Here is a 125701-nt window from a genome sequence, read left to right as displayed (position 1 = left end):
ATGTGACGTAGTGGATTTTTTTCCTTTGACTCAAATGAATTGAATTCTTCAAATGGAATGCTTAATATTTATTAAACCTCGCTATCTGACTCGTATTTAAAAAAAGACATAATAGCTAGATTTAGATCTAGATTTTTTACACTAGAACTAGTAGAACACTAGTAGAACTTTTTTTTATTTCATTATTTGAAAGTTTATCCATTTATCTACAAGTTTTGAACATTGAAATATGTAATTTTTAACTTTAAATATTGTTTTTAGTCATTTTTCTACAGCATGTATAATGTTTATTTCATCTAATTCCGAATCTACATGTAAATAATACCCTTGGTAACGCATTGAATACTTTTGAGTAGTCATATTCGACCTAGGCATATTTGGCATCAATGAAACCGTCGTTTTTTACACTTTCCTAAAATAACCGTATCTCCGAAATAATTTAAATAGCGTTTCGGCTTTGAACGGAAACCCGTGGTCACCGAGAGTGTAAAATATATTTATTTATAGTATCTTATTATTTCCGACAAAATGATTGGTCGGCATTGGGCTTCCGCCCCTATCGACATTAGTTTGAACATAAACAAAACATGGTTGTTTACGTTTCATTGATGATATAGTTTTAGATGCTCTACCTGTTGACTTATTCAACTTCTAAATCTAGATCTAGCATGAAAACTAAAAAGAATAGACCTTAGTCTAGATTCGTCATTCTAGATCTAGATATTATAAGACTATTAGCCGGCAGGCTAGGCTGAGATGAGGCCCTATCGACATCGCTATATTGATTATTCATTCATATTTCCATCAACTTGATCAACTAGATCTAAACAAAAACATCCTTACCACATGATAACTGGTGCCTCTCAATCAAGTAGGCCTAAAGCCAAAGCCTATCAAAGCTTGCAATACACATGTGATATAGATCTAGCTGGATTATCAACAGTTTCACTACTACAAGATCTGATCTAGACTTAGACCTAGTCTAGATAATAACTAATTTTCTTCTCTACAAGTTCTAGTCTAGTTACCACTTTGACATTCACTTTGGAAACAAGACTCAACTACCCAGGTAAAATAATTTTCATTATTGAAATAGATCTAGATCTAACTATTCTAACTTTCGATATAAATGTTATCACTATTGTAGAAAAAACAAACATCAATGGATCTATTTTTTTTTTACTGTACATAGGGCTGGGCTAATTCTAGACTATATTATACAATACAATACTTAAATTTCTGGATATAGATAAATAAAAAAAGAAATCACATTGTATTTCTTTGATATTATTAAAACTAACATATTTTTTTTTAGAAAAACTATTTTAAAAAAATAATTCAGCTGACTTTACAATCTTTTTTTTTTATTTTATTTTAAAGGTTCTTCGGCATTGATGCAATCAACTGAAATTTTATGGAAAAGATCAGGGCAGAAGTTTACACAGAGATAAACAACTTTGTCTGATGGAAACACCAGGTTGTTTTTGAGAGTTTTATTAACAGATCTGAGCCCAGGTATTGTCGTAAAACAGAACAATTCGTCGGCCTTATTAGGTTTCGAACTACTTGGTTCTCTCCGCAGCCATGTTTTATTCTGAAGTAAGGATAAGATCAGCCTAGGTGACCTAGGCTATGGTAATTCAACTAAGAATGCTATAAAAAAAAAACTTTCTACATGCTATGCAATAGCTATAAGAAATTATCATCATGTGGACAAAATAAGAAATGCCATTTTAGCCACTATTCGCCACTGGATTTCTTCTACCAAACCACATCACCCAACCGGAGTTTCTTCATGGTGTTATTTTAACTTTGCTGTCCCACTGGACAAAGTTCCTGTAAAAGTATTTAATGTGTTAGCATTTCTTAAAATATGATTTACTTGCTAATCTCTTGGAACATTTGTATCGGCAGTTGTCATATCAAAACCTTTACAGTGGCGCTTCTCGGGAGCCACCCAGAATGCAAATGAGATGATTCACCCAAAAGTAACTAAAGCAAAACAAAATGTATCTAATTTAAAAGAATAAACTTTTCAGTCCTTGGATCCGTTGGAAATTTGGCTTTGGATTTTTGTATGACTTAAAAAATGATTGCATGTTTCCATTACTATTCATAGTCATCAACTTTCAAAAAATGGGACCTAAAAAAAACCCTGTCAAACTCAGTATAAAAGAGAAATAAAGCTATTTAACACAGATGTCACTTAAGGAGAGCAGCTTAAGCTTGCAGAGAAATAAAATTAATTGAAAAAATTGGCCCTACCTATGGAGAATACTCATTTTAAAAAGACTTGTTTCTTTTTAGGTGTTTTTCTCGATAATCACATTTTTGCTTCGGTCACCTTCTTCAATTTGTATCTAATTTTTTATTTATACATGGATTCTTATGAAATTTGGAATATATGTTAACAACATAATGTAGTTCCATTATATAGAGCCAGTTTTTCAATTTTTGTCTTCATTTTTTTAATTTTCAACATTTTGTCTCCAAAATTGTCATTTTTTATAGAAAAAAAACATATCATAAGTTCGAATAAAAATATTTAAAAAGTAAAAAGATTTATTCAATTTCTAAGTCTATATCTTTCTAGATACATTGTTTAAGTATTAAATTCAAGTTATTTCATTCATTTTCAACAAATACTGTAGGAGTAGATACGGCTTAAAGTTACCTTAAAAAATCCAATATGGCGGCGTTTCCATGGCAACCAAAAAATTTTTAAAGATTTTTTTTACATTTTTTACATTAGATTAACTTCATATATATGTATACCAAATATGAATGCATTTTGTTAAAAAATAAAAAAAATAGCCTCAGGTGGTGGTCCTCCCCTTAATTTCTATTCCCAAACAAAATCTGGAACATTCTTAACCAAATAAAAAAAAATTATGTTTCAGCAAGAAAATTAATTGTAAAATAAGTCAAAAAGGTATATAATCTTTCTAGTAAATTACTTTATTATTTTAAAATCCTGAACAACCTATTGTCGATATTTTTGAAAAAAAAGTCCTTTGACATAAATTTGTTTTAAAATGAAAATATGGAACAATTTGATATCTATAATTAAACTATAGTGACGCTTTGTCCAAGAATTTAAGTGTAATATATCATGGGCGTAGCCAGGATTTTTTTTCGGGGGGGGTTTGGGGGGGGATTTTTTTCTCCCCCCCCCCCCCACGCGAAAAAAAAATATATGTATTTATTTGTGTGTACATAATTTTTATTACATTCTGACCCTTCATTCTTTCGGAAGACGTTTATTGTGCCCTAGAATAGGTTCTTCCATGAGTTAGTGGAAAAATTGTAGATTCCCCGCCTTTACTAGCAATGGGGTCTGGGGGAGCTCCAGCGCGGGGTGAAGCCCCGCCGTCAAGCACTATTTCTGATATTGAAAACCAACAAAATGCATATTCTGAGGTAACTGCAGTGCATTTTCATGCTATTAAAAAGATTTATTTCAAAAACCTAATGTGATATTCTTACTGACTTAGACCCTCCGTTCGGAGCATTTGCTGTTAAGCTGTTTCCATAAAATTGTAGATTCCCCGCCATTAATAGCAAGGGGGTCTGGGGGCGAGCGCTAGGAGCTCCCCCAGCGCGGGGCGAAGCCACGCCGTCAAGCACTATTTCTGGTATTGAAAGCCAACAAAATGCATATTCTGAGGTATCTACATTGCATTTTCCTGCTATTAAAAAGTTTTATTTCAAAAACCTAATGTGCTATTCTTACTGCGCCGTTCGGAGCATTTGACGTCAAGCTGTTTCCATAAAAATCTGTCACTGGTAATGTCTGAAGCCTCTTCCCACCTGCCATGAGGACCTCCATGAATGAGTGGCGTCAAGTTGTACTTGGATATCATTGCAACTCTTCTTATGCGTAATTTATTTTGTCGAAGAACATGTCCAGCAAACCTCATGCATCGCTGTCTCAAAATCTTACTAATGGGTCGACTCCCAGTTCGGCATAGGATTTAGACCCGATCTCTATAACTGACTCCTAAAATCTGTCTTAGCCATCTTTGTTGAGCCACATTTTGTGTTTTTCAATTTCGGCAGATGACTATTCACTGCAGTTTATAAATGGATCCCTGCCACTGGTAAAAATGTGTAACCTCTCTTGAATACGCTCTTGGAATTAAGTGACTGTAGTTTGCTTTAGATTTTATATCGAAAAGAGACGTTTTATCGTCAAAATCATCTGTTGGGGGTTTTCCACCTCAAAATGCTCTGTAGGGGGATCTTAAACTCAAAACCATCTGGAAGGGTTTTAAACTTTAAAAAAAAGCCATCTTTAGAAGAGGGGTTTAAACTCAAAACCCCCGATTGGATTGGCTACGCTCAAATAATTTTAGTGTGTAATTTGCTTTTTTTTTTATATTGAAGAGGTATTTTTAGCATCAAACCCCTCTGAATGGGGGTTTTAACTCAAAACCCCTTTTGGCAACGCTCATAGCATTTTGAGTCCGTAATTTGCTTTTTTTCTTACACTGAAGATGTATTTTTTATCCTCAAACCCCCCTGGCGGGGGGTTTAAACTCAAAACCCCTTTGGCTACGCTCGTAGATTTTAGAGTGAGTAATTTGCTTTTATTTATATTGAAGAGGTACTTTTTAGCTTCAAACTCCACTGGAGGGGAGTTTAAACTCAAAACCCCTTTGACTACACTCATAACATTTTGAATGCATAATTTGCTTTGTTTTTATTATTAAAGAGGTATTTTTTTTACTTCAAACCCCGCTGAATTGGGGTTTAAACTCAAATCTGAGTCAAAACCCATTTAGCTACGCTCATAACATTTTGATTGTGTAATTAGCTTTTTTTTATATTGAAGAAGGGGTTTATCGTAAATTTTAGAGACGTTTTAAAATCAAAATCTTCCTTAACTGTGCTCTTGGAATTAGTGGATTTTCGTTTGCATTTTTTGTGTTTTGTTTTATAGAAGAGGGGGAGTTAACTGCAAAAACCCCAGGTAGAGGGTTTAAAACTCAAACCCCCTGGTAGGGGGTTTTAAACTCAAAACCCCTGGTAGGGGTTTTTAAACTCGAACCCCTCTGGTAGGGGTTATAAACTCGAACCCCCTGGTAGGGGTTTTTAAACTCGAACCCCCCTGGTAGGGGGTTTTAAACTCAGAACCCCTGTTAGGGGGTTTTAAACTCAAAACCTCTTTGGTTGTGCTGGGGCAAGTGATGGTTTAGTATTAAAAACTCACCTAAAATAAACAAAATCAAAGCAAAAAATCAGTAATTAAATTCCGACTCCCCCCCTTTGGGGGGGGGGATTTCATTTTGGGGGGGGGGGGGGTTTGAACCCCAAAGCCCCCCCCCCAGGCTACGCCCATGTAATATATGTATATATATATATATATATATGTAAGTCAATTATGCGATTTCAAACAATTATTTGACATAATTTATTTTTTATAAAACAATATTCGGAACAACTTAATAGTTAATGTAATATAAGTCAATATAGAGATTTTCATTTAGCATTTATAAGTTATTTACTTTAAAAACCGGAACAACATATTATTGATCTTGTGTTTTTGCAACGTTTAAGCACGAAAATTAAATGTAATATAAGAGGAGAGCAAACAAACATTCGTTGGTATTTATTTGTTTTTCACAAAAACATCCGAACAATCTTGTATAAATATTTAAAACTATTACGATGTTTTGGAAGGAACATTAAAAGTAAAATCAGATTTTCAATAGATTTTAGTGTTGTTTTTTTAAATATATAAAGGTGACGGACTGACCAACCAACAGACAAAACGCATAAAAATAAGAGGCTTTTATCATGATGGAGGCACTAAACAAATTTACTAAAGAAATTGTATCTCTTTGATAGCATATTGTAACTTTATCTCCATTACATTTATTTATTGTTTTATTTTACAGAAAAAGTCGCTTGCATAATTAATTTTGTAAACTTAACTGTTTGCTTTTAGAAAACACATAAACTTTGCAAGCCGCATCGCATGGTGAAATAATATTTTTCATTTTTTTTTAGTTTTTGAGATCTGACAGACGGACATTTTGCACAAACCTAATAGCTGCTTTTCCCCTTATGGGGGCCGCTAAAAATTGACCAGTTAGTTAATTAACTATTGGTAATTAATATTTTTGTTTGGTATCGATCAAGGAAAAGAAATTGAACTTGACTGATGTAGTGGTATTAGTTAATTGGTCGCCTTTATACTTCATGCTGAGAAATAGGTCGTTTAAAACTAACAATAATTAACTATAAAACCTTTGATTCTCATTAGCATTTCGTTGACACACTGCAGTTAGTGTATTGTCATAAGGAGGCTTGAGACGTCGAGTTCTAATTCAAGTAGTAAAACAGTTTTTAAAAAGGGATCATTTTTCAGAGACACCCCACCCCTCCCTTTCTTTTTACTTCTCCTCCCCCTCCTCCTATTCCCATCGGGTCCAGATCCGTGATAGGATCATAGCGTATTGAGAGAACAAAAATATTTGAAATCGAACAGATTTATTATTGTTAGTCTAGAGCTATTTCAGATTTAATTACAGGACTGACCCAAACTAATCAATACCCTTATGCTTAATATAAGCTTTTTTAAAAAGTATTTTTTTTTATTTTTCTAGTTGGTTTCTATTCCTTTTTTTTTTTCATAGAATTTCTGTTCAAATTATCTATACAACTCAATACTGGCTGAACCGGACACTGAGTCGAAATTTAATGCCACACGAGATCTGTATTTGAGATCCACTTTTGAGCATGGCAAGTATATATCCTTGTCACCGTAGTTATTTTATATGTTATGAATGTGGCTGTGGTTATCAATGTAGGCGTGGTGGTGACATTGGGTTCTTGTTACAAATCACAGAATAACGAAATGACGCTGGGTGTAGCAGACACAATAAGTTTAATATAACACCACATAGTGAATACACCATACAACTCGACCCAGGAATTATCAGTATTAATCCAACAGTAATATACGAATATCACAACTTAGTACTTATTCCATAACCAACTACTTTAAACATCTAACTCTACTGCTTATATCTTAAGTGACTCAATACAAGTGCTTGCTACAAGATCTCTATGTGGACTGACTGCCTTTAACTCTCTGGTTCACCTAAGGTCAAAAGTGTTCACCTTAGTGCAACATGGGTTGTGAATAAGATTCACAATATGGAATTAACATACACAATACAGAATTAGGGTTTCTACTCTATGGCACCAACTTTGAGGTGGTGACATTACCTATCACCCCCCTTTTGAAAAAAAATTTTGAAGAAATTTTTTTCAGCTTGACGACATAATTATCCTAAGTAGGATCAATTGGAATTCTTGGGGTCTATGAAATGTAAAATTGCAGAGTTCAAATAGAACTACAAACTTGCAATAAAATATATAATATGACAGTGTTACACAAAATATTTGCTGAATCAAAAAAATTCATACAAGGGCAAAATTCTCTAATTCATCATATTCTTGTAAGGCAATTCAAATAATTCTCTGAGTCAAATACTTAACATCTCAAATAATTCTTTACATGTAGTTCTAATATATACATCAATGTTCAAATGTGTTCAATATTTACAAGTCTTTTTCATAATAATATGTGCAAAGTGTGGCAAAAATTTCAATGACAATCTCCTATGTCACAATGTGAAAAATTAATACAAGTTTTTATTCACAATATCTATTTATAAAAAAATCTTTGACACTATAGCAATGTTAGAAGTCTGGTTTTTTGACACCAATAGTACAATATGTACATATCATGTAGAAAATGTTACAAGTAAGTCTCAATATGTAAGTGATAAGTATAGAAAAATTCAAAATATGTGTCAAAATTCAAGATTAAATTGCTTAATGAGCATTGTTACAAATTCAATGTATCCATTTACTTCAATATGAGGTTTGACATCTCCATAAAAAATTGTTGTGCATTAATATTACACAAGTAAATATGTATAATTCAAGTATCAAAATATTTGCTCAAAAGTATGAACATCAAATCAAAGTAATAAGTATCCCTCATAGTGCTTGTTACATGCACCTTATGTTTCAATTAAGTATTTCTCCATATGACAGTTCAAATAATTTGTAGCTAGTAATGGCAAAAGTTTAATGTTACATTGTTTATCCAATAATTATTGTGTACAAAGTTCAAAAAAATCTTTAGTCAAAAAAATTCAACTGAGAAAATGCGTCAGTTGTGATACAATCTTTGAGTTTACATTAATTTGTTCAAGCATATACATACAAGCATAACATCATAATGGTTTAGTTGTATTTATTTTAATCTGTTGTGAAAAAATGTGTAAGTCCAATTTAAAAGAATAATATCAAGTGTCTCTTTCAGCACTTGAAATATCAAAAAGTTTGTACAACAATCTTCTTGTTTACATCAATGATTGTTACAAAAAATATAGTCCATAAGAATAGTTTGACAAAAATGTTTTCAAAAAAATACAAGTATATGTTAATATTTCATTACACTAATTGACATTGAATAAATAAGTTACATTATGAATCAATCTCCTTTTTTCAATAGTATTGAAAAATGTGACTAAGTTATATAATTGTGATAAATGACATAGTAAAAAATTCCAATCTTGTTTACAATAGCTGTAGAAAAAAAATTTTGTCCAAGTTGTTCTCAATACAATGAGAAAAATAATGTTTACATTGCATGGAAAAAAAATTAAGCTAGGTACTGAATAAGTTGGGAAAAAATTCAATGTTTGTTTACATTGTTGAGTACAAAAATGTTATTCTTGTTGACAAAAGAATTTGAAAAAATGTTGGTTACAATGTAGTAATCAAATTCCAAAGTTTGTTTACAAATAGAGTTTTTAAAAAATGAAGTCTTAGTTCTAGTTCAATGTTTACAAATAGTACTCAATGTTTACAAAATAATGCTCAATGTTTACAGAATAATGCTCAATGTTTACAGAATAATGCTCATAGTTGGTTGTAAAACTAATTGTGTTTACTTTAAGGTGTGAATCTTAAATCTTTGAACCTTAGCAATTGTGACTTTAATTCTATGACCTTGAATTTATGCTAGCTTTAAAGTGCATTACTCTAATATATCTTCCTTGAAATAAAGTATTATCCAATGAATTGACAATTTTGTTACAATCTCTTTGTGTCTTCAAATAGACTAAAGCTATTTTGTTTGATTTGTCTTCACTTATTTTGATGTCTACCCATTTTACAAAAGCTGTGTTGTTAAAATAATTCATAATAGTTTGCCATCTAGTATTTCTTGAAAGATTTTCAACTTTAACTATATGATGTGTATAATTATTTGTTTTGTTTGCTGCTTTGGTTCTGTTTGTTTGATGTGATCTACTGTTAGTTGGACTGTAGCTTTGCCATGTTCTTCTGTTATATTGTTGTTGATAGGATCTATTATAGTTAGGACTGAAACTCTGGAAAGTTCTGTTATCTCTTCCATATTTATGGTTTCTATTTACATATTGCTGTTTTTCTGATGCCATTCTCTTTCTGCACTCTGCTTTGGTGTGACCCAATATGCCACAGAAAAAACATTGTATGCTCTTGGCATATTTAAATTTATTTGTAGTTCTTGGATGGTTTTCTGTCACTGTTGCAGCTACATTGTACAATTCCCTTTTGTCAATGGTGATGTTTGGGTGTGAGTCTTTGTATGTTGTTAAGTTTGATATCAATTCAGCTTCATTTTTTATTTTTCTCTCCTTCAGGAATGAGAATGCTGCATCTGTAACATTAATTAGCACATTCTCAATGAGAAAAAAATCTAAGATCTGTTTGGGGTCATCTAAGTTACAGTTTGCGAGTTGTAGCCACTTTGTCATGTTCTGGCGCATGTCATGTATTGTTCTTTTTAAATCTGCATTCTTGGCTAGTTTTATTTCCCTAAAAAGTTTTCGATAGTGTTCCTCTGTCTTGCCAAAATGTTCAATTAGTCTTTGTTTTACTGTGTTGTAGTCTTTTCTTTGCTCCATAGTTAGTGTGTCGATGATGTTTAGTGGTTCACCTCTTAGGTTAGCTAGAAGTTGTTGAGCCATTTGTGCACTATTCATATTTGCTGTTTGACAGATGTATTCAAATTGAATAATGAAATTTTCCAATGTGTCTTCTTTTGGGTCAAAGTTCCTAAATTTGCTATGATACTGATGATGAGATGAAGTTTGACTTGCTGAATTGTCTTTATTTTCTTTTGCTAGCTTGGCCATTTTTTCTTCATGTTCTTTTAATTTTATTTCATGCTGGCGTTCTTTTTCTTTCTCTAAGTTTTCTTGTTCTTTCTCTCTCAGTCTTCTTTCATGTAGCCTTTCTTCACGTTGCTTGTCTTTTTCTAACCTAATTCTATCTATTTCAATTTTAATGAATGCAGCTCTATCATCTTCTTTTAACTTTAGTTTATCCACTATCTCTATTAGTTTTTCATACTCAGCCATTTTCAAAGATTCAAATTAGTAATATAGTTAATTAATAGATATGTGTACACTAGGTAGTTGTAAATGAATATTGTACGATAAATAATTATTATAGCTCAAATAGTAATTGCAGGTAATAGTAGATATATATTTTGTGCGAAACAATTGAGGTTATGAGGTATCTTAAGTTATTCTTGGTACTTTGTCTAGTTCGTAATGTAATACTTTACTGATCAATTATGTGATTATGTATTTCTAGTATCTCCACTTGCAATGTAAAAGTTTATTGCAACAAATAATTCACAATTATGTGAGCCTTATTAGTCTGATAAATAGTGATCAATGTATCAATAGTATCAAAATAGTTGAATGTGTTTGAAGAGTATATACAATATAAATCTTGTCAATCTCAAATCAAAATATATCCCATAGTGTATCAAGTGTGTAGTGTAGTGTTGATAATAATAAAAAATAGGTTGAAATAAGAAGTAAAATAAATATATATATTAATAAGTAATTAGACAAACATAAATACACTATAGATACTAAACAGTCTGCTTTAAAGAGACATTACAAGATAGTAGAAATAGTAGACAAAAGAATTACAATGAGTAATAACTATGACGCAAAATAAATTCAACAAATGTAAACAAGACAATACAAGAGTTTAACAATATGATAGATACTTAACGAAATACAAACTTAACTAATACAGCTATACGATCAAGTATTTACTTTATCTAAAGAGTCCCTACCAATACCTGGATGCTTACTTGAAAAAAAATATAAATGCTCAGACTCAATAGATAATTAAATTTAGTCCCTAAAGTCAAATGTATATATAAATACAAATGTAAACAATGAAAAAAATTGTGGTGTAGTTCAAAGAGAACTAATCAATATTGATAATACTAAGGGTAATTAAAGTTACTTCCCTTAAATATTCACTTGATGCTTGACTTGTACATAAAGTTCCGGTGATGCTCCACATAAAATATGTCCACAGTACAGTTCATAAGTAATCCACTTGCTAAATCCGCAGCACAATGGTACAGTTCATAAGTAATCCACTTGTTAAATCCACAGTTCATAAGTAATCCACTTGTTAAATCCACAGTAGAATAGTACAGTTCATAAGTAATCCACTTGTTAAATTCACAGTACAATGGTACAGTTCATAAGTAATCCACTTGTTAAATCCACAGTACAATGGTACAGTTCATAAGTAATTCACTTGCTAAATCCACAGTACAATGGTACAGTTCATAAGTAATCCACTTGTTAAATCCACAGCACAATGGTACAGTTGCTGAAACAAATATAAATAACTAAAAATGACCTTAGGTAGTGACGACAAGAGAGGTCTAAGAGTGAGAGCGCTCTCTTATTAAATGTGCTGTTAGACAGCGACAATATGAGTGTGTCATTAGAATTATGACGAGCACTCGATGTAGATGATTCTTGAATATGTCAGCTACTTCGACTGACCATATATCAGCTGTCTTCAAACGATGACTTGAATGACTTGTAGTACTAGATTTTCACCCACACCGGTTGTAAGATCAGGGTTGTCTAGTTTCACCCACACAGGTTTTAAGATCAGGGTTGTCTAGTTTCATCCACGCAGGTTGTCTCAGCATATCATGTTAAAGTGACTTTGAACAATGCTGTCATAAATGTCGTTTTCGGCCGCTTCTGACACCATAAATACTGTTTGCTGACACTTTTGACAAAATTCTGACACCAAAGATGTCATTTTCTGACAATAAATGACTTGCACTTTGGACACTTCTGACACCAAGAATGTCACCGTGTGGTTTTATAATGTTATGGATGTGGCTGTGGTTATCAATGTAGGCGTGGTGGTGACATTGGGTTCTTGTTACAAATCACAGAATAACGAAATGACGCTGGGTGTAGCAGACACAATAAGTTTAATATAACACCACATAGTGAATACACCATACAACTCGACCCAGGAATTATCAGTATTAATCCAACAGTAATATACGAATATCACAACTTAGTACTTATTCCATAACCAACTACTTTAAACATCTAACTCTACTGCTTATATCTTAAGTGACTCAATACAAGTGCTTGCTACAAGATCTCTATGTGGACTGACTGCCTTTAACTCTCTGGTTCACCTAAGGTCAAAAGTGTTCACCTTAGTGCAACATGGGTTGTGAATAAGATTCACAATATGGAATTAACATACACAATACAGAATTAGGGTTTCTACTCTATGGCACCAACTTTGAGGTGGTGACAATCCTTAATGTAGAAATTATTTCCCTTCTTCATTTTCAAATAAAATAAATTAAATAATTACCAATCTATGGCCTCCTTCAGTCACGAAGTGACTATGATTCATCTCATGGAAATGAGATACAAGTCTGACGTTAGCTATGGTCGGAGTGATGTTGCCTACACTGATGTTGTTTTATTTCTTATTCTAGTCCAGCCAACTAGAATGGAAACCTGACATTACTTGGGGAAAAAGTAAAGGCGGTGGGTCTTTTTGCTGTACACTTGACACTCTCGTTAACCATGGGTCAAAGTAACAGATGACCTTTACATCATCTGCCCCAAAGACTGCAGATCTGAGACGGAAACTTTACTTTTTATTTAATGTTTAGGTTGGCTTTTGACCAAAATACTTAGCACTCCACGAGTTTTAAGAAGCACCTCTTGATATGTGTAATTCCACAAATTCATTTAATTCCTATACATGTAATTCCCCGCTGAATAATGTGTGTTTATGACAGTTTGGATCGGAGGATCTGGTGGGAACAAATCATTAGCATGGAGTAACTCTACATTGGTCATTCCGAAAAATTGGTATGCTGAAGGCCAACCCGACAACAACAACGGAACTGAAGGCTGTCTTGAGTTTTTCAACTTTAGCGGACTGAATGATCACAAATGTCGTTCTAAACACTCATTTTTGTGTCAAATAGGTAAATTTTGTTCTCTCGTTTTTCATGTTCATGTAGGCCCAATATCAGTTCTTACAAAGATAGAGAGCTACTAATATTTGTTTTAGTTTAAAAAAAAAACTAATTTTCATTGTTTTACCCATAGAAGTAAGTCAAATTTGGTTAAATTGATTTTAAAATGAAATGCACCAGCTATTAAATCAGGGGTTCTCAACCTGTGGGTCGCGACCTTGGGGTCAATTGACGATTTGCCAGGGGTCGCCTAGGGCCATCGAAAATATGGATTGTAATTTTCTATTCTTCTATTGCTGCATGTGTGTGTGTGGAAGAGGTCGCAACAGAGTGGGGGGGGGCTGTAAAAAGGGGTCGCCGAGCATAAAAGGTTGAGAAACGCTGTATTAAATGTTTAGATGACTATTTTAAATTATAAGTTGTAGCCTTGACCTTAGCCCACATTACAAATAGGCAAATATTCGGCGAGATTAAGTTCCTAAAATAATTTCAATTTTCTAGATGTCAATCAACAACTCCGGACTGATCCTTGCTTTCCATACAAGAGTGCTTTCTCTTTCAACGGAAAATGTTTGTTAGCGATAAGGTATCCACAGCCTTGGAATGAGGCCAATGTAAGTTATTGTTTCCATGGTAATGTACTGTTACACATTTGACTAAAAACAGTGAACATTTATCAACATTACATGTATGTTGTTTTTTTTAAAGTTGAACAAAACATTAAGGAAAAGAAGAACAGAATTAAAATGTAAAATATATGTAGGCCTATGTATTATTTTTTAAGCATTCTTTTCATATTAATTTTTCTGTTGTTTGTTGCTGTTGCTGTTGTTGTTGTTTTTGTTGTTGTTGTTGTTGTTTTGTTTGCTGTATTTTTGTTCCTGTTCTAAATGGACTATTAAGTTTTCTTTTACAACTCTGTCTGTCTGTCTGCTAAAACGTTTGTACACGTTATTTCTCCGACAACCAAACTCGGATCAAACTGAAATTTAGCACCAGAGAGGTAGTCATGGGCAAGGGGCACGATGCCCCGGGCGCCATTTTCAGGTCATTTGTACCCTAGTAACTTTCAATTTTTTAAAATATTTTAACTAACAAACATTTGCATATTAAAATAATTACTTTTTGCTTGATTTGATCTGTCTTGTAAATTATCGTTGTGCTTAGTTTAATTCTACTAATCTGATGTATTCACTGTGTTGGATACAACGCGCTGTGTTTATGACAAATGATCATTTGGCATTTATAAGAATAATCGCGATTTAAATTTTAACAAAATATTTTACTAATAACAAATCTGATTATGAATATAATAATTATAATATAATGATAATTATAATTCAGTCAACAGTAGATGAGTCAAACTTTTCTAAAGTAATTAGATAGAAAATAAAAAAGTAGTTGTTGTTGGTACATCTATATCAACCATCTACATCAACCATCTACATCAACCATCAACTTTTTCTTTTCAGTTTAGAATAATGTAAGTTCTACTTTTTTTGTGAGTTGTTTACATTCTAAGGTCAGCGTTCACCAAACTGTGGGTCGCCCTCTATCGCAACTCCTAGGGTGTTGATGGTCCTAGGACTATACCAACAAATTGCAAAAGCTAAACGCATTTAATATTGCTATACAAAAACAATTTTTTTAAATATTTTTAATCGCACAGATGTAGTTTTATTGGTCTACAACTTTAGATCTATTACAAATTTAATTACATGACTGATCCGAACTAATTGATAGTATTTGATATATTTTACTTATTTATTTAACCTAAATTGTGTGTTGACAATTTTTACACAATGAAATTAAGTAGGTCAGAGTTGCCCTTTACTTTGCTCCTTAATGCTGCTGTGACTGGTCCAGATATCGATAATTGATGGGCCGGGATCGTTGTCTACAGGTAGGCCTAGAAAGTGTTCTGAATTCTAAGAACACAAAATTGACCAGTATTGACAACCGATGTTTTCACAAGTTAGAAACAAATGCTTAGTGTTTAATCTTAATACTTTTTTTGGCTCTCCTCAGAATTGGATGAGTTTAAGTCAACAAAGAAAGTGAATTGATCATTAATTAAAAGGCCGTCTTGAAATGTAGTTTAAAAAATAAAAAAGAGAGGAAGCAGCTGAGGGAGTAGAACTGCCGTCAAAATTAAATCAACAGTTTTATGTATCTCTCTCTTTCTGTCTCTCTCTTTCCCTCTTTCTATCTTTCTCTCTCCATCTCTATTTCTCTTTCACTCTTTAAAAGACACCGTTTCATTTGACCGTAAATTCCAGCACTTCTTGGAAGGGAATCATTTTAGATTATACAAGTATTCCGTATTTTAATGACGTATTATGAATCCAGTTGATTTAATTATGAAAAGTTCTAAATAGATGCTTTTTACTCAGAAAAGAAATAGATAGCTTCATGAAGGAAAAAAAAAAACGGCATACTGTTGTATATAGTTAGTCTTAGCGTTACATTACATGTATGATGAATTTAATGTTTAAATAGAGGTCTATCATAAATTCATGCTAGAAGCCTTTGCTTTGAAATAAAATTTGAGCTAATAATTATGTTGCTGGGAGGACAGTAAGTTACTTGAATTTTACCAGAGTTTTCTGAAATTTAATGGCCAGGACTGTAGAACGGATTCTCATTTCGTCTACAAGACTTTCATCCATATGTAGCTGATGTACGCTTCCTTTGGTATCTGTTTTCAATTGACATCCATGATATAAATGAAATGTGCTTATTATGAGCTAGATTTTATGTGGTTAGTATGATATACTGAAGGAAAGTGGTGGAGTTCCCCCGGTATACTCGGCATTTGACCTCGTCTCTAGTCCCGATTGTCTTGGGCTTCGAGCCACTAGAACCTAATATATAGACATCTGCTTGGATCTCTCCCCCCACAATCCAGACAGAACAAGGAGTGTTTGTTGACCTAGAGTTTCAAGATCTTCCTCTAGAAATTCTATGAGAGTCTAAAATCTGCGAGACTAGAATCAAGAATATGACAAATAATTTATTTTACGTCATGTGTTCTCCACTAAGCCAGACGAGAAACCTGACGCCTGAGCTAGTCTTGAAGTAGACAAAATTACGTTTGTTTCTGAACACATGTTAACAACAAGAAGAACAAAATACTACAAAAAAATGCCCTTAAAAAAACAAAGCTTATATTAAATGTATCAATTAGTTTGTATCAGTAGTGTAATTACATTTCTAAGATGTCTAGACTAACATTAATACATCTGTGTGACTAGAAATATTTTACCAATTGTATTTGTTTAGCGCAATTTCATGCTTTTAGCTTTCTCAATACCCTGTGACCCTATCACTTGTCTGGGCCATTTGGAAAGGGGTGGGGGTGATCGCTTTGTAAATGTATTTATTAAAAAAAATGAACGACCAGAATTCGAGCTAGTGGGTAAAGCCTTCTCAGGCTTCTCAAGACAACATGGTAGCGAGGAGCGTATGAATATGGAAAATTGTATAGTAATCTTTTGTTAGCGGCCCCCGAAAGGGGAATAGACGCTATTAGTTTTGTGTGGTCTGTCTGTCAGTCTGTCCTTCCGTCCCGTTTAGAGCTCGTAAACTAGAAAATATATTGATAATCCAACATCATGATATTTTAGACCTTTCAAAATTCTGAAGCAACGGCTACTTTTTTGAGTGGTTAAGCGCTCGGCTTCTGATTCTGAGGTCCTGGGTTCGAATCTCGGTGAAGGCTGGGATTTTAAATTTCGGGATTTTTAGGGCGCCCCTTAGTCCACCCAACTCTAATAGGTACCTGACTTTAGTTGGGGAAAGTAAAGGCGGTTTGTCGTTGTGCTGGCCACATGACACCCTGCTCGTTAACCGTTGGCCATAGAAACAGATGACCTTAACATCATCTGCCCCATAGATTGTAAGGTCTAATTTTGGCTAGAATGTTGTATGAATGAGAATTTTCCATGACTTCAAAGGGAAAAAACTTGACACCTCTTACGTCACTAGGCTTACAGCAGTACACTAAAACATTTCTTTGCATACGAGAACAATTTTAATGAATCAATTGCATAATTAAACATTTGCGCACCATCTTATTGTAGATATATTTATAAAGTAACTATGGAAGAGAAGTAATGAAATTTAATTTGCCAATGTATGATTAGTTATTGTGTTTTAGTGCTTTATAAATTGTTTACAATTTAATTGCGTAAAGCCGTAGGTAGCTTTTACTTAGTTGTTAATTTGCTGGTGAATTATTACAATGTGTTCAAGCTTCGAACAATACTAATTGCAATATTAATGTCTGAACTTAACCATTTGAAACGTTACACTGCAAAGTCTTTCTTCCAGGCCAATAATAGCCCAATACTTATGGGATATGTAAATGACTCAACGTGAGCTGTGGTTTTCTAGGCTGTATCTTATCTTATGAAATAAAAGAAGTTACTTCAAAAAAGAAGATGATTACAGATTACGTCCTACACGTGTTCTGTATGGGGACTTAAGAGACTTTCTTTTCTAATCGCCATTTACATTGACATTTAGAACTAAAAGAACACGAATGCAACTTTTCAAACTGGGAGTCTTGACCCGATCCCAAATAAGTCAATATATTTCCTCAACAAATCATTCAAACGAGCGAGGCTCGGTCACCTTGGTACTATTCTCTAATCGCTGTTATTTTTTATTTTCAGGCCTTTTGTAGTAGCCTGGAGCCAAATGGAAAATTGTTCTCCCCTTTGAATGAAAGTGAAAGAGCTATAGCACGAACCGTTGGAAACTCCATTGGAAACTGTACACGTCTTTTAATTACTTTGTGTTTTTATTTTATCACGGTACCTCTTTTCATGCCGGAACTTCTTGGAGGAAGCTAGACGCTAATCTCATAAACGGCTCTAACGATCTTTCTAGAAATTTAACAATTGCTGAATATTGCTGAGAAAAGAATTACTAGCGCTTTGATCACACGTTGAAAACTTTAGCTTGTCCGTTATAAATTTTTAAAGTATAAAAAGAAAATAATTTAAATACGGCTATAAATTGGAGTAAAAAAAAAATACCATGGCGTAGACAGCCGTTGTGTACCGATAACTGTGTTATAATTCATCGCTAGATTATTTAAGGGGAGGTATCCCTAGAGAAAATCGAGTTTTAGGTCTAGGATATCGATTTTTAACTAATAACATAATTAAGTAGATCAACCATTTTTCATTACATTACAATCATTTTTATTGCTTAAATCTGTGTCTAAAACATGTTTTATGTTGTTTTTGTAAGGCCTATGAGACAAAATTTTTATAAAATTTCTTGAAAAGTACAAAAATGGCCCTTGGTTACGCCATCTCTATTATAAGCAAATCATTGTTTGACTATCGATGTTTGGTATGGTTTTTTTCCTCACGATCTCTAGTTTTATAAAGACGCCTCGTTTTCGCTCTATGTTTCATTCAATTTCGGTAATGATCGGAAATCTTCGGTCAACTTTTGAAGCAAATTAGATTATTTTTAGCCTTGCTAATAAATAAAGAAACGCCATTGGTTGATTTTGCCCCCGTGGTCGGAATCCCCGTAACTACTTTTGTTATTTCCGACTATCGATAATAGACTTTATTTCAATGGCGAAGTCTACACGTTGACTTTCTTTTCTGTTCATGTGTGCATTTTCTTATTTATTCAACAGTTACAGTATATATATTTCTTTTTTTATTCATCAAATATTCTAGATCTGCTTCACCTTGTTTTTTATAAATGGCTAGACTCAACAAAAGGCTAGCTCAATTGAAGCAAGCTCGAATGAGTCGCAAATTAGATCTAGAAAGAGTTACTGGTAAATCTAAGACTCTAGTCGATCTAGATAAATCTAGTACTTCCACAACAAGTTCTAGATCTATATCTTCATCAACACCTAGCCCTACTAGATCTAGATCTGATTCATCTTCTGGACATAATATTACGGCAGCAGTTGAAATTGAGAATGTGTCTACCGAAGCCAATAAAAGTGAGGCATTGGCATCTAGATCTAAGTCTAGTAAACTTCATTTAGATCTCAATACCAGGAGTAAAAGTAAAATTATTGACATTCCCAAATTAGATGTTGATAATTTAATATCCACCACTCCACACACTAACAGAACAATAGTTGAATTTGACCAACTTCAGGCCCTTATACAGCCTTTACTTTGTCCTGGCTGCAATAAGTCTTCATTAAAATTAAATTCTGATGAAAAATGTCGCAAAGGCCTGTCTGTTAAACTTAGCATTAACTGTGAAACATGCAGGACAGTTGTAAGTAGCAACCATACATCAGGTTATTCTAAAGAAAATAAAAGATATTCTGTTAACAATTCTGCAGTTCTATCATCAATCTTATGTGGATTAGGTTCCTACACATTTAACAAACTGTGTGAACATTTAGACATACCTGGAATGTGTAAAAAAAACTTTCTAAATATTACTAAACTAATTTACAATAAAGGTGATGATATCCGACAGGCCCTAGAACTTAAAACTGTTGACCTTATTCGTCGAAAGCATGCGGAGGAAAGTGGAGTTTCTATAAACGAAGAAGATATCATTGATATTGATGTCTCATATGATGGCTCGTGGCTAACCAGAGGACACACTTCACATATTGGAATTGGATGTGTTGTTGATGTGTTAACAGGATATGTTTTGGATTTCCACATAGTTTCAACATTTTGTTTGGTCTGTCAAACCACTGGCAGAAAGATTAAAGAAAAATCCCCATCACAGTATTCAGAATGGTTTGAAACACACAAGCCTTTTTGTGAAATCAACTACACAGGTGAGGGTCTATTAAATATAATTTACACTTCTATCAAGTCTTTGTGTATAGTTTTTAAATTCTCTTCGCTAAATTTTTATTAGCTTTGCTTTTTTTGTAGATTCACTAAATAATATTAACAAGTTTCTAAACTGTTTGATTTTCTTTATATTTACAGGTTCATCAGCTATGATGGAAACACATGCCGCAGAGGTATTATGGCTGAGGTCAGTTACAAAATTTAAGCTTCGCTACACATCAATGTTATCTGATGGAGATGCTAAATCTTTCAAAAGAGTAACTGAACTTAAACCTTATGGTGACATTCCCATAGTAAAAGAAGAATGTGTCAACCATGTTGGTAAAAGGATGGGATCTGCACTTCGAAATTTAGTTGCTGATTGTAGCAAAAAAGGTACTTCTCTTGGAGGCAAAGGGCATGGTAAACTAACTCAAAACACTATAAAAAAGTTAACACTTTATTACTCTAGAGCCATTAGAAAGCATAAAAATGTTTCTGATATGCAGAAAGCTATAATGGCATCTCTTTATCATTGCTTGTCAACTGAAAAATCACCGAAACATCAATTGTGTCCAACTGGATCTGGCTCGTGGTGCTTCTACAATGCTGCTGTTGCTAAAAATGAGACTCCTGGTCCACATAGCAAGCTTCTCTGCACTCCTCTAAATTATAAGCTACTAGCTGACCACTTAAAACCAATATATAAACGCCTCTCCGAGCCAGCCCTCTTACAACGTTGTTTGCTAGGTGCTACCCAAAACGCCAACGAGTCTTTGCATTCCAAGATTTGGAGTACTTGTGATAAAAAGAAATTTTCTTCTTGGAACAAGGTAACATTTTCAGTGATATCCTCTATTTATGACTTTAACTTTGGATTTGCTGCTTCAAAAATAATGAAAAATATTCTGTTCTGCAAAAACACGTTTCATGCCCATCGTCTTGGTTTGAGTCGACAGAATCAACGATTAAGTGGGTCGGCGTATAAAAAAAGTAAAGTGGTCATGAGACGACTCCAGATGAGGAAAGATGCAAAAGCTCGAAGGGAACTTGAGTTAAGAGATGCAGAGGGACCTACTTATGAAGCAGGACAGTTTTAGCTGTTTTTTTTTCTGCTTTTTCTTCTTTTTTCAGAAATCAACAAATATAAATTTCACGTAGGTCATTTAGCTGTACACATGATTTCTCCTAAACTAATTGTTTGATTTTAATGAAATTTGAAACACTTGTTCTAGACATGATATACCTTACTTGTATAATGAATTTTTGTGAAACTTTTTAATACTTTTTTCTAAGTTTTCAAATCTATACTTTAAACTCATTTTTCTCAAAATGTTACTTTTTGCACATATCATTATGCCTTACTAGGAATTTCTCCTAAACTACTTGATAGATTTCAATGAAATTTGAAACACTTCTTAAGGACATCATTTACTTTACTCGTACAATGAGTTTTTTTCAAACTTTTATTTACTTTTTTTTTTAAAGTAATTTTAATTAATATTTATCCTGTTTTTTATGCCTAAAATACAACTAAAAATTCAAAAATTTGTAAAAAAAAAAACATACTTAAATCTTTAATTCTGACGTTGTACCAATTTAGAGGATCCTTTTCTCTTATCTTTAAATTCAATTTCATGTAATTTTGATCAATAGTTTTTACAAAATTCAGAGTTTTAATTTGTATACAATAAACAATATGGCCGCCGTTACCATGGCAACCATCATTCAAACAACTTTTTTTTTAGCATTATTTATTTTAGAATATCATTATATGTTACCATAACAAATTTCAAAGGCCTAGCTTCAGAAATAAGAAAAATAAGATTTTCAGGGATACCTCCCCTTAAGCTTTGTTTATATTTTTACGTTAATCTAATATAGATTACGCCTAGATTTTAGATGCAGAAGTGGAGTTCTAAATCTTACGAAAAAATAGCTACATGTTATACAATGCCAGCTGGCTTAATTGGTAGAATCATTCGTTCAAGTTGCAAAATCAAACTCACGAGTTCGATATCCGGTGAAAACTAAATTATTTTATTTATTTATTTTTTTTTACATTTTATTAAATTGTTATTTGATAATGGAGGTATTGTCTTTTTTTTTAAATTTATTTTTAATGTTTTTCTTGCTTTTATGTTTATATTAGTACTAGACATATGTTACCCGCGACCCGCGGGTCTTTATTTGCGCATTACTTTCGATATAGTCACTGAGAGTGTTTTGTAAACAATTAAACGAAATAATAATGTAATAAGTAAAGTGAATGTGTCAATGTAAAAAATAGTGTGAATGAAGTTATCAAATCAAAATAGCTAATAGGCTTAAATCCATATTTTTTTTCAAATTAAAACATTTGCTTGTAGGCCTACATATATTTGATTAAAATTTGAGATGAATAGACTAAATTTTGTATGTTCATGTGTATAAAGTATAAAGTACATCTTGAGGTAGACATAGATCTAAATCTACACTAATCCAGAGTTAAAAATTGGCTTTTATAGAGTTCATTCTGTGCTGCGCATGCGTGAACTTTTTTTCATGAATGAATAATATAGACCTATCTCAACACGGCTACGCAGCTTTAGCGAACAGCGAACGAATGTATTAAAAATGCTTTAGAAAAACAAATTTTAATGTTAATTTGATTAAAATATGAAATGAATGGACAATAATTAGTATGTTTATGTGTTAAAGCATAAAACTATCTTTGCGAAAAGAAGTTTTATCATCTTAGAGTTCAATAAGAGTTTTATTTTAGACCTAGGGCCGACCTAGGAATAGACTCAGTAGAGAGATGTGTTAATCACTGTTAATGTGTAACTATTTGGTAATGTCTAATGAAAGGATGTTCGCCAGACATTACCCGCGGCCTGCGGGTCTAAGTTTGTGTCTACTAATCTAGTGGATTGGATTTAGATGTATGTTAAACTTAACTAATGATCCTTTCAAGTTTTTCTCTTTCGCTACGAAAATAAAATTAGGTTTGCGAAAATGGGATTACCCGAAGCCGATACATTCATATCTATTAAAAAACAAAAAGAGCGATAGCTTTGTTAAATGAATGGGATTATAAAGTGAACAATTAAACGAAATAATTTTTAGTACGCGATTCATGAATGAATATAGATTTAAGCCTATCTCAACTCGGCTTCGCAGCTTTCGTAAACGAATGTAGCTTTAGAAAACCAAATTTGAATGTTTATTTGATCTGTGCGAAGAGAAGTTTTATCATCTTAGTGTTGAATTAGAGTTTTAGATCTAGGGATGGGATTATAAAGTAACAATAAAACGAAATAATTTTTAGTACGCGATTCATGAATGAATATAGATCTAGGCCTTTAACTCGGCTTCGCAGCTTTCGTAAACGAATGTAGCTTTAGAAAACCAAATTTGAATGTTTATTTGATCAAAATATGAAATGAATGGACTTTAATTAATATGTTTATGTGTTAAAGTATAAAACTATCTGTGCGAAGAGAAGTTTTATCATCTTAGAGTTGAATTAGAGTTTTAGATCTAGGATGGGATTATAAAGTAAACAATTAAACGAATTAATATTTAGTACGCGATTCATTACTGAATTGTCTAATGAAAGAATGTTCGTCTGGAAATCTGTAATCACAGATATAAGGAACTAATTAATGTAAAAAATGCTTTTGAAACACAAAATTGAAGGTTAATTTTATTATATAATGAAATCAATGGATCTTCTGTTGTCTTTTCATGTGTCAAAGTAAAAAACTATCTGCGCAAAGTGTATTTCTTAAAATTAGATCTAGGTCTAAATCCTTTCTCTTTTCTCATGTCAACATTGTAGACATGGCCTAGATCCATAAAATACTATAGCTGTAATAGAGTCGGACAACTTTATTTTTTTTGAGGGTCTTAAGTTTGTTTTAGGGCTACAATACATACACTACGGTCTAAGTTGGTACCCAAGGAACATTCCTGCCTAGTTTTATCAAGATTGGTCAAGCGGTTTTGATGTCTATAAGTAACATACATCCATACACCACACATTCTACTTTATAATATAGATTAATAGACTCGTATCTGTGTATGGAAATAAAGATCTAAATATAAAAGTCTCTGAAAGAGTAGAGAACTACATAAAGATTGGTTGATATTGGTAATTACCAAACTGCTAAGTCCTGTGTACAGGGCCGGTCCTAACAATTGGGGGGCCCAATGCGAAACTGATTGCGCGGGGCATAGTCTGGGTGGGAATAAGGACAATAAGTAAAAATAAAGATTTTGTATTAGAAAAAAAATTCGACTTTGAATTTTATTCATTTTTTACTAAGAACAAAATTGCGATCAAATTAACTTTACTTTACAAACCTTGCAACCTATGGCATATTTATATGCCAGTGACTATAAAAGTAAATAAAGTATTTTAACTTCCGATTAAGGTGAAAATTCGCCTGATTATTACATTTTATTACATGAAAGCTGACAATGCCTTTTTTTATCGCTTGTAGGATTGTTTTCCGCAATGAAAGACACCCACAAATGACAATTTTGTCTATTTTTCATGAGATTTCTATGAGTTTTCAGGAGATTTTAATAAATTCAGGAGATTTCCAGGAATTTTTCGTATTTAGCCTATTTTGCAATTTAATAATTACACCTAGAATTAGCGCGGGGCCTAAGAAAGCGCGGGGCCCATTGCGACCGCATAGGTTGCAGTGGCCTAAGATCGGCCCTGCCTGTGTATATGTTAATAAAAGTAATGCCACACTTGTACACCCTGTTTCGACCTCTGTAAATTTAGCTAAATGCTTATAATTCTATTTCTACAGTTTGGGTCAATAATCTATTCAACAATGGAACTGTTGTAACCATTGAAGGTCAAGATGTAGATATCTCACTAGATTATGTTGTTTTTTCAAATTCTACGTCAGAAACGGGAGAGAACTGTGTAATTATTAACAGCTACGGGATGTCAAGATCATCTTGCTTGAGGCTCAATCAATTTATTTGCCAATACAGTAAATATTTTTTTTTCTTTGATTTTTCTTCGTATTTAAGGATAATTGCGTATCTTGTTTCGTACATAAGTTTCTAACATTGTCAGTGCAGAGAACACATGCTATTATTTATTTCAAAATGTATTGATTGATAGTGAAATGTAGAGTTTATCCTTCTGGTCTCAAGTTTCACATTTCCGTTATCTTTTTGAGCTTTTAGGACAATTATTCCTTCAGTTATGTCTTACTAGGTGTTTGACCTAATTTAAGCCAGCTTATTTATTGAAGATAAAACGGTAGGCCTATAGAGACCCAGAGACTGAAATTCTTCCAATCTATCAATGGTTCAAATCTTAAACAGTGTTACGATGTATTTAATTTCACTATTAGAGATTTTTATAAATTATAAATATATATGGCGGGGGGGGGGGGGGGGGCAGGACATCCCCTCACCACCTCCCCCCGACAAAAATCCTGGCTATGCCAGTGAATTGAACAATTTCTAAGGAATATTGGATCTACAGACGTCTGCTCTCATACCAATGATAAAATTACACCACAAAATTCAAGCACATATAAATCTTTATTTATCTGAGGAGCACCGTAATTCTTGCAATGTCTTCATATATCTTTAACAATATATTCAATCATATGTATTGAATTTAAAAAAAAACTAAAATAGTACTAAAGTAGGACTAGATTTCTCACAAAACATATCAAATACAAGAATACATTTAGGCCTACAATCATTCTTTCTAGATGACCTCTCCATTTCTTTCACATTATACCGGTATCTTGTGTTTTTAAAAGTTAATTAGCGACCTCTATGTTCAATTGATAACTCTTTGATTACCTTTACTGCCATTCTACAACTGCTAATCATACAATTATGTCCCAGTAATAGATAATGAAATTTAAAATTAAGTAAGCCTGATGACAATATATTTCATTAATGACATAGTTTTCAAATCACTATTTATAATTCTTAAGTATTGTGTTTCATCTATTTATAAGGTTCACCTTGTAGGAATGACAATGGCATATTGAATGTATTGTATAAAACTATAACAGTCGACAGCAAATGTTTTGTACTGTTTAGTGTTTCAGTTTGGACAATTTATGCAGCCTCAGTGAGTATTATCAATTTTAACTATAATTTATTAATTGTTACTTATCTTTTTTTTTCTTATTACACTTACAATTAAGCTTATGTAAAAATTAGCTGGCCAAGTCTAGTCTAGTCTACTGTATTTAAATAATTCCAAGCCAGGATCTATATCACCAAATTAGAATCCTCAATATTCTGAGTAGATGTATTTTTTTTTTTTTGCTAAAATTTGGGGGGGGGGGATTAAAGTGAGGAATTTTATATTGAAAACGAAGAAACCGCTCTTTAGCTACAGAGTAGACTTGACAAGGAAGGAATCGATTTTGAAAAAAAATAAACTTACCATGTTTAAATAAATAAATAAATAATCTTGCTTTGTTTTTAGTTTGCGTGCACTTTACGAGGGTGGACGCTGGCTGACTTGGACAATGCAAATGAATTTCAAAGCGTTGTTGATGAAATAAAGAAGCAATTCACACTTGTATCCTATATGTATCATCCTGACTGTGAGTACTTCTTTTTCATTTATCAACATAAATATTATATACAAATAATTAATAGTAATAATAATGAGGTTTGTCTACGAGTCCAAAGATTAATGAGGAGTGCAGCATTTCCCGTGGCTACGCAGCCCCAGCTGTGACCTACATATGTTGCCACATACATAGCAAGTGTAATTAAATTGTCATAAAAATGATTAGTCCAAAAATTAAGTATATTGATATTGCTACTAACTAATTTGTAACCTTGGTTGATGTTAGTATGTACTAACTGATATACTTCAAAATAGTTGGTATATATGTTTATTTTTCTCGTAACACTTTTTTAAACCATGAAAAAAACGACCCGCATTTCAATGCTCCACCACGCAAGCGAATTTCTCTAGCCCTCTAGTCTACATCCTCTGTGCTTACATCAACTCACTGTTTGTCTGGTACAAAAGTTTCTACCCGTTATTCCTCCCACACCCACATCTCGGATCAAGTTAGAATTTCACACAATTATTTCTTGTAACTGACAAAACAAGAATCAATTTTTAAAAATCACAAATTAGTTAATTAAATTTTGGTAAATATTTTGTTTGGTATCAAACAAGGGAAAGAAATCATATTTGATAGATGTGACTTTAATTAGTCCCCTTTACGAGACCTGAGTTCAAATTCAAATAGGAAAACTTTTTTAAAAATGCATTTATAAAGCGATCGATCCCCATTCTATTCCCTCTCTTTTCCAACTGGTCGAGATAAATGATAGGATCATAGCACAGTAGCGGCCTTAGAGGGTGGCAAGTGGGGCAACTGGTTGAGATAAATGATAAGATCATAGCACAGTAGCGGCCTTAGAGGGTGGCAAGTGGGGCAACTGGTTGAGATAAATGATAGGATCATAGCACAGTAGCGGCCTTAGGGGGTGGCAAGTGGGGCAACTGGTCGAGATAAGTGATAGGATCATAGCACAGTAGCGGCCTTAGAGGGTGGCAAGTGGGGCAACTGGTTGAGATAAATGATAGGATCATAGCACAGTAGCGGCCTTAGAGGGTGGCAAGTGGGGTAACTGGTTGAGATAAATGATAGGATCATAGCACAGTAGCGGCCTTAGGGGGTGGCAAGTGGGGCAACTGGTCGAGATAAGTGATAGGATCATAGCACAGTAGCGGCCTTAGAGGGTGGAAAGTGGGGCAACTGGTCCAGATAAGTGATAGGATCATACCACAGTAGCGGCCTTAGAGGGTGGCAAGTGGGGCAACTGGTCGAGATAAATGATAGGATCATAGCACAGTAGTGGCCTTAGGGGGTGGCAAGTGGGGCAACTGGTCGAGATAAGTGATAGGATCATAGCACAGTCGCGGCCTTAGAGGGTGGCAAGTGGGGCAACTGGTTGAGATAAATGATAGGATCATAGAACAGTAGCGGCCTTAGAGGGTGGCAAGTGGGGCAACTGGTTGAGATAAATGATAGGATCATAGCACAGTAGCGGCCTTAGAGGGTGGCAAGTGGGGCAACTGGTCGAGATAAGTGATAGAATCATAGCACAGTAGCGGCCTTAGAGGGTGGCAAGTGGGGCAACTGGTCGAGATAAGTGATAGGATCATAGCACAGTAGAGGCCTTAGAGGGTGGCAAGTGGGGCAACTGGTCGAGATAAGTGATAGGATCATAGCACAGTAGCGGCCTTAGAGGGTGGCAAGTGGGGCAACTGGTCGAGATAAGTGACAGGATCATAGCACAGTAGCGGCCTTAGAGGGTGGCAAGTGGGGCAACTGGTCGAGATAAGTGATAGGATCATAGCACAGTAGCGGCCTTAGAGGGTGGCAAGTGGGGCAACTGGTCGAGATAAGTAATAGGATCATAGCACAGTAGCGGCCTTAGAGGGTGGCAAGTGGGGCAACTGGTCGAGATAAGTGATAGGATCATAGCACAGTAGCGGCCTTAGAGGGTGGCAAGTGGGGCAACTGGTCGAGATAAGTGATAGGATCATAGCACAGTAGCGGCCTTAGAGGGTGGCAAGTGGGGCAACTGGTCGAGATAAGTGATAGGATCATAGCACAGTAGCGGCCTTAGAGGGTGGCAAGTGGGGCAACTGGTTGAGATAAGTGATAGAATCATAGCACAGTAGCGGCCTTAGAGGGTGGCAAGTGGGGCAACTGGTCGAGATAAGTGATAGAATCATAGCACAGTAGCGGCCTTAGAGGGTGGCAAGTGGGGCAACTGGTCGAGATAAGTGATAGGATCATAGCACAGTAGCGGGCTTAGAGGGTGGCAAGTGGGGCAACTGGTCGAAATAAGTGATAACATCATAGCACAGTAGCGGCCTTAGAGGGTGGCAAGTGGGGCAACTGGTCGAGATAAGTGATAGGATCATAGCACAGTAGCGGCCTTAGAGGGTGGCAAGTTGGGCAACTGTTCGAGATAAATGATAGGATCATAGCACAGTAGCGGCCTTAGAGGGTAGCAAGTGGGGCAACTGGTCGAGATAAGTGATAGGATCATAGCACAGTAGCGGCCTTAGAGGGTGGCAAGTGGGGCAACTGGTCGAGATAAGTGATAGGATCATACCGCAGTAGCGGCCTTAGAGGGTGGCAAGTGGGGCAACTGGTCCAGATAAGTGATAGCATCATAGCACAGTAGCGGCCTTAGAGGGTGGCAAGTGGGGCAACTGGTCGAGATAAGTGATAGGATCATACCGCAGTAGCGGCCTTAGAGGGTGGCAAGTGGGGCAACTGGTCGAGATAAGTGATAGCATCATAGCACAGTAGCGGCCTTAGAGGGTGGCAAGTGGGGCAACTGGTCGAGATAAGTGATAGGATCATACCGCAGTAGCGGCCTTAGAGGGTGGCAAGTGGGGCAACTGGTCGAGATAAGTGATAGAATCATAGCACAGTAGCGGCCTTAGAGGGTGGCAAGTGGGGCAACTGGTCGAGATAAGTGATAGGATCATAGCATAGTAGCGGCCTTAGAGGGTGGCAAGTGGGGCAACTGGTCGAGATAAGTGATAGGATCATAGCACAGTAGCGGCCTTAGAGGGTGGCAAGTGGGGCAACTGGTCGAGATAAATGATAGGATCATAGAACAGTAGCGGCCTTAGAGGGTGGCAAGTGGGGCAACTGGTCGAGATAAGTGATAGGATCATAGCACAGTAGCGGCCTTAGAGGGTGGCAAGTGGGGCAACTGGTCGAGATAAGTAATAGGATCATAGCACAGTAGCGGCCTTAGGGGGTGGCAAGTGGGGCAACTGGTCGAGATAAGTGATAGGATCATAGCACAGTAGCGTCCTTAGGGGGTGGCAAGTGGGGCATCTGGTCGAGATAGGTGATAGCATCATAGCGCAGTAGCGTCCTTAGGGGGTGGCAAGTGGGGCAACTGGTCAAGATAGGTGATAGGATCATAGCGCAGTAGCGGCCTTAGGGGGTGGCAAGTGGGGCAACTGGTCGAGATAAGTGATAGCATCATAGCGCAGTAGCGGCCTTAGGGGGTGGCAAGTGGGGCAACTGGTCGAGATAAGTGATAGGATCATAGCGCATTAGCGGCCTTAGAGGGTGGCAAGTGGGGCAACTGGTCGAGATAAGTGATATCATCATAGCCTAGTAGCGACTTTAGGGGGTTGCAAGTGGGGCAACTGCTCGAGATAAGTGATAGAATCATAGCACAGTAGCGGCCTTAGGTGGTGGCAAGTGGGGCAACTGGTCGAGATAAGTGATAGGATCATACCGCAGTAGCGGCCTCAGAGGTGGCAAGTGGGGCAACTGGACGAGATAAGTGATAGGATCATAGCACAGTAGCGGCCTTAGAGGGTGGCAAGTGGGGCAACTGGTCAAGATAAGTGATAGGATCATAGCACAGTAGCGGCCTTAGAGGGTGGCAAGTGGGGCAACTGGTCGAGATAAGTGATAGAATCATAGCACAGTAGCGGCCTTAGAGGGTGGCAAGTGGGGCAACTGGTCGAGATAAGTGATAGGATCATAGCGCAGTAGCGGCCTTAGGGGGTTGCAAGTGGGGCAACTGGTCGAGATAAGTGATAGGATCATAGCACAGTAGCGGCCTTAGAGGGTGGCAAGTGGGGCAACTGGTCGAGATAAATGATAGGATCATAGAACAGTAGCGGCCTTAGAGGGTGGCAAGTGGGGCAACTGGTCGAGATAAGTGATAGGATCATAGCACAGTAGCGGCCTTAGAGGGTGGCAAGTGGGGCAACTGGTCGAGATAAGTAATAGGATCATAGCACAGTAGCGGCCTTAGGGGGTGGCAAGTGGGGCAACTGGTCGAGATAAGTGATAGGATCATAGCGCAGTAGCGGCCTTAGGGGGTTGCAAGTGGGGCAACTGGTCGAGATAAGTGATAGGATCATAGCACAGTAGCGGACTTAAGGGTGGCAAGTGGGGCAACTGGTCGAGATAAGTGATAGGATCATAGCGCAGTAGCGGACTTAAGGGTGGCAAATGGGGCAACTGGTCGAGATAAGTGATAGGATCATAGCTCAGTTGCGGCCTTAGGGGGTGGCAAGTGGGGCAACTGGTCAAGATAAGTGATAGCATCATAGCGCAGTAGCGGCTTTAGGGGATGGCAAGTGGAGCAAGCGCCCCAGGCCCCTCGCCTAAGGGGGGCCCCGAGATAGGAGATTCACTGTCACCGTCAGGTTCGAAAACCAGACCAGTTCTTATAAATTAGGTCTTGAGGCTCAATATTTCCTGGCATCTATAAATACCGTTCAGTTTCGGTAAATATAGCATCTTATGACCTGTACATTCTGAGGCATTCTAAGCGGTTAACAGTTTAACAGTTCGCCTTCGCATAAAACAACAACACGTAGCCAGAAGCTATCAATCCTAACCGTTAATTTCGTAAATAAAGATTCATACAGTACTGTTTTGTGCATTACAGTATACAAAAAAATTGATACTTGTAAAGTAAAATATCCTCTTATTTTAGTCGGTCATAGAAAAAAAGGGACGAGGGTGTGTGAGAAGAATTACTTGTTTTGTACAGTAGCCTAACTTGTAGAGTTATTTCGGCCAATCAGCAGCCAGAAAGTTTGACGTTGACGTATTCATTTTTTTCACCAATAGGCTTGTGTACATATACATCGGGTGGCCGTGTGAAAACCCGTATTTCAGTGGACAAAAACAAAAGAAAAAACGCGCTTAAATTTTTTCATTAGAAATTCGGATTTGCGAAAGTACCTTGCCAAAAAGAAAACACAAAAAAAACAGTGTATTTATGCGCCAAACAATAGTCAGTTTTTAGGCCTGGTTGAGATGCTTGACAAATTCGACCAAAGAAGAACAACTTCGACGAATGAAGAACGCCGAGGCTCACGACCAGTACCTTGGATATAGGATTCAAAACGTGATCATAGACCTGATGGCATAGTTTCCCCTCATCTTTGACTGCACGCCTGGTGTTTGCCTCAAAGAGCACATGTCTTTTACAAAGTGTTTTGTGGACGTATCAGATCCAGAAGTTGAGGTCGAAAACACTTCGAGTTTATGTAGTTAAAAGAACAATTGTACAGTACTTCAGTGTTAGAGGTAGACGATCCCGTTAGCGTGACGTGGTACGATATATATAGTCTTCACTTACGGCTCAGAGCCCCGCATATAACATTTGCCCAGGGCCCCACGCACTGCTAAGGCCGCCTCTGCATATCGTATTGAGAAAGCTAAAAGCATGAAATAGCGCTAAACACAAACGATTGGTAAAAAATATTTCTAATCTTAACTTCTTAATTATAGAATACAGACGTTACTTATGCATGTTAACCAACGACTTAAATTCTGCCAAGTTGCTGGTTTTCCAGGCTGGCTCAGGCAACCCATTCCTTGCTCTAATAGCACTAGGAAAGAAGGAGTATTTGTACAAATTTGTCCCAGCATATGGAACGAGGAATGTGCCTTTATCTTTGTGTCTTTCTTTCTATTACATTTTTTGTTTTTGTAGTTGAAGATTATGCTTTAGTGTTTTATGTTTAATTGCTACTTTACTTTTGAGTTTTCTCTCCTGAAGACTTTCTAAATTTAGTGTTTTTATTAAAGGTGTTACTCTAGAGTTCTCTAGAGTCTAGACAAATGTGAATATTCGTATGTTATGAATCTCACTGCTCTCTTTTGTGTCTGTGCCAGTTTCTTATGTTTTCTTGAGTTAAGGGGTCCCAAACACGACTTTATTATCAACTTTTGTTTCTTTACTATTTTAGAAGCACAGTATGGTTGCCTTACATTTGACACTAAAATAATGTACATTCACACACTCAAATATTATGTGGCTCCTTTCGGTGAGGTAAAGGGGGCGCCGGGGTGATTACATCTACTTCTACCTTTTGAGTGTGTGTGTGGGGGGGGGATCCAATTTTTAATAAGAAATAATAATTAGTTGAACATCTATCCTATACTCTTAAGCGAGCAATTTTTTTCTATGACCGACTAAAATAAGAGGCGATATAAATCGCTCCGCCTGTCTACAAAAATCAGTGTCAACCAGTGATTCTCTCAACACCTCTATATGGATCTGAGACATGAGTACTTTATAGAAAGCAACTAAGACTTCTTAAACGACTTCACCAAAGACCGCAATACAAACAGCGATATTCTTGCAAAATGGTATAAACACTTCTTATAATCCGACAGTTACGCTTTGCAAGGGACGAACATATTTTTGGCAATCTTTTTTTTTTAGTAAGCTGAAAGGTTGTCGGAGTAACAGAGATGCCTCACAATAACGCTTCTTTATAATACTAACGAGATGTTTTTAAGTCTCTTAGGAAAAAATGCGCGATTTTACTTTGGTACTAGGTGCACGTTTTACACTATAACGTAGAGATTTTGCATTGTCTTCGAGTCCGAAGATTAGTGAGGAATGCAGTATTTCCTGTGGCTGCGCAGCCCCAGCTGTGACCTACATATTTTGCCACATCCAGGGCAAGCATAACTATTGCCCGCAGGTGGTCGATTTAGATTTTCTTTTCGCCGTCTGCGTTTGTCCTCGGCAGCAGATTTACGTTTGGTCTCAAATGTGTATCACGCGGTCTTCGTGAGTGACCTCCAGCTGTCTCGTTCGGAGGCCTCATACAACAAGGTTCTCTCTTTTATGTCAGCCACGAAAAGTTGACGCCTAAGCTGGTCTTTGAAGCGTTTCCGATGGGCGTCTCTGTTACGTCGACCACCTTTTAGCTCACCAAAAAAAAAGACTGCCTTTGGCATTCGTTCGTCTCCCATACGGGATACGTGCCCTACCCAGTGTAACTGTCGGACCATAAGAAGTCCCTCTATACTGTCCATACCGGCGTTGGCAAGGACATCGCTGTTTGTAGTGCGGTCCTGCCACCGTATGTCCATGACGGAGCGCAAGTTGTAAAATGTCCATGTCTCAGAGCCATAATGAATATTTTAATTGCAATATTAAATGTCAGAAAGTAACCTTTTTAGAAGTTACACTGCAAAGACTTTCTTTCAAGCCTAGAAGCAATGTAAAACGTTAAGATAAGAGCTGTGGTTTTCTATAGGCCTACTGTTGGGGGGACTTTCTATTCTAATCGCCATGTACAATTAGGCCTACATTGAGAATTGGCAGAACGAAAAAGCAACTCTTCGGATTGATAGTCTTTACGCGATCGTTCATTTTCGTAATTACAACAATATTCCCAAAATGACTTCGGGTATATATCCTTCCTTAACAAATTATTCATCCGAGCGAGGCTCGGTCACCTGATATTATAATATAATTTGCATACTGGTACACTACTAAAATTAAAAGAAAAACAAACATTTATGTTTTATGGCTAAAATGCACTTTGTATATAAATGTTATGCACATTTTTTTCAAGCGACTTCTTATTCAGCGAATTTCGTGCAGTAGCGTGACGGTCGCGGCCAAATGGTATTAAATTAGTTCCCTCAAAAGGTTTTAAATAATCAGATTTCATTTATTTTTTTTATAGTTCTCCCACCAGGATAAAAGCCGCTTACTTTTGTGCGTTTTGTCTGTCGGACTGTCAAGTCTAGATTTCAAAATTGAAATATTGACATATGATATTGAAAATCTTATTTCATTTCCAAAATATCGCAATTATTTTTGTAATGCTAACGAATGTTTTGGTATTGCTCTTCTAACTTATATTACATTTATTTTTCTTGCTTAAACGTCGCAAAAACCTACGATCAAAAAATGAGTTCAAGATTTTTTAAATAAATGACATATAAACGCTAAATAAAAATTTCATTGCCTATAAAAGTTGTTCTTATAACCGTTATTACTCAAAACTGTATAAATTTTAAAAGTATAGTTGTTATTCTTTTAAAATGGTGTATTTGCATATCTGCCTATTAAATTTTATATTTTAAAAAGGTTCAATTTTTTCACCTGTTTTCACCACGCTAGAAGCTATTGTTAAATTTCAAATAGCGCTTCTAGGTATTCAGATCTAACTGGAAAAAGACCATTTCAGGGTCCGCTAAAAAATAAAGGGCTTAAATTCACATAGCACTTAAGTCGAAGCGAATAATGATTGTGCGACTTAGATAGCTTTGATGCATTTGATCTTCGATGCAAATCCTCACTCTTCACATTAACCTTCACATCAAATATTAGGTTAGGAACCAGTGGGTCACTAGTAAGGGTTCAGTGGCGTGTCTAGTGTGGGGAAAAGGGTCACATTTGAAAACATCCCCCCACTTGAGGGGGGGGGGGGCAAATGATTGTCCGAAAATGTGCTTTTACATTTAATATTACGCAATTAGCTCATATCATGATGCCAAATTGCAGGGGCCCATAAAGAAGTCAAGCCCCCCCCCGGTCCCTCAAATCCTTAGCTACGCCACCGTATGGTTCTCACCCGTTATGGCCCGCACTTCCCATAGTGACGCCATTGCTTGAAATCATTGGGTTCTGCAGTTAGACGTTCTTCGTGTGCAAAATTATTAACCATTTTATAACCAACAAGCTATCAGTAATGTTTATATGGGAAATTATATTGGTACTTACAGATATTTAGCTTATTACTTGCTTTAACTAGATGTTTCCTATGGGCTGCTTTTTTGTCACATATACTTATCAGTGCTTATGGAAAAAGGGGGAGTTAATTTGAACAGTAGGCTATACATTATTATAAATTAATTATAAACTTTCTTTGATGACAAATATTGCATACACTTTTTTTCAGATTATGTCAGTTCAGCTCGTGAGTATAATGTAATAAGTTCTATCTACAATGTCAACAATTCATGTGGGTCACTCAGCCGAAATACAAGTCATCTCTTAATTGATAATTGTTCAAATAAATTACCTTTCATCTGCCAAATAGGTGAGGATTGCGTCTCTCTACCAAAACTAATTTTTGATTTGTAGGCCTACATAAAATATATCCATCAGAAGTCTGTTTGCTATTGAACTGTGGATCTAACGTTGTATGACGTTTGTTTATTTGGTATGTGACATTAAAATCTAATTATTGTGATATAGGCTACCATAGTGGAGATTTTGATCAATATATTAAATAAACTAACAAAAAAAAAAGATTTTTAGAAGTGAAAAAAATATTTCTAGAAATTGATGTTATACTACAACTCTAGCCTACATAAATTTTGAATTGAAACAACAACGTCTTCGATCAAGTGTCAAGGGAGACTTAGATCAGCATCACTCTCTAGTTCTAAATCATCAATGTCAATACTCACATTGGTTGTGTTCGCCTTCGTACAGTATAGCTAGTATTCAGTGTTAATGTTTTGTTTGTATTCATTTTTCACAGATAAAGCAACTGATTCACTAACTACTAGTACACTTGCGACGTTAAGTGCACCTGCAACGTTAAGTGCACCAGCTGCGTTTAGTGCACCTGCGACGTTGAGTACAACTGCTACGTTTAGTTCACCTGCAAAGTTAAGTGCACCTGATACGTTTAGTGTGCCTGCAACGTTAAGTGCAACTGATAGCTTTAGTGCACCTGCAACGTTAAGTGCACGTGATACATTTAGTGCAATGGCAAGGTCTGGCGTATCTGAGACGTTTAGTGCAATCACATCTTCTGGCACATCTGCTATGTTTAGTGCACCTGCAACAAATAGTGCTACCGTTACTGCATCAATATATTCTCACAACTCTACATCTCCACATACAATGGAATATTCTCAAACATTTCCAACTTCGACTGCCTCTATCCACGTCAATAGCTCTCCCGATATACATCCATCTGTAGACACTGCTTTTACTGAACTAGTTGCCACGAAATTTACCACCATCCGCACAACTGCCATCACACTTGAGTCTTCGCGTGGAGAATCCACAATACTTGGAGCTACAAAAACAATGGAACCTGGAACATCTGTTTTACAAACAGGTACAAATAAGATTATTTCAACTCAAACTTCTAACATTCTTACAACAATATCGACAGCAACAAAATATTTAACCATCTCAGATACTGCAGGTTCTGTTGTGCCAAATTGTTCCATTACCAGCACTCCTACTGTATACATCACTGCTTGCGAGAGGACAACAGAGTGTGCATCCTTGGTTTCTCAAACATTATCTGGGAATCACACTCCAGGCGATGTTGATCTCTATGTGGTAGACAAACATAACACTTCAGCTTATAGAAGAACTAAAGAGTCAGAACCGGACCATCGAATCTCCTCAACAATGATTGGTGGTTTTGGCATTGTCGTCATGTCATTTGTATTCGCACTTCTGGCCTCCGCAGATTTAAAATATCTGGCCAGATTGTGTCCTAAGAATAAGACTGGCCAGATAGAAAGAAATGAATACAGAGAGTACAATTCTTAATTAAAACTTGAACTAGAAAAAAAAACACTTTATGCCTACTAATTTATATTTTTATAGATACGTTAGTCTGTGTAGATTATTATATAGGGCATTTAACAATCCATGTTAATTAACTAGTGTAGTAAAAGTACATTTTAGCTCTAACTCTAAAGTTAACTCAGTTGTAAACATTAGCGGTAAGGGAGATGTTGGCTATGAGAGATTTGTACCCCCCCACACACACACACACACTGAAATTCTGCTTCACAAATTACAGCCTGTGTCAATTATTACTTAAAATTTGATAACAAATGCTACTTGATATAATTGTAACAAATTCTTGTAATGTGCTGCTCTCACTGTCTCTATATCTCAAGTGACTAAAGTAGGTCAACAACAAGTCAAGAACTAGAGGATACAGGCTGTAAATATAATACATGAAAAAGTAGACGAGGGGACAACAATGTTAAAGTCTGACAATAGTGGAGACATAGACATAAATAAATATCTATTTATGTCTATGAGTGGAGAATTTTTTTATTAATAAAAATATTTTGTTTCATTAAATTGCCAAATCTTTATTTTTTTTTGTGTAAATACATCAGATGATGTTGGAGGATTTTTCCCCTCTTTTTCATTAAAATATATATATGTAGTTCGTCCATGGAGGATTTTTCCCCTCTTTTTCATTAAAATATATATATGTAGTTCGTCCATGGAGGATTTTTCCCCTCTTTTTCATTAAAATATATATATGTAGTTCGTCCATCGTGATTCGATGATGACCACTTTGTCATCCAGGGGGCTGAGGGCTTTGCACTGGGGTTTTATGCCTCCTCATGTGGCTGGTGAGACCTATGTGAGCCCGGAATGTTCGGCCGCACACTGGGCAGGTTATTCCAGCTGGAGCTAGTGTCGTGGGCCTTGCTTTTCTTTTCTGGGGTTTTTCTTCTGCCAGCATTGTTCTTTTTTCCTCAGCAACCTGTGCGCCAGTTTTCACAGCGCGACGCCATGATGCTCTGTCATGTGCCTCTGTCTCCCAGGTGCCTGGGTCTATGCTGAACGCCTTCAGAGAAGCTTTGAGGGTGTCCCTGAAGCGCTTTCTTTGACCACCTTGCGAGCGCTTTCCTTCGCTTAGTTGGCCATACAAGAGTCGTTTAGGGATGCGGTGGTCTTCCATTCTGTAGACGTGTCCTGCCCATCGCAGCTGGGACTGCATCAGGATTGTGTGGATGCTTTGCAGACACGCTCTTCGAAGGACTTTGTATCTGGTATTTTGTCTTGCCATTTGACATTTAGTATTTTTCTCAGACATGTCATGTGGAAGTGGTTTAGTTTCTTTGCATGTTTACTGTACACTGTTCATGTTTCTGAGGCATAGAGCAATGTAGGGAGAATGACGGCTCTATAGACCCCTAGCTTGGTGTTTGTGGTGATACCACGTCTGTTCCAGACATTTGTAGACAGTCTGCCGTAGGATGCACTGGCCTTGGCGATACGCAGGTCGATTTCACTATCGATTTTTCCTTTTCTGGAGAGTGTGCTGCCAAGATATGTGAATTTGTCCACTGCGTTTATATCCTGTCCATTTATAGTAATGCTTGGATCCGAGTATGCTTTCCCAGGAGCAGGTAGATATAAGACTTCAGCAGTCTTGTTCGTATTGATGGTAAGGCCAAAGTCTGAGCATGCTCTTGAGAAGTCACTGACGATGCTCTGCAGATCGTTTTAGGAGCAGGCATTTAGGGCACAGTCGTCAGCAAATAGCAAGTCTCTGATTACTGCTGCGTTTGTTTTTCTTTTTGCTTTAAGCCGCCTCGGGTTGAATAGGCCACCATCAAATCTGTATGATATATTCATCCCGTTGTTTTCTCTATTTGTGAATGCATCTGTCAGCATAGCGGAGAACATGATACTGAACAGTGTAGGTGCTAGGACACAGCCTTGTTTTACCCCGTTTGATACTTCGAAGGGCTCTGATGGTTCTCCACTTTCTTGGACACGAGCCTTCATGCCATCATGAAATAGTCTCACCATGGTTATGAATTTTTGTGGACAGCCATACTTTGACATGATTTTCCAGAGCCCTTCTCTGCTAACAGTGTCGAATGCCTTTGTTAAGTCGACATATATTGAGAACAGGTCAGCATTTTGTTCTTGGCATTTTTCCTGGAGCTGCCTTGCTGCAAAGATCATGTCAATGGTTCCACGCTCTTTTCTGAAGCCGCACTGGCTTTCTGGTAGTAGACCATATTCTATGTGTTGCATGAGCCGATTTAGTAGGATGCGTGCAAGGATTTTCCCAGCAATAGAGAGAAGAGATATTCCTCTGTGGTTGTCGCAGATCTGGCGGTTTCCTTTTCGCTTGTATAGATGAACAATTGTGGCATCTTTAAAGTCTTGTGGTATTGATTCTTTTTCCCACATTATTAAGAAGAGCTTATGAAGTCTTTCAATCAGGGCTAGTCCACCTTTTTTGTAGACCTCTGCAGGAATGGAGTCAGCTCCTGGGGCTTTTCCGCTTGTGAGCTGTTGAATGGCAAGATCGGTTTCCTTTAGCGTAGGGGGGTCATCCATTTTTTCATTTATTGGTACTTGCTGTAGCCTGTCTATGGCCGCTTCATTTATGATGGAAGGTGTATTGAGAACCTTTTCGAAGTGCTCTGCCCAGCGTTTTAGGATTTCTTCCTTATCCTTATCATTAAAATATATTGTAATATTATAAATTCAAGTCTTCAACTGTTGTTTCATTTTTGAATAACAATATTAATGCATTGCTCGAGGTATGTTTTGATCACAGCTAAATTAAATGTACTATCATACGATTTCATTTCATTAACTATTGTGTAGTCTTTTATCTTTTTAGAATATGAACATGAACAACCACTATTAAAAAGTTCAATGAAAACTGCAGATATTTAGACTGACATATCAATAATTTCCAAAAAACAAAGTCCCATGCCCCACATTAGTGAATGTCTAAAAGAGATTAGCCAAATCTTTTCAACTGAAATCCAAAAGGTCATGGTACTTAAGTACTCACTTTTCTTGATGCCAAATATTGTTGTTTGAAATCCTAGATGTGATTTATTAAACAATAAATAAATGAGAAGACCATTGCAATGTTAGTGGAATACATTTATTCATGGCTACATTAAACTATTAGGTGCTGACAAAAAGATTTGAACTCAAACTGATAGCAACATAAGTTATTGACTACTATAGTTATAGCATGACAGAGGAGCACAGACAGTATCTAACAACTGTTTGTTATTGAACCATTGCTCAGACCTGGTGAGTGCAAGCAATGGGAATAGACAATAAGATCTTTGTTTATACATCACAAGCCAATGTTTCATAACATTACTATAACAACATCTCTCTGTCTCAAAATAAACTCTTGATTCTGACAGAGAACAAATATGAACTATAGCTAGTGGTACATACATTTAAAAAATACTCATAACACTAAACTGACTGTTCCATAGAAATGAAAGGCAAATTTTTAAGTGCCCAATAACAAATGGGGAAAGCAACAGAAAATCCCAACCCAAACAACTTGTGGGGCAAGCCAAACAAATAACATCCTATGTGATGGAGGCAATGTAGGTAGGTGACTGCATGGTCTTTGAAGGACAAATTGAGAGAACATATTTTATCAAATCATCTAACAGAACTTCTCCATCAGGCATTGTGTTCCACTAAGGAGACTACACAACAGAAAGGTTTACAAATGCTGAGATATATTCAAATGGAAACTAAACATGGTACAAGGCCTTTTCTAAATGAGTCTTACAAAAAAGAAATGACACATTAGTAATATATGTACAAACATCACCGAAAATCATGTTCTCAGTCTCAGACATAGATTTTCTTCAAATAAAAAAAAACATAATAAAATTGTCCACATTAAATACAATCATTTTGAGCAGACACAAATATTTGTTCCAAGGGCACTTCAAAGAATACAAAGTAATGCATCTTTTGAGTTGTGTAAAGTTGATGTATAGTTTCATTTAGGAAAATGTCATTTGATCTAGTAAACAAATGTATCACAATTTAAAAAAAAAATAACTGACAGGTTTGGTAACACCATTTTTCCTTAGTTATCTGATAGTCTTGGATCTTGGAATATTTCAATGCTATTCTGAAAACAATTTGTGTTCATCTTTCTTACATTCATTGGTCTCCCATTTGTTTTGTCTTCTCATTCATTGACATTATAAGTATACTTTGAACAATAGTGTAACATTGGGGACAACATACTAATTCAACAAAAACTATCTGATTAACAACATTTTAGTTCATTATTGTTCTTTTGTCATAGTGATTATATACTTATGTCATGTCTGATGTCACCTAAAGAATACACTTTCTTCTAAGAGATATCAATAATAATTATAACTATTTAGAATTCAAATAACTTTAGAAATAACTTCAAATAATAACATCACTTATTAAAGTCAAATATAATAATGATAATGTCTTTATCAAACAGCAGAGACAGGTATTGCTAAATGCAACAGTAGCAACTTCCCAAACCATATAAAAACCTAAAGATGAAGCAATTTTCTGAAGTACTGAGTTACTGAATAATTGTATTCTAGACCTTATGTCTGTCAGTCCAAGTCAAATGTTTGGTACTGAGCACATATATTGGACCTCTGATGAATCACAGTTGATGATTTTCAGAGAATGTTTAGACTAAAATGGTGTAAGGTGGAAGTTTTATCAAGCTGTAACTACTCAGTTGTTTGTTTTTATTAGAAAGAACACATTCTCATTGAAAGCTTAGTAAAAAATAAATGTTTAGTCCTTAAGCAAATAAACTTTTGACAAACTTGGCAGTAAATCCAGAAAAGAAAGTTGCTGCTAGTTCAAGGCACTGAATACAAATACAACTAAAACTTTGCTGAAGCACTCATTATGTCAGTCTTGGTCAAGTCAAAATGTTACAAGGAAACAATGTCTTTTTTTTAAAATTTATTATTAGATTTAGATTGAACTAGAACAAATTAAGCAGATTACTGGATTAAACTTCCTAGAGAGACGTCAGAGTTCAGAATCAGATGATAGATCTCTGCATTCAGTTGGCTTTTTTTTTTGTAATAAATTTCATATAGAAGGTGTCCTAATATTAAACACCCAAAAATGAGCATGGTAGAAAATAATTGAGTCTTGTAGCTCTAGGTTTTAATACCTCATATCAGACAGCATTTAGAATGATGAATGTTAGGGACTGACAAATTGTACTTTTGTTCTCTCCAAAATCAAAGCTTAGCTTTCAAAGCTGCCTGATTATGCGGACTGACCTTCGGACTTGTCAATGGTCCAAGGTTCATACCCTGCCCGCTGCCATCCCCCATCGTCGCAGTTTGGAATAGGAAGTAACTTATGTCATTTAGAGACTGAAATTTGGGTTTCGGTCAATATGTGAAATATCCTAGCTCTGTCTGTCATATACTTTTGTTCTAAATTATTATTATACTTATAATACTTTCAGATGCAACAATTCTTTGTACAAAAGGTCCAAAACCATGACTATAAAATCTATCAAACTGCATTACATTGTGCACATTTGTCCTACCACCTTAATATAATTTCATACATAAAACATTAAATGTATATATGAGCTTTGAAATAAGTTTGTCTTTGACAACAAAATAACAACTGTTGGTCTCAAAAGAGACAAACAAAAAAACTCTTCACTTTAGTAACAAAGATATAGAATCACTCCTTTTTAAAACCTAAGTGTTAGTTCTAAACTACTAATAACTACTAAATAATGCAAACTAAAATAATTTGTGCAATTATGAACACTACATAAAAGTGTACAAGCACACTACAGGAATATACAAAACAAAATATATTTATAATATCATTAGAGGTGCAAACTCAACAGTCACAGCCTAACTCAGTCACACAGAAATATATATACAAGAAATCTTAGTAGCAAACTGTACATATGTGTAAAAATATCAGATACAAAAACAGTAAAATGTAATTTATTTTTTTTTTCTAAATTCCTTATTTATAAATTTAAGATTTTATTTTGACATCTAAATAAAATGATTATTTGAATGTATATTTATGTCTAAAACATTGAAATGAGAAGACCATCTATGATATAAATTAATGATTCTTATGATAATTAAGAATAAATGCCTTTTTAATTGAATTAAATCCAAACATACAAATGATAAAGTTGGTCTCAATGAAATGTTTCCGTGGACATTACAGAGATAGTTAATGAAGTCAATGGGAAACAGTTTCTGCAAATACTTTTTTTTTGTAGTAAGAAGTGAATCCATGTCAATGACTATGTCCTCACACTATTGAACACTGATAATGATGAAGACCAATTCCACTGACAGATCAGCCTTCATTATGATGACGTCCAGCACCACAAAATAAAAAACATTTAATTTTCTACAGTGTTAGCCAACAATAAAATGTGACTATTCTTTGTATAAGGGGCTAACATTATTCTACACACGATGAAGAAAATATATTTCAATAATAGTTTTAAATATTCCCTCATCCCATAATGCATGGGGAGTAGATTAAAGTACCTGTGTGTCTACAACCAAGTGACTGACTAAGTGACTGACCAAATGACTGACAATGGTGCTTAAAGAGAGATAGAATAGATCACAGTAGTTGTCATCAAAAGTATCAAGGTACAGGAGTAACGTGAATCAATATGGAGAGAAATATCAAACAATGCAGGCTTAGACAGCAATATTTATATGTTGATATGTCATTGAATCACAAGTTTGTTCTCACAAACTAAGTTTTTGTAAGCAATACAGGAAGCACTAAGAGAACATTCAGTAACATTTAAATGCAGTTGATGTAACAAGCTGAACAAAATAAAGAGATAGTGGAAATACAAACATGAAAATATTAATAACATTCATTTTGTCGACACAATTATTGTGAAAGTTGACCATGTCGCACACTGGCAAAATTATTTTGAAAGTTGACCATGTCACACAATAAAATTATTGTGAATGTCGACCTTGTCACATACTGGCAAAATTATTGTGAAAGTTGACCATGTCACATGTTGATAAAATTATTGTGAATGCTGACCTTGTCACACACTGGCAAAATTATTGTGAAAGTTGACCATGTCACATGTTGATAAAATTATTGTGAAATTGATGTTAATGTAGATAATTTCCCATGTAGACAGAATTGATTCAAATTTATTCAAGTAATTTTTAATAGATCTAGATTAGCATTTCAGTAAAAATTATTTGAAAAGAAATTAAAAATGGATATAAAATGTGGGCTGGAGATCTATGTTGATATTTTGCAGGAAATATAAGGTTTTCTTTTAAAGGATTGAGATGTGAAAGATTTTATCTCTCTTCACAATTTTTGGCAAAACCACTAACTTCTAAAAAATATTTTGACCTGGTATAAGAGTAATTTTTTTTTAAAACTCATTACTAAAACATTGAAGTTAACAATGAAATAATGGATGTTAACAAAACTTGGTGAACTTTTCACAAGGAAAAAATAAATTGTTAACAGATGTGCAAAAATCAATACACTAGTATCAAGGAGACAAAAAATGATTCGCCCATTTGTTTTGTATATGGCCTTTGCATTAATTTAAAACTTAGTTACAGAGCCAACAGGATGGTAGCCACTGATGAAAAAATTGTAATGCTTAACTAAATGCAAACTAATCACATGCATCATAATCAACATTCTGTAAGGAACTTAATTACAATTTTAACATTAAAAAAGAGATGCAATGATTTCCTTAACCTGTTTTATTGTAGACTTACAATATCTTAAAATTATCATGTAGCCAATAGAAGCTAGATGTTTGCCGACTTTAAAAAATATAAACATTTTAAAAATCTAACCTTGTTACTCTGTGTACAAATGTACCTTGTAAAAATTTAAAAAAAAATATATTCAATATGAATCCACTTAAAGATACAATGTTGTTACGTTATAAAGTAAGATAATTAATTATAAAGCTACTACTTAGTACACATAATGAAACTGCTTGTAGGAGTTAAAAAAAACTCACAATTCTTAACGTTCATATGGTAAAGTGAAATAAATATTCTTCTTTAACATGTTATGACATGCTTTTCAAGAGTCATCGAGAAGACAAGAGTAAAAAAATATATAAATACTTGAAATATCTTAAAAGATATATAAACAAAAATATTCACTTTGACTGGCATATAGAAGAAAAAGAATAATGTATAAAAATGAAATGAAAACTCTTTTTTTGTGTAAAATTAAAAAAAGGAAATCTTGAAAACATACAAATAGAAATATATAGTTTATGGACAAAAGAGGTTTAAAATCTTTTATTGAAAATTCTTATAAAGAAAATAATTCTCCAAAAAGCCCAGAGTATAAAAAATACTAAGTTAACATGAATCATACAAACTATAACTTCATTATGTGTTATACCGTAGTCACATACATTGAAACAATACATTCAAGACATTGAATATTATTACTAGACTGGGCACAATTACTGATCAATCTAAGAGCATTTGATTTTACCTTGTTACTTGAAATGTACACAAGATACATTTTATTTTTACTGTTCAAAACATAATTATTGTTATGTCCCTCAAGATGCTGTCATCTGCTTAGCTGAAGCAGTAAGTGACATTGACGACATAGAAGATTTTAATTCACCTTTAAATGTTCAAGTAGTTTTTGTTAGAGAAACACAATTTCAAATTAAGAAATTATAAAACAAATGTTCACCCATATCTCATTTTATCAAAAACATTTTTGGCTAAACTTTTTCATAAAAATGTAATTATATGTAATGATTGACCAAAAAAAACTAATTAAATAACTCATGACCATAATTTTTATAGCGCCAAAATTTTAACTATTCCAAAAAGCATGAAGAAAAGTTGCACAATGTGAGAGTAATGTAATTAGTATTGGCACATTAACAACAAGACCTTGAGGTGATATAAATGTGTATATGAAATGTTGACAAAATTGGTCTATATTTTATAAATGTCAAGTATAATAGCTCAAAGTGCATCTATATGTTAACTGCATAGCTGATGATTAATTGACTGAGGATTATTTCAATTAAACATTATACACCACTCTAAATTTTGCAAATGTTTGCATGCATTTGAATATATATATATCACATTACAGATCAAACATTGAGTTATGTTCCTTTGACTCCTACTGCAGTTTACTGGTTGCCTCTGTACTCAAAGTAATTAAAGTCAATAAGGAAGGTTGCACCAAAGAGAAGAACTTTCTTCATCAAGTCCAAGTTAGCAGGAACTGTGATTAGAAATGGAAATGAAATGTTAAATATGCAGTAAATGTATTTTAAAGAAAAAAATAAGAAAAAAAATTATATTGCGACATGTCCAGAAAAAATGACATAAAAATATTATAATGTAAGTAGACAAAAAGTCTGGCACATGAAGTGAAATGGAGGTACTGGGTTTATTTTGTTAACTTTGTTTAGCCAAGTGGTTTGTAATCCAAGGCAAATGTACTTAAAAAAAATTATGTCAAAACTCTATTTATAATTTTCTCTTCTTGTGTCACATCATAAAGCAAGTTATTTAGTATCATCATAGTATAGCAGGGCAAAGTGGCAAGAATCTGAAGTGACATTAATTTCTAGAACCTTCAGGTCGCTAAGAAATCTAATTAACTTTAAGAGAGATAATTGAAACTTTATTTTAATTCAGATTCCATAGTTTTGTTAAAGCTAGATCTTTCAAGCCTATTTGAGTACTATAAATAAGAAAGAGAAAGGTATTCAGTTCTGAAGTTTAATTCTATGGCTCTACTGTTAAACTGTTTTTCCACAGTGCTTTAGTTCACTGTTTGGATTTCTTCTTTAATATTCTGTGTACTTACTATTTCTATGCTTCAAAGTTGTTATGAAAATATTTAATATTCAACTTTGGATTTTGGCTCAGTGGATTTTATTGATCATAACCAGAGAGAATGCTGAAGTATTAAAGTCAATGTTTTATTACCAGCAGTACCTACAACATCCAGTACTTACACTTAATGCTGAAGTATTAAGGTCAATGTTTTATTACCAGCAGTACCTACAACATCCTGTACTTACACTTACTGCTGAAGTATTAAGGTCAATGTTTTATTGCCAGCAGTACCTACAACATCCTGTACTTACACTTAATGCTGAAGTATTAAGGTCAATGTTTTATTACCAGCAGTACCTACAACATCCTGTACTTACACTTAATGCTGAAGTATTAAGGTCAATGTTTTATTACCAGCAGTACCTACAACATCCTGTACTTACACTTAATGCTGAAGTATTTAGATCAATGTTTTATTACCAGCAGTACCTACAACATCCAGTACTTACACTTAATGCTGAAGTCATTAGCGCCACCAAACACCTCCCTGCATCCTCCCCAGTGTTTTAAAATCTGGATATCCTCAGATCCCTCAGAGCCTTCATTGTCACCTTCAAATACCTGCAACCACAGACAAATTTTTAGCCTCACCTAATTCTAGACTCACATAGCTAAATCAAATGAGCAAACACTCAGACATTTTGTTTTTCAACTAATGCTTCCAATCATAAAAAAGGGCAATAGTTTAGACTTCTGAGTTTGTTTTGTTTGCTGTACTTTTACAAAACATTAAATCCCCTTTATTTTTGTGAGGAACCTATTCTAAATCTTTGTTAACAGTAACTGCACTAGCCCTGAGTTCACCCAACTCTGATGGGTACCTGACATTAGTTGTGGAACTTCATTTGTTTTTAGTTTAGTTTAGTCAAACTCTTTAGTTATTTCCATTTTCTTTTGCTTTGGGATATAGCTTTATAATATTACTATCATAACTTCAAATCTTTTCTTTTTTTTTTTTAAATATGTCAAATATTTCTAATGTGGATAAGAGTTATATATAGTTTCTCTTTCCAGTAACAAAATTGAGATGCTGACAGACTCACCCTGAAGACAACATCAGCACAACACTTGCAATAGCAGCAGTCTCCCACAATGGTGAAAACACATTGGTTCTGGGCATCATACACTTTATACTTGGGCACACAGCAGGTCCAGCTGGAGAGTATAAACACACACACACACACACACACAATGGTTAAGTTGGGACATTGAAGTTTCTGAGGTTCAAATAGTATAGTCTATTCAGAGGAAGATGAGCTAGTGAACAAGTGTGTGGAAGGATGAAATAAAGTAGTGGACCTGAAAGTGGAACTTTTTGAGGCTAGCATTTGTGTGGTATTTAAATGTTTGGCATAGCGGTGGCTGAGAGGTTAAAAGTTTGGATTCCAAACCTGGAGTGCTGGGTTCGAATCTCGGTGAAGACTGGGATTATGAATTTCAGAATTTTCAGGCCACCCTGAGTCTACCAACTCTAATGGGTACCTGACTTTAGTTGGGGAAAGTAAAGACGGTTGGAAGTTGTGTTGGCCACATGACACCCTGCTTGTTAACCATTGGCCATAGAAATTGTGAGCCTTTACATCATCTGCCCCATGGATCGCAAGGGCTGAAAGGGAAACTTTTTACATAGTTACTAATTGCCACTATAAATATGCAGCCACATTTTAACAGAGTAATAACAAGACATTGTTCATAAATTTGAACACTCAGAAACAATGGAAAACTTTGGTTATGAAGCTATAACTTAATCTAAATCTTCTTACTCTGGGCTTGGCAATTTTCAAGAACAGCTTTTTAGATGTTTTTTTTTGTTTTTTTTTTTAGAGGGAGGGGATTCATTCTAGAGAGTTTTAAGAACTACAGCCAAATAGAAGCATTTTTTTTTCCCAAAAGAAGGCGTTCATTTATTCAAATAAGCCCCAACACACTGCAAGCTTCAGTCAAGATGCTCTCTATTTCTCTCAAATGCGATTGGTCATTTATTACTTTATTGCCCAGAAAGTCAAATCAAGTTCAAATAAATCTCATTTGGGAAATGTCAGCTATACAGCTTTTTTTTTCCAGACCAAACTTCACTCCAAGAGATGTATATTCTAGCTAGTATTATCAGGAGCTGAAGCAGCTGCTCAATGCGAGCTAAAAACAACTAGCGCAATTGTCGACAAATCAAAGCTGTGCAACTTTTAGGCATGAAGAGGTGGAAGATGGCAGCAAACATTGATGTCGCAAATAAGCGCCGCTGCTTTAAAAAAAGAATCTGTAGAGAGACGAATAGATCCAAGTCACTCTGTCTTATTTGACGTGTTTGACCATTGGGTCTTTCACCTTGAACGGGCGAGGAACAATGGAAGGTAGTCTGATTTAGATTTTAAAAAAAAAACTTCCAGAAACCAAAGTGTGATGTGTCAATTGGAAAATAAGAATCGATGTGTTATATAGTCATTGAATGTCTGTAAATAGACTTCATATAATAAGGAAAGACGTAGTGGTGGCGAATGTTCTGTCTCTATACCATCGGTGTAACTCAACAACAAAGTACGACCATCGGTGTAACTCAACAAAGTACGACCATCGGTGTAACTCAACAAAGTACGACCATCGATGTAACTCAACAAAGTACGACCATCGATGTAACTCAACAAAGTACGACCATCGGTGTAACTCAACAAAGTACGACCATCGGTGTAACTCAACAAAGTAAGACCATCGGTGTAACTCAACAAAGTACGACCATCGGTGTAACTCAACAAAGTACGACCATCGGTGTAACTCAAAAAAGTACGACCATCGGTGTAACTCAACAAAGTACGACCATCGGTGTAACTCAACAAGGTACGACCATCGGTGTAACTCAACAAAGTACGACCATCGATGTAACTCAACAAAGTACGACCATCGATGTAACTCAACAAAGTACGACCATCGGTGTAACTCAACAAAGTACGACCATCGGTGTAACTCAACAAAGTACGACCATCGGTGTAACTCAACAAAGTACGACCATCGGTGTAACTCAACAAAGTACGACCATCGGTGTAACTCAACAAAGTACGACCATCGGTGTAACTCAACAAAGTACGACCATCGGTGTAACTCAACAAAGTACGACCATCGGTGTAACTCAACAAAGTACGACCATCGATGTAACTCAACAAAGTACGACCATCGATGTAACTCAACAAAGTACGACCATCGGTGTAGCTCAACAAAGTACGACCATCGATGTAACTCAACAAAGTACGACCATCGATGTAACTCAACAAGGTACGACCATCGGTGTAACTCAACAAAGTACGACCATCGGTGTAACTCAACAAAGTACGACCATCGATGTAACTCAACAAAGTACGACCATCGATGTAACTCAACAAAGTACGACCATCGATGTAACTCAACAAGGTACGACCATCGGTGTAACTCAACAAAGTACGACCATCGGTGTAACTCAACAAAGTACGACCATCGGTGTAACTCAACAAAGTATGACCATCGGTGTAACTCAACAAAGTACGACCATCGGTGTAACTCAACAAAGTACGACCATCGGTGTAACTCAACAAAGTACGACCATCGGTGTAACTCAACAAAGTACGACCATCGGTGTAACTCAACAAAGTACGACCATCGGTGTAACTCAACAAAGTACGACCATCGGTGTAACTCACCAAAGTACGACCATCGGTGTAACTCAACAAAGTACGACCATCGGTGTAACTCAACAAAGTACGACCATCGGTGTAACTCAACAAAGTACGACCATCGGTGTAACTCAACAAAGTACGACCATCGGTGTAACTCAACAAAGTACGACCATCGGTGTAACTCAACAAAGTACGACCATCGGTGTAACTCAACAAGGTACGACCATCGGTGTAACTCAACAAGGTACGACCATCGGTGTAACTCAACAAGGTACGACCATCGGTGTAACTCAACAAAGTACGACCATCGGTGTAACTCAACAAAGTACGACCATCGGTGTAACTCAACAAAGTACGACCATCGGTGTAACTCAACAAAGTACGACCATCGGTGTAACTCAACAAAGTACGACCATCGGTGTAACTCAACAAAGTACGACCATCGGTGTAACTCAACAAAGTACGACCATCGGTGTAACTCAACAAGGTACGACCATCGGTGTAACTCAACAAGGTACGACCATCGGTGTAACTCAACAAAGTACGACCATCGGTGTAACTCAACAAAGTACGACCATCGGTGTAACTCAACAAAGTACGACCATCGGTGTAACTCAACAAAGTACGACCATCGGTGTAACTCAACAAAGTACGACCATCGGTGTAACTCAACAAAGTACGACCATCGGTGTAACTCAACAAAGTACGACCATCGGTGTAACTCAACAAAGTACGACCATCGGTGTAACTCAACAAAGTACGACCATCGGTGTAACTCAACAAAGTACGACCATCGGTGTAACTCAACAAAGTACGACCATCGGTGTAACTCAACAAAGTACGACCATCGGTGTAACTCAACAAAGTACGACCATCGGTGTAACTCAACAAAGTACGACCATCGATGTAACTCACCAAAGTACGACCATCGATGTAACTCAACAAAGTACGACCATCGGTGTAACTCAACAAAGTACGACCATCCGTGTAACTCAACAAAGTACGACCATCGGTGTAACTCACCAAAGTACGACCATCGGTGTAACTCAACAAAGTACGACCATCGATGTAACTCAACAAAGTACGACCATCGATGTAACTCACCAAAGTACGACCATCGATGTAACTCAACAAAGTACGACCATCGGTGTAACTCAACAAAGTACGACCATCGGTGTAACTCAACAAAGTACGACCATCGGTGTAACTCAACAAAGTACGACCATCGGTGTAACTCAACAAAGTACGACCATCGATGTAACTCAACAAAGTACGACCATCGGTGTAACTCAACAAAGTACGACCATCGGTGTAACTCAACAAAGTACGACCATCGGTGTAACTCAACAAAGTACGACAATCGGTGTAACTCACCAAAGTACGACCATCGGTGTAACTCAACAAAGTACGACCATCGATGTAACTCAACAAAGTACGACCATCGGTGTAACTCAACAAAGTACGACCATCGATGTAGCTCAACAAAGTACGACCATCGGTGTAACTCAACAAAGTACGACCATCGGTGTAACTCAACAAAGTACGACCATCGATGTAACTCACCAAAGTACGACCATCGGTGTAACTCAACAAAGTACGACCATCGGTGTAACTCAACAAAGTACGACCATCGGTGTAACTCAACAAAGTACGACCATCGATGTAACTCAACAAAGTACGACCATCGGTGTAACTCAACAAAGTACGACCATCGGTGTAACTCAACAAAGTACGACCATCGGTGTAACTCACCAAAGTACGACCATCGGTGTAACTCAACAAAGTACGACCATCGATGTAACTCAACAAAGTACGACCATCGGTGTAACTCAACAAAGTACGACCATCGGTGTAACTCAACAAAGTACGACCATCGGTGTAACTCAACAAAGTACGACCATCGGTGTAACTCAACAAAGTACGACCATCGGTGTAACTCAACAAAGTACGACCATCGGTGTAACTCAACAAAGTACGACCATCGGTGTAACTCAACAAAGTACGACCATCGATGTAACTCAACAAAGTACGACCATCGATGTAACTCAACAAAGTACGACCATCGATGTAACTCAACAAAGTACGACCATCGATGTAACTCAACAAAGTACGACCATCGATGTAACTCAACAAGGTACGACCATCGGTGTAACTCAACAAAGTACGACCATCGGTGTAACTCAACAAAGTACGACCATCGGTGTAACTCAACAAAGTACGACCATCGATGTAACTCAACAAGGTACGACCATCGGTGTAACTCAACAAAGTACGACCATCGGTGTAACTCAACAAAGTACGACCATCGATGTAACTCAACAAAGTACGACCATCGATGTAACTCAACAAGGTACGACCATCGGTGTAACTCAACAAAGTACGACCATCGGTGTAACTCAACAAAGTACGACCATCGGTGTAACTCAACAAAGTACGACCATCGGTGTAACTCAACAAGGTACGACCATCGGTGTAACTCAACAAGGTACGACCATCGGTGTAACTCAACAAAGTACGACCATCGGTGTAACTCAACAAAGTACGACCATCGGTGTAACTCAACAAAGTACGACCATCGGTGTAACTCAACAAAGTACGACCATCGGTGTAACTCAACAAAGTACGACCATCGGTGTAACTCAACAAAGTACGACCATCGGTGTAACTCAACAAAGTACGACCATCGGTGTAACTCAACAAAGTACGACCATCGGTGTAACTCAACAAAGTACGACCATCGGTGTAACTCAACAAAGTACGACCATCGGTGTAACTCAACAAAGTACGACCATCGGTGTAACTCAACAAAGTACGACCATCGGTGTAACTCAACAAAGTACGACCAACGGTGTAACTCAACAAAGTACGACCATCGGTGTAACTCAACAAAGTACGACCATCGGTGTAACTCAACAAAGTACGACCATCGGTGTAACTCAACAAAGTACGACCATCGATGTAACTCACCAAAGTACGACCATCGATGTAACTCAACAAAGTACGACCATCGGTGTAACTCAACAAAGTACGACCATCGGTGTAACTCAACAAAGTACGACCATCGGTGTAACTCAACAAAGTACGACCATCAGTGTAACTTACCAAAGTACGACCATCGGTGTAACTCAACAAAGTACGACCATCGGTGTAACTCAACAAAGTACGACCATCGGTGTAACTCAACAAAGTACGACCATCGATGTAACTCACCAAAGTACGACCATCGATGTAACTCAACAAAGTACGACCATCGGTGTAACTCAACAAAGTACGACCATCGGTGTAACTCAACAAAGTACGACCATCGGTGTAACTCAACAAAGTACGACCATCGATGTAACTCACCAAAGTACGACCATCGGTGTAACTCAACAAAGTACGACCATCGGTGTAACTCAACAAAGTACGACCATCGATGTAACTCAACAAAGTACGACCATCGGTGTAACTCAACAAAGTACGACCATCGGTGTAACTCAACAAAGTACGACCATCGGTGTAACTCAACAAAGTACGACCATCGGTGTAACTCAACAAAGTATGACCATCGGTGTAACTCAACAAAGTACGACCATCGGTGTAACTCAACAAAGTACGACCATCGGTGTAACTCAACAAAGTACGACCATCGGTGTAACTCAACAAGGTACGACCATCGGTGTAACTCAACAAAGTACGACCATCGGTGTAACTCAACAAGGTACGACCATCGGTGTAACTCAACAAGGTACGACCATCGGTGTAACTCAACAAAGTACGACCATCGGTGTAACTCAACAAAGTACGACCATCGGTGTAACTCAACAAAGTACGACCATCGGTGTAACTCAACAAAGTACGACCATCGGTGTAACTCAACAAAGTACGACCATCGGTGTAACTCAACAAAGTACGACCATCGGTGTAACTCAACAAAGTACGACCATCGGTGTAACTCAACAAAGTACGACCATCGGTGTAACTCAACAAAGTACGACCATCGGTGTAACTCAACAAAGTACGACCATCGGTGTAACTCAACAAAGTACGACCATCGGTGTAACTCAACAAAGTACGACCATCGATGTAACTCACCAAAGTACGACCATCGATGTAACTCAACAAAGTACGACCATCGGTGTAACTCAACAAAGTACGACCATCGGTGTAACTCAACAAAGTACGACCATCGGTGTAACTCACCAAAGTACGACCATCGGTGTAACTCAACAAAGTACGACCATCGATGTAACTCAACAAAGTACGACCATCGGTGTAACTCAACAAAGTACGACCATCGATGTAACTCACCAAAGTACGACCATCGATGTAACTCAACAAAGTACGACCATCGGTGTAACTCAACAAAGTACGACCATCGGTGTAACTCAACAAAGTACGACCATCGGTGTAACTCAACAAAGTACGACCATCGATGTAACTCACCAAAGTACGACCATCGGTGTAACTCAACAAAGTACGACCATCGGTGTAACTCAACAAAGTACGACCATCGATGTAACTCAACAAAGTACGACCATCGGTGTAACTCAACAAAGTACGACCATCGGTGTAACTCAACAAAGTACGACCATCGGTGTAACTCAACAAAGTACGACCATCGGTGTAACTCAACAAAGTACGACCATCGGTGTAACTCAACAAAGTACGACCATCGGTGTAACTCAACAAAGTACGACCATCGGTGTAACTCAACAAAGTACGACCATCGGTGTAACTCAACAAGGTACGACCATCGGTGTAACTCAACAAAGTATGACCATCGGTGTAACTCAACAAAGTACGACCATCGGTGTAACTCAACAAGGTACGACCATCGGTGTAACTCAACAAAGTACGACCATCGGTGTAACTCAACAAAGTACGACCATCGGTGTAACTCAACAAAGTACGACCATCGGTGTAACTCAACAAAGTACGACCATCGGTGTAACTCAACAAAGTACGACCATCGGTGTAACTCAACAAAGTACGACCATCGGTGTAACTCAACAAAGTACGACCATCGGTGTAACTCAACAAAGTACGACCATCAGTGTAACTCAACAAAGTACGACCATCGGTGTAACTCAACAAAGTACGACCATCGGTGTAACTCAACAAAGTACGACCATCGGTGTAACTCAACAAAGTACGACCATCGGTGTAACTCAACAAAGTACGACCATCGATGTAACTCAACAAAGTACGACCATCGGTGTAACTCAACAAAGTACGACCATCGGTGTAACTCAACAAAGTACGACCATCGATGTAACTCAACAAAGTACGACCATCGGTGTAACTCAACAAAGTACGACCATCGGTGTAACTCAACAAAGTACGACCATCGGTGTAACTCAACAAAGTACGACCATCGGTGTAACTCAACAAAGTACGACCATCGGTGTAACTCAACAAAGTACGACCATCGGTGTAACTCAACAAAGTACGACCATCGGTGTAACTCAACAAAGTACGACCATCGATGTAACTCACCAAAGTACGACCATCGGTGTAACTCAACAAAGTACGACCATCGGTGTAACTCAACAAAGTACGACCATCGATGTAACTCACCAAAGTACGACCATCGGTGTAACTCAACAAAGTACGACCATCGGTGTAACTCAACAAAGTACGACCATCGATGTAACTCAACAAAGTACGACCATCGATGTAACTCAACAAAGTACGACCATCGGTGTAACTCAACAAAGTACGACCATCGATGTAACTCAACAAAGTACGACCATCGGTGTAACTCAACAAAGTACGACCATCGGTGTAACTCAACAAAGTACGACCATCGGTGTAACTCAACAAAGTACGACCATCGGTGTAACTCAACAAAGTACGACCATCGATGTAACTCACCAAAGTACGACCATCGGTGTAACTCAACAAAGTACGACCATCGGTGTAACTCAACAAAGTACGACCATCGATGTAACTCACCAAAGTACGACCATCGGTGTAACTCAACAAAGTACGACCATCGGTGTAACTCAACAAAGTACGACCATCGATGTAACTCAACAAAGTACGACCATCGGTGTAACTCAACAAAGTACGACCATCGATGTAACTCACCAAAGTACGACCATCGGTGTAACTCACCAAAGTACGACCATCGGTGTAACTCAACAAAGTACGACCATCGGTGTAACTCAACAAAGTACGACCATCGGTGTAACTCACCAAAGTACGACCATCGGTGTAACTCAACAAAGTACGACCATCGGTGTAACTCAACAAAGTACGACCATCGATGTAACTCAACAAAGTACGACCATCGATGTAACTCCACAAAGTACGACCATCGGTGTAACTCAACAAAGTACGACCATCGGTGTAACTCAACAAAGTACGACCATCGGTGTAACTCAACAAAGTACGACCATCGGTGTAACTCAACAAAGTATGACCATCGATGTAACTCAACAAAGTACGACCATCGATGTAACTCAACAAAGTACGACCATCGGTGTAACTCAACAAAGTACGACCATCGGTGTAACTCAACAAAGTACGACCATCGATGTAACTCAACAAGGTACGACCATCGGTGTAACTCAACAAAGTACGACCATCGGTGTAACTCACCAAAGTACGACCATCGATGTAACTCACCAAAGTACGACCATCGATGTAACTCACCAAAGTACGACCATCGGTGTAACTCAACAAAGTACGACCATCGGTGTAACTCAACAAAGTACGACCATCGATGTAACTCAACAAAGTACGACCATCGATGTAACTCAACAAAGTACGACCATCGGTGTAACTCAACAAAGTACGACCATCGATGTAACTCAACAAAGTACGACCATCGATGTAACTCAACAAAGTACGACCATCGATGTAACTCAACAAAGTACGACCATCGATGTAACTCAACAAGGTACGACCATCGGTGTAACTCAACAAAGTACGACCATCGGTGTAACTCACCAAAGTACGACCATCGATGTAACTCACCAAAGTACGACCATCGATGTAACTCAACAAAGTACGACCATCGGTGTAACTCAACAAAGTACGACCATCGGTGTAACTCAACAAAGTACGACCATCGATGTAACTCAACAAAGTACGACCATCGATGTAACTCAACAAAGTACGACCATCGGTGTAACTCAACAAAGTACGACCATCGATGTAACTCAACAAAGTACGACCATCGATGTAACTCAACAAAGTACGACCATCGATGTAACTCAACAAAGTACGACCATCGGTGTAACTCAACAAAGTACGACCATCGATGTAACTCAATAAAGTACGACCATCGATGTAACTCAACAAAGTACGACCATCGATGTAACTCAACAAAGTACGACCATCGATGTAACTCAACAAAGTACGACCATCGATGTAACTCAACAAAGTACGACCATCGATGTAACTCAACAAAGTACGACCATCGATGTAACTCAACAAAGTACGACCATCGGTGTAACTCAACAAAGTACGACCATCGATGTAACTCAACAAAGTACGACCATCGATGTAACTCAACAAAGTACGACCATCGGTGTAACTCAACAAAGTACGACCATCGATGTAACTCAACAAAGTACGACCATCGATGTAACTCAACAAAGTACGACCATCGATGTAACTCAACAAAGTACGACCATCGGTGTAACTCAACAAAGTACGACCATCGGTGTAACTCAACAAAGTACGACCATCGGTGTAACTCAACAAAGTACGACCATCGATGTAACTCAACAAAGTACGACCATCGATGTAACTCAACAAAGTACGACCATCGATGTAACTCAACAAAGTACGACCATCGGTGTAACTCAACAAAGTACGACCATCGATGTAACTCAACAAAGTACGACCATCGATGTAACTCAACAAAGTACGACCATCGATGTAACTCAACAAAGTACGACCATCGGTGTAACTCAACAAAGTACGACCATCGGTGTAACTCAACAAAGTACGACCATCGATGTAACTCACCAAAGTACGCCTTGATACGACACTCCTCCAATGTCCTACTTGCTAGCAACTAATGGCACGTTAAATAGGTGACGCAATACTCAGGGTCACGTGATTTGAGACAACTCTTTTAAAATTATTACAATTTTTCACCTGGCCGGCTGAACAAACGTCCCCCCCCCCCGGGGCTCTTAATAACACGAAGCCGCCCAATCTGAAACCTGACTTTCCATTGAGAGAAGCAAGTTCGTCACCTCTCACCCCACTCCCCATCTTAACCTATGCATCTCGCAATAAGCGTCCCCTTGTGTCTGTCAATACAGTACGTCTACTGTCGCTTCTAACCGTGCCCCCCAAACCTAACAGTCACAAGCTTTGATAACGTTCATCTAAGGAGAGACTCTGTTCCTGATTTAAACACTGGTCGTGTCTAGAGAGCTTTAGGCATGGAAATAGACGACAAGGTGATTCGTGAAGATGATTCTCAAATAGTTCATGTCTTCATTTAATAGGCTTGTCAAAATTTGGATTAAAAAAGATGCCCTGGGTCTCCTTTAACATTACGGTAATTGAGTCACATACATTTTGCAACGGTTATGTTTATTCTGGACCAAAGACATTTTAGTTTTATTCGTTAAAAAGTGTACCAATAAATTGGCTTTGAGACAATGATTGTTGAAAATAATAGCAGTTTATGCGTAGAATAGAAAGAAGGATTGTCTGTTTATGATGACACAATTGGTAATCGACTTAAATTCACCCGTACAAAAAAATTTAGGCCCTAAATCTAAATCTAGATCTATTGTATTTCAATATTTGTTATATAACAATAATAATAATTTAATGTATAGAGAGCTCTGTTAACAAAGATAATGTAGGCTCAAGGCTCTGTGATAACATTACAAACAGAAATTAGTTGTGTCACTTTCGTGTCGCTGAGATCATTGCCCGGGGAAAGTAGCAAGATTGACAGATTATGAAAAGTCTCATAGATAAGAATTATCAGACATGTAGCTGGCGGACTTGTCAATGTAGTCACTGTACGCAGGTCCTGCTGACTCTCGGCACGTGTCTACCTGTACTACGTGACCTGCAAGTTCAAACGGCCACTGCTGTCAGTCAGTACCACTCTGATAAGGAGCAACTTAGTGTGTGTGTAGACACAAACTTTGTAAGTAAAAAAAAATGTTAATATGAAAACATTGGTACGTCATGACCTACGAACTTTAATAGAATATTTGAAAACTATTCAATGCAACAGTCTTAGTAGTTCTCAAATGGTAATATGGCGATATGTTGTAGATTAGATAGATCTACATCACAAATCGTTCTCGATGGGCCGTTTTGGCTGACAACTGCAAGGCTGATGTAGTACAAAGAATGAATATGTCGGAATTTCCCCGGTAAGCCGAGGCGTAGTGAGCAAAACGTGCGCCCGGGGCAAGAAACGTTATGGGGGGCCTCCCCCCCCCATCTTTCCATGAACCACACAGAGAAATATAGGCTTATACATTAAAAGTATTCAATAATAATATAATACAAATAACCTTAGAATGCATGACCTAACTAAAATATATACAATATCTAACCCCCCCCCCCTTTCCACTTCGCCTCTGCCGGTAAGTTCTGTCTTTGACCTCGCTTCTAGCCCGAGCGTCTTGGGATACGAGTAGTTGGTAATAGGAAAATGTACATCTGCTTGGATCTTTCCCAGACAGAAGTTGTTTTTTATACAGGCTTAGAGTTCCAAAAGTCTTTGACTCAACTCTAAGTACAATTAAGATGAAGAAAATGTTCCATTTCAGAAATAGATTTTCATACATTTTTCTTAAAAATAAATAGTAGACTTAAAAACAAAACTTAAGTGTTAAGTCAGACTATTAGTGTAGGTGGCGTTGCAATCACAATTCACTGTATTTTAAGGATAAATTAACAAAACTAACTGAACGATTTAAAATGAGTTAAATCTAGAAGCTGTCTTGGAGTATAGACAAGTCTGGAGTGTGCCGACGTGCCAATACTGACATTGGTGTACAACATACACTTACTGTATTCATTCTGTATCTCACTTTAGACATTTTAAGACGGTGAATATTTTTAATGCTATTAATTAAGTAATGGCAATGCCTTCGGTTACGAAGGTTAAGGATGAGTGCAGTATTTTACATGACTACACAAAACCAGTTGCGACATGCACATTTTTCCATTTTTCCGCATCAAGTATTTTAACAAAAATGTAAAACATAATCCTAATATTCCACAAAAAAAAAGAACTACAGTTTATTATTTTAAAGTGTTATATTTCAAATGTCACAGTTTTAGAAGTTTTAATACCAGAATGATTATTATGTTTCTATAATATGCATTCAACAATATCAGTCTAGAAAATATTAACTGTCGTGTTATTAATTAAGCTGGTTGCTTGACTGAGGACGTCTGGATTCAAAAATAATAATTTGTAAACAGCGCCACAATGATTTCATATGAAATTTATTCTTTAAAAAAATGACATGCACTTGAAGTACAGTGTATTAAAATGGAATACTTGTTTGGCAAACATAAACTATGTCTTTCAGCTATTAGAAAACGAATTTGAGAATCCCTGGTCTAGAATCTGACCTGTCGTTGGTTACCACACAATAAGAGACCTGTGTGTCCCCTTTTTGACGTAGAAAACACAGCAGGTCAAATGGTCTGATAAGAAGTAGAGAAAGCTACAGACCTGCGTTGAATATCACTTCTGGCTTCACCCTTGACTTTAGAGGGGTGAATATTATTGAATTGAATATCACTTCTGGCTTCACTAAACAGAAGATATGCAATCCAAAACTATGTTCAACATTAAAATAAAAAAAAACTAAGTAAAAAGGTTCATTGATAAGTTACATGTTTAGGCTTTTTTTATGTTGAACTTTGGATTGTATATTTATAGCTGACAAAACCAAGGGGGAAAACAACATGCTTTCTGCATTTTTATAATAGGTGTAGATTTATCAAACGAGACCTCAAGGCAGTGGACAATGATGCCAACCACTGGTAAGATATAGCCCTAGACCACACAAAGGTCCACTTGGTGAAAGCTATGGTCAGCGAAAAAACATTGTCCTCAGCTCTGGGACAAAAGTGCGCCAAACGAAAAATGGCTGGTTCCTCTGCCACCTAAGAGAATACCACTTTACCCTGCAAAACAGGCGGTCGGGGATTTGTCTCGAGAATAGGGCTCTGCAGTCACATGTACAAAGTGTTCCACTAGATGAAGTAGAATCGTTCTACGAGTGAAGGAGGCCAACAAAAGATTGCTCTCAATCTTACACAGAAATAGAAGACAGGAAGTGCCAACAGCAAGTGATAAGATTCTAACATCAAGTAACAATTCACAGCAGATCAACACAGTGTGACATCAAATGTTTATATCTAAAGCGTGAACCACAACACTCATAGGCAAGACAGTAAACATAGGCGATGAAGGTCACACTATACGATGAAGGTCACACTATACGGGGACAAAGACAGCTGTATTTAATTCCTTCTTCAGTTGTAGATATTTCAACATTTTGTTTCTATAGCAGCCGATGTTCAAGAGAATATGGTGAATGAGATTTTGTAGACAAGTTCTGTGTGAGATTCATCTGTAAGTTGCACCCCATTAGGTAGTCTACATTTTCTTTGGTTTAATGCAACACGGTGCTAAGGCTTTCCTGAATGTGCTATGCAATGATCTCATCAGACATCAAAATGGAGTTCCTCATTATTGATCATTTAAAAAGCACCAAGGTCTTAGAGACATAAAAAAAAATGTTGTGAGAACCATTGCTCAGTAGACAATGATTTTTATTGGTAGGTGGAGAGACTTATTTCGCTCAAAGTCTCATTAGGAGGCAATCAAGGGCGCTGTTGTCCTTAGCCGAACGGTAGTCTAGTTCTCTAGAGTCTAGATATGGATGCGCCTTTACACACTGTACTGCCCTGGCACACATAGTGATCGACTACATTAATAAAGTGAGAAAAAGAAATGTCACTACTACGGAGGTGAAAAAATCCAAAAAGCTCTGACTAACGTTGAACAAAGGCTGTCCCAGATTAAGTCTATCTGTGTATGTGTCTTGTGAGTGGGTGCATTATGAAAGATTACGTGAATGTGAACACAGTTGGCATATTCATTGTTCAAAATAAAAAGTTTCACTTTCAATAGACAAAACTAAACGTTGGTGAAATGAGAAGATTTTCAAAAGTACTTTTTACAAAGCTTGTATCCACTCACTCTGTCTGTCTGGTGGAAAGTATGTAGGCCTACACGTTATTTGTTTGTTTGTTTGTCAAATGTTTTCCATGTTTCGGATATTCCTATAGAGTTGAAGATAATTACTTCCTAGTTCAAACCTCCGGCAGGACGACGGGGGATGGGAGCGGGCAGCGTTTGAACCCGGGACCATCGATAAATCTGAACGACAGTCCAGCGCGCAAACCGCACGACCAGGCAGCCATCCGACACCCTATCTCGGATCAAGCTGAAATTTCGCACAATTATTTCTTTTACATGACAACATAAGAATCATTTTAAAAAATTACAAATTAATTAATGAGCTATTGGTAATTAATTCTTCTATTTTGGTTTCTTGAACAAGGGAAAGAAGCTTTACTTAAAGACGTAAGACTGGAGTGGTGGTATAAGCTGAGTTAGTCCTCTTTATAGGTCATAAGAACGTCATCAGCAGAGTGGTTAGCACGTCTGCTCGAGGAGCCCCAACAGGTCCAGATACGTGTTAGGATCATAGCTCAATAAGAAAGCTAAAAGCATGAAATAGCGCTAAACAAAAACATTTGTAAAAATATCAATCGCACAGATATGTTGCTGTTGGTCTAGATCTATTACAAATGTAATGACATGACTGATTCAAACAAATTCATACAATTACACTTCGTTTAAGCTTTGTTGTTGTTGTTATTTTTATTTTCAAGTATTTTTACGTTTTTCTTGTAGACGTAGAGATCTAAGAGGGAAAGCCAGCAGATAGCCAATAGTGGGGAAAAAATTGGGGGGGGGGGCAGAAACAGTGGCTGAATGTATTGTTATAAACCTGGTGGTGAGACAGATGGGGGTAGTGCTGTGTTTTTAGACTACCGGTACGCAAATCGCCACAGGCCGGCGCTAGACGCAATGTGACCAGTACGAGGCGAACTCAGAACCAGGACGGTGCGTGAAGTCAGTCCGGAACAGTGACAAGGTTTTTTGTACAGTCAGTGTTAATGTTGTCAATTGTGATGTATTTGAAATTAAACTGTTACTGATACTGAATGGCGAGGTTCTTTAAGTTCGTTGTGTCGTGTGGTGCAGTTTGCAGAGAGCCTGGATAGTGGAGAACGTTACAGTATAAAGAAAACAGCAATGTCAGACATATTGAATGGGAAGGTATGAGGAACCCGGGAGCCAGAATATGAATTCTTGCATTTGCAATAAGCCAACTCGGCAACCAATCGTTGACTCATTCCTTTAGCTTTCCTAGCAGACGACAAGGGAATGATTCAAAAGAAAATTGTAACGTCCACTCTTTCACTTGTGTACAAAGATAAGAATATGATGTCATGGTAGGAGTGCCGTAGGAGGCAAATCTGGGGTCAAAGTTCGTCTAATGTAAGCATACCTCCAACATACATGTCTGCGGGCAACTATGTTGCCACTATCATTTACATGATAACATATGAGAGAAAACACAATTTTATTTCCCCTTATCACCAGAAGTGTTTTGTATTCAGATACATTACAACCACAATTGTATCAATGTCTGGCAGCTTAATTTCTAATGACCCCCCCCCCCAAAATGTCTATTACCACGTAAAAATAGATAGTTTTGCTGTAGTTTCATCTACATTATACTAGAATAAACAACGGATAGATCTATTTAGTTCACGCAGGTGAAGTATGAACTAACAAGGTTTGATTTAAAATTAAACCAGTCAATCGTTGATCAAGTATGCAACATTACCCCTACAAACCTCACCAAATGAGTCTTCTTCTTCTTTGTTCGCATTTCTATGTTGGAGCGTTCACAAGACCAATACATGAGATGAACTGCGCAGTGGTTTCCAAATCAGGAAGCTCTCCATAAAGTTTTCTTTCTATTCGGGTGTTTTGGGGCCAGTGTCTTGTACGGCCTCTTGGTAAAGAGAGCAGTTTTTGGAGGACATGGTCAGCAGTCTCTGGTGACACTCAACATGGGCAGATTTCACTGGTTCCAATTTTGAGCTTCCATTACATATGTTGTCTCATTCTGTTGTGTCCTGTCCTGAGTCGAAAGATTAGACGTTGATCTTGTCGGGATAGCTTATAATAGGCATCATTTTTCTTTGATCTTGTCGGGATAGCTTATAATAGGCATCATCTTTCTTGTGATTTGGATGAGAGCTTGTCCATTTCTCATTTATTTTATTTACTATTAGTTTCTTCTGGATAGAGTGCTATGTTTTGTTTTTTTTGTGAGGTTGTTACAGAAATGAGTGATAGAAGGACTTAATAGAAGAAATGCTACTGGTATTAACAGCATAAGGAAAAAAAACTGTCATTTGTGTTCTGTAATCTTTTATTTTTATTTTTAAAATACCTCTGTTCAAGCCAAAACTTCAAGGAGGTACCTGGGTGGAACCTGGTCACGGATCTCAAAAACAGATCTAACGATTTTCCTAGAATAGTAGGCCTAGATGTATATCTCTGAGAAACGAAGTTTACTCGTTCCAATGTTATAATTTTACAAAGTAAATAAAGAAATACATGTAAATTTAGAGAACTAGGTCTAGATTTAGATCCAACATAGCGAAGGACTATCACGTTCTTGAAAGGACTATCACGTTTTTGAAAGGACTATCACGTTCTTGAAAGGACTATCACGTTCAGGAATTTTTTTATGTAAGGCATTATTGATTCAAAAAAAAAAAAGTAAAAGTTCCCATTTCAGACCTTGTGGTCTATAGGGCAGATGACAAGTTCAACTGTTACGAGGGTGTTATGTGGCCAGCACAACGACCAACAGCCATTACTTTTCCGCAACTAATGTCAGGTAACCATTAGAGCTGGGTGGACTCAGAGGCGCCCAAATATCCCAAAATCAAATCTCATTTTTCACCGGGATTCGATACCGAGAAGCCAGGCGCTTTACCGCTCTACAACCGCACCTCGTTATTGATTCAAGAGTTTGATAAATTAATATTCAGGAAAATTGTGCGCATGGTCTTTTAAGTCTAGATTTAAAGGTCTATCATTGGAACATTACTAAGTGTAGTATATCTATACATTCGCTGGGATTCTTTCTCGGGGCTAAGGGGGGTGGTGGGGGCCGTTGCATCGAAATTTTAAAAGATCTAAAATATCATGATATCGTATTTTGTATGTCGGTTCTAGTTTATAAGATCTAAACGGGACGGATGGACAGACAGACCACACAAAACTAATAGCGGCTATTCCGCTTTCGGGGACCGCTAATAAAACACGTATGTAACTGGAAAACGCCAATAACAATAAAAACAAAATGAAGGCTGATCTTTTTAGTCAAACATCCTATGGTCATTGTGAGTGGTCAGAGGATTAAGACTTAGTTCACAACTAGAAAATAAAATGTTTCTACTCATTGTAAACTCCGTCATCAGAATTCATTTCACCTGGTGTGTCTGCAGGACTTACAATAAAGAGTCACGTGCTTCTAGTCGAATTAAAAAAACAACTCAAATCTACAACTGTCAAAAATGATGAAAAGACATGCCATCTGTGCGTTCCGAGTTCCCTAATTTGATTTATTTGTAATTCATTTTATTTGCACACGTCTTTGGTCATTTGTTACGAAGCTTGCATGTAACCATCATTAAGAACAATGTTTTTGAATGAAGAGTGATAGCAATGTCTTCGATTGCGAAGATGAAGTATAAGATCAGTGCTTCATATAGCCACGCAAACCCAGTAGCGACCTGCATATTTTCCCATATCGGATGCTTTGAAGTATCCTCTAAATTGAATCTAAATCCATAGACTGTATATAATTATGTTAAGATTTCATTGTATTGAGCTTAAGAAGCGCATGTAAATGACGTTGGATTGTGAGCCAGGGAACGAGAATCCTCGCTTGTGTAGAAATAAGACCAAGCCCTGATTTATCTCAGCAGGGTTCAGTGACTTTTACCACACGTTGTACCGTGATCCTAACCAACAGAAACAAGTCTCTAAGTTGTACTACTGTCACTTAGCTTGCTAGGCCTGTATGGTGGCTTTACTTATAAGATACTATCAGTGCATACAGAGAATGAAGAAAAAAACATCTACTTCTTAAAAAGATTTTTTAAAAATAAAAAAAAAAAAGAGAAACATGATATCATGTAGGCAACATGCATTTCTTAAACTTCATAATATAAAGAACACAATATAAAGTGTATGTATGTTTCTTAAAGAAATCAACACCTTTTAACCAATCTTTATGAAACTTTGCCGTTCATACCTTTTATATACCATTGCTAGGCCACGTGATATAATAAAATCCTCCGCCACCACCACCCATGGTACGAAGAGTTTCCTAAATTAAAAAAAAAGGCTATACTTCAGTCGGGGGCAAGGCCGTTCTGCAAGTAGTTCACATCTAGGAGTCTAATGTTTGATTTGGATAGAAATGGTAGAACACATTGAGCTGTCAGAGGACAAAAATGAGCCAGAAAAATTTGGAGAATTTTTTTGTATGACCATCACATCTCTGAAGTGGTTTGAAAAGTCTCCTGAAAGCCTAAACAAACCCTTTAACCATTAAGTCTAGGTTTTAAACCTAGTTTGGCTGGGCCTAAGAGAATCACTCTTTGTCCTTCACATCTTAACTTCAAAGAGTTGAAGAGCACTATGGTGCTAAGGTATCAGCACAAACTACAGCCAATACATTCACCTCCCTGAGCTACTCAGCTGCTACATCTCATTGACTTCAGTAATCATTTTTGTTAAACTATTAGAACGTCCACACTGACAGACACACTAGCAGTACAGGCTTCAGTTCAGACTTTGAATACAATAGAATCCGACATCACATAATTAAAACCCAACAGTGTGGCTGCTTTTATTTTATCTTGCATAGTAATATCTTCAATAGTCCTCACTAGTCTTTGGCTGCTAATCATCTAGAAAAGGGTTTGAATGTTTGTTTACTCTTGGATTGCTGCTGTAATAGCCTGTTGAGTGGTGTTGACCTAATTCTAGAAACAGGTGCACCACAGTCAAGCATCTCTTAGAACTCAGCAACATAAAGTAACCAACATGTCACAGTCACTTCATTATCAACTTGTTGGTCTAACATTGTCACACCGCCAATATCCTAGTATACCATTATATCTCTATATACCTGCATGTCTTAAATACCTTCTTTTCTCTATAAACCTTCATGTTTCTATAAACCTGCATACTTCTATATATGTGTCCATGTCTCTATAACCCTTCATTTTTCTCTATATACCTTTATGTCTCTATAAACCTTCATGTTTCTATATTCTGTTATAGTACCATATGTTAATTGCACAATTGTAATCAGTGACCATTTAAAAGTCAGGCTTATATTCATGAGTGACTGGCCCCACCAGATGTTGAGATCCACTTAAGTGGAGAACTCACAGAGAGTAGCCAAGAGTCATTAAGTGCATTCTTTATCTAATCAAACTCTCTGATTTATCTCCACTTGTCAATACTACAACAAAAGACCCAGTTATCTCCCATTCTACACCCAGCCTTTCAATTGTACTCTTGGAAGTTGTCCAAATATCAGGCCACAAGGCAAGCATTATAATAACGGCAGTGCTAGATTAGTTTTTCCCTTAGACTAAGTGATGTATAACTAGAAACAGTAGAGCAGACATTTATTTTGATCTCTTTACACACATAGCCGGTTATTGAGTAGCTGTTTTGATGAAGTGCTGCTTAGGAATAGTGTTGTGGAGACAATTGAGCTGGGTAACCCACAATGCATGTGGGCACGAAGTGGAAGTAACATTTATGAATGAGATTAACAGGCAAATCATGTGCAAGAGGCCATTCAAATATATCTACCAAACTGTGCATCACTGAAGCAGTTATTCTACCACAGATTTCTCATGCAATACAACTTTGAAGATGTCTCTAAGTCTGCTTCCCTTTTAAATCCCAGTCAAGGATGAGCACTTATGTATCCAATACTACTGTGTTGTTAGGTGATCAGCATGGCTACGTGATAATGTAAGTGGACACATTATGTATTTTATCTAACTGGTTGAATGTGAATTCTCAGATCAAGTTGAAATTTTGCAAAAACATATTCCTAGTCCATGACAATATACGAATCAATTTAAAAAAAACAACGGTTGTATGAGATTATGTAACAGGACACATTATGTCTCTTATCTAACCGGTTGAATGTGATCAATAATATTACTGGACAAACGGTTGTAAGAGATTATGTAACTAGACACATGTATTTAATCTAACTGTTGAATGTGATCAATGATAATATTACTGGACAACCGTTGTATGGGATTATGTAACTGGACACATTATGTATTCAATGTAACTGGTTGAATGTGATGAATGATAATGTATATGTCAAACTTGTAAGTAGTTCATGTATTGATGGGCAGTAAAAGGAAGAGTCAGTAAAAATGTAAGGGGGCTGTACTCACATCTCTTTCACTCTCCCTTGTAATACTCCGGGAGGGGACTGAATCTCCATCTCCTGCAGGCAACAGCACCAGAATATTGATCCCTGGCAACGGAAAGGTCTGTGCAAGGTCATTAGGGGGGTGCCCTGAAGGTCACTGACATTCATGACGAAAGGCCTCATGACACCGCAGAACTGGCGTGTGCAGCAATCAGTATCTATAAAAATGTAATGGCAAGACATGCAACATCAGCCTTCGACACCCATGAGACTAATGAAAGAGTTGCACAGCTTAAAGCTAGTTCCAGGTATGAGACTAGAATTAAAATAATGTTCTGCTTGCAGCTAAGGAAGATAGATGGAGATTTTGAACATATAAGCCTATTAAAGATAGTAATTTAAGATTAAACTGTTATGAAGAGAATTCGTTTCATTGTTCTGGACACACAACTTCCACCTATGTGCTAAAAAGCTCATTTGTCTGTACACATTCTTGCATCATCACAATCTTTTTTGTTTTTAATAGAATACAAGAAACAGAAGAACTACTTTACAAAGACAACAAACACTTAAATGTAGCCAAGACTAAAATGTAGTCACATTCTCTGATGGTCTTAAAGCTGAGATAATCTTGCACACATCCACTGAAAGAGATAGTATTTCACTCAAACTGATAAACAGGATATAAAGCTATCAACTACATCTTACCATTATCACATCAGACAAAATTAGACAACTATTACATGAACCCACCATCCCCTTCCTCACGAGCAACACATTGACATATAGAGTGGTACAGGAGGCTCAGAGAACAGAACATGTAGCAAATATTTCATTCCTAGCTGCTTGAAGAACAACTTTTTTATTGTTCAAGGGTCTCAAGAGGCTATATGTCAACTCTTTACTTAACATTTTAAGAAGGGAAGAGACCAGAAGTATGGTAAGGGAATGCCAGAAGTGGCAAGATTCAAAGTTCTAGCACCCTTATCCCAACCCACAAAGGGATAATTTTTAGCCATAAATAAATGACTATTAGAAATGTCCATTGCCACAATCTGTCCTGTATCAATGATAAAAGGTAAGCTTTAGAGCTAACAGCTTTCCCACCAATCCTTCACATACCCTGCTCTAAACAGTCAAATGTACATCCTGAAAGTCAAAACATTCTTGAAACCTTAAACCTAATACCTTATATATCAAATACGCAAGGACAGAGCACAGGAAATAGCACTTTAATGGATCTCAGAATACACACAAATTGACCTCAGACTACACCATCCTGACAAGACCAAGATCAAAGCAAAGAAACAAGGCCTTGGAGAGTGTCATCATCTAAAGTTCGTCACATCCTTCCAAACCTACATGCCTTATCAGATAGATACTTTATTAAGAGTGCTGCTAGAGATGCTGGCCATCAAAATGCCTCTTAAAAAGTCTAACTGTAAGAGAGATTCTTAATGTGGAATGCACTGTGCAGTTCATCTTAGATTGATTATTTCCGAATCCACTGTGCAGTAAATCATAGACTGATTATTTCAGAATCCACTGTGCAGTAAATCATAGACTGATTATTTCAGAATCCACTGGGCAGTAAATCATAGACTGATTATTTCAGAATCCACTGGGCAGTAAATCATAGACTGATTATTTCAGAATCCACTGTGCAGTAAATCATAGACTGATTATTTCAGAATCCACTTTTCAGTAAATCTTATACTGATTATCTCAGCTTTTTTTTTTCTTGATAATGAGAGGAATGACTTAAAAGCTACTTAATGTTCTTGTTGTATTCCCATAAACTATTAACTATACAGTAAATGTATTATCTAAATATCTAGGCTAAATGCCCATGTTTTGTTTTCAACTACCGAAGTAACCTTTATTTTGTGTATTTAAAAGTGTATATATCTAACAGAGTGTTTTAACCCTAACCATCCTACCTTCTTTAGCAAACAGAAATTTTTGGTCTTGGCCATTGCAGATGTCGTACTTATTGTTTCTCTCCCAGCCAATCAGCACTAAAAATAAAATGTGCATGTAAACATACAACAACTTCAGAGAAAATTTTTTTTGTTTTTTTCTGTTTATTTTTTTTTAACTTTCTTACCCAATATGTTTGGTCTACATTTTTTTTTTATTTTAGGAAAACATAGAATTGCTTCAAATAGTAAACTATGTATTAGCCATTTTTCTTTTAGTCTTCTTTCAATACATTATTTTTTCTACATTCAATAAATGAAGGTCAGTAAAATAATTATTTAGCTATACAAAGCCAACTGTGTACAACAAATAATGTCAGAGATACAATTTCTAACCTTCGGCAAGCTCCAAGATTTGATGAACTTTGATTAGATCTAGGCTTTGAAGGTACGCCAAGCTTGGTGGGAGGCCGTAAGGTATGACTACATTGGGTGGTGGGCCCATCATCATACCTGGTGAATGAGTCAGTCAATGATATTTAATATGACTTATGATTTGTAGAACAAGTTTGTAAAAGATTTACCTCTTGCTAATTATGACAATTACAAATGCTACTACACAACACTACACTATAACAATAAGGCTTGTCTTTGAGTCCGAAGATTAATGAGAAATGCAGTTTTTCCCGTGACTATGCAGCCCCAGCTTTGACCTACATATTTTGCCACATCCATCTCAAGCATAACCATTGTCCGCCGGTGGTCAATTTATATTTTCTTTTCATCATCTACGTCTGACCAAACAGACAACAGAAAAGCAAATGAGCCTAAAACAAAAACTAAAGACCTAGCCATATCAGAAGTGGTAAGTGAAGGGCAGAAATTCAGTTATTGTCTTGTCACTATTTAGTTATTGATGATGGTCTTGTCACTATTTAGTATGACCATTTGATATCCCAAGGACCTTCAAAACTATGTTGAATGTAACAGATCCTAGCAAACCAAACAGGATGTAGAGAAAGCAAAATGTTTATTACTAGGGCCTACTGAGTTTTGCAATAGGCAAAAGATTTTCATGAGTCTGAACTGATGTCTGCTGTTATGTGCATCTGATGTGACTTAAATGAAATTGATGACAGGCATCTCTGTTTGCATTATTGAGAGACTCCTACTTTGACTTTTTAATGTGACAGTAGATTTTACAAGGAAACTTCATTAAATATGTTTAATTTTTCAAGTTCTAGAGATGCAACTGCAAGAGATTTAACAAGATTCATTAGCCTAAAATTTACATGGGAGTCCAGTGGCTAACACAATAACCAGTAAAAAAGAAGAAAAGTTCCCCTTTTAGGCCTCGCAATCTATGGGGCAGATGATGTAAAGGTCATCTGTTTCTGTGGCCCATAGTTAACAAGGGTATCATGTGACCAATGACTAACCAACTTTACTTTTTCACAAAACAATGATCAACTACTGTAATTTTCCAAAAAGATGAAGGATGATGCTTATTAAAATGAAGTTTTAAAAAATATCTAAAACGTTTTCCATGAGGATGTGCCTCTTAAGTTTGTGAATGAATAAAGTAAAAGGTCATACAAAATGACTCAATGATGTAAAGATCACATAGATATTGATGACTAAGACAAGATAACATATAGGGATTAAATTATCTCAGGTGTGAAATATATTTTCAACTTATCTTTTGGATATTAATTACCATAAGCATTTTAAATAAATGGGTCACATTAAAAACTATAACAAGCTAAATATAAAAACAATACTGTTTTTTTTTTAAACAAAGATTATCTACAGGGAAGAACTGCAAAAATCACCTCCGTAGCTCTGAATATTGCAAGTTTTAACTCCCTTTTTCTAAGTCAAACAAAATTAATTAATCACCACTAATTATCAGCTAATTGGTTAATTTTTTTTATTCATTCATGTATTGTCACTATGAATAATTGTGCAAAATTTCCACTTGATCTGAGAATGTGAGAACAGGAAGTGTTGAATCAGATGACCAAGATGCCTGTGTGTAGTCACTGAATGAACTCTTTATGTTGTGTCTGTTTATTGTATGTGTATGTTTCTGTTGTGGTGTCTTTAATATGAGAAAAGAGTCCTTGTAATCACAACAAATTTACACAAGGATCAATAAAGCAGTCTTAGTCTTAAATGTACACAAAACAATGTATCATGCAAAAGGTACAACCAGGAACAAATGTTAATTATTTACTTTGCTACCACAAGTGAAAATTAAGCTGGTTCTCAAACAGAATTTGTATATGTTACATTTAGATAGGAAATGCTTTTGCATAATAGATTGTAAACACATTCTCCTGAAAGTTCAAATTGTACAATCATCATCCCTGACAATAGGGATAAATCCCAGCACAACATTCTCATATACCTGTAACAAAAGGTAGCACTAGTAAGAACCAGGGCCAAGAATGTTTCTTGTACTGATAAGCCACCTTAAAAAATGTCTTGATGTTTATAATGAACTTCAAACTTAACAGTTCTGCTACAGTGAACTCAAAAGTAGTGCTAAAATCAACAAAAATTTCATTTGAAAAATCTTCATTGACACCTGTCATGACAAGCATGTTTTTGTGTCTTAATTACCTTTTTGTAACAAACAAAGTCATTAAGTTTTTTCTTTAATTAGATAAAATGTCTCTTCTTCTTTTCTATAAATATGTCCGTGAGCTTTGTTGTTGTTATTATGTTTTGGGTGAGTTGTGTCTGCACTAGATGTATCAAAATATGCAGATAACTGCTAGGACTGTGTTGCCAAGTAAAATGCTACACCCCTAATTAAACTATGAACTTGAAGACAATCCTTTTTATTTTATTTTTTTTGTGAGGTAAGCAGCAGTCTAAATAGAAATGTTTTATTCCTAAGATTTTAAAACATTAAACCATTCAAGAGTTTGAGACTCTATGTACAGGAAATTAATCCTGAACACAAGGGAGGAGTTATCTCTGGGGAAGACAATGATAACAATACAGTAATGACATGTCTAATTTACCTGGTTGGCCCTGCATTCCTAGGTAGCCTGGCTGGATAACAACTGGGTTCATTTGCATGTCCTGTCTGCCCTTTTCATCATTCCTGGGCTGTGAGATTACTACTCCCTGAGACATTGTGATCTGTGTTTTTAATTAATTCCCTCTGTCCAATAGTAAAAATTTCTGAAATTTGAAATCAAAAATAGGAAATAAACCATTAACCATTGTGAGTTGTTTAGACTCAGTAGAATATTAAAACTTTTTACATTTGTTAAATAGTGTTGGATATCAGATTGTTTTATGTTTCTTTTCTTCAGCCACTGGCATGTACTGAAAAGGTTTAACCTTAATGACTGCATTTAAAAAAAGAGTTTTCACATTTCAACAGTTTTTAGATATATTAAATTTAGTGTCCGACAATGGTTGTTATCTTTTCAATGTGTTAAATAGAAATATGTGGATGCATTCTTTTTATTATCAATCATGATTAAAAACATTCATTTGTAAACATTTCCTTATTCATGTCACTAACTGACACAATCTAAATATTTGAACTTGATAGAGCTGACTCATTAGACAACGTAATAGTAGCTAAACTTATATTTATTATAAGACTCAAACCAAATTTCTATCTCAAAAAAAAACAAACACTAAAAGAGATTTTTCAGAGGGCAGATTCATTCTACACATTTCCAATTATATCATCCATACTGGCAGAGGAGGCCATTCTGAGTTTGGCTTTCACACTAAGCACAAACATGTTTCCCACAAGATCTAACCCAGCTGTAAAACTATATTTTGTAACTTCAAATACTGAACTAATACAATTATTCTAACCACAAAACAAAATATGAAAAAGAGATGTTGACTTTGTGTGATGAAATGTATTCTCATTCTTCAACCTTGCAAGAAAAAATTAAAGGTTATCTGAACATTAAATTAAAACAGACTTACATGTATAATGTATCCAAATTAAGGATAAATTTACTATCCAAGGGAAACAGCCCACACTAAACTTTCAGAGGAATAATTTCCAAAATAAATTCTAGAATAAAATAATTTGTGTAAGCCATTTAGTTACCAAAGCGAATAAATCAAGTGTACGCTGTATAATAGTCTTTGGCTAGAACTTCAAATGACAGCTTTCAGTAAGCCTACCTATTTATATTAAAAAGTTTATCAGATCCATTTCATTATGGGCAGAATCAGTTCCCATGATCCTGTTTGTTTACGTAGGTAGCCCGGTGGTGCTGGGATAGGTTTGTTTACACATCAATTTAAATTTATATGAATCTTTACGGAGGTTGCTTTTTATCTTATCAGCATTTCAATTTATGATATTTTGGATAATCAAAAACTCATTTTTTTAATTTTTAAATGTGACGTACCAGCACAGCTATCAGTAGATAAGAGTTAGGAAATGAGAATATATCCAAATATAACAATGACAAATAGTTCATGAAATTCCTTGACTTTATTCTTCATATAGCATTGTTCTAAGTATTGTGATATATCCATTCACTCTGTGAAATGTACCACTTGGTTGTTTAGTGTTTCCACTTTGAACAGTACTTTTACTACTAGCTCAGGATTTAGTATTAAAGCTCCTCTCCTCTCCTCTACTTTAGCCTAGATAGGTAGGCTAGGTCTAAATACCTTATAAATATACATAGATGATAGCATGGTTTTAGGGCCCAGTGGTTCTCAAACTTTGGTAATATCCTGTTGCCCTCCCCTTCCATTTATTATTAACTTACAGAATATATGCTTATTTTTTTTTTACCAGTTTCTGATGTTCCTACACAAATGATTATAACACCCAAGCCCAAACCTCCAGCAGGTGATAGGATTGTGACAACAGTTTGAAGTGCATCCCACACAATATATTTGTGATGTAAAGGTTTTATCCTTTTCTTTACTTTACATCCCAAACCATTCCTAAATGAAATCGAAAGATGAAATGTAATCCTAACCTCATCCATTAGGTAAGCTGAAAACAACTGTAATGTTAGCCCATCATATCATACAAAGGTTAAATAACCTTCACCACCTGAGCATTCCTGTTTAGTAAGAATGGATGCTGTTTTCTTGTCTGGCTTTGAAGGGCTGGCTTCATCTGCAGCCTGGCCATGCAGATATATGTGTTTCTGACAGTCAGGTTCAGAGTTTAAATGCTGCCTGATGTTTGTCCCCCCCCCCCCCCCCCCGGTCATTCTGCAGATGGTTTGAGCATGGATGTAACAGTCTTCATTTTTTTTTTTAGAAATGTCCAAAATATAAGACAAGACTAATGGCTGCATGGTCATATGAAAAGCATTTCAAACTGTCATAATGGTGGTCCTAGTTTGTACCCTGCCAGCTTCCATTGCCATACGGCAAGAGGTTGGGACTGGGACATAAACATTTATAAAGGAAAATCTAAAAAGTATAAAACAAAAAAAATTTAAAAGAAAAATATTAAAAAATCATTTTTTTTTAAACAAAGCTTATCTAAAGAGGAAGAACTCTGCCCTTAAAACTATTTCTATCAATAATCTACAAGTAACTTCCCTTATTAGATCTCAAGCAAAATAGTTAATTACCAATAATTAATTGACTATTTGTTGTTTTTTTTTAAAATGATTTATGTTTAGTGAGTTACATTAATAATTTTTCAAAGTATCAATTTGATCTGAGAATGCGTGAAGGAGAAATAGCGCTAACAATTATTAAAGATGACTAAACCCAACAAATTTAGCCATATCTGTGAATTTTGAAGGATTAGTTTCCCTTGTCGACACCATGTTGGTATCAAACAAAATAATTAATTACCAGCAATAAATCGACTAATTGGTTACTTTCTTTTATTGATTCATGTCTTGTCTATGCCTATGAATAATTGTGCGAAGTTTCAACTTGATTCAAGAATAGGTGTTGGAGAAATAATGTGTACACATATTTTACCAGAGAGACAGACAGAGTGAGTTCAAATAAGCTTTGTAAAAAATCTAGATTGTCTCTAGGTCTACTATGTCAGGTCATATCAAGCAGTTTAAAGGGATTCAGTATTTAGATTTTTTTTTTTCAAAACTACATTTTTTTGTTATTTAATATTTTTGTTAAGGGCTGCTAATAGTTAACCAATATTATCTCGCCTCTCTTACTAAATCTGGTCACTAGACAAAGTCATAGGTCATACTATAGTCATACTATAGTCAAGGATTTTTCAATATCTCCATAATAACTCTATTAGATAGGCCTATTGACTAGATGATAGATCATTCAAACTGTCACACAAATCTAGATAGTCTAGAGATAGGTAGATCTAATTTCTCTACATCTATATATTTAGATCTGTCTCTATAGAGATCTACATCTACCACCACTGCACCACTAGTTGTCCTAGATTTAGTCAAATTACAATCTAGCTAGAGATCTTGTATATATGATATAGTCTTATTATATAGTCTAGAATCTAGAGTGGAGTTCATTAAAACTAAGTCAAGAGTCTATTCAAGTTAAAGTTCTAGATCTAGATTCTAGAGAATCTCTATACATAATAGTTAATAGATCTAGTCTAGATTTAGACCCTCTAGAGAGTCTAAGTCTAGTGTGAGTGTGTGAGTAGTAGGCCTAAGTCTAGTTTGACATCTAGATCTAGATAGGCATATAGTAATCTAGACTTAAGTCACTTTAGACAAGATATTTCTAGCTAAACCGGGGGAGGGTGGGGTGCTGATTTGTGATTAGGTCAGGTTCAATTCATCTTCAGATCTCAATTCAAAGAATTATTTTTAAAGAAAGGGAACTCGTCTGTCTCAGACAAACTGTGGCCAGTGTGGGTCGAGGGTTTGAACACAAAAAGACTTACTAAGAGTAAGAGTAGTAAAAAAGTAAGAGTAAGAGTTCTTATTTAGTTATTAAGAGTAAGACTAGTAAGTAAGAGTCTCTAGACTAGTCTAGATCTAGCAGAATCACTAAACTGAACTCTAAAGACTTTATCTAAGTTAACTAAGTAAGAATCTAGATCTAGCTCTAGAGTCTTAGATCTCTAGAATCGAGATTTTACTGATGTGCTGACGTTTTTTTACGTAACATCATAGAGTTAGAGATCTAATCGATCTATCATTTTGAGCTTGACCGAGTCCTAAGTCTCTAAGAATAATAATTGTTGAAGTGCCTACTAGAGTAATCTAGACTATTTTTTAGACTCTCTAAGTCTAAGTTACTGAGTCAGTTACTCTAAACATGATCATACCCTAATAAATTATCTCCTTACCCTATCAGAGCCACTATTGAATAAGAATCAAAGCCTTCAGTTGTGTGTGTGTGTGACAGTTCTTTAACTGATAAGGAAGTCTCCTCACTTTCTGGTCTGTTTACAAACAATATGGCCACCTTCGTAATTATTGAAGTTCTATAATATTCCCCAGCAGAAGCGAAGGGGAGTTATGGTTGAGCATTGTGGAGCTATTTAAGGGGTCATCCATTTCTGTAGCCTGGATGAAACAATTTAAGTGGCTCGTTGTTTCCCTTTATTTATTCCAAGTTTTGTTTTTCCACAACGTGGGTAGCCACATAAAAAAAAAAAAAAATAAGGGAGAAGAAAAAAATAAGAAAAATAGTACACCTAATAAGATTGATGTTATCATTTATCATAGTTAGCCTACGTTATGTAGAACGCTTAATACTGAACGGCGGCCGAATCAAGAGATGTGAATGATTTGAACTACACTATTAATTATAGCTTAGAACACCCACTTCCCCTCCCCTATCTAATTAAAATTGACATATTGATCAATATTCATATACAATTCATTCAATAGTACTGCACTAGTTTAATATATATGTTAATATTTTATCTTTAAAATATGTTCTAAATTGTATATCATTTTAAGTTCATTTTAACCTGAACATCATTGACGTCTCGATGGTCCATGGTTGGAACACTATCAGCTGCCTTACCCCGCATTCCTGCAATAATCTTAATGAAGGAACATCTGAAATTAGTAAAGCGCACATAAATGTTTTTACAGTCTGTCATAAACTTTTTCTACTTTTTCTATTTTGTAAATATTCTAAACAAGGGTGGACTGGGCGCTAAAAATCGGCCCTGGCATTAATTACTATTATCCTACATCTTTCGTGCCATTTGATGGGTATTCATCAAAAACTGAACTTAATGCATGCGTAGGTTTACGTACCGTATTGTATTGCTACATGTATTCATTCATTTTTTTTTATTATTCCTTCTGTTTCTTGTTCACTTCGTGTAGAAATACATGAACATTTTCTGTTTTCTTTTCCCAAATTACTGATACAACTGACGAAGTACTTTGCAGCTTTAAACGTGAAAAAAAAATGCAAAGTTTAAACTGGAAATACGATATCTTATACAGGGCCGAGATACGATAACAGTGCAATTAGGACAGGAAAAAGAATGTTTTTATTTTAAATCTATATTATTAAACAAAGCATGTGAGCAATGAATTATGGCCCATATCTAGTTACCCTCACCCTTACCTTATACTCTATATTATCTCAGTCACTATGAGTTTACTTTAAAAACACAAAAGCTCACCAAAGTTGAGACGTTATTAATGGATGATCCTTTACAGAATTACAAAGGGAAAAAAAAGATTGGAAGGGGAGAGGATCGAGAGAATTAATTGTTTTGATCTTGAACGAGTTATCTTTCTTTTACTATTTTATTGTGTGTAACTATCTATTATGTAAAGCAGAATGTTTGGCGTATGTATGTATGTATGTTTGTATGTCTCCGTATAGAAATAAAAACCGCTTGACAAAGCATGATAAAACTTGGCAGAAATGTTCTTTGGGTACCAGCTTAGACCGTAGTGTATGTATTGTGGCCAGAGGCGGACTGGGTATCAAAATCAGCCCGGGCATTACCATATAAACCGGCCTACAAATGGCATGTCATATATTTTCGGTGGGGGGGGGGGATTTTAACCCCACTTCGCAATGTATATATATTAGTATGTGTGTGTATGTAATTAATCTTCATTACATTCTGATCTTTCATTCTTTCAAACGTTTTTTCTACTCTAGAATACTCTCTTTTTTTATAATTAGTGGAAAGAGAGTACACACCTCCAAGGGACAGGTAGGGAGTCCAGGGGAGCGCTGCGAGCGAGCTCCAGTGGGGTTCGGGACGAAGCCCCGGAACCAAGCATTATTTTTGGTATTTTAAGCTTTAAAAATGCATATTCTGAGGTATCTACAGTGCAATTAGCCTTCTACTCTTCCGCTAAAAAAAATTCAAAAACCAAATCTGCTATTCAATGTCCAGCGACTGGTAGAAAATGGTAAAATGCTTTAGTTTTTGTATTGGAAAGGGAAACCACAAAACCCCTTTTGGCTACGCTCATGAAATCTGGAAACTGTAGTTTGCTTACGTTGGCTGCACTGGGGCAGTAAGTAAAGTTTCCCTTTCAGACAATGAGGTCTGAGGCAAGTGATGGTTTGAAGACCCTCCCCTCCCGGCTAAGCCCATGTATTATATTATAGGTGAAAGCAGCCTAATTCTCTACAAAATATATAAAGTTTGATAACGCATCAGAAACTGGATGTATGCATTCGTATGATTACAAAATGTATTCTATTTATACATGTATTTAGTCTGAAAACTATAAACAATAGCTAGCAGCCTAATGAGTTTGAAGCTTTTTGGTATTACTTATAGATAACAGACGTTTCTTCAAAAAATAAGATTGTTACGTCTTACGCATTTCATGAGTCAATCTAGTCATGCATGTTGATCTGTGACTTAAAATATGCTAAATCATTTGTTTTCCTGGCTGACTCAGACAACCCATTCCATTAAGAGAAAGCAGAACGGTTAGAGAGGCACTTACTTAATGTGAAAAGCTCTTTCTTCCTCCTCGAACATTCTCAAAAACGCGATTTGTATATGAATAAATCATGACCAATTATTTAAAATATAAATCTCTTTTCATTAAATATTGGATGTGACAGCTCTATATAAATTATTGTTATTATTGTAATCATTTTCATCATTAATGACTTCATACTAAGCATTATTTTTCCATTAATTGTAATAGTATAAAAATTGATACAAATCTAGATTAAATAATGTTTTTGTAAGTCTTAAGTGTAGTATTTTTAGATCTATGTTACTAAAAATAAACAAAAACAAAAAACTTGCTTTTTCTTTTTAAATCGCAGAAAGTAGAGCTTTATACCCATATTGAGCTGTGAATAAGTAGGGTGTTTTGCAATTTTGCGGCTGTGTGTATGTGTTAAAGTTAATTTCTATTAAGTATTGTTAAAGAGCTAACTGTCGCGCCTTTTTTTTATTATTTGCTGCGTCATATCAATGTTTTCTAACTTAACCTCTCTCATCCCCCTTTTTGGTTAAATTTCATTGGAACCATTAAAAGACGGGGGAGGGAAGGAGCACAAAAAAAAAAACGATTAGGCCAAACACAATCTCGAAGACATCAAAGCAGTCCATGCCGCTCGTGCATAGCAGAAAGTACGGTCTAACGTTTTGCAAATGATAATACGTCTTTAAATACGTACAGTGTATAGTGTTGTTTTTTTTTTTTTTTTTTTGTATATTCTTGTTGAATTTCAAACAAAATTAATTGTAACAATAATTTACAAAAAAAAAAAAAACAAGAAAACTTGTTCGGGCCTTTGTGTCTTGCTGCTGTCCCTTTTTTTTTAAGTTGTCTGCATTAACATTTTTTTTTCTTTGGTCGCGACCAGACCGGACATTTGGTACCGGCCCACCGGGCATTTGCCCGTTTGCCCATATAGCCAGTCGCCCCTGATTGTGGCCCTAAAGAAAAAAAAAAGACCAACTCTATTACAGCTATAGTATTTTATGGATCTAGGCCATGTTTAAAATGTTGACATGAGAAAAGATCGAAAGGATTTAGATCTAGATCTAATTTTAAGAAATACACTTTGCGCAGATAGATTTTTACTTTGACACATGAAAATACAAAAGAAGATCCATTGATTTCATTATATAGCCTATAATAAAATTAACCTTCAAATTTGTGTTTAAAAACATTTTTTACATACATTAGCTCCTTATATCTATGACTACAGATTTCCTGACGAACATTGAAAGAGGGCAAGTCAAACCAACCACCACAGTGAAGTGCGAGGCTAGAAATGTCGATCCCAGCATTCTGTCGCACATGTGAATAAAAGCAAAAACCTGAATGCAGATAGCAATTTTCACTGGGTAGCTCCCAAGGAGCCTCTATTAAGGGAGTCTATTTCTCCAACATTTAAATATTCATAGTGTTATAAACCTGGTGGTGGCACAGAGAGGGGTAGTGGTGTGTGTGTAGTCAGCCGACGCAAATCGCCCCAGGCCAGAGCTAGACGAGCGGTCAACCGTGACGAGTTACGACGGTCAGCCGAGACGAGTGTCAACACGGCGGTTCGGGAAAGATCGACGTCGTGAACAGAGCTCAGGAGCGTCACGAGAGTTGTAGTCATCTGACCACCTGGAAACGTCGAGCGGCGTTCTGTCCGGTTCGAGAAGCCCAGTAGGGACCCTATATAAGAGAGGAGGTGTCGCAGTCAAGATGGTCGAGAAAAGGGGCTCAATACAGCAAGGTTCAGAAAGGAGGTTCACGACAGGAGTCCATAACACGGTCGACTACAGCACAGTTCGGCGGTGTGGTTCTGTACGGAGCATTACGACGGTTCAGTGCGGAGTACTATCAAGTACAGTTGAGAAGAACGACGTCTTGATCTTGGTCTGCGATTGAGTCCGACACAACGAGCCTAGTGTGTGAAGTCAGTCCTGAACTGTTGAACCCAGTGCAAGCCCGGAACGAGACGGAGAGGCCAGTGCAAGAGTTGATACGGCGGTACGGTGTTATCGAAGAGATATTTGTACAGTGTACGTGTTGCCAATTGTACAGTATTGGCTGTTATTTATTCAACTATTAAAGTGTTACGTTACTTTGGAGCCCTGAGTTGTCAAGTTCTTTAAGTTGGTGGTGTATGGTGCAGTTTGCAGAGAGCCTGGATAGTGAGATTCGTAACAATATAATAGATCAATTCGCATCCGCTAAAGGCACTTTTGGCTATCATATAGTTTTTCATAATAATAGTTTTGGATCAATAAGACTGCACTTTGAAATTACTATTTAAAAAAGCATGACACAAAATACACATCGACAAGAATTAAATGTGAAGAAATTCTTTTCAAAAGATTTGGCTCCTATACAATGAACAAAGTAAAGACGTAAGTTTGTGATGCCCAATTTTTTGACAGAGTTCACTGGTGCTTCGAGCCCACAATAAAGTGAATTTGTTTCCCCTTCTCGGTAAATCGTTTTAAAAAATGTAAATTCGTTGATTTAGAATGTAGCAGAATTTCGGGCTATAGAAAGTCCAGGTGGTTAGCCCTGAAACATTCCGGGGAGACACTATTTACATTATATCCTACTTTGAAATCATATTTCTTTTCGCAGGAGAAGTGTCCAAAACCAACCAAAACAAAAGCTTCTTTGAAAATCCGTGTGATGAATTGTGGTCTCATTTTGTACACAGCATATCTATGCGGCTATATTCCATGCAGAAGTTTATCGAGGGCTAGAATGTCAGTGCTCTTGAAGTATTTTCTGCCATTGACGGATTGGTTCAGAAATGAAACTTGAAAAGGTTCCTCCTCCGCATGGATGACGCGAGTTGGTTAGAAAAAAAGGGATGTAGCAGCGACAAACGTTAACGAAAATAATGCCGAGTGCCGGGTATTTCAGAGAGAGAAGCGACCTACTCGACAGAATGACGCTTTCAGGTGGATTGCACAGAAAGATGATCTATCATGGAAAACGTTTCAGAAAGCCTGAAATTATTTCAATTATTGTGTGTACATTACATTGTGGTGTTTTGTAATAACATCCAAGTTGTTGAAAAAAAAATATTGCTAGACAAAAGTCTGTTCTGTTTACGTTCCATGATCGCCACGTGTCCCGCTTTGTCCCCCCACCAAATATCTGTCTGGTCACCTTAGATAGGAGGATATCATTGGGGGGGGGGGGGAACCTAAAGAAACTGGTTTTCTTTCCGTTTGGCTATCATCACCCGTTGGATTTCACTCCTCCCCCCTCATCCGGCGACAGCACTGCCACGGTCATTTTTTTTTTCAATCAAAGAGAGATAATAGGAGAAATACAAATTCAAAGAATATTATGTCTAGTAGTCTCCCCTACACTAGTAAAGAAAGAATGGAAATTCAATTCATTGTTTTTTTCATCGTATTTAAGCATCTCTCAAATACTATCATTTATTTCCCTTTTTCGATAACAAAAATAATAGTTTATTTCCAATAATTAATGAACTAATTTTTTAAATTTTTTGATTGATTCATGTTTTGGTAGGTACAATCTGAAATTGTGTTGTGTGTCGCACTTGGAACACTAAGGCCAGCACAAGTGAACAAGAGCTCCCTTTCACCAGCCTGAATTGGACAGCGAGTTCCTCCTTCCCTCCACCCTGTCTGACGGGGGGTGAGCCTCGGGGTTAAACTTAGAGTTTGTTTTGCGTTCACTTCCAATGGACATGGACACTCCCGACTCGTGGACTAGAGACGCGAACCACTGGTACCCCTGCCATGTTCCTTTAATGTACCAGGCTGACCGTGCGGGACTCGCCATTTATGTAACGGCCCCTTGAGGGACGGCGCCTGGACGTTGACAGATTGCTGCGGGAACTCTTTTTCATCCCCGCACAGTGCAATGAAGATACTCTCGCACCCTCTTAGGCACTCCAGCGGGAGCCTTGTTTCGCCACCCATTAGGCCTAGTCGTCCCCTCTCACGACCGTTTCCACCCGGGCGCCACGATGAGGCAGGGCAGCAAGCCCGGGTGTTAGATACAATAAATCATTGTTTAGTTTCAATTCATTTGAGAACGGGCGTGGGTGAACTAACGTGTACAAAATGGTACCAGGCAGACAGACAGACAGAGTGACTTGATCTAAGATTTGTAAAACAATGTTCTTTCACCAATGAAATCAAGATGAACTTATGATTGGCAAACTGTACTCTGCCCCAGATGAGCAAGTGTTTTCTTTATGTTCCCACTCTAAGAAACTAGAAGGCTGAGTGTGACAATAACGTAAATGTAGGCTACTAAAAGACATTGCCATAAATGTAGATCTATAACAAATAATACTGTCCTTACATACAATTCAGTTGCGAATCCTTTCAAGTACTAATGTTATGGCGCTAAATATTTGTAGGCCTACGTCTCCTACAAGATAATAAGCCACTATCTTCCAATATTAGTCATAGGTATGAATGTACTGAGCCCCTTCGCAGCATGGCTGCTACGCCACTACCATATCTCAATTTTATGAGCCAGTTTGTGCCAACCCGTAGCACTACCCTAAATGACAAGAGAACACCCCCCCCCTTATAACGCGTGATAACTAGTTAACTAATTAAAATCAAAAGGCCTAAAGGAATTAAATCTGTTTATAAATATATTCATTATTGTAAATTATCAAAGCCCAGAATCCGCCCTTGATATTTATTGGGATACTGTAACACACATTTAGTTCATAATTTGTAGCAGGACTTTCGTTTGATTGTTCTTTGTCGTATGCATACAGAGTATGTCCCAATAAATGGAAATATTTTTTTTTTTGCTATTGGTAGGATGTGATATAATATTAGAAGAACTTTTAATAGCTTCTAACAATCGGCCTGCTCAGTCATCCGTTCGCGTTAATATGTTTCACCTAGCGAGTAACTTTTTTCTGGGTGTCAAAGAATTTAAGTTCCTGTTTCAGTTTTTCCTTTTAATAATAAAAACAGCATGTTATATATGTCATGTATCAATACGTATTATGACGTCATTAGTCTTTAGTGGCACCATGTTGGTCATGGGCGTAGCCAGGATTTTTTTTCGGGGAGGGTTTTGCCGACCCCCCTACACCCGCGAAAAAAAATTATATATATATATATATGTGTGTGTGTGTGTGTACCTAATTAATCTTTATTACATTCTGACCCTTTCGGAAGACGTTTATTGTAGACTACCCGCCCTTGCTAGCAAGGGGGCCTGGGGGAGTTCGCAGCGCTCCCCCAGCGCGGGGCAAAGCCCCGCCGCCGAGCACTATTTCTGGTATTGAAAGCCAACAAAATGCATATTCTGAGGTATCTACAGTGCATTATCTTGCTATTAAAAAGTTTTATTTCAAAAACCTAATGTGCTATTCTTACTGACTTTAAACCCTCTCGCGCCGTTCGGCTCATTTTCCGGCAAGCTGTTTCCGCAACTCTTATTTTGCGTAATTAATTTTGTCGGAAAACATGTCCCGCAAAATCTCATGCGACGCTCTGTCACAACCTTACTAAGGATTCGACTCCCAGTTCGGCATATGATTTCTTTGATTTAGACTCGATCTCTATGACTGACTCCTAAAATCTGTCTTATCCATCTTTGTTGAGACACATTTAATGATTTTCAATTTCGGCAGAAGACTATTCACCATGGGCGTAGCCAGGATTTTTTTTCGGGGAGGGTTTTGGGGGGGGGGGGAATTCCCCCCCCCCCCCCCGACCCCCCCCCCCGCGAAAAAAAAATTATATATATATATATATATATATATGTGTGTGTGTGTGTACATAATTAATCTTTATTACATTCTGACCCTTTCGGAAGACGTTTATTGTTTATTGTAGACTCCCCGCCCTTGCTAGCAAGGGGGTCTGGGGGAGTTCGCAGCGTTCCCCAGCGCGGGGCGAAGCCCCGCCGCCGAGCACTATTTCTGGTATTGAAAGCCAACAAAATGCATATTCTGAGGTATCTACAGTGCATTATCTTGCTATTAAAAAGTTTTATTTCAAAAACCTAATGTGCTATTTTTATTGACTTAGACCCTCTCGCGCCGTTCGGCGCATTTTCCGGCAAGCTGTTTCCGCAACTCTTATTTTGCGTAATTCATTTTGTCGGAAAACATGTCCCTCAAAACCTCATGCGACGCTCTGTCACAACCTTACTAAGGATTCGACTGCCAGTTCGGCATATGATTTCTTTGATTTAGACCCGATCTCTATGACTGACTCCTAAAATCTGTCTTAGCCATCTTTGTTGAGACACATTTAATGATTTTCAATTTCGGTAGAAGACTATTCACACTTAATTAATGGAGCCCAAGCCACTGGTAGAAATTTGTAACCTTTCTTGACTACGCTCTTGGAATTACATGCCTGTATTTCGCTTTGGATTTAATATGGAAAAGGAAAGTTTTTTCGTCAAATCATCTGTTGAGGGGTTTTAAACTAAAAAATCTCTGGGGTTTTTTTTTTGTTTTGTTTTTAATTCAAAACCCCATTTAGCTACGATCATAGAATTTGGTGACTGTAGTTTGCTTTAAAATAATATTGAAGAGAGAGGTTTTCATCTCTAAACGCTATGTAGGGGAATTTTAAACTCAAAACCATCTGGAGGGGTTTTAAACTTTAAAGAAAAAGCCATCTGGAGGAGGGGGATTTAAACTCAAAACCCCTTTGGCTACGCTCATAGATTTTATAGTGTATAATTTGCTTTTTTTTTAATATTGAAGAGGTACTTTTTAGCTTCAAACCCCAACTGGAAAGGGGAGGGGGGTTAAACTCAAAACCCCTTTAGCTACGCTCATAGAATTTTGAGTGTGTAATTAGCTTTTTTTATATTGAAGATGGGGTTATCGTAAATTTTGGATGGGGTTTTAAAATCAAAATCTTCCTCAACTGTGCTGTTGGAATTTGGGGATTGTTGTTTGCATTTTTTTTTGTTTTGTTTTATAGAAGAGGGGGATTTAACTGCAAAAACCTCTGGTAGGGGGTTTAAAATTCAAAACCCCCTGTAGGGGGTTTTAAACTCAAAGCCCCCTGGTAGAGGGATTTGTATCTCAAAACCCCCTGATAGGGGTTTTTAAAATCTCAAAACCCCCTGGTAGGGGGATTTAAACTCAAAACCCCCTGGTAGAGGGTTTTTAACTCAAAACTGCCTCGGCTGTGCTGTGGTAAGTGATGATTTAGTATTAAAATCTCACCTAAAATAAACAAAATGAAAGCAAAAATTAGTCACTTAATTGCGGGGGGGGGGGATTTCATTTCGGGGTGGTTTGAACCCCAAGAACCCCCCCCTGGCTACGCCCATGCTATTCACACTTAATTAATGGAGCCCAAGCCACTGGTAGAAATTTGTAACCTTTCTTAACTACGCTCTTGGAATTACATGCCTGTATTTCGCTTTAGATTTTATATCGAAAAGGAAAGTTTTTTCGTCAAATCATCTGTTGAGGGGTTTTAAACTAAAAAATCTCTGGGGTTTTTTTTTTGTTTTGTTTTTAATTCAAAACCCCATTTAGCTACGATCATAGAATTTGGTGACTGTAGTTTGCTTTAAAATAATATCGAAGAGAGAGGTTTTCATCTCTAAACGCTATGTAGGGGAATTTTAAACTCAAAACCATCTGGAGGGGTTTTAAACTTTAAAGAAAAAGCCATCTGGAGGAGGGGGATTTAAACTCAAAACCCCTTTGGCTACGCTCATAGATTTTATAGTGTATAATTTGCTTTTTTTTTAATATTGAAGAGGTACTTTTTAGCTTCAAACCCCAACTGGAAAGGGGAGGGGGGTTAAACTCAAAACCCCTTTAGCTACGCTCATAGAATTTTGAGTGTGTAATTAGCTTTTTTTATATTGAAGATGGGGTTATCGTAAATTTTGGATGGGGTTTTAAAATCAAAATCTTCCTCAACTGTGCTGTTGGAATTTGGGGATTGTTGTTTGCATTTTTTTTTGTTTTGTTTTATAGAAGAGGGGGATTTAACTGCAAAAACCTCTGGTAGGGGGTTTAAAATTCAAAACCCCCTGTAGGGGGTTTTAAACTCAAAGCCCCCTGGTAGAGGGATTTGTATCTCAAAACCCCCTGATAGGGGTTTTTAAAATCTCAAAACCCCCTGGTAGGGGGATTTAAACTCAAAACCCCCTGGTAGAGGGTTTTTAACTCAAAACTGCCTCGGCTGTGCTGTGGTAAGTGATGATTTAGTATTAAAATCTCACCTAAAATAAACAAAATGAAAGCAAAAATTAGTCACTTAATTGCGGGGGGGGGGATTTCATTTCGGGGGGGGTTTGAACCCCAAGAACCCCCCCCTGGCTACGCCCATGCTATTCACACTTAATTAATGGAGCCCAAGCCACTGGTAGAAATTTGTAACCTTTCTTAACTACGCTCTTGGAATTACATGCCTGTATTTCGCTTTAGATTTTATATCGAAAAGGAAAGATTTTTCGTCAAATCATCTGTTGAGGGGTTTTAAACTAAAAAATCTCTGGGGTTTTTTTTTTGTTTTGTTTTTAATTCAAAACCCCATTTAGCTACGATCATAGAATTTGGTGACTGTAGTTTGCTTTAAAATAATATCGAAGAGAGAGGTTTTCATCTCTAAACGCTATGTAGGGGAATTTTAAACTCAAAACCATCTGGAGGGGTTTTAAACTTTAAAGAAAAAGCCATCTGGAGGAGGGGGATTTAAACTCAAAACCCCTTTGGCTACGCTCATAGATTTTATAGTGTATAATTTGCTTTTTTTTTAATATTGAAGAGGTACTTTTTAGCTTCAAACCCCAACTGGAAAGGGGAGGGGGGTTAAACTCAAAACCCCTTTAGCTACGCTCATAGAATTTTGAGTGTGTAATTAGCTTTTTTTATATTGAAGATGGGGTTATCGTAAATTTTGGATGGGGTTTTAAAATCAAAATCTTCCTCAACTGTGCTGTTGGAATTTGGGGATTGTTGTTTGCATTTTTTTTTGTTTTGTTTTATAGAAGAGGGGGATTTAACTGCAAAAACCTCTGGTAGGGGGTTTAAAATTCAAAACCCCCTGTAGGGGGTTTTAAACTCAAAGCCCCCTGGTAGAGGGATTTGTATCTCAAAACCCCCTGATAGGGGTTTTTAAAATCTCAAAACCCCCTGGTAGGGGGATTTAAACTCAAAACCCCCTGGTAGAGGGTTTTTAACTCAAAACTGCCTCGGCTGTGCTGTGGTAAGTGATGATTTAGTATTAAAATCTCACCTAAAATAAACAAAATGAAAGCAAAAATTAGTCACTTAATTGCGGGGGGGGGGGGATTTCATTTCAGGGGGGGTTTGAACCCCAAGAACCCCCCCCTGGCTACGCCCATGCTATTCACACTTAATTAATGGAGCCCAAGCCACTGGTAGAAATTTGTAACCTTTCTTAACTACGCTCTTGGAATTACATGCCTGTATTTCGCTTTAGATTTTATATCGAAAAGGAAAGTTTTTTCGTCAAATCATCTGTTGAGGGGTTTTAAACTAAAAAATCTCTGGTTTTTTTTTTTGTTTTGTTTTTAATTCAAAACCCCATATAGCTACGATCATATAATTTGGTGACTGTAGTTTGCTTTAAAATAATATTGAAGAGAAAGGTTTTCAACTCTAAACGCTCCTTAGGGGAATTTTAAACTCAAAACCATCTGGAGGGGTTTTAAACTTTAAAGAAAAAGCCATCTGGAGGAGGGGGATTTAAACTCAAAACCCCTTAGGCTACGCTCATAGATTTTATAGTGTGTAATTTGCTTTTTTTTATATTGAAGAGGTACTTTTTAGCTTCAAACCCCAACTGGAAGGGGGAGGGGGGTTAAACTCAAAACCCTTTTGGCTACGCTCAGAGAATTTTGAGTGTGTAATTTGTTTTTTTTATATTGAAGAGGGGGTTATCGTAAATTTTGGATGGGGTTTTAAAATCAAAATCTTCCTCAACTGTGCTGTTGGAATTTGGGGATTGTTGTTTGCATTTTTTTTGTTTTGTTTTATAGAAGAGGGGGATTTAACTGCAAAAACCTCTGGTAGGGGGTTTAAAATTCAAACCCCCCTGTAGGGGGTTTTAAACTCAAAGCTCCCTGGTAGAGGGATTTGTATCTCAAAACCCCCTGATAGGGGTTTTTAAAATCTCAAAGCCCCCTGGTAGGGGGATTTAAACTCAAAACCCCCTGGTAGAGAGTGTTTAACTCAAAACTGCATCGGCTGTGCTGTGGTAAGTGATGATTTAGTATTAAAATCTCACCTAAAATAAACAAAATGAAAGCAAAAATCAGTCACTTAATTCCGCCCCCCCCCAGGTGGGGGGATTTCATTTCGGGGGGGGGGTTGAACCCCAAGAACCCCCCCCCTGGCTACGCCCATGATGTTGGTCGTCATCAACCTTTTATCTAGTGCAGTGATTACGACGATTAAAGAGATATACACCACAAAACTAATTGCCTGCAGTCTCCTAAGTAGATAAAGAAATAGCCCATAGAACCATTGGAGAAATCACAGATCTGGGCTTTGACCATTACGGAACATAGGCGAATCATCAAGTTCTCCATTAGAGACTCTGATTCATGTGTGGGAAGAGGCGCATATATGAGGTGCCATTATAGAAAAAAGCTCGCTGTAAAGTCCTTACTACATACCTTCAATTATTCCAAATTATTGTGTTTGAGTCATTCTCTGGCACATACAGGTTCGATATTCGTAAAAGGGAAAAAAGAGAAAGAAAATGAAACAAGGTTTATGAAGTGATCCACACACGGACTTTGATCTTTACATCTTAGAAGGAGGCGCGGTGGCTGAGAGACAAAACGCTTGACTTCCGAACAGAATATCCCAGGTCCAAATCCTAGTGAAGACTGGGATTTTTAATTTCGGGATCTTTGGGCGCCTCTGAGTCCACCCAGCTGACATTAGTTAGGGTAAAGTAAAGGTGGTTGGTCGTTGTGCTGGCCACATGGCACCCTCGTTAACCGTAGGTCGCAGGAAACAGATGACCTTTACATCATCTGCCTTATAGACAACAAGGTCTGAAAGGGGAACTTTTCCTCTTACAAATTACAATAACTAATGCTATTGAATAATAATAATAATAATATTCGACTTAAACACTTTATTTATTTTATGAAGTGTTCCGACTTTTTTATTATTTAAATTTGTAAGATGGTGTGTTTTTATGAAGTAAAAATATCTGCTTGCATTGCTAATTTAAAAAATAAAATGTTTCGGTTTCAGAAACGAAAAAAAGTAGCCCTTACATCAGAACTTCCAAAGATCTAAAATATTATGATGTCGGATTTTCGTTATCGTTTCTAGTTTTCGCGATCTAAAAAAGAAAGACGGACAGATGGGCGGACAGGACAGATGGGCGGACAGGACAGATGGGCGGACAAACAGATCATTGCATTAGCAAAACCGGATTTACGATAGTGCAAGACTTTGCAGCCGCCCGGATGATACCCTTAGAGGGGGCCTCAACATTTAAAATTAAATTAACAAAAAAAATGGCATTGTACACTTTTTCTTCACAGAGTGTATTCATATCTAGGTGCAAAAATATAATTAAATACATTTACATTAAATTTGAAGAGCACAGGGTGGGGGGCCATTAAGGTCCTTGATAAATATTTATTTATTTACATTTGATTAGAGTAACACCTGTAGTAAAATCATTAAATTTAGAAACCCTTCAGGATAGAAGACTTAAAAGTAAAGTAGCAATTATACATAAAATACTGAACCATAATTTTCAAATACAAAAAACAAAACATAATAAAATACTCAAAAAGACACAAAGATATAGGCACACTAGTTATTCCATAGGCAAGAACAAATTTGTGCAAATACTCCTTCTTCCCTAGTGCAATTAGAGCATGGAATGGGTTGCCTGAATCAGCAGGGAAAACCAACAAATTGGCAGAGCTTAAGTCATAGATTAAGATGTATGACTAAATTGACCTAGGGATACTTAACGTGTGTATTTTATAAGATAAGATCAAATTACCGGCGGAAGTGAAAGCTAAATTATTATATTATTGAGTTCCTTGATGAAATGTTGTCATTTCTTTCATTATTTCATTTATTTTTACTTATTTTAATTTTAAACCTTTTAAACCACTGAGATTTCATATACGTGATTCCGTAATCAGGTCTGCAGCGCCAAATGACGTCACATCGTCTGCTTCAACCGTATGGAGGTAGAGCAGGAGGGGAGGTTACCAGGTACACAAGATGTGGTTCAACAAGTAGTTTTGTTCCACCACGGCGGCGCCGTCACAGTCGTCTGACAAAAGGGGGGAAGGGGTGGGGAATACATTGAGCATTGCAAGTTAATGGTACGAGATCCGTAACATTCTTTTTTTGGCTCCTTCCGTGTTAAAATTGGCAGCTTCTATTAGCGTGACGCTTTTTGTGAACGCCTGCACTAAAAGCTACCAACTGTTAAGATTGAGCTCCATTATGGAAGTTATAGGGCAACATTTTCCAGAAAGATTTTCCATATTAATCCTCTCTAGCTTAGATTGTCTTAGCTTAGTATTGTGATGGGACATGCTAGAAAAGTGATCTGGTTTTTAGCTGCTTATAAGAGGTTCTCGAGTTCAAAATCTAATGGAGCTTTTAATTAAGTGAATGCATTTGTTTATGTATGCCTAGTTGAAACTTTCAGATTGGTTTTAGTATCAACCAGATTTTGTCTTTTTTTTTTTTTTTGAGCTGGACAGACATTCTCTTTCGTTGAGCTGGATTTAAGACATTCTCTTTCTTTAAGACTAACATGTTTCAATTGATTTTTACATAAAATAATGTAACCCTAAATAATAAACAAGAGTATATGATGAAATACAAACTGAATTAAGTAATTAATTGGAATTGTTAATTGGAAGTATTTGTATCAATACCTTCAAGAAATCATTCAGTAATGTAAAGCCCCGCCGCCAAGCACTATTTCTGGTATTGAAAGCCAACTAAATGCGTATTCTGCACCTACAGTGCATTATTTTGCTATTAAAAAGTTTTATTTCAAAAACGTAATATGCTATTCTTACTGACTTAGACCCTCCCGCGCCGTTCGGCGCATCTGCTGGCAAGCTGTTTCAACAAAATTCTGTCACTGGCAATGTCTGAAACCTCTTCCCACCTGCTATGAGGACCTCCATGAAAGTGTAGCGCCAAGTTGTACTAGGATGTCATCGCAACTCTTATTATGCATAATTCATTTTGTCGGAGAACATGTCCCGCAAACCTCATGCGACGCTCTGTCACAACCTTACTAAGGGGTCGACTCCCATTTCGGCATATGATTTCCTTGATTTAGACCCGATCTCTATAACTGACTCCTAAAATCCGTCTTAGCCATCTTTGTAGAGCCACATTTAGTGCTTTTCAATTTCATTGCACTTTATTAATGGAACCCAGCCACTGGTAGACATGTGCAACTTCTCTTAACTACGATCTTGGAATTAGGTGACTATTTTACTTTAGATGTTATATCGAAAAGGGAAGTTTTATCGTCGAAATCATCTGTTGGGGGGGGGGGGGTTAAAACCTCAAAACTATCTTGAGGGGTTTTAAATTTATAAAAAATCCACCTGGGGGAGAGGGGTTGAAACTTAACCCCCCCCCCCCCCCATTGGCTTGGCTACGCTCAAAGAATTTGCTTTTTTTTATATTGAATAGGTATATTTTAGCATCAAACCCCTCTGAAGGGAAATTAACTCAAAACACCCAATAGGCTTGGCTACGCCCATAGCATTTTGATTGCGAGATATGTTTTTTTTTATTTTGAAGATTTATTTTTTAGCTTCAAACTCCACTGGCTGGGGGTTTAAACTAAAAAAAAAACTTTGGTTATGCTCATAGCATTTTGAGTGCGTAATTTGCTTTTTTTTTATATTGAAGAGGTATTTTTAGCTTCAAACCCAGCTAAAGAGGGGTTTAAACTCAATACCCCCTTTTGCTAAGCTCATACAATTTTGAATGTGTAATTTGCTTTCTTATATTGAAGAGGGGTTTATCGTAAATTTTGGAGAGGGGTTTAAAATCAAAATCTTCCTTAGATGTGCTCTTGGAATTTTGGGATTGTCGTTTGCATTTTTTTTTTGTTTTATAGAGAGGGGGATTTAAATGCAAATCCCCCTGGTTGGGGGTTTTAAACTCAAAACACCTTGGTACTGGGTTTCAAACTCAAAAACCCCCAGTAGGGGGTTTTAAACTCAAAGCCCCCTGGTATGGGGTTTCAAACTCAAAACCCCTTGGTAGGGGGTTTTACACTCAAAACCCCTGGTAGGGGGGTTTAAACTCAAAACCCCTTGGTAGGGGGTTTCAAACTCAAAACCCCTTGGTAGGGGGTTTTACACTCAAAACCCCTGGTAGGGGGTTTCAAACTCAAAACCCCTTGGTAGGGGGTTTTACACTCAAAACCCCTGGTAGGGGTTTTAAGCTCAAAACCCTGGTATGGAGTTTCAAACTCAAAACCCCTTGGTAGGGGGTTTCAAACTCAAAACCCCTTGGTAGGGGGTTTCAAACTCAAAACCCACTGGTAGGGGGTTTTAAACTCAAAACCCCCTTGGCTGTGCTAGGGCAAGTGATGGTTTAGTATTAAAATTTCACCTAAAATAAACAAAGTTAAAGAAAAAGATCAGTAACTAAACTCATTTTGGGGGGGGGGGGGTTGAACCCTAACCCCCCCCCCCCCGGCTACTCCCATGCTAGGAACTCTTCATAAAAGCCTGCCTGCTCAGTCACCCGATATGTATGATCCGGATACAAAATAAATCCATGAACGATTTTCATCCTAAGGTCTAGTGCTTTCTTTTTTTTTAAACATGTTATATGTCAGTTCCGGTTCCGGGATTTTCATTTCATTGTGATAATTGTGGAATATATATACCTATATATTATATATATTTGTACCGGGGAGGTTGTCCTAGCTGGCGCCATGATTATCGTCATCACATTTTTATCTAGTGCAGTGATCAGGATGACTTAACGCACTATAAACATATTTCACATGTATTCTCTCACGTACGAAGTTATGTATGTATAATGAGTATGCACCTAATACGGAAAACTTATAAAGTGAAGCAGAGAAATTACTAGCAATGCACTAGCAGAGCAGTTACTATTGCACAATAAGGAATAGTAGAAGCTGTACTTATACGTAAAAAAAAAGAAAAACTCTAATAGTAAAAAAAAAATGTTTTATGTATTATGTTAATAGTAACTTATTTACAAACTCATGGGCTGTACCTACGGGTCCGCTGTTTGGTAAACAAATGAAGGGGAAAAGACAGGTTTCGATATTTTCAGCACGAGAAGCTGTGAACTACAAACTATCAATACCAACAATGTACATGTAAACTTTAAACTTTGAAGTTTGATTACCTGCTATTCCTCACAGGCAAATGCATGAGGTCATGCTTGTAGCCTGACGTAAGCAGCGGGAGATCTGTTCGGCTGTTTAAGTCAAGGAGCGAAAGTGGACTCTTCAAACAGAAACAGGAGTGTAGAGCCAATGCCTCAATCCTAATCTCAATCCGTTGTCTTTATGGTTTCAATGTGCCTGGAGTCAACGCTGAGCCTTATCGCATATAATCGCAGTTAAATAGAAAGAAGACTTAAAACTCACGACTTTTTTTAAGAGGCTGTGTTCAATGTGTGTTTGCGCTCCATCATGGACATACGGTGGCAAGACCGCACTACAAACAGTGATGTTCTTGCGAACGCCGGTATGGACAGTGTAGAGAGGGTCTTCTTATGGTCCGACAGCAATTACGCTGGGCAGGGGACGTATCCTGTATGGGGGACGACCGTATGCCAAAGGCAGTCCTTTTTTTTTCTTGGGGGGTGGGGGGTAAGCTGATATGTGGTTGACGTAACAGAGGTACCAATGGGAAACGTTTGAAAGACCAGCTAAGGCGCCAACTTGCTTTAGCTGACTTTGAAGAGTGCACTTGGCTGCAGGCGGCTTCAGAACGAGATCACTTACAAAGGCCGCGGGATACACATTGGAGACCAATGAAACAATCCACTGCCGAGCACAGACGTTGACGGCGAAAAGTGAGTCTCAAATCGACCACGGGCGGACAATGCTGGCAAAATATATAGGTAGCCGCTGGGGCTGCATAGCCACGTAAAATACTGCACTCCTAATTTAATTCTCTGACTCGAAGACAAACTTTATTATCACTACATGACTGTTCCGCAGTTATTTTACTAATGAGAATATATTTTTAATGTAAACTAAGCAAAGACAATGCCTTCGATTCCGAGTGCAGTGCAACCTATTTAGCAATACCGTATAGTTGTTTGGTTATGTTAGATTTTCTTCCGTTGTCTTAGAAATGTTTCACAATACTTTTGAAATGGCTTGACTTAATCCTTTTGACTTCCAGCGGAACATAGTGCCACAAAAGTACTTTGCCATCGGACTGTGTTCTGGGCGATTCCCCCTCATTTGGGTACAGGTCCATTCTGCCTTCTTTGCCTCTTGGTCTACCGATCTTCTCCATGTTTGCTTTGGTTACTCGGATTTCTCTTCTTACACTGTGGTTTTAAGTCTTGCAATGTTGTCTGATACAGGAGTTGAAGCATAATGGTATAAGAGAGGAGTTATTTTTCTTTCTTTAATTTAATTTTGCTGATTTTTCTTATAAGGCATTTTACTTTTTCTTTGTATGATTTGTGCTTCTTCTTCGTCTTTTGTTTACCAAAACAAAATGTTTGTATTGAAAGTAATGTTTGGCGACCTCTTTGTTGTTTGTAGGCTTTGGCATTTCGTCTCTATCTAGATCTGGAACATTTTAAATAGCAATGGCAACGTTTCAATCACCATTCACCATTCAACGTTGTCAACTCTTTTGAAAAAAATATATTAATTCAGCAGAAGATTATAATTATCGTCTGCGAGTGATCCGGAAGTGACCTTTCAATACGATTTTGTAGACAGTGTTTAACTCAAAGTCTACAAGATTCACAGTTAAGCGCTGATTAATATAAATGATGGTGCCTCCATGTCTGACGCCTTGCGCCCGTGTGTCGCTGCTATTGAACTCTTACTTTCAAGAGACCTGAAAGAAAAAAAAAGAGTTGTCGCGGTTGATCCGCACTTGATGTCTGTCGTCTGCACGCCTGTAAAAGTTCGCGCCGATGAAGTGTCTGGGCTATAGAAATTGGACCACACTCCCCCGCACAATAGCGTCTGGCGTATTAGCTTGCCTTACTTGTTTATGTCTTATCGTAAAGGTTCTTAAGTTACCAAACACATTGGTTTACCTTTCAATGTCATTAAACCTGAGTAAATCTCCAAAAGTTGAATAGCCGGCTGTCTGAAATCAAGTTTTGAGAATTTGTAAGATAATAATGTGGTCATGGCCACATTTTTATATGCTTGTGAGTCTTGTACGCTGACTGCAGAGCTAGAGAGGAGGATCCTAGCAATGGAATTGAGATGCTACAGAAGGATCCTAGGCATCACTTTCAAAGACCGCATCACAAACCAAGAGATTAGAGACAGGGTTACTGCAGCGATTGGACCACCATGATGACTTGCTAACTATCGTTAGAAAAAAACGCAAGCTTTGGTCATATTACAAGAACTTCGGGGCTCGCAAAGACCTTCCTTCTGGGAACAGTACCAGGAAAAAGGCAAAGAGGCAGACAGAGAAAGCGATGGGAGGACAACATAAAATAATAGACGGGCCTGCCATTGAAAGAGGTTCTAACTAGGGCAAAAGACAGAGAGGAATGGAGAAGACGGTCGACGAGCCTTGAATGGTGCGCAACGGTCCAATAGACTAAGGTCTAATGGTAAAAAGTAAAAAAGATAAAAAGAATTATCTTTACAAATTATAAAAGTACTTAAGAGTTAGATGACCTTTAGTCAAACGTTTGTTTGGTGAACCATTAGACTTGTTCAAAACCGATGGGTTAGCTACCATCGTGCGAAAAGGCTCATTGCGATCGGGCCCATAAATGACATTAGCCACTGTACGATAGTCGTTTATTACCGGTACTTATCAGAAATTCCACAAGCACTGAGTGTCATGAACTATTGCTTGTACAAGACTGTACATTGTAATGCATTTTGTAAATGCACTTATTCATTAAAGATGACTCGATTTCATTCTTGAGACCCGGTCTCCCTGGTAACTTACCAGGCCACTGTTCGCATCTCTATCAAGGCCAAAATTCTCAGCTGACGATTGGTGTACGTTTCAGAATCGGCATGGTCCTAATATAGCGCCAAATGCAGCAAGGTTATCTTCTCCCAAATACGGCCTTCACCTCGTGTTCACAAGAGTTCGGCCCTTAGCACACTGAGCATGCTATAGCAGGAGAAATGTGCTATACATAAGCAATGAAATATATATATATATTAAAAATGTGGTTTATTAGTGTTATTGATCGGACGTTGGCTTTCAAGCAGCTTGTACAAATGAACTGATGTAGGCCTAGTATATGTCCACTTCGGGGGCCGATTTTGAGTTTGTGTTTCCACACAAACTGTCTTTGTAACCTTGTTAATAAATAGACTTAAAATAACTTGAACAAGCTTCTTTTGTGAACAAAAATTCAATATAACTTTTATTACAATATACACAGGTTTAACTTGAGATGACATATATATCTAAAAGAAATGAAATCAACTGATAATTAAACTAGATCTCATAACAAAACAACGTCTTTACTCTTTCAAGTCTCTAGACTCTAGATTCTAGATCGTCTGCGGTTTCATATTCGCATTACGCTAGACCCTAATTTTATTTCATCATCCTCACTGCATTGCCACCAACCAATCGCTAACTTCTCACCGTCCCCTTGGAAACACACAAACACACCCCATAACAATTGGGCTGTATGCGAATACGTTTTCACTCTCTTGTACAAGACCGAGGTGCCGACTTGGAATCAGTAATATAATTTGACTTGTTATAACTCCGAACAAATAAACTACAAACAAAATGGTATTCATATGTTTAGCAGCCACCCTCCGAGCATAGTACCATTGTAGTTCTGCGTCTTACAAGGCATTTTTTCTCAAACTGCAATAAAATATGTCAGTTCATGTTCCATTATCTACTAGTTGGTATTTGAGTCAATAAGCTCGACAAAAATATACTATAATATTCGAGATCTTAAACTATTGGAGATTTTCACGACAATCTCAACAATGTTCAAGTCGCTGAACTGAACTTCAATGTTGCCAAACAAAATAACTCAATAAATAAGCTCTAATTTAACAATACTTCAATTCGTTTAATGCAATCCTCGTTTCAAATCTTCTTTATTCACCCTTGTTATTGGTCCATTTATTTCAAATAAGTTCAAAGGTCATAGAGTAAAAGTCAAATGATTCCTTCATTTTAAAATTAGTTTATGCTATAAACAGACAAAAATGATTTAGCATTACTAATAAGGACATAAGAATTATCATATACCTTTAAAAAAAAAAACATAGCTTCTTTTATTTTTTTTTTTTGTACCACAAAAAAAACTAGCCATATACTTTTTTCCTGCCACAGATGTGAATCAAAAACATAGTAATGTCAAGTAGAATTATGTACAACTTTCGTGCATTAGTGTTACCTACTCGGAGGGCCGGTCTTACGCCACCGCAATCTATGCGGCCGCAGTGGTCCCCGCACTTTCATAGGCCCCGCGCGAATTCTAGGCGTAAATTATTAAATTAAACCATTTTAACTTATTATTAAATTCCTTATTCCTTATCCTTAAAAATAGACAAAATTGTTATTTCGAGATGTCATTCAATATGGACAACGCCAATCCTACTTGCGATGAAAATAAACGGCAATGTCAGTTTCCATAAGAATCTCAAAATCTTTAGTTCTGTTGAAGTTAGACTATTAATGTTTTTTTCAGAAAATTTGATTTATTAAATCTATTAGTCAAGATACTTATACTTATAGCGTTCACTTATATTTTTTAAAATAATAATTATTAATCTTATCCATACATTCAAAATTAATAACATGTTACGTGTAATAAAGGGAAATTTAAAAAGATTTATTCTTCTAACAAAATTAGATAAATTGGCAACACGAAAAAAAAATTCTTGACCTACTTTAAGCTACACTTGTGTACAAATGACTTAACAAGACTTTCCCCTCGCAAATAAAAATTAATCTTATCTTATCTAATATAATACAGACGTTACTTCAAAAAAGAAGATGATTGCGTCCTACGCGTCATGCATTTAGTCATTTGTCATACAAACTAGATATAGATCTAGCTAGAGCTAGACCTAGTTCTAGATCTAAATCTAAATTCAAGATCTAAGTCTAGGTCTAGAACTAGATGTAAGTCTATATCCACAGTAAGATCTAATTCTTTATCTAGATTTAGATCTAGAACTGGATAAAGAATCTTGATATAGAATTTACTATATCTAGACTAGTAGTCGTATGAATTTACAAGTTTAATCTTACAATTACTAGACCTAGGCCAATATTATGATCATGAATAGTTGACCTTTTGTTACAGGGTAATAGTGTAGGCCTACTATGCTGTTCGCATCCGATTCATTTCTTAATGTGATACATATTGTTTACATAATAAATGAATCTGCACCCCTAAGCTGTCAGAAAATAAATTGTTGCGTTAATAATTAAAATTTTGTTTAAATTATCAATACATTTATAATATATATAAATTATAAATATATCTAGATCTAGGCTCTATTTAGCCTTAGTTAGACTGTCAAGTGTAGGCCCCTATAATGAGGATATGTCAAAACTGCGCGCTATAAAAGTAGTTTATTATTTGTCAAACTTATAACTAAAACGAAGTTCGTATCAAAATTCTTTATTTAAAAACAACATTTGAATCAGTATTCTATTCAATGAGTTAGTTAATAAATGGAAAATATATTGTATAATGATCCATTGACACTTTTACCATTGTGACCTTAGATGCAATTTTTTTTTGTACCAATCTATGAATGAAGCTTGAGTTATTAAAGAAGAAATCCATGACCTTGAAAATAAACGTTACCTCTCCTGAAGTTTTTCATTGAAAAGTGGTGTAATTTTTTGAAAAATCTGCTCTATATAATTTTAAAAATTAGATGGTTCACTTTCGGAAAAGAAAAAAGTAGCCGTTGCATCAGAACTTTGAATGATCTAAAATATCATGATGTCCGATTTACATTTTCTCTTCTTGTTTCTAAGATCTAAACGGGACGGACAGACGGACATACAGACCACACAAAACTAATAGCGTCTTTTCCCCTTTCGGGGGCCGCTAAAAATGGAAATCCAATTAACTTAACACCCACACATACCCACAAATACACACAAATCCTTAGTTGCAATAGTTCTTGTGGAAATACGTTTTTTTGTTACTTTTAATGTCTAAAATGCCAGGATTTCTAAGGGTTACTATTAACGGCACGGAATTCGTGTTTACAGGAAGTTAATTCAATCTATAACACTTCCTGTAATTGGTTCAGAGTATGTGTATGAGCCAAAAAGTTTTGCTCTTATGGTGTCAGGTTCGGATTGCTTCTTTCGTTAGCCTTTTCGATCACTCTATAAAGTTTTGTGTGTTCAACAACTAATCTCCAATTCTATTGATTATAATAGGAAGTGTAATATCTAAAGCCCTCTGCTATAAAGTAGGCCTACTTTTTAATACCAGCTAGAATTCTTTGGTCTTTCAGACATAAACTTATTGTACTGTGTCTAACTCTTACTAAATAGTAACTTACTTTCATTGACTTGTTTGTTTGTTTCACATAGTTTGGGTGTTCCTGCAGAATCGAAGATTATTACATCATCAAACCTCCAGCAGGACGGCGGGGGAAGGCGGGGGCAGGATTTGAACGGTACGGCAGCCCAGAGCGCATACCACCCGACCAGGCAGACATCCTTAACATCCCTTAGTATACTAGCTTACGTATGGCCTGCATGAACTTACGTAAGACCTGCATGAACTTACGTATGACCTGCATGAACTTACATATGACCTGCATGAGCTTACGTAAGACCTGCATGAACTTACATATGACCTGCATGAACTTACGTATGACCTGCATGAACTTACGTATGACCTGCATGAACTTACGTATGACCTGCATGAACTTACGTATGACCTGCATGAACTTACGTAAGACCTGCATGAACTTACATATGACCTGCATGAACTTACGTATGACCTGCATGAACTTACGTATGACCTGCATGAACTTACGTATTAGTTTTAACAAAAATGTATTCGTTTAGTTTCATGTGACTGGAACTCTAGAAATAGGCCAGTACCAGGTTAAGATAGTCCATGACCTCAACAAAGGTTGAATGAGGTCGTGGGGGTGGGGGGGGGGACATTCGTTGTGCATTTCTCCCTCTATTTTGTTTTTTCAAATTTTATCTTTTTTTGTATCAAGGGGAGAGCAGAGGGAGGGTACTTTTTACCTACCTACCCAGTAATATAAATAGTGTAAGTTACGGTAAGTGCAGGGGGAATTAGATTGTCCTTTGACGCCACCTTTAAATAGATGCTTATTTGATCAGTTAATTCCGCTATGTTATATATTCACTTATTCACCTATTTCTATTATTTGTTTACACGTCCTTAAGAAAGCATTGATCTTATTAACATTCTAGGACTATAGACTAGATTAAAAGCTGCTGGTAAAATCATTGGCAAAAAAAAAAAAAAAAACCTATTAGAGCATCTGTTTGAGACAAACATTTATTTTTTAAAAAAGCTAAAAAGATTATTGAAATAAATAATCAACCTTTGGGTCAGGATTTTGTGATTTTACCATCACAAAAGTGATACAAGACACCGATAGCAAAGACAAACAGACATAGAAACTCTTTTGTCCCCATGGCAATCAAATCATTAAATAGAAACAATCTGATATAAAATTTTCACATATAGATTATGAGTGAGTCTGGTGTGAATTTATATTTTGGTTTTATATAATTATAATATTTTCTTTGGTGTAATGCACAAATTGTAAGACAAATTTCCTTATGGATAATAAAGATTATTATTATTATAAAAGAACGAGTATTCATTCTCTGGCGAAGCCAGGGTCGAGTTTCGTTAAAGGGAAACAAAAATTCATCGTAGTCCCTTAATCAGTTTCCACCGAGGAATTTTCTGGTGATGTTGCAGGTCTGCAGAAGTACCACCCTCTGACAGGCAACGAGAATGTTCCTTTGAATGTCCTGTAGCAGTTAGTACACAGATATTGTCCTACACACGGATAGTTGAAACATTTTGAATTAGGACTAAATGGAATTTGATTTATCATTGGAGCAGTTTATCTTCCAATCACGTCTCCTTTATGTCCTCTAGTTTTTGCCTACGTTGAAAGTCCTCGAGATGAAGTCGAATGTCTAACTAGTACGGATGTTATTGGTTTGTGCTACAAACAGAAGAGTCTGGACAATTTGATTCTGCAGTTTAAAAAACAACAACACAAAATTATCATAAACATTTTTTTTTTAAATAGCTGAACACTTCCTTTATATTATATACCGGATACACACACAAAATGAGCTATTTTTAGCTTTCCTGCCATGTATGAAAATCTGCAAAAAATACTTTGAGAAACATTAAGTAAATAAATCTAATATATAAGTCAGAAAGTAAGGCGTATAATAATAATAATGGCTGCCTGGTCGTGCGGTTTGCACGCTGGACTGTCGTTCAGATTCATCGATGGTCCCGGGTTCAAACCCTGCCCGCTCCCATCCCCCGTTGTCCTGCGGGAGGTTTGGACTAGGAAGTAATTATCTTCAACTCTGAAGGAACATCCAAAACATATAAAACATTTTACAAACATTTTAATAATAATAATTTGTCTTACAGATTGTGCAGTTTACACCAAACAAAACATTATATAGCTATAGAAAAAAAAATGTACATTCACACCAGACTCATCCGTAATTTACACGTATGTAAGTATGTCTCGCATAGAAATCAAAACCGTCTTATCAATCTTGATAAAACTTGGCATAAATGTTCCTTAGATTATTGGGGAGGACGTAGTGTATTTTTAATGTCGTCCCTTGCCCTACAGGAGGGCCTTAAAATTAGACACAAAAAAACCTAACACCTTAATACCTCTATTAAAGAGCGAAACTTTTTAACAAGTCGGGTCCACCCATTTTCACAGTATTTTATATTTGATTTCAATGTATCGACTGAACGGGTAAACCCATTTTCACACTACTTTTATTTTTGTGGCAAAATATAAAAAAATGTGAAGGGAACATTCTCCATGTTTGACATAGATCTAAATTCAAACCAGTAGATCAGTACTATCAAACCTAAGGCCCGTAGGCCGCGGGTCATATCTGGCTAGTTATGTATAAAACATTGATCATGTTGTTACCGCTCTGCGGTGCACCATCAAAACAAAGCACTGTCTTGTGTACTATTCCATAAGACACACACACACACAACGTACGAAATAGGTTTGTAAAGACTACGAGTAATAGTTGAGAACTTTCTAATGTTTGTACTCTGGACCTTTGTCTAATACTACCAATTGACTTGATTGGAATTGACTAATTTTTCTAGCAGCTGTATGCATTTAAAACACAATGGAAAAAAAATGTAACAGAAATAATTGATATTAAAGATGTGAGAAATTGTTTCCACACTCCTACAACCTACAACACACCAATAGAGCTTAGCTTAGAGTTAAAGCTGAAGTACATGTAAAACAAATGTCGTTATTACTGGTCCCTTTTATTTTAACACTGTTAGTTGATCACCCCGAGTAAATTCACAATTTAAAAAAATTGATTCAAATTGTACCCCCACCTTTCCTCCGCCAAAAAAAAAAAAAAGACAACTTTGAGACCCACTGGGGTTACTCAGTGACCTTGAGTTGTTTTTTTCTTTTTTTCTTTTCTTGTTCTCCCTACGTTTCAAGCGGCTGCCTTTTGATATGAATTATTACGCTTACGTTGCAAATCAAAGCAGAAAAGAGGTTAGCGTGTTCTGTTAAATGTAAACCTGAACTGGGATGGGCCTTTTAAGGGAATCCCCACCACGACAACCTGACCACAAAAAAAAAACTATTAATATATGCACTGCTGTAAGCAGGTATAGGTATCAAGTCTTATTGAAACAAATACACACATACGCTGAGAGAAAAAGGGAAAGAGAGGGGGGAGACAAAAGGAGAAAGAGTTCTGAGAACTAAAAAGAGTGTGAGAGAGCGACAGGGCAGCTAAAAAGTGTACTTTCTTACATATATAAGTGTTGATATGGTGCGCTAATGTGCACTGATTCAAGACAATAAAGTTATTTTCCACCTTGACGCTAGTGGCAGTTTGTTTGCTTATTATTGACTTTGAACCTAGATCTTAACAATAAGCCTATTCGCAATGTCAATCATCAGTGTTTTCCCCACTAAGTTTCATTCTCCCTATTTCTTGATGCAATAGAACATTGATTTTAATAGACCTCTTGGACAATTACTTTTAAAAAGCGAGATACTTAAAAAGAAAAAAATCCACTCATATTTCGTTTGATATACAAAGAAATATAAAGGAAATTCCCAACGTAACGATTTGAACGCTCACATAAATCTGGGTGTTTTTGTGTGTTAAAATAAATACAGTAAAAGTTTTGACTTTCCAGTACATTTCAACTAAAGTTACAAAGAATGCTTTAAGAAATGGGTGTATGTGTGTGATAATAGCTGAAATATTTACATTAATGTATTCAAATTAGAGTCTGGAACTAAATGTCGTCAATTATCTTATCTTATATATTGCAGACGTTACTTCAAAAAGACGATAATTACGTCCTGCAATCTATTGATGAAAACGTTTAAAGCCATGCAACACCTAAAGTCAAGGAGGGCTGCCTGATCGTGCGGTGTGCGCGCTGGACTGTCGATGGTACGGGTTCAAGCCCTGCCCGCTGCCATCCCCGGTAGCCCTGCGGGAGGTTTGGACTAGGAAAAAATTATCTTCAATTCTGAAGGAACATTTGAAACATGTAAAACATTTTACAAACAAAAATATTTTTACAAGAAATTAGTAACTTCAGTGAATGGGTTGTGAAATGTTTATAATTATCTAATTCCGTCTTTTTCCTAGACTTTCATAGGAACAGAATGTCTTTTCATTTATCAAAGTGACTTATCCGAGACTTTAGAACTGTGATCATGATCAGGAGTAGAATTATCCCAGAGATCAGACCCGTTATGACTCAAATCTAAATGATCCATTTTCAACGTGTTCTAAGGATTAGGTTAACTACTTGTGTTCTTGTAAGAGCCCACTGTCTAAAAAATAAAAAAAAAGATACTTTGAATTACACGAAAATGTTTTTAAAAATGGTTTATACAAATGTACAAGCAATTTCGACCAAGATGGTTTAGTTGTCTACCAGCAGTTTGGTGCTACAAGTCAACGACCGGCAACACCAACGTGTATATACTAAAAAATGTATGTATGTAATGAAATGAATTGTAATGTAATGTAATAGTGTTTATTTGTAACTAATACCTCTCTGTTGCCATATGTATAAGAAAGTGTCTGCGTGCATGTGTGCACCAGGGTATAAAAGCACTTAATATCAGGGGTGGACTGGCTATATGGGCAATCGGGCAAATGTCCGGTGGGCCGGTACCCAAATGGGCTGGTAGGGACAGGAAAGGGCCGCATGGATGCCACTATGGCACGCATCAAATTGTTAAAGGTTTGTTTTATAAAACCTTATAAAATGGCCATCTGAGAGTTGTTGCATAAAAAAAAAACTTTCACAGACTCTACAGTGTAATACTGAATTAATATAACACATTTTCCGAAATATTGTGATAGATAGCGCTACTAGAAGGCTTCATCCTTTTATGGCCTACACATTTAGCAATTAAAAAGCAACATAAGGCATATATTTCTATAAAGATTTAGAGTTCACTGTATGAATGCATACCGATACATTATCACACTTAGCAAAATGACTTTGAGCAAAGGTAGGTCTATAATTAGATGCCCATTATATGATAATATACAATTTATTGGCCGGATTGTATAGAAATGCCAAGGCCGATTTCGACACCCCGTCCGCCCCTGCTTAATATGATAAGCTGGTCTGACGCAGCCGCTGCCCGAGAGTTAGTGCGGTTAGTAATACCATCACTGCACTAGTTCACACGCGTCTATCATGAAGCAAGATGTCATGAATCATGGTTCATCGCCAATTTGATCGACGACATGGCAGATGACAGTAAAGATAAAACACTGCACTTAAAAACATTGTCGCTTGAACTGGTTAGGGGACAGTGTCTCGGCTTGATGTGTCAGAGAAGAACATGCCAACTTTGAGATAACTGGATAGTGAAATTTCACAGTGGTATCTACAAAGTTTTAATCAATCTTTATGAGTAAATACATACAACGTAATCTCTACGTGATGTATGATAAGACTCTCTGAAAGTAGGCCACGAGAGTTCGTTTGTCTGCACTGACGCATTACCCAATCAAATGTCATTACCCAATCAAATGTCATTACCCAATCAAATGTCATTACCCAATCAAATGTCATTACCCAATCAAATGTCATTACCCAATCAAATGTCATTACCCAATCAAATGTCATTACCCAATCAAATGTCATTACCCAATCAAATGTCATTACCCAATCAAATGCCATTACCCAATCAAATGTCATTACCCAATCAAAATTCAGAGTCGGAAGTAAAGGCGGAGATGCTTGAGGTGAATGAAAAAAAATAATTTTTTAAAATTTAAATCAATAACAGAGGTTTGGTTAGAAAAGAGAGTATTGTAATTGATTCTATCAATGTTAGGAAGTCATTGTTTTGGTGTATGTCGGGTATAGAAAAAGAAAGTGAACTTTTTATTTTAAAATATTTTTGGATCATTTTAACACTGCGGAATTAAATTTCTGAACTCTTTTATTTGTTGAATAAAGAATTTTTTTTTAATTATCTTATTTTCCATTGTGATATTTCAATAGAGCATCATTGATATTTTTTTATTTTGTCTATTTATTTCAAAATGTTTCTAAATTTTTTTTTTTTAGGTCACATTATATCGCACCAATATTTCTCCATTTCACTTTCTCTTCTTTCCTCTCTTACCCAATCGCGTGCTAATTTCCGCCATGCTCCGCTATTTCCCGTCTTCCTCGGAGAGGTTTGGGAGAGTATGTCATAATCTTGACTTCTGAAACTTGTTGGTCAAGACAATGCCAGTTTTCAACTGTTATATAGGACTAGGTCTCAGATGTGACCAATCATCATAAAAGGCCTGAACACTGACCTGCAACGTCACCCAATAGCTCGTTGCCAAGAGTCTAAACTGCCCACAGGTTGTGACGAATCAGATCAGTGTTTAGGCCTAATAATAGGAATGGTCTCGTCTCAGCACGGTCATCTTGTCACGTGACACAAATGGGGGTTTAGATCAGCTTGGTGCTCACCGTGTTTGAATAAAACTGTTAAACACTATTGATGTAAATACCGTCTACAATTTTCTAGGCTCGAGACCTAGATCCCACGCCCATGTAACACTCTGGTAATTACACATGACAAGGTTTACACTAGACAAATTTTCCCGTAACCCTTTTCTTCTGAGACAAATCTAGGTCAAGCTGACTCACAAGGTCACATTTACATTTTTTAAAAAAGCAGGTTTACAGTGGAAGACCTTATCAGTAGTCTGAACATATTCACTAGCGACGATTTGTACTGGTCCAATGAAATCCCACTTCTGTCACTTAAGTCTGTTGTTGACTATAAGGCTGTCATTACAATATATTGTGTTATATGTGCACTTAGTGATTCGGTAGGTACAGATCTTTCAGTAAGTCCATGTTGTCAGAAAGTAATCGCCACGACACAAGTGTGTGTGATGCAGACTGCCTTAGGGTCAACGCCTCCTGATTTATCCTCAGTGTTGTCCTCCCTAAGCCTTTCCTACGTGGGTACCCAGTGGGCCCCACGATGACCTACTTTGCACAGTCAGAAAACGAAAACCTAACCTTTATTGCCATAACACACAACTTTGTTTTTCTACAATCAATTCCTGAAGCTGATGATGGTCTAGGAAAAGAAAATGTAAATCAACCACCGGTGGACAATGGTTATGCCTGCGCTAAATGTGACAAAATATGTAGGTCACAGCTGGGCTACGCAGCCACGGGAAATGCTGCATTCGTCATTAATCTTCGGACTCGAATACAAGCTTTATTATTATTATTCAGTTTTATTTCATTGAGCTTTTTTTTTTTCATTAAAAAAAATTATTCAACTTAATAATTGAAACAATTGTCAAATTTAACTGCCAACTTTTAATACAGCTATCATTGGGTAAGACGTGTCTACTAAAAATGATACTAGTGTTAACATTGAAAACAAGCCCTCTCACTGTCACGTGATCTGGACTTTTTTGCCTATTCTACTTTCTAGCCTATTCTTGAATAAAGATCCTGACACCAGCTAATGCTACAAAATAAAATCACGCAGTTTCATTCAAACTTTGATTGGAATAGCTGCATAATAAATAACACCCATTAAAGACCAATTACAAATCACAGTGATACATAAGGTCACCCTAGATAATTGACCTATTGTCTGCTAAGCAACCTCCTGGAATAGCACAAGCTGCACTTATAGACTCGATAGATTGAATGTAACAAAATAAAAACATCATCCTACTATAAATAAAAGCTGATGTGAAGTCTTGAGATATGGCCAAGTTCAAATGGAAACCAGTCTGATATCAGTTACTGTTTGCAGTTGTAGGTTGGGGGTGCTGAATGGAGGTAAATAACATTGCTCTTCCATAGAAATCCGTTAAGTACCAAGGAAAGTAAAAATTGAAGCTATGAGCAATACATTACTTTTAGAATTCTTGGCATCATAAGCTTTTTACCAGAACCCTTCAGGGACTGGCAAAAGGTTCATGTGACTTTGCTGTTCATGAGCTTTTTGGCTCAGTGTCTTCCTGTGGGCAGGTGCACCATGACTTAAACGACGTAGTTGCAGTTCGGTTGCAACTCTTAACAGATGAACATTTTTTCTCTGATTATTTTTTTTTTTTTTGTGAAAAATCTTTTTTTATGTGGTTTATTCGGAGGAACTTTTTTTTTCCCTACATTCTTTTATTAATGCGCTTTAGGAATACAAACATGTTATTAATTGTCATATATAAATAAAAATGTCTTGTTATAAATAAGCTTCTCAAAGTTTGTTTATGTTGTTGAGTTGCTTGCCTTATATTTACAACCATTGTCTGTTTCGGGAATTTCCAGTGCACCCCAACTTTTCATTCAAACATGTTCCTTCTAACCATGAAGTAAGTTAATACAAGAAATTGAACCCAACGTTCTGTTTAGTAGTTATCTCATTGGAAGCAATGACTTGTTGAACATGGCAGTGTACATAGAATACTACAAAATATTTGAATCGGGGGACTCTCTTGTTGAGAATTAAAAAATCAGTTTCTGCATGGTGGATCTTTGGTTACTGGAATCAATGCTAAAAGAATGCCACTTTACAACCTCCACTTTACAGCTATCTTCTCTCACTCTCTCTCTCTCTCAAGAGTTGGTCGGGCGCTTTCAATGGGCCAGAAGGAACTGCAATCCACGGAGAAGGAAAACTTTTGTCACACAGTAAAGAAAAAGTAAGAGTTACGTTTCCCTTTGAGACATTGCGATCTCTAATGCAGATGATGTAAAGGTTATCTGTTTATATGTCCGCGGTTAACAAGGGCATCATGAGGCCAGCGAAACGACCAACCGATTTGATTTTCCTTTGCTATTGTCAGGTATCCATTAGAGTTGAGTGGACTCAAGGGCGTCCTAAAAATCCCAAATTTTGAAATCCCAGTTAACACACAGATTTGAGCCTTGGACCACTCGCTTCGTAGCCAAGCGCTCTACTACACAAACACTAGCACGCCCCATTGTAGTCAAGCAGTGGCTAACCCAAATTAAACATCTACCTACGAGAGTGCTGTTGCATCGGTCTAGATCAGTGGTTCCCAAACTCCAATGGCTCAAAGACCACTTTCCATTTTTTCCAGTATTCGGTAGACCCCCTGGTTAGTTAATATTGCTGAATTTCAAATGTGTTTTTTTTTTATGATTTCTAGCGTATTAAGGTTAAGACTGAAAAAGTATTAACAACCACATGCATGGGCGAAAATCCCCCCCTCTAAATAAAATCCTGGCTACGCTCATGACCACGTGTAAGTTGACCTCATTGAAATTATGAAACAGGTCTATTAAATAAGCAATGCCAGATTTCCACATAATTTAATTTTAAATTAAAATGAGATCTTTAACATCCAAGAACTCCGATACAGTGTCAAAAAGAAGAAAAAAAAAGCTTTTCGACAACCATCATACTTTATTGTGAAGGAAGAACTGATGACAGGTCTTGTTATTTGTTTCAATACATTGGAGCAAGTTATCGTGAACTTAACGTGCTGGTTTGGTTAAGTGCGTTGAGAACAAATTGAAGCTATTCAAGCAATCTACCACTTGTTCACTAAACACAGTAGGACCCAACCATGAAAGGTATTCTATCCGTTGCAACTGATATCTTATTTAAAAAAAAAAGAATTATTCTTTTGTAGATTTCTTTATCCATAATAAAACGAACATTCGCTAATAAAAGATGTTTTATTACCAGGTACGGTTGACTCGTCCACTTGTTTAAAGAAATATATCGTTTGCAAATAATTATATCCGAAGCTTTCAATGTCACAACTCATTTCATCAATAGGCCTTTGAATTGTTTTGTTGCCTAGAGGATTTCTTTAATAATATCAGATGTGGGTTAGTGTACAAAATAGTTTGTAAAACTTCTTCAGAGGATGGCAAAATAGTTTTATGTTTTCCAAATTTCGCAATCAGTAAAAGATATTTACAGACACTTGCAAACGATCTTCTACACTTTTTGACGTCAAAGCCAAGATTTTGTCTACTGTAAGTCTTTTGTCAACTTTATCGTTGGTCGTTCAAAAGTTGTTCAAATCTTCATCCATTTGATCAGGATGACATCGTCTCAAAAGATAACTTAGTGTTCAAAATAATTTTTCTTTCGAGCCATAGGATTATAATTTAAATGCCTACATATGATGACATTTAAATAATTTGTCTTTGTATAAAATAATTAATTCCATTATTTTAACATTTTAATTAAAATCACAACAACCTTATTAAATCAAGATCTACTCTCATAAACCCCATTTACATCTCATAGACCTCCAATTTTTTTGTTCACTTTCGTAGACCCCTTGGAGGTCTTCGTAGAGCCCTGGGGTCTATATAGACCACTTTGGGAATCACTGGTCTATTTAATGTTATTTGTGTGTGTCTTTTTCTCCTAATTAACGATACCATCGTTGATATGACCCCCATTAAATTAGTTTTTAGTTTTATAAAGGTTTATATGTGTGTTATATAAAAAGCATGCATTCTCCTATAAATATATACTAAAAGAAACATTTTCTGATTACAAACCTAAATGTTTATTGAAGTTTATACATAATAGGGAAGAATGTACAAATGCAAAAAATGAAAAATTCTGTCAGACTATGGAAAATAAATAGGGAGATAAAGAGTTAAATGTATGATTGGTCCAGCTATTTTTCTCCTAGCCTCGTTCTAAAATTCTGAAACTCAGACACTATTCCATTGCTCTATTAAGCCCTATCAGGCTCCGTGGTAATGGAAACCGGGCAATGCAATCACATTTAATGTCACCTGCAAATTGAACAGGTGTTTACAGTCTGTGGAAAAGAATGTTCGAAGATATCATGTTTACGCTGCGCTAAATCCAGAAACTGACGTTATATTAATTGGAATACAATGAATTCAAGTTTCTTTTATGGTTTCGTTCAGCGATAATTGTAATGTTTATATTGTTCTTCTAAAACAGAAAGAAAGAAAACATACCCACACCCACAAACCAACAATAACAACTGAAATTCTGAGGAAGCAACTTTTTATCTTCCCAGCTATATATATATATATATATATATATATATATATATATATATATATATATATATATATATATATATCATGGGCGTAGCCAGGATTTTTTTTCGGGGGGGGGGGGGTTTGGGGGGGGGGGATTTTTTTTCTTCCCCCCCCCCCACCGCGAAAAAAAAATTATATGTATTTATGTGTGTGTGTGTACATAATTTTTATTACATTCTTTCGGAAGACGTTTATTGTGACCTAGAATAGGTTCTTCCTTGAGTTAGTGGAAAACTTGTAGATTCCCCGCCATTACTCGCAATGGGGTCTGGGGGAGCGCTAGGAGCTCCCCCATCGCGGGGCGAAGCCCCGCCGCCAAGCACTATTTCTGATATTGAAAATGCATATTCTGAGGTATCTACAGTGCATTTTCCTGCTATTAAAAAGTTCTATATCAAAAACCTAATGTGACTTACTGACTTAGACCCTCTCGCGCCGTTCGGCGCATTTGCTGTTAAACTGTTTCCATAAAATTGTAGAATCCCAGCCATTAATAGCAAGGGGGGGGGGGGTGGGGGGAGCCCCGCCGCCAAGCACTATTTCTGGTATTGAAAGCCAACAAAATGCATATTCTGAGGTATCTACACTGCATTTTCCTGCTATTAAAAAGTTTTATTTCAAAAACCCAATGTGCTATTCTTACTGCGCCGTTCGGAGCATTTGACGTCAAGCTGTTTCCATAAAAATCTGTCACTGGTAATGTCTGAAGCCTCTTCCCACCTGCCATGAGGACCTCCATGAATGAGTGGCGTCAAGTTGTACTAGGATATCATTGCAACTCTTCTTATGCGTAATTTATTTTGTCGAAGAACATGTCCAGCAAACCTCATGCATCTCTCTTTTACAATCTTACTAATGGGTCGACTCCCAGTTCGGCATAGGATTTCCTTGATTTAGACCCGATCTCTACAACTGACTCCTAAAATCTGTCTTAGCCATCTTTCTTGAGCCACCTTTTGTGTTTTTCAATTTCGGCAGATGACTATTCACTGCAGTTTATTAATGGAGCCCTGCCACTGGTAAAAATGTGTAACCTCTCTTGAATACGCTCTTGGAATTAAGTGACTGTAGTTTGCTTTAGATTTTATATCGAAAAGAGAAGTTTTATCGTCAAAATCATCTGTTGGGGGTTTTCCACCTCAAAATGCTCTGTAGGGGGATCTTAAACTCAAAACCATCTGGAGGGGTTTTAAACTTTAAAAAAAAGCCATCTGTAGAAGAGGGGTTTAAACTCAAAACCCCCGATTATATTGGCTACGCTCAAATAATTTTTGTGTGTAATTTGCTTTTTTTTTTATATTGAAGAGGTATTTTTAGCATCAAACCCCTCTGAGTGGGGGTTTAAACTCAAAACCCCTTTTGGCAACGCTCATAGCATTTTGAGTCCGTAATTTGCTTTTTTTCTTACACTGAAGATGTATTTTTTATCCTCAAACCCCCCTGGCGGAGGGTTTAAACTCAAAACCCCTTTGGCTACGCTCGTAGATTTTAGAGTGAGTAATTTGCTTTTATTTATATTGAAGAGGTACTTTTTAGCTTCTAACTCCACTGGAGGGGAGTTTAAACTCAAAACCCCTTTGACTACACTCACAACATTTTGAATGCATAATTTGCTTTGTTTTTATTATTAAAGAGGTATTTTTTACCTTCAAACCCCGCTGAAGTGGGGTTTAAACTCAAATCTGAGTCAAAACCCATTTAGCTACGCTCATAACATTTTGAGTGTGTAATTAGCTTTTTTTTTATATTGAAGAGGGGGTTTATCGTAAATTTTAGAGGGGGGTTTAAAATCAAAATCTTCCTTAACTGTGCTCTTGGAATTAGTGGATTTTCGTTTGCATTTTTTTTTGTTTTGTTTTATAGAAGAGGGGGAGTTAACTGCAAAAACCCCAGGTAGAGGGTTTAAAACTCAAAACCCCTGGTAGGGGGTTTTAAACTCAAAACCCCTGGTAGGGGTTTTTAAACTCGAACCCCTCTGGTAGGGGTTATAAACTTGAACCCCCTGGTAGGGGTTTTTAAACTCGAACCCCCCTGGTATGGGGTTTTAAACTCAGAACCCCCTGTTAGGGGGTTTTAAACTCAAAACCCCTTTGGTTGTGCTGGGGCAAGTGATGGTTTAGTATTAAAAACTAACCTAAAATAAACAAAATCAAAGCAAAAAATCAGTCATTAAATTCCGACTTCCCTCCTTTGGGGGGGTGGGGATTTCATTTCGGGGGGGGGGGGGTTGAACCCCAACCCCCCCCCTGGCTACGCCCATGATATATATATATATATATATATATATGTACATTATATTTGAATCAGCCAATCAACATCTAGCTTGCTGTCTCGAAGTCTGTAGTCTTTGACACCTTATAGTAGAAAACTGAAGTGTTAATACAGACCGCATGTATATATACTTACATTTTCAGTGGCGTAGGTAGGGTGGGGGAGTGGGGGTCCAAATCTGAAAATCCCCCCGGGCCCCCACTTGAAAGGGGCCGCCAATTAGTGTTCTAAATTTGTTTTTTTACATTAAATATTACGCCGTTATCTCATGTCATGATGTTGAATCTCAAAAGAGGTCAAGCGCCCTTCGGATCCCCCAAATCTCTCACTAAGCCACTGTACATTCGAATATGATTCGATGCATCAGCAACATTCACCTCTTGTCTTATTCGTCTTGCCACCCCAATTCTCCAGACGTTTCTAGAAAATAATAAAGTGCAAATAAAAAGTAGAGAGAGTGTACAGAGAGACGTTTTGTTCATTTGTCAGGTAGTTTCTTCGTGTTCTAGTTTATACATCGAGCAATAAGAGTTTTTTTTTTGTCGAGAAGCTTGCAATACGATTGGTCCAATGTCTTCATTCATAAAAACAAAAAGTGGGACGCTAGAACTTCAATAGTCAGATAAAATGGGTAGGGGTGAACAGAAAACAGAAAGGGGGGGGGGAGAGCGAGAGAGAGAGAGAGAGAATAGAAACAGGTCAGATTTCTCATCCAGGGGGGCGCAATGACTCACAGGTGTACCTTCGAGTCTGTGGGGTCTACCTTGAGAGCTACTATGGGGGCCCGCGTGTGTTGACACAGAAACGAGGTCGCATTGTATATCAGAGGATTGAGGATTGTTAAGCATGTCACTGGAGGTAGTGAGGCAAGAAGTAGGTGATAGTTCTAGTCTGAAAATGCGAACATTAAATTTTTTACAAAGCTTATATCAACTCACTCTGTCTGTCTGGTACAAAGCTTATATCAACTCACTCTGTCTGTCTGGTACAAAGCTTATATCAACTCACTCTGTCTGTCTGATAAAACGTTTGTACGCGTTATTGCTCCCACACCCAATCTCGGATTAATCTGAAATTTTGCAAAATTATTTCTTTTACCTGACAACACAAGAATCAATTTTTAAAAATTAGTTATTTTGATTTGGTATCTTTAAAAAGGGAAAGAAATCGTACATGACGAATGTGAAAGTTGAATTAGTTCCCTTGATGACTCTTGAAAATTTAGTAGCTTTTTTTTTTCATTAAAAAAACTATTATGTAAACTTTAACTAAGATACCCCGTTCTTCCCTCCTCCTTTTCCCAACTGGTCCAGACAAGTGATAGGAGCATAGAGTATTGAGACAAGTGATAGGAGCACAGAGTATTGAGACAAGTGATAGGATCACAGCGCATTGAGACAAGTGATAGGATCATAGAGTATTGAGACAAGTGATAGGATCATAGCGCATTGAGACAAGTGATAGGATCATAGTGCATTGAGACACGTGATAGGATCATAGCGGATTGAGACAAGTGATAGGATCATAGTGCATTGAGACACGTGATAGGATCATAGCGGATTGAGACAAGTGATAGGATCATAGCGCATTTAGACAAGTGATAGGATCATAGCGCATTGAGACAAGTGATAGGATCATAGCGCATTTAGACAAATGATAGGAGCATAGAGTATTGAGACAAGTGATAGGAGCATAACGCATTGAGACAAGTGATAGGATCATAGAGTATTGAGATAAGTGATAGGAGCATAGCGCATTGAGACAAGTGATAGGATCATAGAGTATTGAGACAAGTGATAGGAGCATAGCGCATTGAGACAAGTGATAGGATCATAGAGTATTGAGACAAGTGATAGGATCATAGCGCATTTAGACAAGTGATAGGAGCATAACACATTGAGACAAGTGATAGGATCATAGAGTATAGAGACAAGTGATAGGATCATAGAGTATTGAGACAAGTGATAGGAGCATAGAGTATTGAGACAAGTGATAGGATCATAGAGTATTGAGACAAGTGATAGGAGCATAGAGTATTGAGACAAGTGATAGGATCATAGAGTATTAAGACAAGTGATAGGATCATAGTGCATTGAGACAAGTGATAGGATCATAGAGTATTAAGACAAGTGATAGGATCATAGTGCATTGAGACAAGTGATAGGATCATAGAGTATTGAGACAAGTGATAGGATCATAGCGTAGTGAGACAAGTGATAGGATCATAGAGTATTGAACAAGTGATAGGATCATAGCGCATTGAGACAAGTGATAGGATCATAGTGCATTGAGACAAGTGATAGGATCATAGCGCATTGAGACAAGTGATAGGATGATAGCGCATTGAGACAAGTGATAGGATGATAGTGCATTGAGACAAGTGATAGGATCACAGCGCATTGAGACAAGTGATAGGATCATAGAGTATTGAGACAAGTGATAGGATCATAGCGCATTGAGACAAGTGATAGGATCATAGTGCATTGAGACACGTGATAGGATCATAGCGGATTGAGACAAGTGATAGGATCATAGTGCATTGAGACACGTGATAGGATCATAGCGGATTGAGACAAGTGATAGGATCATAGTGCATTAAGACAAGTGATAGGATCACAGCGCATTGAGACAAGTGATAGGATGATAGCGCATTGAGACAAGTGATAGGAACATAGCGGATTGAGACAAGTGATAAGATCATAGCGGATTGAGACAAGTGATAGGATCACAGCGCATTGAGACAAGTGATAGGATCATAGCGGATTGAGACAAGTGATAGGATCACAGCGCATTGAGACAAGTGATAGGATCATAGAGTATTGAGACAAGTGATAGGATCATAGCGGATTGAGACAAGTGATAGGATCACAGCGCATTGAGACAAGTGATAGGATCATAGAGTATTGAGACAAGTGATAGGATCATAGCGCATTGAGACAAGTGATAGGATCATAGTGCATTGAGACAAGTGACAGGATCATAGTGCATTGAGACAAGTGATAGGATCATAGTGCATTGAGACAAGTGATAGGATCATAGTGCATTGAGACAAGTGATAGGATCATAGCGGATTGAGACAAGTGATAGGATCATAGCGGATTGAGACAAGTGATAGGATCATAGTGCATTGAGACAAGTGATAGGATCATAGCGCATTGAGACAAGTGATAGGATCATAGTGCATTGAGACAAGTGATAGGATCATAGCGGATTGAGACAAGTGATAGGATCATAGCGGATTGAGACAAGTGATAGGATCATAGCGGATTGAGACAAGTGATAGGATCATAGCGCATTGAGACACGTGATAGGATCATAGCGGATTGAGACAAGTGATAGGATCATAGCGGATTGAGACAATGATAGGATCATAGCGGATTGAGACAAGTGATAGGATCATAGCGCATTGAGACAAGTGATAGGATGATAGTGCATTGAGACAAGTGATAGGATCATAGCGGATTGAGACAAGTGATAGGATCATAGCGGATTGAGACAAGTGATAGGATGATAGTGCATTGAGACAAGTGATAGGATCATAGCGGATTGAGACAAGTGATAGGATCATAGCGGATTGAGACAAGTGATAGGATCATTGCGGATTGAGACAAGTGATAGGATCATAGCGGATTGAGACAAGTGATAGGATCATAGCGGATTGAGACAAGTGATAGGATCATAGCGGATTGAGACAAGTGATAGGATCATAGCGGATTGAGACAAGTGATAGGATCATAGAGTATTGAGACAAGTGATAGGATCATAGCACATTGAGACAAGTAATAGGATCATAGAGTATTAAGACAAGTGATAGGATCATAGTGCATTGAGACAAGTGATAGGATCATAGAGCATTGAGACAAGTGATAGGATCATAGAGCATTGAGACACGTGATAGGATCATAGAGCATTGAGACACGTGATAGGATCATAGCGCATTGAGACACGTGATAGGATCATAGAGCATTGAGACAAGTGATAGGATCATAGAGCATTGAGACAAGTGATAGGATCATAGAGCATTGAGACACGTGATAGGATCATAGAGCATTGAGACAAGTGATAGGATCATAGAGCATTGAGACAAGTGATAGGATCATAGAGCATTGAGACAAGTGATAGGATCATAGCGGATTGAGACAAGTGATAGGATCATAGCGCATTGAGACACGTGATAGGATCATAGCGGATTGAGACAAGTGATAGGATCATAGAGCATTGAGACAAGTGATAGGATCATAGCGGATTGAGACAAGTGATAGGATCACAGCGCATTGAGACAAGTGATAGGATCATAGAGTATTGAGACAAGTGATAGGATCATAGCGGATTGAGACAAGTGATAGGATCACAGCGCATTGAGACAAGTGATAGGATCATAGAGTATTGAGACAAGTGATAGGATCATAGCGCATTGAGACAAGTGATAGGATCATAGTGCATTGAGACAAGTGACAGGATCATAGTGCATTGAGACAAGTGATAGGATCATAGTGCATTGAGACAAGTGATAGGATCATAGTGCATTGAGACAAGTGATAGGATCATAGCGGATTGAGACAAGTGATAGGATCATAGCGGATTGAGACAAGTGATAGGATCATAGTGCATTGAGACAAGTGATAGGATCATAGCGCATTGAGACAAGTGATAGGATCATAGTGCATTGAGACAAGTGATAGGATCATAGCGGATTGAGACAAGTGATAGGATCATAGCGGATTGAGACAAGTGATAGGATCATAGCGGATTGAGACAAGTGATAGGATCATAGCGCATTGAGACACGTGATAGGATCATAGCGGATTGAGACAAGTGATAGGATCATAGCGGATTGAGACAATGATAGGATCATAGCGGATTGAGACAAGTGATAGGATCATAGCGCATTGAGACAAGTGATAGGATGATAGTGCATTGAGACAAGTGATAGGATCATAGCGGATTGAGACAAGTGATAGGATCATAGCGGATTGAGACAAGTGATAGGATGATAGTGCATTGAGACAAGTGATAGGATCATAGCGGATTGAGACAAGTGATAGGATCATAGCGGATTGAGACAAGTGATAGGATCATTGCGGATTGAGACAAGTGATAGGATCATAGCGGATTGAGACAAGTGATAGGATCATAGCGGATTGAGACAAGTGATAGGATCATAGCGGATTGAGACAAGTGATAGGATCATAGCGGATTGAGACAAGTGATAGGATCATAGAGTATTGAGACAAGTGATAGGATCATAGCACATTGAGACAAGTAATAGGATCATAGAGTATTAAGACAAGTGATAGGATCATAGTGCATTGAGACAAGTGATAGGATCATAGAGCATTGAGACAAGTGATAGGATCATAGAGCATTGAGACACGTGATAGGATCATAGAGCATTGAGACACGTGATAGGATCATAGCGCATTGAGACACGTGATAGGATCATAGAGCATTGAGACAAGTTATAGGATCATAGAGCATTGAGACAAGTGATAGGATCATAGAGCATTGAGACACGTGATAGGATCATAGAGCATTGAGACAAGTGATAGGATCATAGAGCATTGAGACAAGTGATAGGATCATAGAGCATTGAGACAAGTGATAGGATCATAGCGGATTGAGACAAGTGATAGGATCATAGCGCATTGAGACACGTGATAGGATCATAGCGGATTGAGACAAGTGATAGGATCATAGAGCATTGAGACAAGTGATAGGATCATAGCGGATTGAGACAAGTGATAGGATCATAGCGCATTGAGACAAGTGATAGGATCATAGCGCATTGAGACAAGTGCTAGGATGATAGCGCATTGAGACAAGTGATAGGAGCATAGCGCATTGAGACAAGTGATAGGATCATAGCGCATTGAGACAAGTGATAGGATCATAGAGTATTGAGACAAGTGATAGGAGCATAGCGGATTGAGACAAGTGATAGGAGCATAGAGTATTGAGACAAGTGATAGGATCATAGAGTATTGAGACAAGTGATAGGAGCATAGCGGATTGAGACAAGTGATAGGATCATAGATTATTGAGACAAGTGATAGGAGCATAGAGTATTGAGACAAGTGATAGGAGCATAGCGGATTGAGACAAGTGATAGGAGCATAGAGTATTGAGACAAGTGATAGGATCATAGCGGATTGAGACAAGTGATAGGAGCATAGAGTATTGAGACAAGTGATAGGATCATAGCGGATTGAGACAAGTGATAGGAGCATAGAGTATTGAGACAAGTGATAGGATCATAGCGCACTGAGACAAGTGATAGGAGCATAGAGTATTGAGACAAGTGATAGGATCATAGTGCATTGAGACAAGTGATAGGATCATAGCCCATTGAGACACGTGAAAGGATCATAGTGCATTGAGACAAGTGATAGGATCATAGTGCATTGAGACAAGTGATAGGATCATAGTGCATTGAGACAAGTGATAGGATCATAGCGCATTGAGACAAGTGAAAGGATGATAGAGGATTGAGACAAGTGATAGGATAATAGATTATTGAGACAAGTGATAGGATCATAGTGCATTGAGACAAGTGATAGGATCACATAGCGCATTGAGACAAGTGAAAGGATGATAGCACATTGAGACAAGTGATAGGATCATAGCGTAGTGAGACAAGTGATAGGATCATAGCGCATTGAGACAAATGATAGGATCATAGCGCATTGAGACAAGTGATAGGATCATAGATTATTGAGACAAGTGATAGGATCATAGCGCATTGAGACAAGTGATAGGAGCATAGCACATTGAGACAATTGATAGGATCATAGCACATTGAGACAAGTGATAGGATCATAGATTATTGAGACAAGTGATAGGATCATAGCGTATTGAGACACGTGATAGGATCATAGCGGATTGAGACACCTGATAGGATCATAGCGCATTGAGACAAGTGATAGGATAATAGATTATTGAGACAAGTGATAGGATCATAGCACATTGAGACAAGTGATAGGATCATAGTGCATTGAGACAAGTGATAGGATCATAGCCCATTGAGACACGTGAAAGGATGATAGTGCATTGAGACAAGTGATAGGATCATAGTGCATTGAGACAAGTGATAGGATCATAGCGCATTGAGACAAGTGAAAGGATGATAGAGGATTGAGACAAGTGATAGGATAATAGATTATTGAGACAAGTGATAGGAGCATAGCGCATTGAGACAAGTGATAGGATCATAGCGCATTGAAACAAGTGATAGGATCATAGCGCATTGAGACAAGTGATAGGATCATAGCGTAGTGAGACAATTGATAGGATCATAGCGCATTGAGACAAATGATAGGATCAAAGCGCATTGAGACAAGTGATAGGATCATAGATTATTGAGACAAGTGATAGGATCATAGCGCATTGAGACAAGTGATAGGAGCATAGCGCATTGAGACAATTGATAGGATCATAGCACATTGAGACAAGTGATAGGATCATAGATTATTGAGACAAATGATAGGATCATAGCGGATTGAGACAAGTGATAGGATCATAGCGCATTGAGACAAGTGATAGGAGCATAGCGCATTGAGACAATTGATAGGATCATAGCACATTGAGACAAGTGATAGGATCATAGATTATTGAGACAAATGATAGGATCATAGCGGATTGAGACAAGTGATAGGATCATAGCGCATTGAGACAAGTGATAGGATCATAGCGCATTGAGACAAGTGATAGGATCATAGCGCATTGAGACAAGTGATAGGATCATAGCGCATTGAGACAAGTGATAGGAGCATAGCGCATTGAGACAAGTGATAGGATCATAGCGGATTGAGACAAGTAATAGGATCATAGCGGATTGAGACAAGTGATAGGATCATAGCGCATTGAGACAAGTGATAGGATCATAGCGGATTGAGACAAGTGATAGGATCATAGCGCACTGAGACAAGTGATAGGATCATAGCGGATTGAGACACGTGATAGGATCATAGCGCATTGAGACAAGTGATAGGATCATAGCGCATTGAGACAAGTGATAGGAGCATAGCGCATTGAGACAAGTGATAGGAGCATATCGGATTGAGACAAGTGATAGGATCACAGCGCATTGAGAAAGCGTAACGCATAAAATTGCGCTAAACAAAAATAATTGGTAAAAATATTTCTAATCGCACAGATTTATTGTTGTTGGTCTAGATCTATTACAAGTGTAACTCCATGACTGTTCGCAACTAATTCATACAACTACATTGAAGATCAGTTTTTTGACTCTTTTTGTACAATTATTTGGCTTGTTGTCAAGTCGAAAACGATAGCCCTAGCTGCAGTGGCGGCCCTTTAGGCTGGCAAGTGGGGAAACCGTCACAGGCCCCGCCTAGCTGCAGTGGCGGCCCTTTAGGCTGGCAAGTGGGGAAACCGTCACAGGCCCCGCCTAGCTGCAGTAGCGGCCCTTTAGGCTGGCAAGTGGGGAAACCGTTACAGGCCCCGCCTAGCTGCAGTAGCGGCCCTTTAGGCTGGCAAGTGGGGAAACCGTCACAGGCCCCGCCTAGCTGCAGTGGCGGTCCTTTAGGCTGGCAAGTGGGGAAACCGTCACAGGCCCCGCCTAGCTGCAGTGGCGGCCCTTTAGGCTGGCAAGTGGGGAAACCGTCACAGGCCCCGCCTAGCTGCAGTGGCGGCCCTTTAGGGTGGCAAGTGGGGAAACCGTCACAGGCCCCGCCTAGCTGCAGTAGCGGCCCTTTAGGCTGGCAAGTGGGGAAACCGTCACAGGCCCCGTCTAGCTGCAGTAGCGGCCCTTTAGGCTGGCAAGTGGGGAAACCGTCACAGGCCCCGCCTAGCTGCAGTAGCGGCCCTTTAGGCTGGCAAGTGGGGAAACCGTCCAGGCCCCGTCTAGCTGCAGTAGCGGCCCTTTAGGCTGGCAAGTGGGGAAACCGTCACAGGCCCCGTCTAGCTGCAGTAGCGGCCCTTTAGGCTGGCAAGTGGGGAAACCGTCCAGGCCCCGTCTAGCTGCAGTAGCGGCCCTTTAGGCTGGCAAGTGGGGAAAC

At 37.2% G+C, this 125701-nt stretch overlaps 3 protein-coding genes across 6 annotated transcripts; 2 read left to right on the top strand and 1 right to left on the bottom strand.

Moving 5' to 3' along the window:
- Positions 1 to 18464: 18464 nt before the first annotated feature.
- On the top strand, positions 18465 to 21887 carry LOC129922757 (uncharacterized). Its single transcript, XM_056009706.1, has 2 exons — positions 18465 to 20153; positions 20311 to 21887. Exons 1-2 carry the CDS (start codon positions 19097 to 19099, stop codon positions 21249 to 21251), a joined length of 1998 nt encoding a protein of 665 aa, XP_055865681.1. The 5' UTR covers positions 18465 to 19096; the 3' UTR covers positions 21252 to 21887.
- A 2690-nt stretch (positions 21888 to 24577) lies between these two features.
- Positions 24578 to 41418, top strand: LOC129922758 (streptococcal hemagglutinin-like). Its single transcript, XM_056009707.1, has 5 exons — positions 24578 to 25148; positions 26142 to 26257; positions 26621 to 26741; positions 35885 to 36025; positions 36473 to 41418. Exons 1-5 carry the CDS (start codon positions 25100 to 25102, stop codon positions 37504 to 37506), a joined length of 1461 nt encoding a protein of 486 aa, XP_055865682.1. The 5' UTR covers positions 24578 to 25099; the 3' UTR covers positions 37507 to 41418.
- On the bottom strand, positions 40607 to 78985 carry LOC106068144 (phospholipid scramblase 1-like). Of its 4 annotated transcripts, none has more exons than XM_056009708.1 (8): positions 78823 to 78985; positions 74585 to 74747; positions 71949 to 72065; positions 71574 to 71651; positions 69656 to 69851; positions 48455 to 48566; positions 47861 to 47972; positions 40607 to 46788 (listed from the first exon to the last, which is right to left on the bottom strand). In XM_056009708.1, the coding sequence occupies exons 2-8, from the start codon at positions 74697 to 74699 to the stop codon at positions 46694 to 46696; spliced, it is 825 nt and encodes a 274-aa protein (XP_055865683.1). In that variant the 5' UTR covers positions 74700 to 74747; positions 78823 to 78985; the 3' UTR covers positions 40607 to 46693. The 4 variants fall into 4 exon arrangements, with proteins under 4 accessions (XP_055865683.1, XP_055865684.1, XP_055865686.1 ...); XM_056009709.1 differs by lacking the exon at positions 78823 to 78985 and adding an exon at positions 75953 to 76200; XM_056009711.1 differs by lacking the exon at positions 78823 to 78985 and adding an exon at positions 75723 to 75744.
- Between the last annotated feature and the right edge of the window lie 46716 nt (positions 78986 to 125701).

The sequence above is a fragment of the Biomphalaria glabrata genome, chromosome 14 (assembly GCF_947242115.1).
Source record: "Biomphalaria glabrata chromosome 14, xgBioGlab47.1, whole genome shotgun sequence".
Lineage (NCBI taxonomy): Eukaryota > Metazoa > Mollusca > Gastropoda > Planorbidae > Biomphalaria > Biomphalaria glabrata.
Note: the sequence above shows the minus strand (reverse complement) of the source record. Positions and strands in the feature narration are given on the sequence as shown.

Excerpts from the sequence above, each read along its gene's own strand:
- LOC129922757 (XM_056009706.1), top strand. The coding sequence starts at position 19,097 with ATGGCTAGACTCAACAAAAGGCTAGCTCAATTGAAGCAAGCTCGAATG. Across the intron at positions 20,154-20,310 it reads TTGTGAAATCAACTACACAG|GTTCATCAGCTATGATGGAA; the intron begins GTGAGGGTCTAT and ends TTATATTTACAG.
- LOC129922758 (XM_056009707.1), top strand. The coding sequence starts at position 25,100 with ATGTCAAGATCATCTTGCTTGAGGCTCAATCAATTTATTTGCCAATAC. Across the intron at positions 25,149-26,141 it reads TCAATTTATTTGCCAATACA|GTTCACCTTGTAGGAATGAC; the intron begins GTAAATATTTTT and ends TCTATTTATAAG. Across the intron at positions 36,026-36,472 it reads ACCTTTCATCTGCCAAATAG|ATAAAGCAACTGATTCACTA; the intron begins GTGAGGATTGCG and ends CATTTTTCACAG.
- LOC106068144 (XM_056009708.1), bottom strand. The coding sequence starts at position 74,699 with ATGTCTCAGGGAGTAGTAATCTCACAGCCCAGGAATGATGAAAAGGGC. Across the intron at positions 71,652-71,948 it reads AATCTTGGAGCTTGCCGAAG|TGCTGATTGGCTGGGAGAGA; the intron begins GTTAGAAATTGT and ends TTTTATTTTTAG. Across the intron at positions 69,852-71,573 it reads ATTTCTGTTTGCTAAAGAAG|ATACTGATTGCTGCACACGC; the intron begins GTAGGATGGTTA and ends ACATTTTTATAG.